This window comes from Dreissena polymorpha, chromosome 14 (assembly GCF_020536995.1).
Source record: "Dreissena polymorpha isolate Duluth1 chromosome 14, UMN_Dpol_1.0, whole genome shotgun sequence".
Classification (NCBI taxonomy): domain Eukaryota; kingdom Metazoa; phylum Mollusca; class Bivalvia; order Myida; family Dreissenidae; genus Dreissena; species Dreissena polymorpha.
In genome coordinates, this window is record NC_068368.1 from 4,971,070 (window position 1) to 5,115,248 (window position 144,179).

The window sequence follows — 144,179 nt, forward strand, 5'->3', positions numbered from 1 at the left end:
AGATGATTGTATAGTGGAATGAGTGGATGTGTGATTGGGTATATAAGTGGATTGACTCCTGTTGTTGATAGTTGAATGGATGTTAGGATGAATGGATTGGTGAATAGGTTGTTTGATTGCTGGTTATAATTATATGGATTTATCAGTGTATATATAGAGAGAGATAGTTTAATAGGTGGGTGAATTGGTGTATAAGTAGTGGGTGGGTGACTAGATTGTTGGATAGGTGAGTGGATTAGTTGATAAATGGATGTGTTGTAGATGGATGCGTTGAAGCATGGTTCAATTGATAGGCGATTTTATGGTGGGATAGTGGGTTAGATGAATGGACAGGTAGGTGGATAGTTAGAAAGTTTGGTTTAAGTGCCATAGTGAAAATGTTGGATGGGTGAGTGGGTTGTTGAAATAGGTTTGATTGATAGGTACAAGATTCAAGTGGCAATATGGGTTGAATGTTGGATTGCTGGGTGGATGTAAATATATGAATGTGTATTGGTTCTTTAGTCTGTAAATCCATGTTACTTTCTCTTACTGTTTGGTTCATTTCAAGTAAGACTGAAAAATTATAATAATGTGCACAAATGATGACAAAGATATAGGCCCTGAAATTTAGTATAGTTTCTTTTGCCAGGTCTAATAAGAAATATAAAATGTTCATAATATTCAGAAGAACTCGTAAATAACTTCTACTCAAACACATATAATTGCTTATATTTGTTAAACTTAATACTCTTAACACATGCGCCCAGAAATGGTAAAAATGGAATGTGTTTAAACTCACCCAATGTCTTTACTGAATCAGTATTATCTTAAATTATGATATTTGTATCATCCTTCGTCAATACTGGTAACTGATTGATACTTGTGGAAGGCATCCCACTCATACCTGACACAGTTTGTGGTGTAAGTAGCATAACATGTCATGGTTATTGATGTAAATGAATAAATAGCCACATAAAATGTAATAGAGAATAATTACTGCTTGGAGAGGAAAAAAGGAAATTCAGAGGTAATTAAAATGAAAACTTCAAACAGGTCACAACAAATTTAAATTCAGTACTGTATGGGTACATGCTGAGAAAGATGGTGTGGTTGATTTGCTATACAGCCAAAGCTCTAGATACTGTCATTCATCATGATCCTTCCTCTTTGCATTATTTATTAACATGAATAAGGGTTTACTTTTATATGTTGATTTCTTTTCTTTACAGATGACAATAGAGAAAATATAATTTATTGCCCCTGACTGCCTCGCGAGCATAGCTGAGAAGTACATCAGGGAATCTCTGTCGTTTCCCAACCCAGATTTCAATGATGTCATGCTTGCCCCGGCTTCATACTCCCGGGAGGCGGTTCTGATCCCCAGACCGTCAGTTTTGACTGAAAACATGGGAATGTGAGTCCTGAAGTACTGATATATTGTTGTTTCATGAACATCAAGTCAATTGTATATTTAGATTAGTCAGTTAAAAATTGTATTATGCTTGATTGCTCAGAAGTTATACTTCAGTAGTTTGAAGTTAACAAACAGAATTACTATTTACAAAAGGATTTACACTCTGTCCAGCTTTCATTAGAATTCTATCTGAAAATTACTATATTTTTAGAAATCAATCAGCACCCCCCCCCCCCAAAAAAAAAGGTGTTGAACAATTAATTAGTTTTAGCTAACTGAATTGAGTTTATCAGATTTTAAATTTTATGTTTACATATGTGTATTTAATATTATGTTATTATTTATTAATATATAATCAACAAGATATGAACTTTTTTTTTAATAAAGCTTCTTAATTATTTTAGTAACAAGTTATTTCTGACAACATATTTACTTTAAAATGTAGATATATGTATCAGTGGATTCTTCTTTAAAATGGGGGTAATTGGTTTTTTTTTTTCAGACATTCTTAAGGGACAGTTTGGCAAAAAGACAATTTTCAACAAAACTGTTATGCAAAAAGTAATATGTACTTAACTTTTTCAAAGCAAAACATTATGCTCTTGACTAAGACAAATTTTAAAATTATAGGTTCATAATGAATAATGGTCATTTTAAAGCAGTAAAAAATTAAAGCAGTTGTAACGCTTTTCCTAGATTGTTTCGGAAAATACGTGCAGTACTTATACAGTGCTAATAATTAGCCTAAAATTAGAAAAGCCTACGCTTTTGCGTTAACTTCCAGAGGTTCTGAGTTCTATTGCCGGGGAATGCATGAAAATGTATTCAACTGTTTTTCTTGCTATTTTTCTTGCTATAATAATTACATAAGACTATTCAAAGCATAATTTCCGTAAAGTTAAACATATTAATTTTAGAAAAAAAATACAATACCATCTGTGAACAACTGCCATTAAATAATGCAGCCTTCATTCACTTTATGTTCCATGCAATATTTAATTTCAGAGGCCTTTAAAATATAAATATTAAAATAAAGTATCTATAGTTTGCTATAAGATTGGACATCGTCATATATAAAAAATTGTACATACACATTCATGAATTGAGGTAATAACCATAACGTTAAAGAGCATTCTTGAATTTAAAGATCTATATTAAAATGTTTAAACACTCGCAACGCTTGAACTTCAGATTTACCAACTTGCAAAAGTTATGTCAACTGACGGGCTTCAAAAAACAAAACACGAATATTCGTGTGGCTGGCAAGCTGCCAAATATCGTCCATAAAGGTAAGAACCATAGCATAGTAACACTTCTGTACTACATCACTTTAAATTATCACCAGCTTTTTTGGTCCACTAGTTAATTATTTGCAAGAATAAAAGTCACTAAATCTGTATGTTGATATATATAAAAAAGTTTCCATCAATTTAGATTTACTGCCCTATATATGTTACTGATATTTCATGCTCACTATATACTGATATTGCAATATATTTGGTCTAATGATATTGCACTATAATGCAATTTGCTGTACACAAATACAGCAATATAACATTATTCACTATCTTCACAATATTGCAATACTTGAGTACACCCATATTGCAATGTTACATTATTTTATTATAAGTACTACACTGGTATTGCAAAAAAGCGCTGAGCACTACAAAAAATGTGATTTTTTCTTCTTATTTTTTTTCTCTATACATTCAAATGCTATCATGCGTGTTATCTTCTGTTCTTCACTCCACTTTCACTCTCTTTGTCCCCATTTTTTTTCTGCGGGTTTATAGTGCGGGCCCTCAGCTCCATGGTCCAGTCTTTTTGCTGCACCTTCAGCTTTAAGACAATATGAGCTTCTGGAAGAAAGGCCCAACAATGAGCTGTAAGCTTACTAAATGTGCTATCACCATGTATTGCCCTAAGGGTACCTTTTATAAAATTACTTCCCTGTTGAAAAAGATGTGACTCCATTATTGTACCTCTTATGAAATCTTCTACTCTCCAGTAAACATTTCTTCTATTTCTTTTCTATTCTTTTATTTTCTATTTGTTTACAGCTTCTTCAATGTAAGTTTCTTTAGGTTTATTTTTTTCAGCTGTGTTGAATAAGATTCTAGATTTTTGTTATTTGAGTTTAAACTTCTATGATAAAAAAGCAGACATTTGTATCTGATTTGGTATGACACTTCCACATACTGTGTTCCTTGTTTTTTTTATTTTTCTGATCATTTTCCTGTATACTGCCAATTACAGTTTACAGGCTCCCTAAATCACGAAAAGCATGATGCCGATTCTTCACCAAACGATACTCAAAACTATGACACTTATAAATGGAATGAAAAACATTGTTATTCATTTAAAAAATTATTGACAGAAAACTTACAAAGATGCCGCGATTATATTTTAAATTGCATAAATGGAAATGTAAACGATGCTGTGCAAACGATTATCTCTATTTAAAAAACCGCTGCGGAGGATATGCACACAAGACGGCGCAATTTTAATAAATACCAAAATAATCCGCTCTGGTGGGATAGCGCGTGTAGTAAGGCCAAGCGAGAACAATATTCGTTGCTCAGGCGTTTTCGTTGGTCCAATGAACCGGTCGATTTTCATTTGTACAAAAATGCACGTCGGTCTTTCAAAAACTTATGTCATGCAAAAAAAATTCTATACCAAAATAAAAAACGTAAAGTTTTAATTGACTCCCGTGAGATCCGCAGTATTTTTGGTCGGTTATTAAAAAGAAATAGGTTTTCAGCAACAACTCATGCACCTATCAATCCCAATGAGTGGGTTAAATACTTTAAATCTTTGCTATTTAAAGAATCAGAAAACCCACTACTAAATTTTGATGTACATGCAAATGCGTATAATAACGACCAGGCCGATTATATATTAAATTCGTCAATTACAGACGACGAAATAAAAACAAGTGTCAGTAAGCTTAAACGTGGAAAATCTCAAGGTAAAGACGGGATCGTGTCGGAATTTTACATAAATACTAAACACGTTATAACTCCTATTTTAAATGTACTTTTCAATAAGATTTTATTTTCCGGCAGCTTTCCTGATGCTTGGAGTGAAAGTATTATCGTACCTTTATATAAATCGGGTTCGCGAAGTGATCCCTCAAATTATCGAGGTATATCTTTAGTTGACGTTATGTACAAGATATTTGCAGGCATCATTAATAATAAATTAACCAGGTTTGCAAATGAATTAGATTTAATTGATGAAGCGCAAGCTGGGTTTAGAGCAGGATATTCGGTTACCGATAATATGTTTATTTTACAGAGCTTGGTGCAAAAATATATTTCTAAGCCTGGAGGTAGATTCTATGTGTTATATGTGGATTTTTAAAAAGGCGTTCGATTCCTTGGTGCATCATAAACTGTTCACATGCTTTATGCGTAAAGGAATCCAGGGCAACGTACTTAAAGTATTAACCTCAATGTATTCTAAACTTAAAAGTTATGTACGCACGAGCCCCGGTGCTATTTCGAGCCCGTTTACTTGTAATATCGGCACTAGACAGGGTGACTTGTGCTCGCCGATTATTTTTATTTTATATATAAATGATCTGTGTTCATTTATTCGACACAAGTGCGATACTGGAATATTTGTAACAAACGATATCCCTGACATATTTTGTATACTTTTTGCTGATGATATTGCAAATTGTGCAGATACTGCTGTAAATCTTCAGTTGCAGATAAATGCTATTGCAGAATTTTGTACCTTAACAAGCATGAATTTAAATCTTAAAAAAAAACGAGGTTATGGTATTTAGAAATGGGGGTCCATTACGTCACTATGAAAAATGGTATTTCAATAATTGTCCAATAAATATAATGTCCGTCTATAAATATATGGGCATCCTATATACCCCAAAGTTATGCTGGTCGGCTGCAAAAACTAAATTAGCCGCTCAGGGGCGAAAAGCATTATTTGCCATTAAAGAATACCATATTCCGTTCGGATATTTCTGCTGTACAGAGTTCTTTAAATTATTTGATGCCATGGTAACACCCATACTCACATTCGGATCAGAAATCTGGGGATTCACATATAGTGATTCAATAGAGCGTGCACAAATTGAAGCTTGCAAGTACTTTCTGGGCGTAAAAACTACGGTCAATAACTGTGTAGCTTTAGGAGAATGTGGTCGTTTACCAATGTACGTCATTTATCACTCAAAATGTATAAAATACTGGTGTAAACTTCTCCAGATGCCTGATAGAAGATATCCAAAAAACTGTTATAAAATGTTAAAGTCATTAGATGATATTGGAAGGCGAAATTTGGCTACGGATGTAAAGGAGCTTCTTTTTAAATATGGGTTCGTCTTTATTTGGCTCTTACAGGATGTTGGTGATATTGATTTATTCATGCTCCGTTTTAAACAACGCCTGACTGATTGTGTAACTCAAACCTGGCACGAATATATAAATGACTCTTCAAGATGCGATACATACAGACAATATAAAAGTTTATTAAACACGGAACGATATTTAGACATAACAATGCCATTTCATTGCAGACAAGCGTTAGCGAGATTTCGTTGTTCAAGCCATAGGTTTCAAATAGAGTTAGGTAGACAATTAGGAATACCAAGGTATCTTAGAATATGTGCACATTGTCAATTAGAAAATGAATCTGTAAAAACAGAGGATGAATATCATGTATTTTTTTAATGCTCTAAATATGCTGACATTAGGCAAATCTATTTGTATAATTGGTATCATGGCAGGCAAACTGTTTCTAATTTCTTTGATCTGTTAAAAAATGAAAATGAGTTTGTTATTAAAAAAAATAGCCTTTTATGTTTACCATTCAATACGTTCTTCATATGGAACGTAATACTTGTAGTGGAAGTATGTTTGTTCGTATTTGTTTTTTTGTTTTCTCCATTCAATGATATTGTATATATATATATATATATATATATATATATATATATATATATATATATATATATATATATATATATATATATATATATATATATATATATATATATATATATATATATATATATATATATATATATATAGGTAGGGACAACTCTCTGTATTGTCTGTAAATACGTATTTTGTAAACATGATGTAGTATGGGCCGGAGGCTTTTGTTTACAATAAACTTACTTACTTACTTACTTTAATGTCCCCATGTTTTTGTTGACTTTGACTTGCATGTCTTTGGAAGATTAGGTATTGCATGATCCAGTTTTGACGCACTTGTGAACCTTTGTTTATTCCTCCAATAACACGCAGCATGTGTTCACAGGTTTTCCCATGCAATGGCCCAGGCATGGCACCACAAAAAGCAGGAGCTGCTCTGTGAACTCTCAAAGCAACAGGACGCTGTAAGGAACACTCATGGAGGCCCGGAAGGTACATTCCCGCAATTATTCGGATTACAGCTGAAAAAGTTTTCTTGTGAATTAGATTCGATAAATATGTATAATGATCTCTTTTCTGCCATCAATGTGTGCATATCTGGTTGAAGATCCTATTGTTTTGTTAGCAGAAATTATAAAATAAATAAACATAAATATTTTTATGTTGGTAAAAAGCTTTGGCATTTTGCATGTTCGTGATAAAAATGTCCTGATTAACCTAATATTGAAAATTCTAAGAGCATTTAGAGATGTTCCTGGCGCATATTTTGTGATATTTCACATTTATTTGTGATATTCCTTATGAATAACTCAAAATTTCTTTATGCATTTAATTCTGTAGGAGTGCTGGTTGTCTGAAAGCAAGGTCAAGAAATACAAATTGATCACCGCTGTGCAGACATTCGCACTCCGTCATAAGCTAAATGACCTTAAGGTACGAACAAAGGCTCTCCATGTAAGTGGCTAGACTAGTAGTTTGTTTGGTTTAAGGATAAAGTCCTTCATTAGACAATATTTATAGGTTATAAGACGTTTCACTGTACAATACGGAGATACATTTGGATGAGCACACAGTTTGACGTCATATTGGACGAGCCGTTAGGCGAGTGCAATATGACTTCAAACTGTGTGCGAGTCAAAATATATCATGTATTGATCAGTTTAAACTTCTAATAAGCTTTTTATTCTATTACCCTTTCTTCAGCTCTTTGTTTCATTTTAATTTTAATTTTGATTAGAAAATGCTTTAATTGCATCTATGCTATTTTCAAGACAAGCCCCGCGTAAATCAATTATTGTACATTCGGATACTTTTTTTCGGTAACGGCTTTTATATTTATAAAACAATTGCTTAGTGCACTTGTACTCAACTGTCCAATATGGAAAAAAATGCACACTTTTTGGATCCAATACCGGAATATATTGGACGGTCACGTGGTACATATGAAGAATGCCAATTGGATGAATTTATTGGATATGGAATAATTGATATTATTAAATTGCTTTTACGAAATGTTTTTAATGGATTTGCAACAAATAAATGACCTAGGAGGTTTGCATTGTTTTGAAGTTGTGTTTTAACTTACAGGAAATGCAGAAAGTCCTGGTCAAAAAGGAGAAGGATCACATGAAAGCCTGTGACAGATTCAAGAAAATGCATCTTGTGGAGATTAAAATGCGGGAGACAGTTCATAAGGTATAACTATTTCCAGTTCAAAAACATTGTGACAATCTGTATCTAAACGAATCAAGAAGAGCTTTCTTGTTTGAAGATATTTCCTAATGAACACATTGATGTGTTGGTTTTTTTCCTCTTATCTTTGCTTTACAGCAAACATGCACATGCAAAAAAATGTTTTTTTGGCAAAACATAGGTTTAATATTCATTATAAAACTGTTTACAATCAGAACTTATACTATCAGATGTTTGTTTTATATTAGTATTCTAATTCATATATAATGCTTACACAATGTATGTTATGTTGCACCATGTTTCTTATAGTTTTGAAATAATAATAAGATCCCAGTTTATTAGCCATCCATTAGCCAATAAGACAAAATCTGAACATCGGTATATGCAATGCAGATAATGTATTCCTGCGCAGTTTTCAAAGTGTGACTTCTACTTCAGCGTATAATACTTGACAAAGTAACTCATTTGAACATAGCTGCTCACCCTTCTGCATATTTCAGATTCGAGAAGCTACAGGGCCCAATATTGGCAGAGATTATCACTGGCATCCATCGCCTTATGAAGGCTTACAGGCAGCATGTCAGGTGAGCTGATAATGGGTGTGGTGGTGGTTGTGGGACTGCCTGAATGATTTGAGTTGTGGGAATGATATTATTGGCTGTGGGAGTGATATTATTGGTAGTGGAATGATAGTATTCCTGGGAGTGATATTGGTTGAGATAGTGATATTGGTCATGAAAGTGAATTTGGTTGTGAGAGTGAAATCGGTAGTGAGAATGATAATATTCATCGGAGTGAAATTGGTTGAGATAGTAATATTTGTTGTGTGAGTTGTATTGGTTGTGATAATGATATAGGTTATTAGAGTGATAAAGGTTGTAAGAGTGATATAGGTTGTTAGAGTGATATTGGTTGTAAGTGCGATACTGGTTGTGAGAGTGATGTGGGTAGTGTGAGTGATTTTTACTGTTAGAATGATATTATATTGGATTTGAGATTGATAATATTGGCTGTGAGCGTGATTTTGGTTGTAAGAGTAATATTGCTTGTGAGAGTGATGTTGGCTGTTAGAGTGATATTGACTGTGAGAGATATGTTATAGGTGGTTAGAGTCATATTTGTTGTTAGAGTCATATTGGTTGTGCAGGTTATATTGGTTAAGAGAGTGATATTTTTTTGAGAGTGATATTGATCATGATAGTGATTTTGGCTGTGGGAATGATATTGGCTGTGGGATTGATGTTATCGGCTATGAGAGTGATACTTTTGGCTGTGATAGTGATATTGGTTGTTAGAGTGATATTATCTGTTGTAAGACTGATATTATTGGCTGTGTGAGTGATATTATTGGCTGTGTGAGTGATATTATTAGCTGTGAGAGTGATATGTTTAGCTGTGAGAGTGATATTATTGACTGTGTGAGTGATATTATTGGCTGTGTGAGTGATATTATTGGTTGTGAGAGTGATATTTTTAGCTGTGAGAGTGATATTATTGACTATGGGAGTGATATTATTGGCTGTGTGAGTGATATTATTGACTGTGTGAGTGATATTATTGGCTGTGAGAGTGATGTTTATGGCTTTGTGTGATATTATTTGCTGTGAGAGTGATATTATATGCTATGAGAGTGATATTATTGGCTGTGTGAGTGATATTATTGACTATGAGTGATATTAGCTGTGAGAGTGATATTATTGGCTGTAAGAGTGATATTATTTTCTGTGTGAGTGATATAAGCTGTGAGAGTGATATTATTGGGTGTGAGAGTGATATTATTTCCTGTGTGAGTGATGTTATTGGCTGTGAGAGTGATATTATTGGCTGCAAGAACGATATCATTTGCTGTGAAGTGATATTAATATTTAGATTAATATTTGTTGTGAGAGTGATGTTATGAGTTGTTTGAGTTAAATTAGTTTTGGGAGTTATATTGGTTTTGGGAGTAATGTTTGTTGTGGTTATGATTTTGACTGTGAGAGTGATATTAGTTGTTGATGATGATGATGATGATGATGATGATGATGATGATGATGATGATGATGATGATGATGATGATGATGATTATGATGATTATGATGATGATAGTGGTCGTGGTGGTAGTTGATGATAATTACTAGTGTCTTAATGGTTGCAGTTATGTTATGGTTATGAGGATGATTATTATAAAGATAAAAATGGATGGAAATGGTTTTATTGACGGCAGTGGATATTATCGTTATGGTTGTGGTGGAGGTGATGATGATGTAAATATATATTACACAGTTCTTAATGCACATAAGTGAAAATTGATACTTTTCAGCGATGAAGAAATTGGCAGGTTAGCTCGGATCATTTACAAGCAAACCTGCAGACAATATCTGTACGACTATATAGAGGTAAATTTAGAACCCAGATTAATATCATTATATCAAATTGTTTACTTTGTTTCTATGTAATATAACCATTACGAATATGTTCAGCTTAAACATGTGTACATTATTCTGTAGCGTTTTCATCTGCTACTTTTTGACTGATCAATCGTGTTACATTATTTTACTGAAATGCATTTGCAACATTGAAAAGGAACATTTTGTATGATTGTTATCAATAATAGTCTTAATCAATTATCATCTTTATCAAGAATAAAAAATCACACGTGATAGTGAATTTGTTTATGATAAAAAGTGTTTTTGATCACTGCTTCAATTTCAGGCCGAGCCCTGCCAAAAAATATGGATTAAGGCACCAGCTCTCATGGACAGCAAGATCAGCAAAAAGGGAACGCAAACGGTAGGTTTTGTACCTTGATACAACTCCTATTTTGTCACTTTCATCTGTTCAAATGACGAACTAGGAGCTGTTCAGGTGGTACTGTGAGTGTTGTTACGTGATGTCAGCGGTAGTATACCTGGAAGTGGCCAAATGAATTCTGACTCCAATGAATTCATCAAGGTATTGCTAAGCGGTTAACACTCAATCATCAGCGATACCATCCACATAGACACTACGTCAGTTGATACTTGTAACAGTTTCGGACCTAGTTTTGGTCGTAATGTGCGGCGTTCTTACGCTGGCTGCTGCAGAGAGGTTTGTTGGGTCCAGTGGTGTGGACACGGTAAATAAGCGATGTTGAACATCGGCTGCAGTATCTCAGCACTGACTTCCAGTTATTTGCCGAGTTCGCATAAAGGTTGATTTGGTCATGTACGGCAGAAGCACGATGTTGTTAAAATGAGGCCATCATTGAACGGAGCATTGTCTTGTTCTTGTGTCAGATATTTGCATTAATTAGTTTGTGTTTTTAGGCCTCAATCATAAATCTAGACATTGTGACCTTTAAAAAAGTGTTTTGATTGGACCGTTTATCGAGAACTCATTATATGAAAACATGTGCTAATGTAGGTTCCAGTTTTTTGATGTATACATATTATCATGATATACATTAAACCTAAGCGATGTCAGTTGAATAAAACATGAATACAAATAAAACTAATTCATTGTTTTTTCTTCTCGCTCATGTGACCTTACTTGCTGATATATCTGTTTACAGCTGATGAAGTAAACGGTTTATGACGTCACATAAACACGGAGTGGATTTTGTGTGGTTTGTTCTCAAACACATCGTTCTCTAAATTATTGCACCTGCAACGTATCACTAGCAAGAACTCTGAAATATTTATATTTAAAATTAAATAACAATCAATATAATCATTGTTATTGTGGATTCATACATTGTTTCATTTTTTTAAGGTTTAGATTTTGTTTTGTTTTTAACACACTGGTCTACACCCTGCGACGAAACAGTACATTGTGTCTTTTAAAATAACGCTCACGGGATTGAACCCGGTACCTTTGTATCCACAACCGATTATTTTATATTTCAGTTATGGATTTTCTAGTCTTTTTAGATTTCAGAGTTATTGCACCTTGCTGGTGTTCATTCAGAATTTTTAGTGCGATGTGCGTTGAGATCAAATGTCCGTACAAACCAATCTGTCCAGTTCCGTTCATTAATTTTTAATAATATTTTGCCCCTCCACATATCTTTATATCAGTCTCACATTTTGAAGTCATGCCATCGTGTTTGTTTATCATCTCCATGTTAGTAAAGAAATCATCTTGTCATGTTATTCATCCTCATTTTTGTAGAGAAATCATCCCCACTATTATGTTTATATTTCTATCTTTTGTTGAGAATTCATGCTTGTTTATATCACCGTCATGTTTGTAATTGAATCATGTTTTTTTTATAATGGTCACTTTTGCTTGCATGCAAATAATCGTGTTATGGTATCATTGTAATTTTTAATTAACATAACCACGTTGTTAATAATTCTTATACCAATTTTGTTTATCACCCTCATGTTTGAAGTTAAAAAATCATGTTTACTCTTGTTTGTAGTAATCATGTGCGTTATCATCATCATACCAATTGTGTTTATCACTCTCGTGTTTATAGTAAAACAATCAGGTTGACTCTTGTTTGTCGTAATCATATGCGTTATCATCCTCATATATTTTACGTTTATCACCCTCGTGTTTGTAGTAAAACAATCATGTTTACTCTTGTTTGCAGTAATCGTGTACGTTATCATCCTCATACATATTTTTGTTTATCACCCTCATGTTTGTAGTAACAAAATCATGTTAACTGTTGTTTGTAGTAATCATGTGCATAATCATCCTCATACCCATTGTGTTTATCACCCTCATGTTTGTAGTAAAACAAACATGTTTACTCTTGCAGTAATCGTTTACGTTATCATCCTCATACATATTTTGCTCATCACCCTCATGTTTGTAGTAAAAAAAAAATCATGTTTACTGTTGTTTGTAGTAATCATGTGCGTTATCATCCTAATACCAATTGTGTTTATCATCCTCATGTTTGTAGTAAAACAATCATGTTTTGCTCAAGCTTGTTGTTGTGTTGTTTATCATCCTTATACCCATTCTGTTTCTCGCCCTCATGTTTTTAGTAAAACAATCATGTTTACTCTTGTTTGTAGTAATCGTGTGCGTTATCATCATCATACATATTGTGTTTATCACCCCCATGTTTGTAGTAAAAAAAAAACATGTTTACTGTTGTTTGTAGTAATCATGTGCGTAATCATCCTCATTCCCATTGTGTTAGTCACCCGCATGTTTGTAGTAAAACAATCATGTTTTGCTCATGTTTGTTGTTGTGTTGTTTATCATCCTTATACCCATTCTGTTTTTCGTCCTCATGTTTTTAGTCAAACAATCATGTTTAATCTTGTTTGTAGTAATCATGTGCGTAAGCATCTTCATACACATTGTGTTTATCACCCTCATGTTTGAAGTAAAACAATAATGTTTTGCTCATGTTTGTTGTTGTGCTGTTTATCATCCTTATACCCATTCTGTTTCTTGCCATCTTTTTTGTACTTAAACAATTATAATGTCACATGTTTGTAGTTTTTCATAATTCTTATCGCTATCATCTTCGTAATAAAAGTATCACGTTTTTCAATCGCTTTTTATGCAACAGCTACATTTTCTTACGTATTCTTTATTTTATCAATTATTCCATTATCACGATAAAGCCCCAGTCTGTGTATTGTATCATCAGTATGAAATGAACCAATGTGAAAGCAAAAATGAACTTGTTCGAAATATCTATGTTGCAGCAACCTCTATACTACTACACATTTCCTTTTTTTTTAAAGATTTGCATGATTCTTTAAGTTTACTTAAACACACACAAACTAAAGGTAGTCAGCCCTTTTGTATTTCGCATTCAGTATGAATAATGTCCACTCCATGTAATCACACGTTAAACAAAATGAGGCATGATCGATCGTGTATGCCAATTATAACTATTGAATTACTGGAGTTTATTAATTATGTAACAATACTAAGTTTCCATAAATCATTTACATGATAATTAATCGGTAAACATTCATCACGTCATGTTAAATTCTATCATGTAAGTAAGAACAATTTTTGTGTTCGCATTTGAGCACGAAACAAAACACCAATAAAAGAAGCAATAACAACTTTTACCACGGGCCATATTTTCAAATCGTATGTGCTGTCTTCCAACCAACCATTGTGCCACTATAATCAAAACCAGAGCATTATTCGTATTCAACAAATCAAAGTTTACTGGAGTTATCCACACAGGCAGTCACGGGTTACGGTTCCTGCCGTACCTAAGCCCATACTGATCCAAACTGATTTGCAAAATTGCGTCTGCATTATTTGTGAGCTTCGCTCACAAATAAAAAACAGAATTAGCAAACTCATATTTTCGGTAATATCAGTAGATTTCCGTATTTACCATCCTTTCCAAAACCTGTTCCTCAACTCGTAATAATGCTCAATTTATGATACACTATTGTTCAAAAGTGGGAAGCGATAGATAACTCTTTAAAACACGCCTAGTGCATTTAAGTGTTTCGCTGACGCCTGACATGTATAAATGATAACATGTACTGTCATATAAACTTGGCGTATACAAAAGAACACAACTGACGTAATGATAACACTATGTTTTTTCGACTACTTGACTTTATATCGTCCCATGGGTGCAAAAAAGTACAATGTGTCATTTAATTTCAATGTCCAGGGAATGTGACTATGCTCTTGTCATTTTTGTATCAATACATTTAATGTTATTGTGTAACCGTTCAATCCAATACGCATTTTTCTAGTCGGTTTTGTATCTGTTATTTGTGTGTTGGTCATAGGCATTTAAGAGTGGATCGTATAGAGTTGTTAGAGATCGTGTTAAGACATACATGTGTAAGATACGCACTCTAGGAAAACCGGGTTTTACGCATGCGCACATGCTCATCTCGGATAATATTTTCCGCATTCGTGGAATTTTGTACTTGAGGGAAGTCTCTTCTAAACAAAAATCCGATCTACACGGAAAGTGTCATCACAGATTAGCCTGTTCGAACCGCACAGGCTAATCTGGAACGATATTTAAAGCACGTGCATTAATCCGTTTTTTTTCTCAGATCGAGGCTTATATGTAATCTGGTTATGTGATCATCAATCAACAGCGTGTGTTTACGAAAACATCCATGATATTTTACTTATCAGTATTGTACAAGGTCGAACGGCGTCACCTGATACGTATTTAATGTCCGTTTGTATGAAACCCAAACTTTATAAACAATAGTTTTACATTATCGTTCAGTAACCAAACACGGTAATTGAATTCACTTAAGTACGCATACCACTACCTCATATTTATATCTGAGTTAATTTTTGGTAATACTTTGGCAAATTGAACATTGAACTTATTTGAATATTTAATGTGCAAATGCGTACATATCATCGATAACGGTTATGATATGACTGCATTTTACAGTCTGATGCTTAAATGGAAATCGTCCGACACGTACGTCTCTTTGTCTAAATAAGTAGTTTTCATAACCATATATTAAGATTGATATAATTAAGAGTTAGTTTGAATCGATTAAGATAACTTCAAGTTAGAGATAGGCCAACATTTGTATAGTTAGTTCGTGTATGAGATAGATACCCCGAACGTGTTATGGAACCCTGTTAAAGAAAAACAACTCCATAATGTTAAATTCACTGTACGCTTTCAAATGGTTTTGGTGATCAGAGCTTTATATTTTTTAATATAATAATTTATACTTGTTGTTGGAAACTCGTGGGGCTTCTTTTCGGGCAATTGCCCACTGGCCATAATAAAAATAAAAAAGATTCATCTCTTGCTGACGGAGCCGAAGTTTCACATTTATTATGCATATTATAGAAAAATGGGCCACATTTCAGACAGGTATATCGAAAATCATAAACGCGCATCCTAAGAAACGCTAAAATCTCCAAGGACAAACCATGTGATTTGAAATGGGTGTATGCGATAAATTAATGCCTGTACATAAAAGTGTAACACTTAAAAATGATATTTAACGGCGTATTTGTGACAGCCCAGTCACCCTTAAAACATCAAGATGATCGAAGTCGATGACTGATAGCGGTTATATTTTTGAGAGGTTACAAGGAGGTAACCAAAAGTACGGAGGGTCATCGGACGTGTTAACTATGTTTTATGATAAAGGGGTGACTAGGGGGTGGGGGTCACTGACAGAAAAGACGGCTTGTAGGGGTGCTTTTTATTTCTTTAATTTTCTTATTTTTTACCAAACATTATTTCAAGAATTTAAAATGTATTGAATAATTTTGAATGCTTTGTAAAAGAACAAACCCTTCAATTTTCATTTTACGTTTTATTAAAATGAATATCAGACATGTACAAAAAGACCCAATTTATTCGGATTGTCTTTACCCTTAATACTAAAAATATAGAAAATGATTTTTTTTATCTATTTCAAAGTAACTGATAACACACATTTTTACTGAAACATGTAAATGTTATCCGATTACGTAAAGTTTCTTTCGTGATATTATATATTTTTTGCTTGTATTTTGAAAGTCAATTAACGACCGCACAGAAGTAAACACCTCTATACTGAACGCCATTATTGATGAACTGACCACCTTGTTTATAACTTGGCTGACATTTCGGGGGTCGCGAGAATCAAACGGAACTCACGATAACACGAATGTTTATTTATTGATAGATGGTAGATATTTGTATTGACATTACAATATACAGAATTACACATAAAAGCAGTACAATTTGAAATTAGATTCATACGGTATCGTTCAGTTCAATATTTCACGATTTTGCGTCAAAGTATTCAGCGATGCTGGAACAAAAATAAGTTAGATGCGCTCTACTGGTTCACAGATGTAATTATACGGAACATGCACTGGTACGATTAATAGCAGCGGTTGAATGGATGTTCGTCTTTCTGTATTAGAAATCTGTGGTGATGAAAATCAAAACAAGTTTGAAAGACTGTAGTGTGTATGTATTTCGAGGTTTATGAGTTGCTTTCCGAGCTTGAGCCAGTTGAAGCTACATTATGTGTGGACCCGGAGCCCCAGCACGCCTAAGTAATAAGCCTTCTAGACTGACCAACGTTAGGACGAATTTTGAATTAAAGCTACTATTTCAGGCTATTACGTTGTTACTGAAAGATTTTTCAATTCTTATGTGATTTTGTGTTGTAGGGGAAGCCTGTGTACCCGTAGGAAACTCACTTGTCCGGTATGGTGACCACAAACCCAACTCGCATTCAGCCGGGAACAGGAACTAAACCCTGTCGTCTTGGTCAGAAGCGAGTGTTCCAACCACTGCGCTAGCCAGACAGCTGAAACACTGTACTGTTAATAAGATGCGATTATAAGGACTATAATATAGTAAGCATAATCGCGGCGGTCGGTGTGATTCTTCTGCTGATGGGAAATTTACAAGTCGCTCCTCTCCATTCCCTCTGTACCGCCTTTGTCTTCCAATCTTGCCGTCATAGGTGGTCGTTCAGATTCCATTACAGTCTCCCGGTCACATAACGTTTTTGTGCTACTGTCGACCGGAGGCACATTTATAGTTTTCATTGGACCACCATTTCGATGTCTGCTTTTCTACATAGATCCTTTTTTGACGTTTGATGCTGCTTCCACGTCCGTTTTTTAACGTTATAGTTTAACGATAATAAGTGTTGAAATATTCGAAAAAATAGGTTATCACTTATTTATGATTAGAATACATGGACACACGGTTTTTACAGTTTTAACCGGAAGTCATATCAATGTAATTTTTTCATGGGACAAGAATAGAAGTGAAGAATGTAAAAAGTAAATCCTGAAGGAGCTAAAACTTTTGTCCTTTGGGAATTTTTTAAAGCAATCTGGTTGTGAACGGCTTTTTAACATTTATTACTATGCAAATGAATAGGTGGTCGTTGTTGACTGCGAAAGGGAACGTATATGTATATTGTAATACTTAAAATAACATAATAGTAATGAATATTTTATTGTTATTTATCAGCAACAAAAAGCATCATATTTATTCACTTACTTTATTATAAACGTATTCCCCACTACATAAGCAAATGAATAATAATAACTTACGAATACATTACACCCGTGCGTCATATCTACATAATTTATAAATTATAATAATATCACGATCTTTTTTTGCTAAATGTGTACTTATCAGGCCTTAATTATGTTGAATTTATGAAACCAATAAATTGACGCTTTTGAATGTGAACTTTAAACATGAAACATTTGTTATACTTGACTGGGCATCATCTTGATATAGCCTGAAGGGAAAAAAGAGGCAATTCAATGATGTTGATGTCTCGTATACATTTACTGTAAGGTATGGGTACATATCCGCCAAATATATTATTTGAATAAATTAAATATCATTCAATGTCGTGTCTTGTCGAACAATCAAGACAATGCTGTAAATCTGCCAAACGGATCTTGAGAATAATTCATGAACAACCACTCACGTCTGTTAAGTGCTCTTGTATATGACCGACTTTATCAAGTTTGCAGTTCTTTTGAATTCTTTAACAATACACGTGTCATTCAAGCATGCACACACGGTTGTTTTCTTCAATCTTATCTAGAATAATAATAGTTGTCATGCACATATTGCATGGATGGCGTGAATTAACAACTGAAGTCAATTATGCTTCAGAGTAAGTTATTCTTGCTAAACACTTAAGTGAATAGATTTTATAGTATTAACTAGACATGTTTATGTCGCGCAGTCAGACATTCATTTGAAATAAATGAAAATTTAGACAAAAGAAGCAAGAGCTAGATATATTAACTTCAATGATGCACACTCACAATGTTGAAAAGGTTATACTGATGTAAGTGTTCGAAACTTCGCTGTGTTGAAATTATTCTCATTCAAATTAAAAGAACGCTCACACTGAAACATGTTGTTCACAAAATAAATTCGTTAACGATTTACCTTGTCGTATTGACTTGATTGTAATTGTTTGATATACATTTGAGCCTAATATTGAATCAACACTACCCTTTCTGTACCCAAATTCGCGTTTCGACCCAACGTCTGCAATTTAATACCAGGTTAAATGGATGACTAAATTGACAAATCAGTGAAAATTATGTAGTTTCAAAATACAGCGGAAATTTATGTAATATCACTCTTCGTTTAACATTTTAACATGTTAGTAACCTACTTATGTGACTGTAATAGTGAAACACATTGGATTTCGCAAACCTTATATAAGAAAAAGAGGTTTTGTAAATGGTGTTTTGTACGATGTCTTTACATTAGCCAAGATTGCAAAAACTAAACGATTCAGAACAAGTGCACTGCATAAGTACGACACCAGTAACAATTTCGAGAATATAACACGCACTTTACTTTTAGAAAGACAATGTTTCTGAATGCATGCGTGTTTTTGTTTAACAGACATTATTTTTAAACATGGTGTTAAATGTCTAATTTTCGATAAGACTTTTATACATTTAGTTTGTTTACTGTGATTGTTGAATCAGTGGCGGAAATGGCGCACAGGAACTTTATATTGACTGGGAACATGGACCTCTACTCCTTTGTAAAAAATGCTTTGTTACAATGTGCGCTTTAAAATGTTTGTGTTTTGAATATCATGCTTGAAGCATATTTACATATATTACCGAAATTCTAAATGAACATTTAATAATTTAACATGAAGCTCAATTGCGTACGCGGGGGATTTTGCCTTCAAATTTTAATATGTGTAGCCAGTGATGCTTCGTTATTGGGACTGAACGACTTGATAGAAAGTCAAGACATAAAAAGACCACCTGCCACCGAATGTTTACTATTCGCATGCTTGAAGATCGTTAATTTGATTGAAAAAAAAATGTTTAAACTTCGATTAAGTTTATATTTGTAGAAGCTATCGACCAGACGATATACAACACATAACTATAACTGAACATGATTGCTAATAGGACGATTTTTGCCATATTTTGTGGTACCGGTTTGAACGATTATTAGACATGAACTTGTTCTGTTTATCTTCTCCTTCAGCTTAAATGTCGGTGCAAACAAAGTATTTCTAATTGCATTTATAATATGGTAAGTATTAAATGAGCATTACTATTTAAACTTCTGTTCATTTATTGACAGTTGATTTTTCTTTAGAATATTTGATAGGGTTTAAAGAACGTGAACATTTACGTATTCAGAAATACATATATTTTATACACACGGACTCCATGCTTAAAAATATTTGAGCCGCGTAATGCGAACTTGGGTCCTATGACATATGCGGCCAGAGCAGCCAAATACCAGTATTTGGTCAGAAGCTGCGGTGTCCGAAAATGAGACCGCGAAACCTTGCGTGACTTTATAGCGGACACGATAGCTCCGACCAGACTCCATTGTGTGGAGCTACGCTGGCCGCATACGTCATAAGACCCATTTCTGCTAATACATGAACAGAAATATAACACATGTATGAGGGTGGCAGTTTTAATTTTGAATACAACTCCATCGATATGATTGAATTGTATTCCCTGTGTACTCTTTTGCATTAAACGCATGTGTTTATGAATGGATTATAAGAGTGAAAACCAGAATGAGCAAACTAATATTTTCGGTAACATCAGTAGATTTCCATATTTACCATCCGTTCCAAAACTGTTCTTCAACTCGTCATTATGCTCAAGTTATGATACCCTATTGTTCAAAAGTGGGAAGCGATAGATAAATCTTTATAACACGCCTAGTGCATTGAAGTATTTCACTGACGCCTGACATGTATCAATGATGAAATATACTGTCATATAAACTTGATGCATAAAAAAGAACACAACTGACAAAATGATCACACTTTATGTTTTTTCGACTACTTGACTTTATATTGCCCCATTTGTGCAAAAAAGTACCATGCGCCTTCTAATTTCAATGTTCAGGGAATGTGACTATGCTCTTGTCATTATGGAATTAATAAATTTAACGTTATTGTGTAACCGTTCTATACAATAAGCATTTTGGATTTGGTTCTGTATCTGTTATTTTTGTGTTGTTCATAGGCATATAAGAGTGGATGGTACAGTGTTTGTTAGGGATCGTATTTAGATATACATGTGTATGATCCGCGCTCTATGAAAACCGGGTTTAACGCATGCGCACATGCTCGTCTCGGATAATATTTTCCGCTTTCATTGATTTTTTTTTTGCGTGAGGGAAGTCTCTTCTAAACGAAAATCTGATCTAGACGGAAAGTGTCATCACAGATTAGCCTGTTCGAACCGGGAAGAGGACAATTACAACAAGCGAGGGATGGTATAGGGGAGATAATACTGGGTTATGGTTAGGTTAGGGTTAGGGGTCGGGTTAGGGTTAAGGTATGGATTAAGGCTAACCCTAACCCAAACCCGACCCCTAGCCCTAACCCTAACCCTCACCCTAACCCTCTACCCCCCCCCCCCCATGCGCATTACAATACCATGCCTCGCTCGTTGTCGTTGTCCGCTTCCCGTTCGAACCGCACAGGCTAATCTGGAACGATATTTAACCCACGTGCATTAATCCCTTTTTTTACATCGCGGCTTATATGCATTCAGTTATGTGATCATCAATCAACCACGCTATCTTACTTATCAGTATTGTACAAGGTCGAACGGCGTCACCTGATACGTATTAAATGACCGTTTGTATGAAACCCAAACTTTATAAACAAATTTTTACATTATGGTTCAGGAACCAAACACAGTAATTGAATTCACTCACGTAATCCGACCACTACCTCAAATTTTTATTTGATGTAACGTTTGGTAGTATTTTGGCAAATTGAACATTGAAATCATTTGAGTATTTTGTGTATTTTTTTATATATATTTAATGTGCAAATGAGATTAAATCATAGATAACGGTTATGGTGTAACTGCATTTTACAGTCTGATGCTTAAATGGAAATCGTCCGACACTTACATATGTATGTCAAAACAAGTTTTTTTTATAACCATATAATAGGATTCATATAATTAAGAGTTATTTTGAATCGATTAAAATAACTTCAAGTTATAGATAGGCTTACATATGTATATTTAGTTCGTGTATGAGATAGATACCCCGGACATGTTATGGAACCCTGTTAAAGAGAAATAACTCCCTAATGTTATATTTACGGTACGCTTTCAAATGGTTTTGGTGATCAGATCGTATATATATTTTCTTTATATATAATAGTTTATAATTGTTGTTGGAAACTCGTGGTGCTTCTTTTCGGCCATTGGCCATAATTAAAACTAGAGATGGCGCGGCAGAGGCCGACGCGTATCCTCACGCCGCATGTTGACCCAGGGGCGCCCCAGGGTTGGTAATGGGGCCTTGCATAGTTGAGATTGACAGTATTGTCATAAGAGATGTTTAGTATCAATTTGAAGTAAATCGGCGTATAAATGAAGCAGTTAATGTAAAATGACATAAAACATAAGTGAAATCTCCTACCCGGCTCCACCTCAACCCCCATAATTTTTGACCCAGGGGTCAGATCAAAAGTTCAAATAGTGCACTTTCGCACATATGCTCATAGCTACCATGTGTGTAAGTTTCAAGGTTCTAGTGCTAATAGTGTAGGAAGAGATAGTAGCCAGGACGGACGGCGGAGATAACAACATAATAGATTTCAAAATCTAAACGCGGACCCTAAGTTCAAGGTCAAGGTCACAAGGGTCAACAATTTTATGCGCATGGACAAGTCTTGTCCAGATACACATGCGTACCAAATATGAAAGCAATATCTGAAGGGACACAGACGGTTTGAGCCTTTTTCAAATCGCGGTCGCAGATTTCGCAGCCAAAATGCTGACTTCAAGTTCAAGGTCAAGGTCACAAGGAGCAAAAATTGTATTCGCATGGAAAGGTGTCGTCCAGATACACATGCAAACCAAATATTAAAGCAATACTTGAAGGGACACAGTAGGTATGAGCCTTTTTCGAATCGCGGTCGCAGATTTCGAAACCTGAACGATGACCTCAAGTTCAAGGTCTAGGTCACAGAGGTAAAAAAATGTATGCGCATGGAAAGGTGTTGTTCAGATACACATGCATACCAAATATGAAAGTAATATCTGAAGGGATACAGTAGATAAGAGCCTTTTTCGAATCGCGGTCGCAGATTTCGAAACCTGAACGCTGACCTCAAGTTCAAGGTCAATTTCACAGGGGTAAAAATTTGTATGCGCAAGGAAAGATGTAGTCTAGATACACATGCATACCAAAAATGAAAGCCACATCTGAAGGGACACAATAGCAATGAGCCTTTTTCGAATCGCGGTCGCAGGAAAATCCCTGACACGGCCCCACGCCAAGCCCCATATCGTTTGACTCATAGGTCAGATCAGAATTCCAAATAATGCACCTTCGCACATATGCTCATAGCTACCATGTGTGTAAGTTTCAAGGCTCTAGTGCTAATATTGTAGGAGGAGATAGTGGCCAGGACGGACGGACGGACGGCGGAGATAACCACATAATCCCCGCTTTTTCTCCAAAAAGCGTTTGGATAATGAAAGGTTCATATCTTGCTGACGGAGCCGAAGTTTCACATTTATTATGCGTATTATAGAAACCTTGGCAACATTTCAGACAGCTACGTCGAAAACAAAAACGCGCATCCTAAGAAACACTAAAATCTCCAAGGTCAAACCATGTGATTTGAAATGGGTGTATGTGATAAATGAATGCCTGTAGAAAAAAGTGTACCAATTAAAAATATATTAAACGGCGTATTTGTGACAGGCCAGTCACCCTTAAAACATCAAGATGATCGAAGCCGATGACTGATATCGGTTGTATTTTTAGGGTTACAAGGAGGTAACCAAAATAAAGGAGGGTCATCGATCGTGTTAATTATGTTTTATGAGTTACTGGGGGGGGGGGGGGTTACTGACAGAAAAGACGGCTCGTAGGGGTGTTTTTTTATTTCTTTAATTTTCTTATATTTTACCAAACATTATTTCAAGAATTTCAAATGCAATGAATAAATTTGAATGCTTTGTAAAAGTAACGTCTTATCAAAATGAATATCAAACATGTACAAAAAGACCCAATTTATTCTGAGTGTCTTTACCCTTAATACTTAAAATTAAGCAGATCTTTTTTGTTTATTACCAAGTAACTGATAACAAATATGTTTCATGAAATATGCAAATGTTATCTGATTACATTAAGTTTATTTCGTGATATTTTATATAGTTTATATTAATTGTATGTACTTTGAAAGTCAATCAACTACCGCACAGAAGAAATCATGCCTATACTAAACGCCATTATTGATGAACTGACGACCTTGTTTATAACTTGGCTGACATTTCGGGGGTCGCGAAAAATCTTTGTTTATTGATAGATGCTAGATAATTGTATTGACATTACAGTATACAGAATTTAAGATTGTATTACACATATACAAGCAGTACAATTTGTAAATTAAATTCATACGGTATAGTTCAGTTTAATGATTCACGATTTTGCGTCAAAGTATTCAGCGATGCTGAAACAAAAATAAGTAAGATGCGCTCTACTGGTTCACAGATGTAATTATACGCAACATGCACTGGTACTATTAATAGCGGCGGTTTGATGGTTGTTTCTTTCTGTATAAGAAATCAGTGATGATCAAAATCAAAACAAGTTTGAAAGACTGTAATGTGTGTGTGTATTTCGAAGTTTATGAAGTCCTTTCCGAGCTTAAGGCTACATTATGTGTGGACCCGGAGCCCCAGCACCCCTACGTAATAAGCCTTCTAGACTGACCAACGTTAGGACGAATTTTGAATTAAAGCTACTATTTCCGGCTATTTCGTTGTTACTGAAAGATTTTTCAATTCTTATGTGATTTTGTGGGGGAAGCCTGCGTAACCGGAGGAAACTCTACCTGTCCGGTATGGTGACCACCAACCCAACTCACATTCAGCCGGGAACGGGTACTTAACCCGGTCGTCTTGGTCAGAAGCGAGTGTTCCAACCACTGCGCTAGCCAGACAGCCGAAACACTGTACTGTTAATAAGATGCGATTATAAGGACTATAATAAAGTAAGCATAATCGCGGCGGTCGGTGTGATTCTTCTGCTGATGAGAAATTGACAAGTCTCTCCTCTCCATTCCCTCTGTACCGCCTTTGTCTTCCAATCTTGCCGTCATAGGTGGTCATTCAGAATCCCATACAGTCTCCCGATCACATTAAGTTTACACGGTACTGTCGACCGGAGGCACATACATAATTTTCATAGGACCACACTTTCGATGTCTGCTTTTCTGCATAGATCCTTCTTGGACGTTTGGTGCTGCTTCAACGTCCGTTATTAACGTTATACTCTAACCTTCATACGTGTTGAACAATTAGACAAATAGGAAATCATGTATTTATAATGATAATTCATGGACACACGGTTTTGACAGTTTTAACCGGAAGTCATGTCAATGCAATTTTTGCATGTGACAAGAATAGAATTGAAGCATGAAAAAAAAGTAAATCCTGACGGGGCTCGAACTTATGTCCTTTGAGAATTTTTAAAACAATCTTGTTGTGAACGGCTTTGGTACATTTATTATTATGCAAATGCATAGGTGGTCGATGTTGACTGCAAATTGGAACGTTTATGTACATTGTAATAATTAAAATAACATAATAGTGTTGAATATTTGATTGTTATTTATCAGCAACAAAAAGCATCATATTTATTCACTTACATTAGTATAAACGTATTCCCAACTTCATGATCAAAGGAATAATAATAACTTAAGAATATGTTACACCCGAGCGTAATGTCTACATAATTTATAAATTATAATAATATCACGATCTTTTTTGGCTACATATGTACTTATCAGGCCTTAATTATGTTGATTTATGAAACTAATAAATTGATGTTTTTGAGTTTGTACTAAAAAAATGAAACATTTTTTTATACCTGACTGGGCATCATCTTGGTATAGCCTGAATGGAATATAAGTAGTCATAAAATGCTGTTGATGTCTCGTATACATTTACTGTATGGTATGAGTACATATCCGCTAAATGTATTATATTAATAAATTCAATTTCATTCAATATCCAATCTTGTCGAACAATCAAGACAATGCTGTAAATCTGCCAAACGGATCTTGAGAATAATTCATAAACAACCACTCACGTCTGTTAAGTGCTCTTGTATATGACCGACTTTATTAAGTGTGCAGTTCTTTTGAATTCTTAAACAAAACACGTGTCATTCAAGCATGCGCACAAGGTCATTTTCTTCAATCTTATCTAGAATAATAATAGTTGTCATGTACCTATTGCATGGATGGCGTGCATTAACAACTGAAGTCTATTATGCTTCAGAGTAAGTTATATACCTTGCCATTTTAGCGAATAGATTTTATATAGTCTAACTAAAAATGTTTTTGTCGCGCAATGTCAGACATTTATTTTAAATAAAGAAATATTTGGAAACAAGAAGCAAGAGCTAGTAATGTTAACTTCAATGATGCGCACTCACACCTTTTAAAATGTGATACTGATGTAAGTATACGAAACTGCACTATATTTTGCTGCTCATTCAAATAAAAAGAACGCTGACACTGAACCAAATGTTTAACAAAAAATAATTAAAACTGTTTAAGTTTAACCTACTCTTAAACGAGATACAGTCGAATTGACTTGTTTGTAATTGGTTGATATATTTCTGAGCTTAATATTGGATCAACACGTCTACCCTTTCTCAATCGATTTTGCTCTTCGACACATCGTCTGCAATTTCCTACCAGGTTAGATGGATGACAGAATTGACAAATCAGTAAAACTATCTCGTTTTAGAAACAGCGGAGATTGGTGTAATTTCATTCTTCGTTTAGCTTGTTAGTAACCTACTCATGTGACTGTTATATTGAAATATATTGGATTTTGAAAACCAGACAGAAGAAAAAGAGTTTTTGTAAATGATGTTTTATACGATGTCTTTACATTAGCCAAGATTGCAAAAACGTAACGATTCAGAACAAGTGCACTGCATAAGTACGCCGCCACTAACAATTTGCGACAATATAACACGCACTTTACTTTTAGAAAGACAATGTTTCTCAATCCTTGCGTGCTTTTGTTTATCTGACATAATTATAATTAAATGTCTATTGTTCGATAAGAATTTTATACATTTAGTTTGTTTACTACGATTGTTGATTCAGTGGCGCAAATGGCTCACAAGAACTTTATATTGACTGGGGACATGGACCTCTACTCCTTTGAAAAAAAATGCTTTGTTACAATGTGTGCTATACAATTTTTGTGTTTTGAATATCATGCTTAAAGCATATTTACAGATATTACCAATATACTAAAAGCACATTTAATAGTTTAACATAAAGCTAAATTGCTGACGAGGTATGTTTTTTTTTATCAAATAGGGTTTAATCAAATATTATTTTTTGTAACCAGTAATGCTTCGTTATAAGGACTGAAAGACTTGGTAGAAAAGCAATGAATAAAAATTAGTGATGGCATCGAATACCTATATCGGTATTCGAATATTCGCAAATCCATTCAATCGAATATTTGAATATTCGCATAAAACGGCTGAATTGATTTATCTTCTATTTCTCAGTTTCGTATCCGGTAGGGATAATAAATATTAATTGATACAGAAAATTGAATATACAATTGTGGTGTTGAGAAATAGAAAGAAAATGTAGCTGAATTGTAAAATCAAACTTTAAAAAAGCCTATTTAGACGAAATATATCAGACAAGAGTGAAACTTGTTCTGTGTTAACTTCCATTGTTTTGTAAGTTATATCCGTTTGCTGAATACTAGGCTGTTTATTAACGTTGCTATCTAATAAGTGTATCGCTGTCGGCTAATACTATGACCGATACTGTAATAGGTTACAAATAGAAGGAAAAACATCATATCAAAGAATGTTATTTAATTTTTAGATTTTAAAGTAACGATAGCATGTACGTGTATATAAAGAAACATATTAATAAGGCATGCACAGTACACCAAATATTCAAGAACAAATATAAGGAAACACATAATGTCATAGAATGTTATTTTTATTTGAAATTTTAAAATAACGATATCATGTACGTTTATAAAAAGAAACATGTTAATGTCTTTTTAAACTGTGATAACAGAAACTAAATTATTATTCGCCAGTCTGTTGAAGCCCTTAATTGACACCTAATTGAAAAAAAAGCATTTGTTTGTTAATAAATGTTCATTTTGGGATATAATTTTAACAAGACCAAATAAGAAACTGTTATTTATTATTATTATTATTATTATAGTCAGTCAGTCAGTCAGTCAGTCAGTCAGTCAGTCAGTCAGTCAGTCAGTCAGTCAGTCAGTCAGTCAGTCAGTCAGTCAGTCAGTCAGTCAGTCAGTCAGTCAGTCAGTCAGTCAGTCAGTCAGTCAGTCAGTCAGTCAGTCAGTCAGTCAGTCAGTCAGTCAGTCAGTCAGTCAGTCAGTCAGTCAGTCAGTCAGTCAGTCAGTCAGTCAGTCAGTCAGTCAGTCAGTCAGTCAGTCAGTCAGTCAGTCAGTCAGTCAGTCAGTCAGTCAGTCAGTCAGTCAGTCAGTCAGTCAGTCAGTCAGTCAGTCAGTCAGTCAGTCAGTCAGTCAGTCAGTCCGTCAGTCAGTCAGTCAGTCCGTCAGTCAGTCAGTCAGTCAGTCAGTCATCAGTCAGTCAGTCAGTCAGTCAGTCAGTCAGTCAGTCAGTAAGTTAGTCAGTCAAACAGTCAGTCAGTCAGTCAGTCAGACAGTCAGTCAGTCAGTCAGTCAGTCAGTCAGTCAGCCAGTCAGCCAGTCAGACAGTCAGCCAGTCACTCAGTCAGACAGTCAGTCAGTCAGTCAGCCAGTCAGCCAGTCAGCCAGTCAGACAGTCAGTCAGTCAGCCAGCCAGTCAGTCGGTCCTCTGGGTCATAAAGAAGTGTTTGCGTGTGTTGACTGCATGTATTCATTAAACGAAACCATTCAACCATTCAGTTCATTTTACAGTATGCTGTATTTCGCCTCTAGATATGAAGCGTTGATCAGCGTTAATATGTTTTCCATATTCACATTTATTGAGGTCTGTTTGGGGACGTTTTGAGATCGTATCGCAGAAAATCACGTTTACGAAATTGTTGTACACCATTACGCTTAAAGGATGTGTGTAAGATTCCCATAAACTTCTATTGTATAGCTGACTGATGGAGTTTTACAACAGTTACGTCACGCATCGTTTCATATCATAGTTTGTTATGGTTTTTGTGATTGAAAATAAGCAGTCGTGCTCATTTCATAATTTGGAATATCCAGTCAGAAATATTGTGTTTCTGAATTATAAACCGGGCGTAAATCGTGTAAGGATTTAGGACATGGCGAAGTGGCACGTTATTGGTCAGGCAATTCTGAATGGTTGCTTAACCTTTTTATAGCCTTTTATATTAACATTTGATCAAATGAATAAAATATCTGGGGTTGAGTGTGACACCTTTTCTAAAAAAACAAACACTAATTAAAACCAACGCTATCGAATAAACGAACCACAAATACAAGCGTAGACGCTTATTACCTGTAATTCTAACTGTTAGTACAATATGGAAAGGGGGTTTGTTCCGATATAAAAGGGGGTTTATTCCGCATTATGCAAAACTATTGAGGGTGTTTCTTCCGCGTATGCAAAATGTGAAAGGGGGTTTCTTACGCTATGGTGTTTTTAGAGAAGGGTGTTTCTTCCGGGGGGTGTTTGTTCCGTACACCAACGCTGATACGGGCCGCAGTTTGACACGAAGAACGTCATATCAAACCCAATAAGTAAGCGGCTCGCAGGTGATTTAATATAAGGGCAATTACGTTTGAAAAAAAATGCGAATATGCGAATATCAATTCTGATATTCGAATACTGGCCATTCAATCGAATATTCGAATAATTTTGCCATCAATAATAAAAATGTTCAAAAGACCGAATGGTTTCTGTCAGCATGTTTGCAGATTGTGCATTTGAATGAGCAAAATTGTTTAAACTTCCATTTAGTTTATATTTGAGGAGGCTATCGACCAGACGATACACATAGCATATCTATAACTTAACATTGCTTATAGGACGATATTCTGCATATTTTGTGGTACCGGATTGAACGATTATTAGACATGAACTTGTTCTGTTTATCTTCTACTTCACCTTAAGTGTCAGTGCAAACAAAGTATTTATTATTGCATTTGTAATGTGGTAAGTTTTGAATTAGCATCACTATTTGAACTTCTGTTCATTTGTTTACAGTTGCCTTTTCTTTAGAATATTTGATAGGGTTTGAAGTACGTGAACATTTACGTATTCAGAAATACATGTATTTTAAACACACGGATTCCATCCTTCAAAATATTTGAGCCGTGTAATGCGAACTTGGGTCTTATGACATATGTGGCCAGCGTAGCCAATGACCAGCCTGCGCATTAGCAGAGTTTGGTCATAAACTATGGTGTCCGAAAATGAGACCGCAAAACCTTGCGTGACTTTACAGCGGACACGGTTACTCCTGGCCAGACTCCATGGTCTGGAGCTACGCTGGCCGCATACGACATAAGACCCATTTCTGCTTATATATGAAGCAAAATAAAACACATATGATAATATAGGGTGATATTTTTAAAATAATTAAGTTTTCATTGCCACGGAATCGATATACTTGACAATATAATTGAAATGTATTCCCTGTGTACTATTTTGCATTAAACGCATGCGTTTATAAATTGATTATAACAGGGAAGAGCGGAATTAGCAAACTAGCATTTACATCAGTCGATTACATTGTATTCACATATATTCATCGGTACCAGCTTTCCAAACATGCTCCCCACATCGACGTATTGCTCAATTTATGATCCCCATTGTTCAAAATTATATAGCGATATATAAAGCTGTATAACCCGATAAGTGCAGTGAAGTATTTCACTGACGTCTGACATGTATAATTGATAACATATACTGTCGTATAAAATATGCGGATAAAAAAAGAACACAACTGTCGAAATGATCACGCTGTATATTTTTTCGATTACTTGACTACATATTTAGCAATATATGTTTCTGGCAGATATCGTTCATACTTAGATGTCTGCACATTTCTAATTGATATAAATGATTGTCAACAAATATTCTTGAACGCAGTTATTATAACAATGGTTTCTGCGAAAACCGGGTTTTAGCATTTGAGTTACGTATTGTACCAGACTAGCCCGTGAAACCCGCACATAATTATCAGGGACGAAAATTTCAGCTTGACTGCATTTTCGTTTGGAGAATCCTTTTAAACGAAAAAAATCCATATAAGCGGAATGTGTCATCCCCGTTTAGCCTGTGCGGGCTGCACAGGCTTATATGGGACGATATTATTCGAATATGAATAAAGCCCGGTGTTCTTCGATCCATGTGTGGGCTTGTTACTTGTTTTTACAGAGGCATATAAACGACAAATCAAGTATTATTGGACACTAAATACTACAAACAATCATTTATGATCCATAACTTTTAAGAACTCATTATTAAAATTATCCGTTTGCGATGTTATCATATTTAAGTGTTCTTTTTTATAAGAAATTTGACATTTATGTTACATCATTGAGTGGTGTATTGATGTGTTTATATATCCATGCAACCTCAACAAAAGAAGTATGTGCCCCATAAATACGCTGAAAAACAACAACACAGGCATTATTTTTATAACATAAACAAGTTCAAACTATAACAACCTTTAGTATTAGGTCAATTATTCAATGATTTTAACATTCACAAAGTCACTTACACTGTTGGTCCCATGCAGCAGAGAAAAAAATGCAATTATCAGTAAGTTTATTCAAATGAAATAAAAACTAGCGCTGGATAATACTGTTGGTCTGAACGGAACTATCCACAAAGGAGTAAAATGGATGGGAGAGCAAAGCAATATTAGTTGAAAACAAATATGCTTAAACATGATAAAATTAAAAGACCAATCTAAGATTGTCACAGAAAAGGGTTCATTGAAATGTTATTCCTTTCTATTAACAATACGAGAGTAATAAGGGTAAATAACATTTTGTCTGTCGATATAATAATTGGCGAAAGTAGGACTATTAATAAAGGGTTGTATTTACCCATAATTCTATATGAGTCGCGTTCTGAGAAAAATAATGCATTTACGTAAAGTGTCGTCCCAGATTAGCCTGTGCCGCCCGCACAAGCTAATCAGGGACGACACTTTCCACTTTTATGACATTTTTCGTTTAAATGAAGTCTCTTCTTAGCAAAAATCCAATTTAGGCGAGAAGTGTCGTCCCTGATTAGCCTGTGCGGACTGCACAAGCTTATCTTGGACGACACTTTACGCACATGCATTATGCCCAGTTTTCTCAGAACAAGACTCATATATTTAAAATGGTAAAAACCGTACAGGGCTACATAGTTAATCGATTAAAGGTTAACCCTTTGACGAACATACGAAGGGCGTGGTAATAAATTAATGTCTATAGGGCCGTTTTTCACAAAGCTCCTTAAGAAAATTCAAACTTAAGTTGTACATAAGGGACATTTTCAGATCAAGTAGTCTTGAAGTAAACTGATGTTTTCTTCTCACAAAAGGTTTAAATATTAATAAGTGAAGCAATATGAACTCTTTTAAACATATACCTGTTTATATACCAAAACTGCCAGAGCTTAATTAATTGTTTTAATTAAAGGAATGTCCCGAAGTCTTCCTCAATGTGAACACGGGTCTAGATAGATACATTATGAGTACACAGTGAAACAGAAACAGTTGACAGACCGATGTTTTTCGAATCGATCAATAATGTGATAACATGTAGGTCAAACGTTAAAACTACATTTACATTTTAAAAAATATATCAGAATACAAGTCTCCTTGTCCAATAAAGAAATTTATCTTACACGTTACTATACCGTGACCATAGCTTGTACAACTATCGGTATTATAATTTTCATATACAACATTCGTGTGGATGTGTCAATGGTACATAAAGGAATTATTAACATATTAGTGAACTTATCATTCCTTATAATGCTTTTTAGATAATCTGATATCATGGGAATGTAGTTCATAATGCGCAGCCATATTGTCTTATGACTATTTATCAGTATGTATCGTTTATTATTCATGTGCTATTATATCCCTGATAATTGTCGTCTCAACGGCAATTCATTAAGTCGGGAATGGTATAAACAGCTGATAACATCGACAACTTAACAAAGGCGGGCAAAGGTCACAAAAGCGTGTAGCGTCATGCATAATGCGTTGTAGAATTCGTCAAATATATATATAATAAATATATATATATTAAAACAATTAATAAATCGAAATATACGCATAAATGCAGTTCATAGCAGGTTGGAAATACGTTTTCTAAAATAAACTTTGCACAATGTGCAATTTAGACAACGAACAGTAAATGCGATTGAATATCTCTAAATCATTATTTAAGTTTCAAAAAGTCTGTTTCATACAGAATGCCATTACGTTAAGTGATACACACGCCGGTTATTTGATAGGCCTACCCATACCATACCCTAAATAGAGATGCAATTACACCAGATTTTCAACGGTTGTATGTATTTTTGTCATTTTAAGTATCTACACGAAGTATAGAGATTTTCATTAAAACTTTAAAACTTAATATTAACTATTATAATATAGCACTGTATATAGTTCAATTTAATGCAGATTTTTTAATGCAATAGTATACATTTCATTCCTATTTTGCCGAAAAGATGAAACATGAGAAAAATTTCGTAAACATGGGTAAAATTGTACTGACGTTTGTTTCCGTGATATCTGACCATAAATGTCACAGGTAAATGATCAACAACTGGGCCCCTCTAATCACCATTTGTAAAAATGACAATTTGATGTCATTATTATAGCGACAAAGTAGCATAAACAGCTCTTAAGATGTAAACACTTAACAAGTACCGCTCAAATCGAACCAGTTTTTTACAATAAATTGCATGAATTGTTTTACGAAAAACATAAAGTGGTTTAGAACGCATTATTAATTATAAAGCCTCCTGCGCAGTATGCATGTAACTATCATATATATAGTTATAGTTGTATTTGAAGCTTCACACCTCTGATGGTTATATGCAATAATATGATAATTTTGTAATTTAAACCTTAAAAGAGTCACAATTGTTTGATTCGTTGCTATGATAATGTACACAATAATTTAAAGGGAGATTATAAATCAATATACAGCCATGCTATAAAACAACATATTTTGAATGACATAAGTTCTTCATTGTCTACACACTTATACGATCACCGTTGTAATGGTGACAGAAAGACATACTTAGAAGACATTTTGTGAAATAAATAACCATATACAGCGTTTAATTTCAAAGGTATGTAATTGGATCAATTACTGATCAACTTGTAATATCAATGGCATTCCCAGTCTTATGTGCGACGTGACCGTTGCTAAGCCTCACATGAGTCCGTTTAGGTGAACCGGAAGGAGAGTCTGACGCAGGTATACTCGACCGGGGTTTTACATGTTTATTTGCGGAAGACCTCCTTGAGCGGTGTTCCAACTCTGATCCCGACGGTTTATTGTCCTGATTTATTTCCTTTGCTTCTTCAACACTACACAGAGTATGTGGAGCAAAGTCCACCTTTTCCCACGAAGGATACCGTTGGAGATTCCCTTGGGGAATTCTGTCTTTAGGTGGAGGGGTAGGCGGTCGGTTTTTACGAGGTTTCGATCCTCCAAACATGTTAATGGGACACGTGTTCGAACGCTGTCTCGGTGGAGATTTGAAGACGAAAAATGCCCCCTCTGCCGTATTAGCGAGTTCTTTGTTGATTTCCTCAGGCCTCGAGGTGTCGATGACGTCCTGTTCATTGTCACTACAGTCATCCAAGACTATGTCGGGAAGATCAAAGTGCACCCGTAACTTGGGCTTTGGAGGTGTGGGCTCCGTATTTGCCCTGGGCCGAAACTTTGCCACCTTGAAAAAATCATCGTCCGTGTTCCCGTTCACGAGAATGGAATGTAGCGGTTGTTTAACGTTATCATTTGAAGAACTTTTCACAATTTGGGAACCTGGCTGAGCTTCCATGTTTATAAATTAGCACGGACCAACACAATCACAAACGCATCAACAATGCACTATGCAAACAAGGATAGCTGGATTATTTACCACAAATGGTTATTGCCTTAATTCCTAATTTCTTGTACTAAACGTTTATCTGCATTGCTTTGCTGTAGACAGTTTGTATTTCTAATTTATGGTTTGAATTTACTTCAAACATTTTTAAATACAGTCATCAGATATTATTTCTATTATTGTCAAACATAAACTTTTTTAATAAACACAAAAAAAATACGCTTAATTATGTAAGATTCCACTTTTGTAGAATGTGTACGAGAGTCATTAGTCACTCACACTCATAATTATATGTATATTGCTAAATATCAAACGTTTTTGTGCAACTAAGCTCGGTTGTTGACGTATTTTAACCGAAATCCACATCAAACAATAACCGGTAGATAATGAAAGATACTAGGCAGATGATGACGAAAATATCGGAAACTAAATTCACCTCCTATTGATATGAAGTGAAGAACCACGTGTTTACTGGCACATATTCTTCCCCCAAGCAGCCGTGTTATTAATAATTTAAACCTTCCTGAAACCGCGCAAGTTATCACAAATTAGCAGCTTGCTTACATCATAATCCAGTCTGCAGGTTCGCACAGCAGGTGTTCTTTACTTTTCTTTAAAATCCGTTCTCAACTTGATTCTTCACACCTTAATGAATACATCCCGAAACTGACGTTAAATAATCAGTTGTCCGTATTACGATTTACTAGCGATAGGCTCGGTTCATTTAATAAAACAATTACCCTCTACAAAATGAAACTAGTTCACACTATCACTTCTTGATCTTGCGTAAATAACACACGCGTACAACGAACACAGATGAGCAATAATTACCGCTGTTTTTCACATTACTTTAAAATCCGAATAGCAACATTCATCATCCTCTATTATAATTATCTGTACTTTATCATTTTCTGTCTGAACTCAAGGTTACGAGTTTCACGAAATTATGCAGTTTTCGTGTGTCAGTTGTAAATAGCGGTTTAACCGTCTTCGATGGCGAAGGTGTAATGCTATTATCTGCGGCCCTATTCATAAACCTCACAGTTTTGTAGGCCGCCCTGTGGCCATCAGATTGTGACGAAGTTTCAGCTGAAGTGTAACGCGCTTTTTGTCCTGTTAATGCGACGTAAACGCTCGCAATTCGGTCCGATTTCTCTAAAGCGATCGCTTGTTTATAACTCGCGTTCCTCAGTTGATGTTCATTCAATTTCGCCTTTACGTTCACAGAGCGATTAGAACCGTTAAACTTATCGAAATCCTCCTGGCATGGAATTATCGGCAGGCTTTCAATCTTATCAACTTTACCGCTTCGTATCGGCAAACTTTCTAACTTAACATGACGCGAATTTAAATATTTATGATCATATCCCTTGGTTAGCTTTGTTCTTGTCTTACAATCACTTCTCAAATTACTCTGTTCATTGTCATGCACATGTTTATTTCTATTTGAGTACACTCCATGTATCGGATATTTTGAATAGCCGAATTTTTCGCCTCGGTTGTTTTGCGTACTGCGATCCGTAAGCACAGGAATATTGCCAATGTCTCTATACGCGTCGTTGTCTAAATCTGATATCGGAAAACCTCGGTCTTTTTGCGATTTATATCCTGCCCTTCCTGTCGTGCGCAGGTTATTCAATTTGACGAGGCGCCTGCGGACTTTATCGATCATAGACGACTGCTTGTAAGCTTCCAACTGATTTTGGCGGGAAAAGTACCTCTCCAATCCTACTAGTCTTTGTTCTGCTCGGCTGCACGCTGCCTTCTGTTGGCGGGATATGTTCACTACCTGCAGCAAATTAAAAAACTCAAAGCGTTAAATTGATAGCACTGAAGTTGTTCGCCATTGTGAAAACAGTGGGCATTGTAGTACCGCACTGAGGTCGAAAACTAACTTCGCCTTCAAAACTAAAGAAAGACCACAGTGCGTGGAAGAAGTATACATATATAGTGAAACTAAACGCACATTGGTTGTGAGCGATGGTTGAAACCGCTTCTCACCTCGGCGATCCGGTTTCAATCAAACCTTGTTGTAGCACGTAGTCCCTAAATTATGGTCAATAGCAGACACACATAATATAAACCTTGTTGTAGCACGTAGTCCTAAATTATTGTCAATCACATTTACTCTTAAGATAAACCTTGTTGTAGCACGTAGTCCCTAAATTATTGTCAATGACAGACAGGCATAAAATAAATCTTGTTGTAGCACGTAGTCCCTAAATTGTGGTAAATGACATACAAGAATAAGTTAAACCTTGTTGTAGCACGTAGTCCCTAAATTATTGTCAATGACAGACAGGCATAAGATAAGCCTTTTTGTAGCACGTTGTCCCTAAATTGTGGTAAATGACATACAAGAATAAGATAAACCTTTTTGTAGCACGTAGTCCCTAAATTATTGTCAATGACAAACAGGCATAAGATAAACCTTGATGTAGCACGTAGTTCTTAATTATGGTCAGTCACAGATACTCATAAGATAAACCTTGTTGTAGCACTTAGTCCCTAAAAAATGGTTAATGACAAACACGAATGAGATAAACCTGTTTGTAGCAGGTATTTCCTTAATTATGGCCAATGACAGACACGCATAAGATAAACCTTTTTGTAGCAGGTATTTCCTTAACTATGGTTAATGGCTGACACGAATAAGAGAAAGCTTGATGTAGCACGTAGTCCCTAAATAATGATCAATGGCAGACACGCATAAGACAAACCTTGTTGTAGCACGTAATCCCTAAATTATGGTCAATAGCAGACACACATAATATAAATCGTGTTGTAGCACGTAGTCCTAAATTATTGTCAATCACAGATACTCTTTAGATAAACCTTGTTGTAGCACGTAGTCCCTAAATAATGGTCAATGGCAGACACGAATGAGATAAATTATTGTAGCACTTAGTCCCTTAATTATGGTTAATGACAAACACGCATGAGATAAACCTTTTTGTAGCAGGTATATCCTAAATTATGGTAAATGGTTAAGCTTATTAGAGCACGCGGTCCATTAATTATAGTACGTGGCACATTGTAAAACAGTCTGACACAGCAAGCATCACTTGACAAGAAACAAAAACATGAAACAACCACAAACACCGAAGAAACCAATGCCACTTTTTTAGAACGGTCAATACAGGCAATTTCGGCGTATAAAAAGAGAAAGAACATTCGGCACCAAGGAGTATATTATAATGTCATTACCCAAAATTAATTCGCAATATAGTTGTCGCATTTCATACATACCGTATTATACTAAGTTTGTTTTACCAGAATCATAGTAACTATCAATAAGATTGGCCATCACATAAGTAAATTCAGAAGTATTTTATTATCAAATCGTTTGTTATATATTTAGAGAAATGTTGATTTTGTCCCGCCTATTTATTAGCTGATGTTGGTGGGAAAGCCAGATGTTGTTTAGCTTCCCTCGAGCAAATTAATGTGTTGTTTTTATAATGTAGACAGAAAGAATAACGGCTGCGCGAAAATCCACAATGTAAACACACAGGCGTTAGTGAAAATAGCCGAATTACACTGCTTAGAAGTACGTAAAGCAAGGACTATTACGTCTCAATACATAATATATGGTTTTATAATAAACCGTTGACACTCACTTAAAATATGTTTTTTTTTTAATCACGACGACACATATTTGTATCCATGCGATGAAAACTTTAGTTCATTTCATAATTTTTGAACTGCAAAAACGGAAGAGTACATGGTAAATGCAAACATATAAACTTCTCAGCACTTGTTAGTTGTACTGTAAAGCAGCATTCACATGTTATTCGACAAACAATCTAGGTACTTATTACGTAATTGGTTGCTTATCGAATTATTACATCCGAAGTAATTCGTTGTTTTCGTGTTGATGTCTGAGTAATTAAATGTACTCTTTGGTATAAACAATCAACTTGAAGTCGACCGAATAAATTTACTTTTTCAACTTCGTTATGACAAGGTTGCACACCGGTATATATTTTTGTTTTGTGCATGAACTATTACACAATAGCCATTAAATTAAGTGGCTTTGCTGTGCTTGAACAATGAAACAAAGCTTGACAATTGTGATGCTATACACATATGTTACTGTATTTCATGTGTAAACATGTTGCCGTTTTGTATATAGCTCATAACGTATAAGCTTAACTGGAAACATCACGGAATTTCATTATGAACAATAGCCAAATCTCCAATTAGCGTTTCAATGAAACTTATTAACTTGAGCTTTCATCTTGTTTCCCAACCGTTTAAGTAAACCTATCAATAAACATTTATTCATATAACACTAAAAGTTGTAGCCATAATACGCATCATGTACAGAGGAAGTCAGTAGCAGTGTTACAGTGGTAACACATGTAGATGGCGTACTGCTAGTTGGGTTCGTAAATAAACACAGATTATGTAGAGTTAATATTAATTGCAGTCAGGGATTAATGCAGGTATAAACGCGAATCTTATTGGAAGCATAATAGAAAAAATGAAACTTTTGTTTCATTGACTTTTGTCCTAACGATACCATCAATGCATTATTGGAACGTTTGAAAAATTATGCAAACATTGTTAAAACGTTTAATAATGAAAAAAATACTTTAATTAATTTTAAAAATAGTTAACTGATCAATGTAATCTAAATAATACATATGCAAATTTTAGCTTCAGTAGATTGGTGTACAGGGAGATAATATTTCATTAATTGTGTCGAAAGCGGATTGTGTCGTTAAGTTTTATTGTTCTCTTGCTACGAAATACGTAAATATACGTATTAAAAGCAAATATAGAAGTCTGAAAGTTCCATATTATAATGACTTTCTTGACAATCAAGATTTATACACTTCAAATAGACATCGCGTGCAAGATATCTGTAATAATAGTTAAGCACTTATTCAACATTTGCTTGAAATGAAGACACATATTCAGAACAAATAAATGCCTTTTGAAAATGCCAAAACAATTAGAGAAACACAGACATATAAAATTGATCAATCTAACCACTTACAGGTCTCGACTACTACCACTCAACGTCTTGTTTGTATGATATCTTACTTGGCTTCTGGCGACTATGTCCCTAATACAGTCTTATCAATTGTTACGCGTACATACTTAATAATATAGGGCCATATTTGCTTCAAGTAAATAGGAAACGTCACGTTAACATATGGCTATAATTATTATACATGCGTTATTAACTATGAAACATACTGAACGTAGAGAAAGATGATAATATACATGTGAACGTGACTTTGTTCGCGAATGTGCCCAAGGTAAAAAATTCACCAAGACAGGAAAAATGGCAATGATACAGCTAAACTAGATATTAAACGTGCATTTATCATGAAAATCTTTAAATGCTGATAAGACTTTATGTTTAGTAGAGCTGTATTAGTCAAAAGAACTATAAGCTTGCGGAGACATGTTGCATTTATACATAGAAAGTTAACATTAATTTATTGATTACAAATTTCTTGAAGAAAACAAAACATATATATTATGCACGTTTCGTACATTCACGTGTTGCAATTTCAATTTTAATCGTACCTCAACCCGCTAAGCCAAATCTAAGATTATGTTTTGGAGCATACATACTTTACATGTAAGAAAAGCAATGAGAAAGAGATCACATTTTTGTTAACCATTAACTAAGGTATTTTGACATTTCTTCTATGAGTGGATATGTAGCTAATAACTCATATCGGGTTATCATCGCAAAGTTGTTAGCTTAGGACAGCCAAGTAAATAAGCATTTGCATAGCTAAGTTGAGCATCTGTTGTTGTCTATCATCCTTCCAATTTTCATATATTCTTAGAGGAACAAGTAAATGACTTAATGGTTGTCCCACATAATAAGGTAAATAATTATGTAACTAAATAATTAATAGTTGGTTATTGGATTTTTTTATCCCGAGTTGCATGCGGATCTTTTTCTGTAATGATCTACATGCACATACGTAATAATCATCCAACGCAATTGAAAAAAAATCTCAAATGGGAATCGCTTTATTTTCAATGAATAATATTTTGTCACACTACATTACTGATCAAACGTTGTTGGTTTTAAAAATTGTCTCTTATCATGTTTCGCCATATTAATAGCAAAATCAAAGGTCAAGTAATATTTTATTTTTCGCTTAATTCCGAATGGATTAATAAACCTGATACCAAATGTACATAAATGTCTTGTCTGATCTGGTTTGTATTAGGTCGGCTATCTGCTGTCATCATGAAATTTTTATTAGTACTAGGGCTCACAGCTAAAGCGAGATGTCATATGTTGGTTGGACATATTGATCAATTTTTGCATGGTATTTGCAACTTGTTTAATTAAAGATATGATTATTTTGGAGAAATATTGTGTGGCACGCTGAGTATTTGGTTGCAAATATCGTTTCACTGAAATACATGTAAAATATATAATCCAAAATGTCGATACGACGTTGTTGTAAGAGGTATACTTTACATGTATATTAAACGTTTAACTAAATTCACCGGTTACTATTAACAAATCACGACTTCGTCTAGGAATAAATCACGACCGTATCTATAATGTTTAGACTACTTTATTATTTAACTAGGACAAACATTCTAAATCATGACTTGTTTAATTGAATGAACACGAGCCGAAAACTGTAATTATCGTTAAAACGGCTGGAGACGAATAATGTTTTGGTCCAGGAAGTTAATGGAGTCTATTAAGATCCAGAAGCATGTCCCAGTGGCTTATTTTAACTAACGGATAACGTTTGTCGTGTACCATGCTCTTACGTGCAATAGTCTAAAAAGAGTTTTTGTAAATGATGTTTTATACGATGTCTTTACATTAGCGAAGATTGCAAAAACGTGGCGATTCAGAACAAGTGCACTGCATAAGTACGCAGCCAGTAACAATTTGCGACAATATAACACGCACTTTACTTTTAGAAAGACAATGTTTCTCAATCCTTGCGTGCTTTTGTTTATCTGACATAATTATAATTAAATGTCTATTGTTCGATAAGAATTTTATACATTTAGTTTGTTTACTGTGATTGTTGATTCAGTGGCGGAAATGGCGCACAGGAACGTTATATTGACTGGGAACATGGACCTCTACTCCTTTGTAAAAAAATGCTTTGTTACAATGTGCGCTATACAATTTTTGTGTTTTGAATATCATGCTTGAAGCATATTTACAGATATTACCAGTATACTAAAAGCACATTTAATAGTTTAACATAAAGCTAAATTGCTGACGAGGTATGGTTTTTAATCAAATAGGGTTTAATCAAATACTATTTTTTTTAACTTGGTAGAAAATCAATGCATAAAAATGTTCAAAAGACCGAATTGTTTCTGTCAGCATGTTTGCAGATCGTGAATTTGAATGAGCAAAATTGTTTAAACTTCCATTTAGTTTATATTTGAGGAGGCTATCGACCAGACGATACACATAGCATAACTTTAACTTAACATTGCTTATAGGACGATATTCTGCATATTTTGTGGTACCGGATTGAACGATTATTAGACATTAACTTGTTCTGTTTATCTTCTCCTTCACCTTAAGTGTCAGTGCAAACAAAGTATTTATTATTGCATGTGTAATGTGGTAAGTTTTGAATTAGCATTACTATTTAAACTTCTGTTCATTTGTTTACAGTTGCCTTTTCTTTAGAATATTTGATAGGGTTTAAAGTACGTGAACATTTACGTATTCAGAAATACGTGTATTTTAAACACACGGATTCCATCCTTCAAAATATTTGAGCCGTGTAATGCGAACTTGGGTCTTATGACATATGCGGCCAGCGTAGCCAAAGACCAGCCTGCGTATTCGCAGAGTTTGGTCAGAAGCTATGGTGTCCGAAAATGAGACCGCGAAACGTTGCGTGGCTTAATACAGCGGACACGGTTACTCCTGGCCAGACTCCATGGTCTGGAGCTACGCAAGCCGCATACGACATAAGACCCATTTCTGCTTATATATGAAGCAAAATAAAACACATGTAATAAAGGGTGATATTTTTAAAATAATTAAGTTTTCATGGCCACGGAATCGATACACTTGACAATATAATTGAATTGTATTCCCTGTGTACTATTTTGCATTAAACGCATGCGTTTATAAATTGATTAGAACACGGAAGAGCGGATTAGCAAACTAACATTTACACCAGTCGATTACATTGTATTCACATATATTCATCGGTACTAGCTTTCCAAACATGCTCCCCAAATCGACGTATTGCTTAATTTATGATCCCCATTGTTCAAAATTATATAGCGATACATAAATCTGTAAAACCCGTCTAGTGCAGTGAAGAATTTCACTGACGTCTGACATGGATAATTGATAACATATACTGTCGTATAAAATATGCGGATAAAAAAGAACGCAACTGTCGAGATGATCACGCTGTATTTTTTCGATTACTTGACTACATATTTAGCAATATATGTTTCTGGCAGATATCGTACATACTTAGATGTCTGCACATTTCTAATTGATATAAATGATTGTCAACAAATATTCTTGAACGCAGTTATTATAACAATGGTTTCTGCGAAAACCGGGTTTTAGCATTTGAGTTACGTATCGTACCAGACTAGCCCGTGAAACCCGCACATAATTATCAGGGACGAAAATTTCAGCTAGACTGCATTTTCGTTTGGAGAATCCTTTTAAACGAAAAAAATCCATATAAACGGAATGTGTCGTCCCCGTTTAGCCTGTGCGGGCTGCACAGGCTTACATGGGACGATATTATTCGAATATGAATAAAGCCCGGTGTTCTGCGATTTATGTGTGGGCTTGTAACTTGTTTTAACAGAGGCATATACACGACAAATCAAGTATTATTGGACACTAAATACTACAAACAATCATTTATGATTCATAACTGTTGAGAACTCATAATTAAAATTATCCGTTTGCGATGTTATCATATTTAAGTGTTCTTTTTTTATAGTAATTTGACATTTATGTTACATCATTGAGTGGTGTATTGATGTGTTTATATATCCATGCAACCTCAGCAAAAGAAGTATGTGCCACATAAATACGCTGAAAAACAACAACACAGGCATTATTTTGTAACATAAACAATCTTAGATACATATAAAATGCGCAATGATACAAATAAAGTTCAAACTATAACAACCTTTAGTATTAGGTCAATTATTCAATGATTTTAACATTCACAAAGTCACTTACACTGTTGGTCCCATGAGCAGAGAAAAAAATGCAATTATCAGTAAGTTAATTCAAATTTAATAAAAACTAGCGCTGGATAATACTGCTGGTCTGAACGGAACTATCCACAAAGGATTAAAACGGATGGGAGAGCAAAGCAATAGTAGTTGAAAACAAATATGCTTAAACATGATAAAATTTAAAGACCAATCTAAGATTGTTACAGAAAAGGGTTCATTGAAATGTTATTCCTTTCTATTAACAATACGAGAGTAATAAGGGTAAACAATACGAGAGTAATAAGGGTAAATAACATTTTGTCTGTCGATGTAATAATTGGCGAAAGTAGGACTATTAATAAAGGGTTGTATTTACCCATAATTCTATATGAGTCGCGTTCTGAGAAAAATAATGCATTTACGTAAAGTGTCGTCCCAGATTAGCCTGTGCCGTCTGCACAAGCTAATCAGGGACGACACTTTCCACATTTATGACATTTTTCGTTTAAATGAAGTCTCTTCTTAGCAAAAATCCAATTTAGGCGAAAAGTGTCGCCCCTGATTAGCCTGTGCGGACTGCACAAGCTTATCTAGGACGACACTTCACGCACATGCATTATGCCCAGTTTTCTCAGAACAAGACTCATATATTTAAAATGGTAAAAACCGTACAGGGCTACATAGTTAATCGATTAAATGTTAACCCTTTGACGAACATACGAAGGGCGTGGTTGTTAATTAATGTCTATAGGGCCATTTTTCACAAAGCTCCTTAAGGAAATTCAAACTTAAGTTGTACATAACGGAAATTTTCAGATCAAGTAGTCTTGAAGAAAACGGATGTTTTCTTCTCACAAAAGGTTGAAATATTAATCAGTGAAGCAATATGAACTCTTTTAAACATATACCTGTTTATATACATAAACTGCCAGAGTCTTAATTAATTGTTTTAGTTAAAGGAATGTTCTGAAGTCTTCCCTAATGTGAACACGGGTCTAGATAGATACATTATGAGTACACAGTGAAACAGAAACAGTTGACAGACCGATGTTTTTCGAATCGATCAATAATGTGAAAACATGTAGGTCAAACGTTCAAACTACATTTACATTTAAAAAATATATCAAAATACATGTCTCCTTGTCCAATAAAGAAATTTATCTTACACGTTACTATACCGTGACCATAGCTTGTACAACTATCGGTATTATAATTTTCATATACAACATTCGTGTCGGGATGTGTCAATGGTACATAAAGGAATTATTCACAAATTAGTGAACTTATTATTCCTAATATTGCTTTTTAGCTAATCTGATCATGTGAATGTAGTTCATAATGCGCAGCCATATTGTCTTATGACTATTTATCAGTATGTATCGTTTATTATTCATGTGCTATTATATCCCTGATAATTGTCGTCTCAACGGCAATTCATTAAGTCGGGAATGGTATAAACAGCTGATAACATCGACAACTTAACAAAGGCGGGCAAAGGTCACAAAAGCGTGTAGCGTCATGCATAATGCGTTGTAGAATTCGTCAAATATATATATAATAAATATATATATATTAAAACAATTAATAAATCGAAATATACGCATAAATGCAGTTCATAGCAGGTTGGAAATACGTTTTCTAAAATAAACTTTGCACAATGTGCAATTTAGACAACGAACAGTAAATGCGATTGAATATTTCTAAATCATTATTTAAGTTTCAAAAAGTCTGTTTCATACAGAATGCCATTACGTTAAGTGATACACACGCCAGTTATTTGATAGGCCTACCCATACCATACCCTAAAAAGAGATGGTCAATTACACCAGATTTTCAACGGTTGTATGTATTTTTGTCATTTTAAGTATCTACACGAAGTATAGAGATTTTCATTAAAACTTTAAAACTTAATATTAACTATTATAATATAGCACTGTATATAGTTCAATTTAATGCAGATTTTTTAATGCAATAGTATACATTTCATTCCTATTTTGCCGAAAAGATGAAACATGAGAACAATTTCGTAAACATGGGTAAAATTGTACTGACGTTTGTTTCCGTGATATCTGACCATAAATGTCACAGGTAAATGATCAACAACTGGGCCCCTCTAATCACCATTTGTAAAAATGACAATTTGATGTCATTATTATAGCGACAAAGTAGCATAAACAGCTCTTAAGATGTAAACACTTAACAAGTACCGCTCAAATCGAACCAGTTTTTTTACAATAAATTGCATGAATTGTTTTACGAAAAACATAAAGTGGTATAGAACGCATTATTAATTATAAAGCCTCCTGCGCAGTATGCATGTAACTATCATATATATAGTTATAGTTGTATTTGAAGCTTCACACCTCTGATGGTTATATGCAATAATATGATAATTAATAATTTTGTAATTTAAACCTTAAAAGAGTCACAATTGTTTGATTCGTTGCTATGATAATGTACACAATAATTTAAAGGGAGATTATAAATCAATATACAGCCATGCTATAAAACAACATATTTTGAATGACATAAGTTCTTCATTATCTACACACTTATACGATCACCGTTGTAATGGTGACAGAAAGACATACTTAGAAGACATTTTGTGAAATAAATAACCATATACAGCGTTTAATTTCAAAGGTATGTAATTGGATCAATTACTGATCAACTTGTAATATCAATGGCATTCCCAGTCTTATGTGCGACGTGACCGTTGCTAAGCCTCACATGAGTCCGTTTAGGTGAACCGGAAGGAGAGTCTGACGCAGGTATACTCGACCGGGGTTTTACATGTTTATTTGCGGAAGACCTCCTCGAGCGGTGTTCCAACTCTGATCCCGACGGTTTATTGTCCTGATTTATTTCCTTTGCTTCTTCAACACTACACAGAGTATGTGGAGCAAAGTCCACCTTTTCCCACGAAGGATACCGTTGGAGATTCCCTTGGGGAATTCTGTCTTTAGGTGGAGGGGTAGGCGGTCGGTTTTTACGAGGTTTCGATCCTCCAAACATGTTAATGGGACACGTGTTCGAACGCTGTCTCGGTGGAGATTTGAAGACGAAAAATGCCCCCTCTGCCGTATTAGCGAGTTCTTTGTTGATTTCCTCAGGCCTCGAGGTGTCGATGACGTCCTGTTCATTGTCACTACAGTCATCCACGACTATGTCGGGAAGATCAAAGTGCACCCGTAACTTGGGCTTTGGAGGTGTGGGCTCCGTATTTGCCCTGGGCCGAAACTTTGCCACCTTGAAAAAATCATCGTCCGTGTTCCCGTTCACGAGAATGGAATGTAGCGGTTGTTTAACGTTATCAGTTGAAGAACTTTTCACAATTTGAGAACCTGGCTGAGCTTCCATGTTTATAAATTAGCACGGACCAACACAATCACAAACGCATCAACAATGCACTATGCAAACAAGGATAGCTGGATTATTTACCACAAATGGTTATTGCCTTAATTCCTAATTTCTTGTACTAAACGTTTATCTGCATTGCTTTGCTGTTGACAGTTTGTATTTCTAATTTATGGTTTGAATTTACTTCAAACATTTTTAAATACAGTCATCAGATATTATTCCTATCATTGTCAAACATAAACTTTTTTTAATAAACACATAAAAAACGCTTAATTATGTAAGATTCCACTTTTGTAGCGTGTGTACGAGAGTCATTAGTCACTCACACTCATAATTATATGTATATTGCTAAATATAAAACGTTTTTGTGCAACTTAGTTCGGTTGTTGACGTATTTACACCGAAATCCACATCAAACAATAACCGGTAGATAATTAAAGATACTAGGCAGATGATGACGAAAATATCGGAAACTAAATTCGCCTCCTATTGATATGAGGTGAAGAACCACGTGTTTACTGGAACATATTCTTCCCCCAAGCAGCCGTGTTATTTATTATTCAAACCTTCCTGAAACCGCGCAAGTTATCACAAATTAGCAGCTTGCTAACATCACAATACAGTCTTCAGGTTCGCACAGCAGGTGTTCTTTACTTTGCTTTAAAATCCGTTAAGTCTCAACTCTGATTCTTCACACCTTAATGAATACATCCCGAAACTGACGTTACAAAATCAGTTGTCCGTATTACGATTTACTAGCGATAGGTTCGGTTCATTTAATAAAACAATTACCCTCTACAAAATGAAACTAGTTCACACTATCACTTCTTGATCTTGCGTAAATAACACACGCGTACAACAAACACCGATGAGAAATAATTACCGCTGTTTTTCACATTACTTTAAAATCCGAATAGCAACATTCATCATCCTCTATCATAATTATCTGTTCTTTATCATTTCCTGTCTGAACTCAAGGTTGCGAGTTTCACGAAATTATGCAGTTTTCGTGTGTTAGTTGTAAATAGCGGTTTAACCGTCTTCGATGGCGAAGGTGTAATGCTATTATCATCGGCCCCATTCATAAACCTCACTGTTTTGTAGGCCGCCCTGTGGCCATGAGATTGTGACGAAGTTTCAGCTGAAGTGTAACGCGCTTTTTGTCCTGTTAATGCGACGTAAACGCTCGCAATTCGGTCCGATTTCGCTAAAGCAATCGCTCGTTTATAACTCGCGTTCTTCAGTTGATGTTCATTCAATTTCGCCTTTCCGTTCAAAGAGCGATTAGAACCGTTTAACTTATCGAAATCCTCCTGGCATGGAATTATCGGCAGGCTTTCATTCTTATCAACTTTACCGCTTCGTATCGGCAAACTTTCTAACTTTACATGACGCGAATTTAAATATTTATGATCATATCCCTTGGTTAGCTTTGTTCTTGTCTTACAATCACTTCTCAAATAACTCTGTTCATTGTCATGCACAGGTTTATTTCTATTTGAGTACACTCCATGTATCGGATATTTTGAATAGCCGAATTTTTCGCCTCGGTTGTTTTGCGTACTGCGATCCGTAAGCACAGGAATATTGCCAATGTCTCTATACGCGTCGTTGTCTAAATCTGATATCGGAAAACCTCGGTCTTTTTGCGATTTATAACCTGCCCTTCCTGTCGTGCGCAGGTTATTCAATTTAACGAGGCGCCTGCGGACTTTATCGATCATAGACGACTGCTTGTAAGCTTCCAACTGATTTTGGCGGGAAAAGTACCTCTCCAATCCTACTAGTCTTTGTTCTGCTCGGCTGCACGCCGCCTTCTGTTGGCGGGATATGTTCACTACCTGCAGCAAATTAAAATCAAAGAACTGACAGTACTGGTGTGACGATGCCTTTGAAGAGGATTGATATAAAAGCATCTATTTAATTTTATCTACATCACCACAATTGTATATGTAGGTACGAACATTTTGGGTAGGAAAAAATGGTTACGAACATTTTGGGTACACACATTATGCAAAAAATTGGTGCGAAAAAAGATTTGGTTACGAAAACAAATTTGGGTAGGAAACAAAAATTGGGTACGACAAAAATTGGGTACGAGCAAAAATTAGGTACGAAAAAAATTGGGTACGAAAAATGTAGGGTACGAAAAAAAATGGGGGTACGGGGAAGTAGTATCCGTGGGGAACTTGATCCATTCAGCGAAACTGGGAGGCGGGTTACATTCTCGATCAAATATAACAAGAAAAATCTTTTAGATATTCTACGTGTATTTTCTGTACCACTTATCTTAAAAAAAACGTTATGTTACAGTAAAATGTTTGTGGGTTATAACATAACGTTTCAGCATATAAATTCAAAACTTGACATGCTCTTTAATCACACCATGCTCTTTAATTTCACATGTTTATCATACCAAACTTTATATTTCGTTGTTTCCTTTCCTAAGTTAATGATGCTGTACGGACGTTATTTCACATGCCCATGTGCATGAACATATAATTGTTATCTTTTGATAATTTATTTTTCTCTAATTCAATAAGCTTAGGCATGTTTGTTCGTTAAGTACAGCAATAAATTCATGATTCCGGAAAGTAGGTATGAACACATAGTCGTAAGAGCACTTGAATACGTGAGTTCGCCTATGACCACATGGTGAGGTTAACTAAATCTCCGCGATATGACCTAATATGTGTTTAAAACAGCAAACAATAGCCAACAAACGAATGAATAATCAAACATAGTATGTGCACTGATGTGGCTCTGTAATTTCTGTTTGAAAATTTTATTAAATATGCAAAATGAGAAAGCACGCATAATAGCGAGTTACTCAGGTATCACATGGCTATTATGCTGTTTATATACCATGGTCGCTACAACGTTTACAATTGGCAGTTTCGAAATAATTCGTTTTCTTTACACTCATGATCGCGTTGAAAGTTAATAATACACGTTTTAATTCGCCATTTATTTACAGAATCACGACAAATGTCAAATACAATACAGAAAATGCATAGTTGTTTCATTGATCTACAAACATATAATGAATTGAATATAACTGATTAAAAATTAACGTTTTCAAACTATTATTAAATCTTTTTCCCAGAATATGCTGTCCTATTTATAGCTGAGCTTCCTATACCTTTATCAATGATGATAAGCGAGGTATGCCGATTAGAAAAATCGAGCTATTTCAATCGGACTGGCTCGGTCTTTTACATATGTCGCCATTGTGAAGAATTTGTTCATGGTATGATACCTTAGACGAGCTGCTTCGCAGCATCGTCAAAAATCAAAGCGTTAAATTGATAGCACTGAAGTTGTTCGCCATTGTGTAAATAGAGGGCTTTGTAGTACCACACTGAGGTCGAAAACTAACTTCGCCTTCAAAACCAAAAAAAGACCACAGTGCGAGGAAGAAGTATACATATATAGTGAAACTAAACGCACATTGGTTGTGAGCGATGGTTGAAACCGCTTCTCACCTCGGCGATCCGGTTGCAATCCCCGCTACCGGACAAATGGAAATTTCTTTCTAATAGAAACGTCAAGAACATCAGTTGACAAATGAATGAAAGCAAAACATTGATGTAAAACCAATGCACTAGTAGAAAATTGTCACAAGCAAAAGAACGCTAATATATATATAAACTTTCAGCTACCACCGCATACAAGAAATCTGATTATAGCACGGGGTCCCAAGTATTATTGCGAATAATACAACAATATAATAGCTTAGTGTATCACGAGGTTCATTAATGTTTGTCATTGACGAAAAAGCTGGTAGTAACTTTATAATAGAACGAAGTCCCTTATTCATGGCTAATGACACACCATCATATGAAAAATCATGTTGTAGAACGTTGTCCCTAAATTGTGGTAAATGACATACAAGAATAAGATAAACCTTGTTGTAGCACGTTGTCCCTAAATTGTGGTAAATGACATACAAGAATAAGATAAACCTTGTTGTAGCACGTAGTCCCTAAATTGTGGTAAATGACATACAAGAATAAGATAAACCTTGTTGTAGCACGTAGTCCCTAAATTGTGGTAAATGACATACAAGAATAAGATAAACCTTGTTGTAGCACGTAGTCCCTAAATTATTGTCAATGACAAACAGGCATAAGATAAACCTTGATGTAGCACGTAGTTCTTAATTATGGTCAGTCACAGCTACTCATAAGATAAACCTTGTTGTAGCACGTAGTCCCTAAATAATGGTTAATGACAAACACGAATGAGATAAACCTGTTTGTAGCAGGTATTTCCTTAATTATGGCCAATGTCAGACACGCATAAGATAAACCTTTTTGTAGCAGGTATTTCCTAAATTATGGTAAATGGCGGCCACGAATAAGAGAAATCTTGATGTAGCACGTAGTCCCTAAATAATGATCAATGACAGACACGTATAAGACAAACCTTGTTGTAGCACGTAATCCCTAAATTATGGTCGATGGCAGACACGAATGAGATAACTTGTTGTAGCACGTAGTCCCTTAGTTATGGTTAATGACAAACACGAATGAGATAACTTGTTGTAGCACGTAGTCCCTTAATAATGGTTAATGACAAACATGCATGAGATAAACCTTTTTGTAGCAGGTATATCCTAAATTATGGTAAATGGTAAAGCTTATTAGAGAACGCGGTCCATTAATTATTGTACGTGACACATTGTCAAACAGTCTGACACAGCAAGCATCACTTGATAAGAAACAAAAACATAAAACAACCACAAACACCGAAGAAACCAATGCCACTTTTTAGAACGGTCAATACAGGCAATTTCGACGTATAAAAAGAGAAAGAACATTCGGCACCAAGGAGTATATTATAATGTCATTACCCAAAATTAATTCGCAATATAGTTATCGCATTTCATACACACCGTATTATACTAAGTTTGTTTTACCAGAATCATAGTAACTATCAATAAGATTGGCTTTCACATAAGTAAATTCAGAAGTATTTTATTAGCAAATCGTTTGTTATATATTTAGATAAATGTTTATTTCGTCCCGCCTATTTATTAGCTTATGTTGGTGGGAAAGCCAGATGTTGTTTACAAGTACTTGTTATTCATTTAGCTTCCCTCGAGCAAATTAACGTGTTGTTTTTATAATGTAGACAGAAATAATAACGGCTGCGCGAAAATCCATAATGTAAACACACAGGCGTTAGTGAAAATAGACGAATTACACTGCTTAGAAGTACGTCAAGCAAGGACTATTACGTCTCAATACATAATATATGGTTTATAATAAACCGTTGACACTCACTTAAAATGTGTTTTTTTAATCACGACGACACATATTTGTATCTATGCGATGAAAACTTTAGTTCATGTCATAATTTTTGAACTGCAGTAACGGAAGATTACATGGTAAATGCAAACATATAAACTTCTTAGCACTTGTTAGTTGTACTGTAAAGCAGCATTCACATGTCATTCGACAAACAATCTAGGTACGTATTACGTAATGTAATTGGTTGTTTATCGATTTATTACATCCGGAGTAATTCGTTTTTTTCGTGTTGATGTCTGAGTAATAAAATGTACTCTTTGGTATAAACAATCAACTTGAAGTCGACCGAATAAATTTACTTTTTCAACTTCGTTATGACAAGGTTGCATACCGGTATATATTTATGTTTTGTGCATGAACTATTACACAATAGCCATTAACTTAAGTGGCTTTGCTGTGCTTGAACAATAAAACAAAGCTTGACAATTGTGATGCTATACACATACGTTACTGTATTTCATGTGTAAACATGTTGCCCTTTTGTATATAGATCATTACGTACTGAATTAGCTTAACTGGGAACATCACGGAATTTCATTATGAACTAAAGCCAAATCTCGAATTAGCGTTTCAATGAAACTTATTAACTTGAGCTTTCATCTTATTTCCCAACAGTTAAAGTAAACCTATCAATTAACATTTATTCATATAACACTAAAAGTTGTAGCCATAATACGCATCATGTACAGAGGAAGTCAGTAGCAGTGTTACAGTGGTATAACATGAAGATGGCGTACTTCTAGTTGGGTTCGTACAATAAACACAGATTATGTAGAGTGAATATTAATTGCAGTCAGGGATTAATGCAGGTATAAACGCGAATCTTATTGGAAGCATAATAGAAAAAATTAAACTTTTGTTTCATTGACTTTTGTCCTAACGATACCATCAATGCATTATTGGAACGTTTGAAAAAGTATGCAAACATTGTTAAAACGTTTAATAATGAGAAAAACACTTTAATTAATTTTACAAATAGTTAACTGATCAATGTAATCTAAATAATACATATGCACATTTTAGCTTCAGTAGACTGGTGTACAGGGAGATAATATTTCATTAATTGTGTCGAAAGAGGATTGTGTCGTTTAGTGTCATTGATCTCTTGCTACGAAAGACGTAAATATACGTATTAAAAGCAAATATAGAAGTCTGAAAGTTCCATATTATAATGACTTTCTTGACAATCAAGATTTATACACTTTAAATAGACATCGCGTGCAAGATATCTGTAATAATAGTTAAGCACTTAATATTCAACATATGCTTGAAATGAAGACACATATTCAGAAAAAATAAATGCCTTTTGAAAATCTGCCAAAACAATTAGAGAAACACAGACATATAAAATTGAGCAATCTAACCACTTACAGGTCTCGACTACTACCACTCAACGTCTTGTTTGTATGATATCGTACTTGGCTTCTGGCGACTATGTCCCTTATACAGTCTTATCAATTGTTACGTGTACATACTTAATAATATAGTGCCATATTCGCTTCAAGTAAATAGGAAACGTCACGTAAACATATGGCTATTATTATTATACATGCGTTATTTACTATGAAACATACTGAACGTAGAGAAAGATGATAATACATGTGAACGTGACTTTGTTCCCGAATGTGCCCAAGGTGAAAAATTCACCAAGACAGGGAAAATGGCAATGATACAGCTAAACTAGATATTAAACGTGCATTTATCATGAAAATCTTTAAATGCTGATAAGACTTTATGTTTGGTAGAGCTCACGGAGTGTATATTGATAGGAGATGAATAGAGTATTTGACCCTTACTGTAGTAAATTCAATCTTATGCAAAAACTATTAATCCGATTTTATTGGTTTATACGTTATCTTATTGCTTATTAATTCTTCTTTCAAAAAATATAACTTTTAGTATATTCCCGTTGTTATTAATGGATTTATAGCGAGTTAAACACAAGAAATACACATATTATGTTTTACCACCGCGCGTTTTACCGCGTTTTACCGTGTTGTGGCTATCGATCTTTTACAATTAGCGTACAGCGAAGCGCCGAGGTTATACATTTTGATGTACCCACTCAAGTCTTTTGTTAAATTATAGTTTCATTTCTCGGCCGATTTTGACAATTTATATATCATTAGAAAGCTTACGTTACGTAGTAAACAGATATATAAATATATATTATTTTTTTCTTCTGATTTCGACAGCCCGGCGAGTTATAACTTTAACTTTTGCAAATATCATAACGTTTTGGAGTTCAGAATCTAGATTTACGGTTGACATGTTCGTACTTAATACCAATTTGTAGCGTTTATATTTGGAGTTCAGTTTTAAAAATTACATCTTGCTTAGGAGCATATAATTCTGTATACGATAGAAAAAAATGGTTTAAAAACGAAAGTAATTAAGGAATGAACGCGGAAGAAAGTAGCGCGCGTCCCTAACGCACAGAACTGATGCTACGGTCTTGCCGATTATGCTTTTGTTTAGAAACCGGCCATTGAATTTTATTTGCCATATTATTATATTTTATATGGAATATATTGTAGTATTTTGTTCACGAAACATATAAATAAACCTTATTATAAATGAATCTTAATAAATTAACGATTTCAGCTCTTGTTTATAACACAGAAAGGGTGTTAAATTAATATGAAACAGCGTATATAGCGGACCCTCTCGATATTATTCGGCTTTGCATGCATACTTGAAATAAAATGGGTGTCAAAAACATTCATCGTTCGCTGTTTATTATCAACGAGGTAATTATGTATAATTATATGAAATGTTATTTACCTTAAATTTTCAATTTATTAAAGATTCTTGAAAATCACGGTCGGTGTTACGCGGGTCATTTCGTATTTTGACATCAGGGCATCATGTCCAACTATTCAAAATCAGATTTTTTTCACTGTGAAGATGACGGCTTGGATTTAGACAGGCAGACAGATAGTTAATTCAGACTTATACAACAGTACGTCGTCTTCAACTCAAATATATAAATTATTTTTAGACGAATTGTTAGGTGATTACACATATAGCAGTGGCGATTCTGAGAATGTTGCCATGTTTCTTATCCATGTAATCTAGAGTCCGTGGTTTGAGCATTTTTATCGCGGTGTTCAATAAAAGATATCTCAATAATCTTGTTTATTGATAGATCTGTGGTTTTATTGCCCCTGTGTTCAGCACAAACCAATTATCTCGTTATGATCAGATCCTGTGCCGACCAATACTAAATAACACTATGGTGTCATACGCCACAGCAGGGACCTATACATGTTTATTGGTCCCTAACCACAGGTGGCAATGTCTGGTCAGTTTACACTTGTTATGATACCTCCATGTCTTCTCGTTGTATTAGTGGTCATTTCTTGGAGTAATGTACATGTAACGCCAAATACATGTACTCAATTTTGCGTTTAGTAGATATGTAGCGTATTGAAAACATTTATAGTCATCTGCCCATACAGATTGCCATAAACTAAATACTGTATAGATGTCAGCCAGCTTCATCATAATAATTATAAGTGCTTATTACCTATACATGTACATTTTAAACATTTAAAAAATCTAATACTTAACATTTAACGTATTTAGCGGGTACCGGTAAAAAACTCCGTCATTTCGTAATCCTATTAAGAGTGTATGGTAGTGTACGGAACAACATGATGAAAAACAGCAGTCTCATTTGACCAAAACGGGGTTAAATAATCTTTCCGAAAAATACAAATAATACAGAGTTATAATTTAGAATTCTATATTTTTATAATTCTGATAACTTATAAAGATATTTCAATATACATGCATAGACAGTTGACCGTGATTTTCAAGAATCTTTAAATAATTTTAATTAATTGATAATTTATGGTTAATAACCTTTCATATAATTTTACAGAATTACTTTTTTGATAATAAACAACAAACGATGAATGTTTTGACATCCATTATATTTGAAGTATGCAAAGCCAAAAAATATCAAGAGGGTCCGCTATATACGCTGTTTCATCATAAAATTAACACCCTTTCTGTGTTATAATCAAGAGCTATAATCGTTAATTTATTAAGCTTCATTCATACTTAGCTTTATTGATATGTCTCTAGAACAAAATATTTCAATATATTCCATAAAAAATATAATAATCATGGCAAAGGAAATTCAATGGCCGGTATCTAAACAAAAGCATAATCGCCAAGACCTTAGCATCAGTTCGGTTCGTTAGGACCGCGCGCTACTTTCTTCCGCCTTCATTCCATACTTGCTTTCATTTTAAACCATTTTTTTCTATCATAAACAGAATTCTATTCACCTAAGCAAGATGTTATTTTTAAAACTGAACTCCAAATATAAACGCTACAAATCGGTATAAAGTACGAACATGTCAACCGTAAATCTAGATTCTAAAACTCCAAAACGTTATGATATTTGCAAAAGTTAAAGTTATAACTCGCCGGGCTGCCAAAATCAGAAGAAAAACTTAATATATATTTATATATTTGAAAACTACGTTACGTAAGCTTTCTACTGATATATAATTTGTCACAATCGGCCTAGAAATGAAACTATTATTTAACAAAATACGTGATTGGGTACATCAAATGTATAACCTCGGCGCTTCGATAAAAGATCGATAGTTACGACACGGTCACGTGACTTAGACACAACAAGATATTTGGCGTGTCGGTCCCGTTTCTTATCCGTGTAATCTAGAGTCCGTGGTAGAGCTGTATTAGTCAAAAGAACTATAAGCTTGCGGAGACATGTTGCTTTTATACATAGAACGTTAACATTAATTTATTGATTACAAATTTCTTTAAGAAAACAAAAAACAAAAAATATATATCATGCACGTTTCGTACATTCACGTGTTGCAATTTCAATTTTAATCGTACCTCAACCCGCTAAGCCAAATTTTAGATTATGTTTTGGAGCACACATGCTTTAAATGTAAGAAAAGCAATGAGAAAGAGATAACATTTTTGTTAACCATTAACTAAGGTATTTTGACATTTCTTCTATGAGTGGATATGTAGCTAATAACTCATATCGGGTTATCATTGCAAAGTTGTTAGCTTAGGACAGCCAAGTTAATAAGCATTTGAATAGCTAAGTTGAGCATCTGTTGTTGTCTATCATCCTTCCAATGTTCATATATTCTTAGAGGAACAAGTATCTGACTTAATGGTTGTCCCACATAATAAGGTAAATAATTATGTAACTAAATAATTAATAGTTGGTTATTGGAATTTTTTATCCCGAGTTGCATGCGGATCTTTTTCTTTAATTATCTGCATGCATATACGTAATAATCATCCAACGCAATTTTAAAAAAATCTCAAATGGGAATCGCTTTATTTTAAATGAATAATATTTTGTCACACTACATTACTGATCAAACGTTGTTGGTTTTAAAAATTGTCTCTTATCATGTTTCGCCATATTAATAGCAAAAACAAAGGTCAAGTAATATTTCATTTCCGCTTAATTCCGAATGGATTAATAAACCAGATACCAAATGTACATAAATGTCTTTTCTGATCTGGTTTGTATTAGGTCGGCTATCTGCTGTCATCATGAAATGTTTATTAGTACTGGGGCTCAAAGCTAAAGCCAGATGTCATTATGTTGGTTGGACATATTGATCAATCTTTGCATGGTATTTGCAACTTGTTTAATTAAAGATATGATTATTTTGGAGAAGTATTGTGTGGCACGCTGAGTCTTTGGTTGCAAATATCGTTTCACTGAAATACATGTACAATATATAATCCAAAATGTCGATACGACGTTGTTGTAAGAGGTATACTATACATGTATATTAAACGTTTAACTAAATTCACCGGTTACTATTAACAAATCACGACTTAGTCTAGGAATAAATCACGACCGTATCTATTATGTTTAGATTATTTTATTATTTAACTAGGGCAAAGCAGTCTAAATCATGACTTGTTTAATTGAATGAACATGTACCGAAAACTGTAATTATCGTTAAAACGACTTGAGACGAATAATGTTTTGGTCCAGGGAGTTTATGGAGTCTATAGAGCATGTCCCAGTGGCTTATCTTAACTAACGGATAACGTTTGTCGTGTACCATGCTCTTACGTGCAATAGTCTATATCATTCATTTTGTATACAATTTTGTATTATTTTGCTTATAAAAAAAAGAAGTTTTGTTTTATCATACAATAAAACGTATATTATATAACTAAACAGCAAACATACACGCAGTTCAATAAACGTCCGCTTTAATCGTTTAGTTCGGTTTCCATTCTGAGACAATTGTTTTTGGTCCGACCATTGCACATCTAAATTTTCTATCAAAATTACATTTATCCAGTAACTAGAAATACCCAAACAGCTGAATGCTTTCTTTTTTTTTTGAATCGCATATGTACAATAAATATTGGCACAATTGTTTCATTTCCCCTTAGTGATTTCGCACCTCCACATCGTGTGCTCGCGTTTTTACCCTTGTATACAGAGGTCAACAATGTCCAACAACGTTTGGTCTAATGGAGCACCGCCATTAATGAAGAATATACATTCAGTATAAATATTGACGTTAAATATATATGCAATCTTTTTCTTTTAAATTCTAACGAGAATACTGTAACTTTAAAGGAAGTGTGAGCATTATGCGTACTTTTCCAGAAAATAAATGTGTTATTATATCCACATTGTAAATTGTATATCACAAGTTTTAGCATAATTTTGAAACATTTTATCAGCCATTTTACTTTCTACACTTGGTTAGATACACATACCCATTGACTTGTTGGGACGTTTTCTATGAAATAACCCTCAAACAATCTTTTAAACTAAGGTTTTCGGCTTCGAACGACCAATAAAAACATTTGGGCATATGGACCGATAGAGAAAACTCTCTGAAGAGACTCACTGATACAAAATGTATACAAAGCAATCACAGTTACATGTAACATAAATCATTATGGTTTTGCATGAACACACGATATACTTTATTTGAAAATCTGATGGAAGTTGTTTCGAGAAAAGTTGATTTCTTTTTGTCTATTTATTTGCAGATGATTGTAGACAGACCAGATGTTGTTTACAAGTTTGAGGTAAGGGCGAAGTCATGTTTTGTTGTTGATAATGACGTAAACATAACAATACTACACAGCAAACAATCCATAATAGCTCATTGGCATGACAGCTGGACAGGTCGAACGTTTATGCAAACTGGATAGTGGCTGACCATAAGTTTCAACAACAAGAGGACTTTTCAGTAATGCGCAAACGTATTTTGGTTGAGCATCGTTGTACGTGAATATAACAATGTGAACTCACATGGCGCTTATGTTAGATATGCTATGGGGATGGTTAATTCTTAAACAATTAAACATAGGTTATGAAAGCACTATTGGAAACAAAAAATAATTTATAATTTTTTTTTTAAATGTAAGGGTTTAATAAATAAAACATTACTGTTCCCACATCCCGTATAAAAGCATTTTAAAGAATTTCAATGAATAACACTACCATCTCTATTTTAACTGAACCGTGTTCACACAATAGAAACCTAGACAGTTCACGTCTAAAATATTTAAATCAATTCTATAACAGTTTTTCATTGCTTACTAACTGTTGATATTTCCAGCGTGCTTGGATTTTGAAAACTAATTTAATTCTCAGTAATATTCTCAGATTTGTACTATTTCCCATAATTCAAACGATTATTATATGTTACATTGTTTCACTTTTGTATATAAAGCTCATATGATATAAGCTGACAATGCAACATCATGGAATACCATTTATTATCGCAAACAATTCTTCTAAATGTGTTGTTCAGGAATCATTTTTTCTTGAGCTTCCATCTTGTTTCTGTACATTGAAGTAAAATATTCAGTTAAAAGTTATTTTACAAACTGTAAATAATTGTATCCTGAATAATTGTCATAAACGGAGGAAAACCAGTAGTAGCATCAAATTGTTATAAATAAAATGAACATGAAGATTCATTATTTTCATATGTACGATTAAAACAGTTCGCATCCCACGGGAAGAAAGTTACAAAAATATGCCATAGTTATTTTTTTTGTCCTAACGAGTCCATACATGCAATATTGGTACTACTGAAATGTGTGAGCGACACATATTAATATTTGCCGTAGGTAAATCTTAAAATATAAACCTATTAAACTGACCAATGTATTATAAACAATATCATGCTTATGCTAAGATAAAGTTGAGGAGGAAAGACATAAATTGTTTTTTTATCTGTCTGGGGTGGTTTTTTTTTATCTTGCTTCGTGTAGATCTTTTATTGGCTCGAAACACATATACACACGTTCATAACGTTAACACACGATCCTCACAGTTCCATGCTGTAGTGACTTTCTTTGCAATCCAGATGTGTACACTTGTAAACAAATGCATAGATGCTCGGTCTGAGATTAATTAATTTTAGCACTTATTAATTTAATATTGATTGAAATCAAGCGCATGATGCCGAGAAAATGAGTGTCTTCTATACGAGGAACTCTTTGAATTGGAATTACGTCTGATGTGATACATGCTTTCAACACTTTGAGGAACTGTCAAAACAACGTCAATCTGCAACAAGTAGACACAAAACTCCAGTGGCGTAACCACTCACAAATCTCGACAACTAAGCACATTAATAACAATAAAACTTCTGTTTAATGGTGTGTATCTTACTTGGGTTTTGGAGACAATATCTGTCCACGGTTTACTTGATTATCACTTGCACACTCTTAATGAAATAATGGTAATGTATGTGTACTGCCTCAATTAAATCGGCAGATTCACGTTAACCAAAAGGCTAGACATATTATAAATTGATGTTATGAGTGAACTGGTTTGTCCTTGACTTTGTTGGAGAAATACATCAAAGATATTCTTTAAAATATCGTCCAAGATAGTGTGAATTACGTGTCAACTAAAATCTTTATTAGTAATGATGTTATAATGTTATTGATAAATATTCATAATACGTTATTTTTAGTTGAATTGGTAGGACTTTGAGCGTATAGATACATGTTCCACTAAAAATGATAAACAACTTATTAATTTAATTTAAGTTACCTAAGAAAACATATTTCGTATTTATTAATATACTTAAGTTTCTTCTTCCGGTACAAAATATACAGAGAAATGTATATGTAAATGATTATTCTTCGATATAGTCCATTTACTTAGTTTGTTTAATATATCATCTACAGCTTGATACAAATATTTTACGTGTTAGCAGTTTGTCGTCGCACAATTGCTCAGTGCAGCTAATGAACTGTGAGTGGCCGCCTTTATCATCAGTTATTTTAAATAATACTTGAAATGTTTCTGTCTTTCTAAGAAGAAGTCGCTGATTAATGAATGATTTCCAATTGAATAGTGTAAATTATTGTGGAAATCAGTATACAATACATTGATATTAGAGTAATAACACTCGTTGCATACGGATCTGTTCTGCAATGATCTGAATGCACGTAACACAAGAACATTCAAAGTAACACATTCATAACCGATGGGATATTGCTGTATTTTAAATTTCATAATTGTGTTTGTCACTGTATAGTCCTGACGAATTTAGTAATTTTTCTCAAATCTACCATCATAAAAGCCATATAAGAAGCAACAATCAAAGGTCACTCCATTCGCCGCATTAGTATTAATTCCGAATGGATTAATAAACATGGTACTTAATGCACAATGATTCCATGTTTGACCTGGTTTGTATAATGCGTGTTCTTTCACTATGCAGCTTTTCATGAGCTCTAAGGCTCAATACTAAAGCTTGAAGTAGTATCTGATTGGACATGTAGGCCAATCTGTGCAAAGTAGTTGCGAATTGATCATATTAATAGTTATTTCGCAAACATATTTCAACGAAATCAAATGTATAATTCCAAATCTAATGGGACCGTTTTGTTTAAGATGTGTATTATATAGGAATTGTAATTCATCGCTTAATAGGAATAATACAAGACAACGTCTAGGAATACATCACGACAATGGCTATTATGTCTATACAATTTTCTTCCTTAAATCGAACACGTTTAAGCAATTTAAGTGATTGAAATAGTTGAAATCTAATTACCAAGTGACGAAAGCAGTCATTGTCTTTGAAACCACGGACAACGATCAGTTTTCCAATAGAATCAGTGGTTAAGCCATAAACACATAACAGCCCAGGCAGTCAACAAAGACCCAGGAACATATCAAAGAGAAATATTTTATATGAAACAAATGTATTGTGTTTTGAAGGTTACTTTAACCATGTTCTAAGCCAAATTAGTCTTAATCATTTACATTAAATACACGTATTTTTCGTTAGTAAATTATTAATTAAGTTGAAATTAACCATACATCGACACGTAACTATGGTAATTCTCAGGTGCTTCTAAATAATTTCACAGCAAACTAATTTAACCGACTACCGACGGAGATTTTAAACGCCCGCTTAAACCGTTCAAGGCGTTTGTTTATGACCCTTCTGAGATATTGGTGCGTTATATGCAAGTTTTGTAGTCCGGCCATTGAACATCATCTTCTTCAATCGAACTATGAGAATATTCAATTGCTGTCATGACAAATTCCGGTTTGACTGGAATAATTTAGTTATGTTTCCGAAAATTCCGATGCCAAACCAACTCTTATGTTTTATGAAGATATCTAAGACACCGATTGGCCCTAACGAACACCGTAATGCAATGAAACATAGATCTGCAGTATACAAACACCTCGCAAAAAGCTCGCTGCCATCTCTTTATCTTGCCAACATTCTATTTAACATGCATTATCTCCGGAGTGCTCCCGTAATGTCGTTCGCAGATTTGTATCTATCTAAGGAACACTGAATGGTCATTTTCACTGACAAAGCGATGCTGTATATCGAAATTGTGTTTAAACACCATATTTGCGTGATGCGTGTGCCTCAACCGGACATGAACTCATACATATATACATACAGTTATATATGAAAATATGAATACAAGCAGCGCAGTGAATATAAACGCAATCAAACTTAATCTGCAACAATGTAAGGAAACCTGATTTTGACTTGAGGTCGCATAAGTGTAACACATGAAACCCTGTGAAACCAAAACGGCACATTCTTAGAAATATAATGAAGGATGCAAGAAAGACATTTAAAGAAAGTGTCAATTGTCAAGTGTACACCTTTATAAAATATTAATTCATTTGCATTTGACTCAACAAAATCGCTCTATATACGATAATCAATGACTAGCAGTAGTATACATTTATTCGTAGATAGGGAAACAGTCTTCAGTTATAATTACATCTTTTCTGTAAACGGTATCATATCCATTAATTTTCACCGATTTGTCATCGCACAGTTGTGAACTCATTATAACCTGGTTAATGACCTGTGAATTGCCGATTGATCATTAGTAGTTGTTAATCAGACTGCCAATGTTCCTATGTTGTTGAAAAGGAGTCTCTCAATTATTTTCGCGTACAGCTTAAAAAATATGCTGTCAACAACTGCATATTAAACGGAAATTGGAAATATATTACTGGTTTCATACGGGTCTTTGTCTGTAAAGATATGCATACACATATATCTAGACATTCAACAAAAATTCAAAATGGACATTGCTTTACTTTAAATATCAAAGATGGATTAGTTTCTGAATAGTCTTGAATTATTTAGTAATTGTTCTCACAAATAATCTCCCATATTCCTTCGCCATATGAGAAGCAACAATCAAAGGTCAAGTCATTCAGATCATTATTTTAATTCCAAACGGATTAATAAAAGTGGTAGTTAATGCACGTTGATTCCTTGTCTGACCTGGTTTGTTAAATGCGATTTCGGCTTTCATCAGTACTAAAGCCAGAAGTAATATCTAGGTCGGACATGTCGATCAATTATTAAACAGAATGTGCAATATTTAATGCAAAAGTCATTTACAGTATGTGTTTTCATGAAAATATAACCCATCATTGTTGTATCGCTCGGGATTAAGATATATATTAAAATGAAAAACATAATTGTCCGTTTAGAAGCAATAAAGTGTTATTTAGCGTTTTGAATATAAATGTAATTTCTTCGCTAAAATAGCAATTCAAACAATTTGAGATAATTTAGCCAGTAACAAACACGAATTAAAAAAACACGGATATGTTCAAACCAGTACACTCATTGAGATAATTTAGTCTGTAACACACAGTGCAATACGAGATAACTTAAATAACGAAAAGTTAGTAGAATAATTATTGCTTCTACTTGCTACTTTATGATATAAATTATACAAATTGTAATAAACAATACGACGGAAAACCACTAAGAAAGTTTCCCGCAAAATAAAAATCTACATAGCTGATATCATTAACTTCTCTTTAAATCAATTTTTCAAATGTTGCAGCAAATGTTAGATCTCCCGACAATCAGTGTTCTCTTTCTCATTTCTTTTTTGTACCTATCGATGTTGTTGAAAATAATGTTAAGCGTTTATGCAACGAGGCGTTCTATATACACACATTAAAAGCTATGATTCCCTACGGGCTACGTGATAAACTGCTTTATTTCACATTAAACATTATCATCGTGTGAATATACTTGTTTTGAGTGTCAAATAATTTTAATAATTTTTAATTTGCATGATTTAACCTGGTTGAAAACCTTTTAAAGCGTCAACGTCACATTATGAAACCCACACATATAATTGAGATGTGTTACCACTTTTAAGTATCGCCAACCAAGCTAATTAACAAAAACAATCATGCTAATTAACAAACACAGGCTCATTTAAGTATCGCCAATCAAGCTAATTAACAAACACAATCAAGCTAAGTAACAAACACAGGCTCATTTAAGTATCGCCAATCAAGCTAATAAACAAACACAATCAAGCTAATTAACAAACACAATCAAGCTAATTAACAAACACAGGCTCATTTAAGTATCGCCAATCAAGCTAATTAACAAACACAGGCTCATATCACCAATCGAGCTAATTAACAAACACAGGCTCATATTACCAATCAAGCCAATTAACAAACACAGGCTCATATCGCCAATCAAGCTAATTAACAAACACAGGCTCATATCGCCAATCAAGCTAATAAACAAACACAGGCTCATATTGCCAATCAAGCTAATTAACAAACACAGGCTCATATCGTCAATCAAGCTAATGAACAAACACAGGCTCCTATCGCCAATCAAGCTAATGAACAAACACAGGCTCATATCGCCAATCAAGCTAATGAACAAACACAGGCTCATATCGCCAATCAAGCTAATTATCAAACACAGGCTCATATCGCCAATCAAGCTAATTAACAAACACAGGCTCATATCGCCAATCAAGCTAATGAACAAACACAGGCTCATTTCGCCAATCAAGCTAATAAACAAACACAGGCTCAGATCGCCAATCAAGCTAATGAACAAACACAGGCTCATATCGCCAATCAAGCTAATTAACAAACAAAGGCTCATATCGCCAATCAAGCTAATTAACAAACACAGGCTCATATCGCCAATCAAGCTAATTAACAAACACAGGCTCATATCGCCAATTAGCTAATTAACAAACACAGGCTCATATCGCCAATCAAGCTAATGAACAAACACAGGCTCATATCGCCAATCAAGCTAATGAACAAACACAGGCTCATATCGCCAATCAAGCTAATTAACAAACACATGCTCATATCGCGAATCAAGCTAATTAACAAACACAGGCTCATATCGCCAATCAAGCTATTAAACAAACACAGGCTCATATCGCAAATCAAGCTTATTAACAAACACAGGCTCATATCGCCAATCAAGCTAATTAACAAACACAGCCTCATGTTTCCTGTTTCATCTTGTTTGTCTTTAACAGACACTGCCCTTCATAAAATTTAAGATAGATTGTCACTTACAAACTGTAAATAGAATATTCATATACATGTATTTGAATAAGTTAAATACCAAATCTTCGTTCACATTGCTAGTACTACAATAGGTTTATTTTAGAATAGGAAAGATTTAGCTTTCCAAGAAATGACAGTAAAGACCGAGTCATATTCTGTTGAACCTGTTTTATTTGTCGTAAAGTTATATAAGTGAGCTTTAAAATATTGTCAGACGATTGTTTATGTATGTGCGTGAAACAACGTGTTTATGAATCGTGATACACATTTCCATATTACCATTTCAGACACAGAAACATATTAACTTCATTTAATGCCCCGATGAGGTTACTAATTTACATATAAAATAAACATGTACCTTATTTAATAAATGCATTAAGATCATCGAATCATAATCACACTTCATCCCAATAAGCACATATTAAGAACGGACGGTACAACTAGTATATCTTATTACTCGTTGATTAAGTTGTAAAAAGGGGATTGTTGAATTTTTTTTTTTTTTGCACTTTCTAATGATATTTACTCATAAACGACATTGTATTTTAAGTACGAGTGTATATGATAAGTGTTATTTCGCTCCCTGATTTCGCTTGCGATTTACCAATATGCAATTGGAATTTGTCAACAATTGCATTGCTGTTTAATATTGAAATATGTGAAGACATATCCTCGATTACCGTAAATTCGCGACCTTAGCATTAAATGTCAATATTAAAATAATAACGCATAAAAACCAACGAAAACAAACATTAACCTTTTAAAATAAATTCATTCTTCGCTGATTTGTTCCATTGTGTTTTCCAAACAATGTCTGTAAAGCTCTTAAATGTCAATATTGTTGACATAAGTGTAAAGCGTCAGACATTTTGTTTTACTACCCTTGATTCGCGGGTATGACGTCATACAAAAATTCATTGCAATGTCGAGTAATTAGGCCAAGCTAACTTATTTTGAACAGTTTAAATTGGTTTCTGGTGCAAATGAAACATTTAACACAAAAGTCAAACACGAAATAACAATAAAATATTAACATACGAACAGGGTAAATTGCATGGAAAATGGGAGCAGCTCGCATAACAACTGTGTCTGGGTGGATAACTTTCAAAGACCCTGTGACGTAAAGTATTGTTAGACAATCTGTAAAATTTTTAGGCTCTAAGAACGGACATATTCTTCTCCTTAACAGCTCTGTGAGCATTTATCAAGGAAGTCGGTAAATAAAGCCTATACTTCTTGCGACAATGCTTAGGGATGGCCTTAAAAAACAAAAAATAAATAGAAATTAGCTTAATTGTCATGGTCTAAGAAACACACAATAAATCATGTGTTGGAATTACTCATGTTTTCGAAGCGTAACATTTCCATATATGGCAATGCTACTACAACAGCAGACGACAACAAAAAATCGTGATATCTGATTTTTACTTAATATTTATGAAATCCGATGGTCGGGTATTATTGGTGTTAAGAAAATATGGTATATTTGCTAATTGATTCTAATTCACACTTTTTTCTTGTTTAAAACGCATTATTTTTCACAAATCTTCAATCGTTCCAATCGAGTTAACATTCATTTGCATATCGCCACGATCACGCACGCGCAGAAACAAATATTGGTACCGGTTACGTGACGAAAACAAAATCCGCGAATCTAGGTTAGTCGCAAATTTAGGTGAGTCGACGATATCTTATATGAATAAATATGTAAACAACAGCTCTCACCGGTTTGTCAATTCTCAGAAACTAACTCAATGCAACATTGTAAATGAACTGTAAATGACCAATATGATCATAAGCTATTGTTAACAATGCTTGTAATGTTTCTGATTTGATGAGGGAAACAAGCATCCCACACAGCTATGCAAATTATGCTGTAAACCGATGAATATTCCACAGAGATTAAAGCTCTAACGATAAAGTTGCATACGATTTGTTTTCCTGGTTTCTTTTCCATTCACTTTCGCATATACATACAATAAACGTTTTTATAAACCCATTTCTGTATTTTCTCTAAATCACGCGTATCTATTCGCATAATGCAATGTAGTAATAACGAATTTACTTTATTTAAAGGCTAATGCCAAATCAACAAGACAAACTATACATTACGACATTACATCAAAAAGTAACTTAAACTATGGTAGCTCGTTTTAACAGCGAATGCAGAACTTTGGATTGTGCGAGAATCCTTTTAGGCAGAACACGAAGTCACATTATGTGAGGTGTTTTCATGTACATAGCGCACACTTATGCCTTGTCTAAATATCAACATATATTGGGCTTTATTATTAAAATACATTGCTGTGGGTACGGACATCCATATTTAAATATACACAGTCAGCTTGGCAATCCTCTCTGAGATTCAATTAAGTTTGCCTCTGCTCTTCTATTAATTGGGCATCTTATTAGCAAATATCACTGGGTTTTCCATTCTATTGCAGAACTGTGAACGGTAGTTGTTAAACTGTTAATGATCATTTGAACATGCGTTATTGTGCAATTGCATTAACATATTGTATAGAGCCTGACTCCACAAAATCATTAACGACTTTCAAGAGCAACTGTCATATTGATGATGATTGATAGGGAGTATAAATAATTCTACCAGCACATAATGTATTAAAGAACGACGCAACGCCGCGAATTACTCTCTTTCTATTCATATTGCGCACAATGTTTCGATATTTACAGATACAGCTGTAGTTTGATAACTGCTAAATGGTTCTCTAACGTCGCCCACGGACTTTAAAATCGTGTACACAAGCATTAAACGTGTTGATCAGCATATTAAATTTATTTATATGACTGCCATTTTGAACGAAACGTAGCTAATGTTTAGTAATAAGCGAAACGAGATTTTTTTTAACAAAAAGTGCTTTTAATGAGTATTCAAATATTGTAATTACATTACTATGCTCTATGAATGGAATCGTAGAAAGTCATCGCATTGTTAGTCCGTACGAATTGTAATGTTAAGGTTTACGAACATGAAAGGTTTGTGAAACCAATGTCGCATTTTTTTTTATTATACTGCATTTATTTTCCTTCACAAAAGCACTTTTCCTTAATGATGGCTTATAACACTTAATAGCTTGCATCTTCTTACAAATATAACACAATTTCACAACGAGTGTTTAAATTGACAGCGCATATATGTGCATGTAGAAATATATAAATGTTCTTTATCGATATATAACTCATGGTTCATAGAAAACGGTCTGTTGTGTTTACAAGGGAGACATTCACCACAATTACGCAGTTATATTGCGCCTAAATTTGCCTTCATGTAATATATATGCATTACCTGGTTGACAAAAACATGCGAACATACAGATTTTTTGGGCATGCACGATTTTCGTCGGATTTGTATACACCTTATTTAATATAATAATTGCTTAAGACCTTAAACTATGTTAAGGCTTATATTGCAACGAGGGTTTCATGTTAGCATCGAGCGTTCTCATCCAATTAATTCTCATCCAGTGGTCGACACTGGAAAACAACGATTGGTCCTAACGAAATACCGCAATCAAATGGTAAATAGACTTGTAGTATACACTTTTATTTAAATTCAAATGTTAATCAGTTTAGTTAGGATTCAAATACAATATGTATACTCACACACGCTGTTAATTTTGAATCGACAAATAATGCAAGAAAACACGATTTTGTAATATTAACATGGAAACAAGTTCGTTGTCATCGCATTTCCTGATTACATTCTAGCTAACTGTGTAGTTCTCTCCGCAGTTTTCGCACAACGCTATTTGTAGATTTGTATCTAGCTAATGAACACTGTACGGCCGGTTTTCACAGTCTAATCCGATGTTGTCAATCTAATTTGTTTTTTGTTAACATCAGTGACTGATTGATGTTCCAGAAAACATATTATCATACGTTCAAGTAAATCGAGATCATAAGTACATACACATTTTTCATGATAACTCTTATTATCTTTTTGTTTGGAAATAAGCGATGGTTTATACATGAACATTCTGCGTTATCAAAAGCTGTTGTTTTATTTGTAAACAATAAAATACGCTATTGTGTATACTGGATAAAAAAGTATTTCAGTCATGATCAGCAAGCGATTTATTTATTTGAAGTGGGCATTTTGGTACAAATCAGTAATGGTCAATACATTTATCTCTGTTGAACTATACACTTTGATTTTATTTTCGGAGGTCATATAAAGAACACATAATAGCGTTAAAAACTGATTGGTTTCTTTTTATGGAGACAAACTATTGTGCATTGATTAATTTTGTCGGGACATAATATCTGTGGTGAAAGAACGAAAGAAATAAACTTTAGTACTTGTATCGGGCAATACATATGACACATGGCATACGTTATATTTTGTGATTTCAGAAACCCATATTAACAATTAAAATCATCACGTAAAAAAACGAAACAATTTCAGAACAAGTAACAAGTGTGAAGCTTCTATTTGAATTAATAAATTTGGTTAATATATTCCAAGAACTATACACACATATTTGTAACATTAAATAATAGAAAACCTAAATGTTAACATGAATATTAAGTTATTACGTTAATTGCTGAATCAAAACCACAAACTTTTACATTTTCTTAGCTTTTCAGAACACAAACTTAATTAAACTACAAAAACAAAAAGCAATTTTGCTGCAAGGTATTTCAAAATGATGTAAGCAACGCCATGGCATCAATCTTTAATGTGTTGTGCATTACTATGTAAAGGTAACAGGCTAGCTAAACTCAATAATGGCATTACAAAGGGAACGATGAAAGTGTCAGTATCGTTACGCAAACAGGACAAATACAATAACGGTTACAAAAAACTATTTGGTATAATATATGTTAAACATACAGGCATCATATCCAAACCCAAAACGATTACATTATAAAATGTTGAATTGGGCTACTTGTAGGTTGTTTTAACAGGAATATACGGATATATAATTACAAGATTTTGACTTCAAACTTTAATTCCTAAATTGCAGACGAAGCAGAAACGATCAAATGCATAGATAATAAAAGGATTCCAGGCAAGGAAATAGACTTGCATAATAACACCATCATTGTAAAGAGTTCCACCAAATGCGTAACGTTATTGTACATATATCTTATCATATAAATGAACTAAATACTAGTAAGTACTCTTGAGTACAATATACATATTCAATAAATGTGAGCTGTCTTTTGTTATGCCTTACATATGCACATATAGAAATGTTTTACTCGTTTACCATTTTCATAAAACTAAATCTTCTCCATAGCAATCTTTCATGAATACGTTTTACGACCAACTTTAAGGGAAATCACACTATTAAGCGCCAACATAAAAGACAACTTTAAGTGCACGCTTTGAAAATGTATACAATACTTATTTTAATATTGTATTTCTTTTGCAGATGACCTTTCCATAAAATATGTTATCGAACATCTTAAAAGTTACACGACAAAATAGTTCTAATATTGCCTAAATTTGTTTTGCTTAGATTTTATTGTTTTATATTTTCTTAGCGAGTATGGCGCGTTAGGCGCCTTATATAAATTCCACAATGGATACTGCATCAGAGCAATATACAAACACTAGCAGTAAACAGACCTAGAGTACTTAAAAGCAGATCTAATTATACATTATCATGCTATTGCATAATCCCAATTCACGATCTCTATCATCGGACCCGAGTTTTTAGAAATAATCGATGCTTATGTCCGTCTTTATCGATAGTATAAACAGTGGCCCCATTAAACGATAATTGAGAGTGTCTGAACGTTTCGATGATTCGTATCATGGAAAAGAAATCTTTCCGGGATATGTATTTAATGTCGTTTCCTCGAACTGCTAAGAATGATGTATTAAACAAGTAATTCTTGCATATGGTAAAGATAGATAGCATACTTTGAAACAAAACCGTGTCCATCAAATCGACATAGTCCAGATATGAAAGCTCGCACAAATGAAATTTAAACCTTCAGGGCTCTTTCATTTATTGTCCTTCCTTCTTTTCATAACGTAGCATCAAAATGTAAAAATATGCAATCCCCCTTTTACTATTTCATAAATATGCGCCGCATAATTTCGCTTTTTATATGGGTACTTCATGATTAAAATATAAGAAAAACAACAGGAACCATAACATATTCCAACATCTATCTAATTAAAAATGCACTTCGTATATTATTTGATTATGTGATACAACCTGGACAATGAATAACGTGTTCTCACGAGAAGTCAGTAACATTTTACCGCCTGAGTTGAAAACTAAAAACGCATTGCTGGAGAACGTTTTAGATAATGTTAGATTTGTCTTCACTTCAAACATTAAAATAATTCACTTAAATCGATATACAGCGATCTCAAAATCACTGAACATTAGATAACTTAAAATCAAGAGCAACGGACAATGACAATGCTTTCTTTAAGTGTCGTGTGTATTAAGATAAGAAAACATATCAAGTTTATGTTAATAAAGTGACATCCTTGAGCATATTTTACCATAAACATGTTTAAACAAACTTATAAATCATGTTTTGTACATTTAATGAATATTGACTAATATGTATGTTAAAACAACCCGTATACATCAGCTTTACATTAGATTTCAGACTACGGTGCCAAAACATTTTACAGTCGTAAACTATCAGTTTGAATACCATGAATTGTTCTATTGCATAGATCATTATTGTATTTTTGTAATTGCATTTTTTGAATATGATATCTAATAATGAACTATAATATTTGGCTCTTCGCAAGTCGCAAGCACAAAATACCTTGCTAATTTATCATGAATGGCAAATTTTACAAGGCGTAATTGTCAATCATAACTGTATAGTCCATGTGTTGATGAGAGGCGGAGGAATTGCGGTATGTGTGAGAAATCGAGAGATTAAGCCATGGCTTTAATGTTGTGTATAAACATTCTAATGCATATTCAATATAAAGAAGTTAAACTCCAGCTGCTGGAGCAGTATTGCATTCTCATTATACAATAAGTTGGTCTTTTATTTAAGGTAAGTGACCAATTGCCAAACAGTACAAAACAGCACAATACAAAACAACATAAACATGTTTAAGAATTAAGCTGGGGTCACCGCCCTAGAACTGTAAATGCGAAGCATTGGGCGTCTAAACCGGTTTTAAAACGCTCAACCTCACACTTGGCCCAGCAATATTCATGATACATATAAGTGTAAATAAAATTTAACCTCATAGTATTGCATTTCAAAGTAAACAATAATAAAAGGGAATTAAAACGCATTCAATCTAATTAACATTTAATTACTCAGTGGTAGGAAAGATACCATAGCAACTGAGTTACAATTTTTTAGGAACGATGAAATGAAGTTACGAATAAGTGTTAATTACATTTCTTCTAAAAACAAGATTTTAGAATATTGCATCATAGAGTTAATATTTAAGATCATCTTTCGCGCAAATAATAATTCCACACAAGTTTAAGCAAACACATTGGTCATGTATCTTTAGTGTTGGTCACGATACAAGTTTAAACCGGTTGATTAATACGCTTTGCAATGGTCTAGAATCGATTGTGAAGTTATTAGAACCATCACACATTGGATACATCACAAAGTTAGCTATTTGAATTCCACATTGAACACATATACGTGGCACTGCAGTCACATGGTTGTCAATATGCCAGTCACATGGTTGTCAATATGCATACTAATTAATCTTTGAGATCTTTGTTATCCAAGTGCCTCATGCTAAATACCATAATTTCTACCGGAATGTGACTTTATTTCTTATCTTTGCATGCATTTGCAATCGTAGTACAGCTGTACTTATAGGATTGGTATGATGCTGACTTTTTATTAGAGAAATTTCTTTTTTTTCTTCTTGGAATGTATTATCCAAAGTCTCATTAGTGTGTTATAATAAGAAACAGTTTATATCATAAATGCTTTGTTAAATATCAATTATGACAATTAAGTCTAGCAATATCAATGTTTACCTCATTACAATGGAACTTTTCGAGTGAACGAGATTGGTAATATAGTCAAGTATGTAAAAAGCACACGAACGAACTTGAAATATGTCAACAAAAACACAGTTGGAAAATTGTCATAACATATCTTTTATGAATACATAATTATGTAAATGTAAACTCTCACCGGGTTGTCAATGCCAAGTAACTTACTCATTGCAACCTTGTAAATAAAATGGGAATGACCAATATGATCATAAGCTATTGTCGATAATGCTTCTAATGTTTCTGATTTGACGAGGGAAAGAAGCAGTCTACGCAACTGTGCAAATAATGCTGTAAACCGATGATTATTCCACGGTGTCTGTAGCAACTAAAACAAAGTTGAATACGTTTCGTTTTCCTGGTTTCTTCTTTATTCAATTTCACATATACATAAAATACAAGTTTTGATAAACCCATTTCTGTATTTTCTCTAAATCACACGTATCTATTTGCATAATGCAATTCAGTAATAACGAATACCAGAACCTTATTTTAAGGCAAATGCCCAATCAACAATGCATAAAGACAAAATATACATTACGACATTACATCTAAAAGTAATTTTAAATAGGGAAGCGCGTTGTAACAGCGAATGCAGAACATGATTTTGCGAGAATCGTTTTAAGCAATACACTTAGTCACATTATGTTGTTGGAGGTGCTTTCATGTTCATACCATAGGACACAATGAAGCCCTGTTTAAATACCAACATTTATTGGGCTTCATCATTAAAGGGATCTTTTCACGCTTTGGTAAATTGACAAAATTGAAAAAAGTTGTTTCAGATTCGTAAGTTTTCGTTTTAGTTATGATATTTGTGAGGAAACAGTAATACTGAACATTAACCATGCTCTAAATTAGCCATTATATGCATCTTTTGACGATTTTAAAACCTAAAAATTATAAAGCGTTGCAACGCGAAACGATTAAATAATTTGGAGAGTTCTGTTTTTGTCGTTAAATTTTTAAGTTTAAATTTGTGAAACTACGAAGATTGCTTATATAAGGTATAAAATACGTACAAATGTGTACTCGGCGGAATAGCTCAGTAGGCTAAAGCGTTTTTACTTCAGGACTCTGGCAGGACTCCATGGGTCACTGGTTCGAAACCTGCTCCGGGCAATGTTCTTTTCCTTTGTTTTTCTTGATTTTTTACTGGAGCTTTTACGATCCAATGTTTACATTTATCAATATAAAGCATTTAATGAATAAGTTGAAAAAATGCCAAAATCTGTGAAAAGGCCCCTTTAAATGCATTGCTGTTGGTAGGGACACCTATATTAAAATATACACAGTCGGTGTGGCTATCCTTTCTGAGATTCAATTAAGTTTGCCTCTGCTCGCCTATGAATTGGGAAGCTTATTAGCAACTATCATCGGGTTGTCCATTTCATTGCAGAGCTGTGAAATGCAGTTGTTAAACTGTTGATGACCATTTGAACACGCGTTATTGTGAAATTGCGTTTAAAATCGTGACCCATAGCAGGTTTATTCGTATTTGTTAACACAAATTAGGGATATGTGTCGTTCAAACGAATCTCTACAAATAAATGCGGATTTCCCAGCATGTCTTGCGTATAAAAAAACGTTTTCTGGTGTACAATCAAGTATAATTTGCAATTAAATAAAACGTTTCGTTAGTTCATCTCAGGTATTACTTTTCCTGAACTTTATTCCTATGATTCAATGACGTTTTGTCGGGTTTGACAAAAAATAATTTGATTGTAGAATCTTGATTTAACGATAAAATATTAAGTGTTGTACATGCATAATTCATGTTAGTTACCTTTTCTTTAATTAATTGAAAGCTAAATGTCAATAACTTCTCGTTGGACCTCATTATTAACTAAATATTCGGCTGATGTATGGAGTGTCTTGAAAAACATTCACACATTATGTTACTAAAACAAAATAATCAAAAACCAACATCGCCTTTAAATTATAATTCTTGACAAACCGGTGCATACATAAGCTCTGTGTAACAAGAGATTTCGAGGTCGAATAAAATTATGTATACTTCTACATTGTTAAATTAAAATTACCGCCCTTAGCTTTAAGTTTGCAAAGTTAACACATTTAGAAATATTATTTTTATTCAAAATTTAATAGTTGTTAATATATTTTTTTTAATATTTGGTATTTTTATATATGTTGATTTATTCTATATAATTCGACTGGTTCTGTTTTTGTGATGGAGAAAGGCATGACCGTCGTAGAGTACGGTGGGCATTCGGAAAGGTTCGTGATTTTCCGAGTCCCTGGCCAGGTGGGCTCGGTTCATCGGAATATAAATGCCTGCAAATTGTCAAGTTGGTGACTTTCTTGCGGATGCGATCTGACAACAACCGAACAGAAGGTACGGTTCTCTACAGAACAGTTTTGTTCTGGAGAATGTTGGTATGTACGTCAAGTAGGTCATGAAAAGCTGCACAAAAGTTTCAAGGTCATACTTGAATAGTTTATCAGTTAACAAAATAAACAGCTATTTCACTTACAAAAATGCATTAAAATACCATGTCATGCCCATTAATTTAAATTTTCATAAATTGATTCACGACAACTTTTTCCACAATGAACAGTTTACGGAAAACTGTTCAGACCTTTACGAAAAACATGCTTCAAAGGGTAACCTACATGTATGTAGACTTTTTTATGGAATGTCTTATTTTTTGTTCCTGTTACCGCATGATTGACTTTTATTGGGTTATCATCAAAGCAAAGTTTTGGAAATGACTTGACTATGTTGTTATATCTTGTGAAGGAATTGTTCAAAATACATACATGTATGTCAAGGCACGCCATTAACACACGTGTTAATCAGATCAAATGGTCACGCATAGCATTTCCTTTAGATAAATTCCACTACTCTGGAACTGACATTCAATTAAGCATTATGATTGACGAATGCGCAGTTTTGTCTGGATCTCCATCATTTTCACACGACGCGGCTCATGATTAAGCACATTTTGAATTAATAATATGGTTGCAAAAATCCTAAAAGTATCTGTATTAATGATCTAAAATGCGTTCATGAAACGCGTAAAACAATCAACAAAAATTAAGCCGTATGGCGGAATGTTTGCCTCACGTAAAATTGATTCCATTTAAATGTGTGGTTATTTCTTTAAACTATTCAGTCCACCTTACTTATTGTTCAATTTCAGATTTATGCTTAGCTGAAAATAATATTAACGGAATAAACACCCGTTATAATATGTCAATAAAATATGTATTGCATTCCGCACAAGCTTATAAGGGACGATACTTTATTAAACATTTAATTGTCTGAGAGACCTTTAGTTTCAGCAATGTTTGACCACTCTGTTCGATACTGCTCTATGAGTCTTGATAAACAATGAAACCAGTACTACTTTTTTCGCTCAAGAGAACCAATTCAATAATATATATGGATATATCCCCACTGTGACTAGAGCAAGGTACATATACTAGTGTGGGCATATATAAACTATATAAACTAGTCCAACTAGTTTTAATAAGTGCAAAGAAGTACACGAGTTTGGCCTAAGTATGAAGTCCCAGAAGGGACCGACATAAGGATAGAACTGAAATACTTATTGAGTTATCGAAAGATCCAGATGTGTAAGACATACGGACGGACAAACATACGAACCGAACGACGAACGGACATCGGGTTAGGTATGGTTCCCTCCGGTTAAACAGGTGGAGAACTAATAAGCAAGGCGAATATGCACGCTGGCTTATTACAAACTAGTTTTTTTTTGTACAATATTAACATATTCTTGCGATTATACCAATATTGCAGAACTATTTATCAAAATACAAGCAAGTATTTGCTTGCATACGTTAACTTCGATTTTATATAAAATCGATTACAAATAATAACTGCTCCATCGAATTGAGAACATCGCGGTAATCATTTATTACCACGTCAAAATGTAATCACTTCCCATATAAACGTTTTAACAACTAACACAAACGAACTATTGTTAAAGGCCATGTTGAAGAGCAAATTGAAAAAATGGGCAAAACAATATAATTCATCAAAGCGTTCTTATCGTTGCCTTTTAACGGCAATGTATTAAGATGCTAAACATTAACCGTGTTTGTAAGTGACATTTGTATTTGTATATAAAATGCGCCCAGCGGAGAAAATGGCACGGCCACACTCTCTAATAACCGTAGCTCACTTTACCACTAAGCAATTAATTCCAATTTAGATAAGAAAAACACTATTTGTGCTTTTTATACGCCCGTATAAAATACGGGACGTATTATGTGAAACCCCTTGGCGGGCGGCGGGCGGCGGGCGGGCGGCGGGCGGCGGGCGGGCGGCGGGCGGCGGGCGGCGGGCGGAAGGCATCACTTTGTCCGGACTCTAATTCAAATTGTATTCATCCGATCTTCACCAAACTTGGTCAGCAGTTGCATCTAGTTGATATCTAGGCCAAGTTCGAATATGGGTCATGCCGGGTCAAAAACTAGGTCATAGGGTCAATAAGTGCATTTTCAAAGGGGCCACTTTGTCCGGACTCTATTTCAAATTGTATTCATCCGATCTTCACCAAACTTGGTCAGCAGTTGCATCTAGTTGATATCTAGGCCAAGTTCGAATATGGGTCATGCCGGGTCAAAAACTAGGTCATAGGGTCAATAAGTGCATTTTCAAAGGGGCCACTTTGTCCGGACTCTATTTCAAATTGTATTCATCCGATCTTCACCAAACTTGGTCAGCAGTTGCATCTAGTTGATATATAGGCCAAGTTCGAATATGGGTCATGCCGGGTCAAAAACTAGGTCATAGGGTCAATTAGTGCATTTTCAACGGCGCCACTTTGTCCGGACTCTAATTCAAATTGTATTCATCCGATCTTCACCAAATTTGGTCAGAAGTTGTGTCTAGATGATATGTAGGTCAAGTTCAAATATGGGTCATGCCGGGTCAAAAACTAGGTCACGAGGTTACTTAGTGCATTTCAAGCATTTAGCATGGTGTCCGCTCTCTAATTGAAGTAGTTTTCATCTGATCTTCACCTAATTTGGTCAGAAGTTGTGTCTAGATGATATGTAGGTCAAGTTCGAACATGGGTCATGCCGGGTCAAAAACGAGGTCACATAGTGCATTTCAAGCATTAAGCATGTTGTCCGCTCTTTAATTGAAGTAGTTTTCATCTGATCTTCACCAAATTTAGTCAGATGTTACATCTAAGTGATATCTAGGTCAAGTTCAAATATGGGTCATGCCGGGTCAATAACTAGGTCTTGAGGACACTTTCAAGCATTGAGCATGGTGTCCAAAACCTTCGAACGGGCGTATCTTGTGACAGTTTGGCACTCTTGTTACCTAATTGTTGAATAACAATTGCAAATCCTCAATTAGATTCTTATTATTGAAAATAGTATCTGTTTTTAAAGGGGCCTTTTCGCGTTTTGGTAAATTCGCAAATTTTCATTGTAGTTATGATGTTTGTGAGAAAAGAGTAATACTGAACTAACCATGTTCTAAAATATTCATAATATGCATCTTTTGACGATTTAAAAATCTAAAAATTAGAAAGCGTTGCAACGCGAAACGATTGAATAATTTGGAGAGTTTTCTCGTGGTCGTTATATTTTGGGATACTACGAGGACTTGCTGATATGAACAGAGCAGAACTTAACAGAATCGTTTATTTAGAGTTAACCATTTCAAGCTAATCATTTGCATACATATACAATAACAGCATGAAGTTAATACAAAATAGAGATCATTACGAAGAAAGATCAATATACAATATAAGGAGTAACATGTAAGCGAGTTTTCTCAAGAATGTTATTACATCATTTTCAACGTAGTTTAATAATAGCAACACTTATCATATTATTTTGCACCAAAGTTCATTAGCGAAACAAATATTTAAAACTTCATATGTAAGATATTTCTCGTTTTGTAAACATTCAAACCTTTGAGTCTTATTAATTTAAAAAAATACATTTACATGAAGTCATATGACGGGCAGATATAATCGCATTAGTTCATCTTGATCCATGTATGTTATGCATATGTGTAGTTAAATAAAATTTAGAAATAAAGGATTGACAAATGCTTATAACGTTAAAGTTGTTTGATATGAAAATAATACATCCAAAGTTGTTACACTTACTTGTAATTAAGTATTGATGTAGTAAAAGTTTAAGTATAAGTATTATCCCTTTGTTGACCACCTTTACGAAACTCCAATAGTTTAAAGTATATGTAAAGTTTAAAAAACATTACATATTGAATCACCTAGGATGGCCGCGTGTTCTAAGCAATATACTTTTACTCCAGGGGTCAGTGGTTCGAGCCCCGTTGAGGGTTACTTGTATGTCTTTCTTTAATTTTATTCGTGTGTTATACTCGAGCGTTATTTGATTCGCACTGAGTCTGATATATTACAAAAACATCATGCAGTAACCTGTTTTTTTTCTGTTTATCATTACTCTATGTCCCCAATGTTAAAGAAATACTGAAAAAAATCGCTAAAAAGCTGTATTAATAATGACGTAATGTGCACTTGCGCTTAATATTGTTAATACATGTTTTTCTGTTTGTGTTGAATTTTATGTTAAAAATATATTTAATCTTGGTATAAAATTGTTTGTTTTGTTGAATCTGGTTAGAATTTACTAAAAATGATTGCTTTATAGTTGATTCCGAGTAAAATGACTTACATCCTATCATCGACTGATATAAGAACTTCCTTTAGAACTGATATACAAATATATCATGTAACGTTATATCACGCAGATATCAATCCAGCGGTATGATAAATACTTTTTAACATCATCTGTCCATGTAACAAACAATTGAAACGATCATCTGAGACTCCAGAAATGAAACTTGATCCCACAGCACTTTAGAGGTGTCAACACGGAAATAACAACGATACAACACAATAATCGTAACATTGATGTGCGTGCAAACATGTAACATATAGACCATGTTTTGGTTAAATGAAAATTTTGGATCTTATCTGATGAACCAATTATAAAAATAACTGTCAATGAAACAATATTGGAACGCACAAGACATACACATATAAATGATTAATTTACATGATATAACACAGCGCACAACTAAAATGCCAAGACAAACGTGATCTTCTAGAACAAATAGACTGCTCTATTATAAAAAGAGAGTTCTGGCATGTAAACAGACACAACATGTGTGTTATTTATCATGTTCCTAGAGAGCTATTTGCATCTCAAATCGCAATTAATGCTATTTAATTCATTCCGTGTAACAATCAGGGTTCCCAGTGGTAACATTTCTATATTGTATAGCAGAAAATGTAATATTCGCATCCAATTGTCAACAACTTCTTAACCGAATATACCAAGGTGTGTATAGAGAACGTAAAACGGAACAAGTTCAGTACACAGCAGACTTTTTAAAAGTTGAGAACATGTCACAAGTCTAAAGCTTCTATTTGAATTAATTTATTTGGTTAATATATTCAAAGAACAGTACACACATATTTGTGAATTAAATAACTAAATACATAAATGTTAACATGAATATTAAGTTACTAAATAGTAACTGAATCATAAACACAAACTTGTACATTTTCTTAGCTTTTCAGAACACAGTATTAATTAGCTGACACAGACAAAAGCAATTTTGCTGCAACGGAATTCAATATGATGCAAGGAACGCCGTGGCATCATTCTTTAATGTGTTGTTTATTACTATGTAAAGGTAACAGCTAGCTTAGCGCAATATTGGCATAACAGAGGGAACGATAAAAGTGTCAATATCGTTAAGCAAAGAGGACAAATACAATAATGGTTACAAAAAATCTTTTTGGTATACGTTGACCATACCGGCATTATATCCGAACCCAAAACGATAACATTAAAAAATGTTAAATTTAGCTACTTGTGGGTTGCTTCCACATGAATATACTGATATATAATTACAAGATTTTGACTTCAAACTTTAATTGCTATATTGCATCAGCAATGAGCAAAAAAGATCAAATTAACACAAAGACTGTTTCGGGATATGTCAAATTAAGTTAACAATTAAATGATTTGTAAACTTTAAAGAACACTGTAGGTCCATTATTTGTTATGTCACTTCATGACAATTCAAATATTAAAGATGTGCTCCCTACTGTTTTACTCAAGGTTGATCAAGGTTGATCAGCATCCATATCAAATCCTTTTCCATTAACGTACTTTACTGGATTTTGGAAATTGCACATTAATATGTTGATTGATAGAAAAGTGACATTTACAAATATCCGGTTTAACGATGCTAATGTATGTGCCACTGTATGTAAAATTAGTTTTCGAAAAGTTAAATATAGTTCTCAAAACAAGTGTTTTTACATTTGGATGTGGTATTTCAACTCACATATTCAAAAATTGTGCTTTTTGCACGTATAGTTCGGTTAACTTCAAAACTGAAAAAGCACAAAAGTATTCAGGTTTCAAATCAGTAGCGAAACGGCAATTAACACTTGACATTTGACTTTGCACAATCCATTTTCGAGTGCGTTACCATTTAGTATGTGTGTCTCATAATTGGCAAATTTGTTTAAAATAGTAAGTAAATAAAAGGTACACGGTAAATCATATTGCAATTGAAAACCACTACTTACATTCCGAAAAAAACTTTTATTCAAATACAAATGTATGTGCATTTCATACCATTTGATGTTATTCGCAATTGCACATGGGCTTTGGATAAAAAACGCGCTGGCTATTGGTTGGGGTCAAGAAGATACACACATTACGTTTTAAATTTTTATTAACCCCTTTAACGTCATTTTTCATGTTCGACCGTTACATTCCCTGAGTTGTTTGAACTGCTTTATCGTATTTTGACAAGTTTGCCGAAGGATCTGCTCAGACATTAGATTACTCCGACATCAGTAATTTGGATTAAGCCCGATACAAAACCCCCTGAAAATCCAATAATTAGATCTTAAGGTATAATTATTTAGAAAAACATTACGGATGCTAGTACTTCGTTCTTTTTCAGTTATAAACGTATTCAAACTCAACTTGTAATAGCAGGAGATGATCTCTATCATCACTTCAAAGTCTTTTAAATCAAGATACCAAATAAACAGGAAAACAAAGGGGGTCTGAGTGCCATTAAACGGTCAATATACTATATAGCCGGTTTACTTACACCCACATGTTTTATTTGACCAACATGTTTTTATAAAATATTTAGTTGTAAATTTAAATTTACCACATAGTATCACAATTTAAATTTCATGGCATTTCAAAATAATACGTAAACATTTATTCATTAATAGACTACTGATTGGACGATTTTTTTGCAGAGCAACTGAACTGTTACTGTATAACGCCTGGTGAAATTCAACAGAGAAAGTCCCACTTCGTCTTTTATTTACTACCTTGATATACAAATTATGTATTTTAATAGTAAAATTGCTACACTAAAGTTACAAACAACACCAAAGACACAAACCTAATTTTCAATTCGCAGAACACATTTTATCCAGTACACAGTAGGCAGATCCCAAAATAATGCAGTTTTGAGTACAATATACATATTCAATAAATGTGAGCTGTCTTTTGTTATGCCTTACAAATGCACATATAGACATGTTTTACTTGTTTACCATTTTCACAAAACTAAATTTTATCCATAGCGTTCTTTACTGCATATGTTTTACGACCACATCAACTTTTTTTAAGGAAACTACACTGTAAAACGCCAAATAAAAGACAACTTCAAGTACTTTGCAATGTATACGATACTTATTTTAATATTGTATTTCTTCTGCGGACGACCTTTGCATAAAATATGTTATCGAACATTTTAATAGTTTCACGAAAAAATAGTTATATTGCCTAAATAAGTTTTGCTTAGATTTTATTTTTTTGATGTATTCTAAGCGAGTATGGCGCATTAGCCGCCTTATATAAATTCCACAATGGATACTACATCAGAGCAATATGCAAACATGTACAATAAACAGACCAAGAGTGCTTAAAGGAATATCTAATTATGTATTATCCTGATATTGTATAATCCCAATTCATGATCTCTATCATCCGACGGAGTGTTTGGAAATAATCGATGCTTATGTCCGTCTCTATCGATAGAATAAACAGTAGCCCCATTAAACGATACATAAGAGTGTCTGGAAGATTCGATGATTCGTATCATTTAAAAGAAATCTTTCCGGGATATGTATTTTATGTTGTTTCATCGAACTGCTAAGAATGATGTATTAAACAAGTAATTCTTGCATATTGTTAAGATAGATAGCATACTTTGAAACAAAACCGTGTCCATCAAATCGACATTGTCCTGATTTGTAAGCTCGCATAAATGAAATTTAAACCTTCAGGCCTCTTCCATTTATTGTCCTTCTCTCATTTCATAACGCAGCATCAAATTGAAAAATTGCAAATCCCCTTTTACTATATCATTGATTTGCGCGCATAATTTCGCTTTTTAAATAGGCCCTTCCTGATTAAAATGTAAGAACAACGGCAGGAACACATCATATATTCCGACATCTATCTAGTTTAAAATACACTTAGTATATTAATTGATTATGTGCTACTACCTTGACATGGAGTAAACGTGATATCACGAGAAGTCAGTAACATTAAACCGCCTGAGTTGAAAAATAAAAAAAAGCATTGTTGAAGAACGTTTAAGATAATGTAAGATTTGTCTTCACTTCATACATTTCAAAATTCTCTTTAATCGATCTACACCGATCTCAAAAACACAAAACACAAAATAAAGTAGTAAAATAAAAATCAGCGGACCATGACTATTACTTTCTTGACGTGTCGTGTGTCACTAGATTCTGATTACGATTTCCTTCAGAAAACTTTGCAAGTTTATATAAATCAAGTGATATCGTTCTGAATACTTTACCACATACATGTTTAAGCATATTTATAAATTATGTTTTTGTACAGTTAATGAGTATTAAATACAATGAATGTTTAAACAACCTGTATACCCCAGCTTAACATAAGGTTTCAGAGCATGGTTCCAAAACAGTTTACAGTCGTACACTATCAGTTTGAATACACTTTTTTATTCTTTCCGATGGTCTAAAGAGAAATATCAGTAAATTAAAACGGATTTTTTACTGTTTAAAATAGTGAAAAATAACAGTGAAAATTATCGATAATAATTGTTTGACCGGAACTTTTTTTAGAAATCTTTGGTTTCCCCGTTGTGATCCCCAAAAACTCCAAAGGGCATTGATTATCGAGAGATTTAGCCATGTCTTCGATGTTGTGTAAAAACATGCTAATTCACATTCAACACAGTTTTTATTAAATATAATGGACATGTATCATAAGTGTTTGTTGCGAAACAAGTTTAAACCGGTTTAATAATGCTTTTTACAATAGTAAAGCATCCATTGTGCACATATGAGAATCATCACTCATAGGGTACATCATACGGTTAGCTATTTCAACTCCACATTGAACACATATACGTGGCACTAGCTATTTCAACTCCACATTGAACACATATACGTGGCACTATACATCATACGGTTAGCTATTTCAACTCCACATTGATCACATATACGTGGCACTATACATCATACGGTTAGCTATTTCAACTCCACATTGATCACATATACGTGGCACTATACATCATACGGTTAGCTATTTCAACTCCACATTGATCACATATACGTGGCACTATACATCATACGGTTAGCTATTTCAACTCCATTCTATACATAAATGGTGACGTCACTACGTTATTGTAAGACCGGTGTGACACATTGATTTCAACTCCACATTGATCACATATACGTGGCACTATAGTAACATGAGCGTTTCATGTGGCCTGATTGTCAATATGCAAGCTAATTTAATCTCGGAGATCTTTTGTTATCCAAGTACCTCATGCTCAATACCATAATGTTTAAAGGACTGTGAATTCATTAATTATCTTTCCATACATTAGCAATCGTAGAACAGCTGTAGTTTTAGGATTGACTTGATGATGCTGACTTTTTTATAGAAACGTATTTCTTCTTTTTTCTTGTATAATCCACAGTCTCATTAGTGTGTTATAATAAGAATCAGTTTCTAATATTAATGTTCCGTTAACAATCAGTTGTGACTATGTCTAGCTAGGTCAAAAGTTTACCTCATTAAAGCGGAACTATTTGAGCAAACGAAATTGTTTATATCGCCAAGTATGTATAAAACACGAAAGAAAGTAGCTAATTTAAACGAATTAAGAAGCGAGGCAAGATTTCTTCGATTTGATTTGAGTGACAGAAACAGCTAATTTCTTTTCAATAAGACCGCAGGTTAGTAATCTTATGAAGAACATTCAAAAAGTTACCAATAAGAACACGCTGAACATCTGTATCATAACAGTATGGGATGAGGTAGGCCATTTTGAACTGATTGTTCAAAGCACAACCTTTCTAAAAATAGCATATAATATTAATTTCATAATACAGTTTAACAATTATTTGGAAGTTCATCTTTCACAAACAAAAAGGTTAAATAATATGGTTGAAATATACTAACGCAATATATTACAGAAATTGAAATAAAGCGCGCTTGGAATGTTATTATCTATGACGGAAAGTCATTTTCAAATGTTCATTATAATTGATATCGAAAATATAAATAACTCTTAATGTAAATGATGCAAGACATTATAAACTAATTCGGCTTTTGAAATCAGTGTGTTATAAATTTGGTTTATTCATCGATGTTAACACAAGTGTTTCTGTTCATAAACAGTAACGAAATATGCCTCTTTATTCTTGGTCCTGTGTATAAGCTGCCGTCAACTCATATGCATCGTACAGAGAAACTAGGAGGATAACAACATTAACAAGTCTTGAAATGTTGTTCTATTGAATGAGGATTTATTTATTTTAAGAAATAAGCCATGACATGCTAAAATAAAATTAAAATTTAATTATTAAAGTTTCTTCAGTGTTTTCATCATTACACTGGAGAAGTTATGTGATGTTTGAAAATAACCCTTAAAAAGAAATTACTGCGTATAATCTTACATTACCAGAATAGCGTAACTAAACGATTTTGCAATGAAACACTCGCATACCATGGTATTGTAATGAAAAGTTATTTACTATTAGATGTGTAACTATTGCTTCCTTCTATAAATGAAAAACAAATAATTTGAATATATTTTGGTCATGTGTCGATTTTTGTATTAATACTGTTTACCAATATCACACTTCTATGATAGATACCAAGAACGCCTCGTTACCTGGGATGGGTTTGCAATGGATTTCCGATTATTATTGTAATAGCATGATATTTTATATTTTATGCACGTGTATGTGTACTAACGAAGATATTTCTACTTAATGTGGATGTATCCCAAATTAACAGAATTTAATATTTGTATATTTTAAGAAATATATTAAGAAGTCAGTGCATATCCGCTTCACGAAAGCTTTAGTGGTGAATGTCACATCTTTTCTGGTCAATTATGTGTCTTGATGATTAACTCGATTGAAAGAACTTTGTCTAAGTATATTGCAAATTAAGAAGGTCTTGAACAATCAAAACAATCAGTTACAAAACAGAACATGATGCCAATATCCGAAAACCGAAAAATCCAACGAGCATGATCATTAAAAAAATATATGGACACCTAAATTATAAATAGGGTCACATGTCATTCAATCACAGCAAGCATGAGCGGATTCGTGGTCTGGTGGTATCGCACTGGCACTGAATCCTAAGGCCAGTTTGATCCCGAGCTAAGGTTTAAAAAACCAACACATGTTTCTGAGTTACAAAATTATATTGCTTAAGTTTAACCTATCAAGAGAAATTGATCAAAATATCAGAGTTGCAAAATTAACCACGTTTTTACATAGACATTCAATTGTTAATAGCTTCATCGAATCAACTTTTTTGAAATTTATTCTTAAAATGAATCAGGATATTGAATTACATATAGTTATATAAAGTGTTGACGCATTGTAACAATAATACCTATATTAGTATATTTTACATATTTAACAATATAATTAAAAAATAATATTTATGTTTACTGTTTATAATTTCCTTCATTTCTGATTTTCTAACTCATTTTTTGTACGTTTACTAGTATCATTAATTGTAATAAATCGCGTATGCCCATCTCCAAAAAAAGAAAAAAACACAAAGAATATGGATATTATGAAGTGGAACCGATGTGAAATATCCACCGTTATATAATATTGATAAAGGTACCAAAGAAAATACACATCGGAAGTAATGAATAACGAAAATCGAAGACAACAATTTAAAAAAACCATAAACAACATGAGTATTGCTAACTGGATACAAAATCAACACGAGAAAATAGTTTACATCATATGCATGATATCTATACCTTGCATATTTAATAACGGTCCTGATGACACGTTACATGTCGGCTTACTTACCAAATGCCAGAAGTGTCCGGCAATGTTTCAAGTTAAACAATTACTTAATTTCGCATTATAATTTGAACGTGAGTATCGTATTTGGTAAATATTAATTAATTCAAATTGCTGTATCGTGATAAGATTCTCACGGGAAATATTAAACTAGAGCTTTGTCACAGACGTGACAAATACCTACGCATGCCGCATTGACACAGAATATTGTGCATGTTGTCTTTACAAAAAAAAACAGCAGACACCATGCTCAATGTTTAAAACGCACTAAGTGACCCCGTGACCTAGTTTTTTTGCCCGGCATGGCCCATGTTCTAACCTAACCTAGACATCATCTAGTTACAACTTCTGACCAAGTGTGGTGAAGATAAGTTGAAAACTACTTAAGTTAGAGAGGAGTCACCATGCTCAAACGCACTAAGTGACCCCCGTGACCTATTTTTTACCTGCAATTACCCATGTTTGAACTTTGCCTAGACATCATCTAGACACAATTTCTGACCAAGTTTGGCGAAGCTCGGATGAAATCTACTTGAATTAGAGGTTAGAGAGCGGACACCATGCTCAATGTTAAAAACGCACTTAGTGACCCTATGACCTAGTTTTTGACCCGACATGACCCGCATTCGAAACTTTACATAGACATCATCTAGATACAACATCTGACCATGTTTGGTGAAGATCGGATGAAAACAACTTGAATTAGAGAGCGGACACTTAATACCGACTGACAGACCGACCGACCGACCGACCAACAGACAAGCTCACTCCTATATATCCCCTAAACTTCGTTTGTGGGGTTATAAGTATACGTCAATATGTAGTCGCGTCCCTTTAAAACGTTTTTACAACTAATAAAAACAGAACCTCATAAATGAATATGTGGGAGAGCGATTTCAAGAATATCCAGGTAGCCTGATGTAGTTTGCTTTTTCCTTCGGCCATGCGCATTCTACATGATTTTAACAAAGGAAGCCGCACAACAATTAATATTCATCAATCTATATGAACATATAAACTTTTTTTACGATGCTCAACAATAATTGTATATCCCCGTTTGAATATGTAAATCGTTACTACTTTACCAGTCAAAGAACCAATCCAGATTGTGTAGGAAAATCGGATGTTTTTCCCATTAACTGTCCGATAACTAATGTAACAGTTTAAGGAGCTTAAGATTTTAAAGAATAGAATCTGTGTTTAGGATTGAACCCACAATACTTTTGATAGAGCCTAGTATTAAGATAATAGGTCTTCGTGCTAAGCAGGCTAAGCACTAGACTAGTGCATACGTCTGTCGAACTAATCATTTATAATATAAGTAATTAGATATATTAATTACATGTATATATTTATTTGTCAATAACATTATACTATTGGCGTAATAAGCGTTATCTCGAGACCGCAAAGTGTATATATTAACTGTTTTATTTCAACCAATGTTAAACTATTTTTAAATGAAGCTGGTTTCATATCAAAGTGCTGTGGCTTATTAAAGTATCTTCATTATTTACAAACATTTGGCAGCGCATATATAAATATATGAATCATAATGATTTGAATTACAGACACATTCTAAATAAAAATTTTAGAACACAAATATGTTTCTGTGATCGAGAATCATGTATTGCCAAAGTTTTTTAAAATTCCAGTTGATGCGCATCGTTCACAATTTAGATGAAGTAATTAACGACTACAGTAATACAATAAACACAATGTTAGGACATACTATTCTGGCGCAAACCGTGCCTAAATATATACAAAGAACAGTTAAGAATATCACATTCATGTTCCTGTTATTTCATTGCTCCCACTCATTGTATCATCGTGCACAAACACTTTTCGTAGCAATCGATATTTACGTCCTTCTCTAACGTTAAGTGGTCCTAATACAATGTTCTTGGCAATTGCGATGATTTGCATCTTGAAAAATGCAATATGTGCGGGATTTGTGTTTACTTGTGTCTCTTCGGACTGCCAGGGATGGTGGATTAAACATTACTGGTACAGAAATAAATATTTGTTAATGAATTAAGGAGCGTCACAATTGTTTTCATCAATTAAAGGGACCTTTTCACAGATATTTTTTATGTATTGAAGTTTGTCATTTAATTATTTATATTGATAAATGTAAACATTTGATCTAAAAATCTCCAATAAAAAAAAATAATAAAAAAATTAAAGAAAGAAAAAAGTAACCCTCAACTGGACTCGAACCACTGACCATTTATGTAAAAGTCATTATACTTTGTATAAGCAATCCTCGAATTATCACAAAATATAAAGACTACAACATAATACTACAAAATATTCAATCGTTTGGCGTTGCAATGCTTTACACTTTTCAGGTGTTGAATACGTCAAAAGATGCATATAATGGGTATTTTAGAGCATGGTTAATGTTCTATTTCCTCACAAATATCATAATTACAACGAAATTTTATCGAATCTGAAAAAATGTGTTTTTCAATTTTGTCAATTTATTAAGAGGTAAAAAGATCCCTTAAAAGAAATGTAAAACATCTTCCCGTAAATCGTTAAAATTGACATTGTCATGCTTTATAAGAACGACTTATAACTACGCTTTTGGAGCTAATGCAGGCTTTGTCTGTTATTATATAATAATGAAACGTTAATTTTATAAACGAATCCAAGACAAATCAATATATTTTTTGAGGTGATAATTTCGCAAATCATACGTGTAGTAACTTATCATAAATACTTAAATATATAAATTATAGCAAACGAAAACAATACGTAGTTTGTGGGAACGGGCTTTAAAGCGAATATATACCATTTAAATGTCAACATTTTATTTACATAATCTAAAACCAACACTTGAATATCATCAAGGAATGTTACATTCACTGAATCAACAGTCTATATATGGTATAGCCAAGCAGATATTGTTTAATCAAATTAAAATTATAACCAGCAAGTAAACGCCGATACGGACATTATACGTACTTGTATTTGAACCGAAAATAGGTCCATATGTCGTTTAAATGAATCTGCAAAGACCAATGCGGATTTCTCATCATGTCTTGTGTATAAGAGAGATATTTTTGAAGCACAATCATATTTTATTTGCAATTTAATAAAATGTTTCGTTTGTTTTTTTCTGGCACTACTTTTTATCAACTTTATTCAAGTTGATGATTCGTCAACGTTTTGTCGGGTTTGACAAAAAATAATTAGATCGTAAATGCTCGCTTAAACGATATATTATTAAGTGGTCTCAATGAGCTATTACTGTTAATTACCTCTAATTGGAATTAAAACTCAATCTCAATAACTTCTCATTGGAAATCTTTTCTAATCGCATATTCGGCTGATGTATGGATTGCTTGAAAACATACACACTATTTTAGTATACACAAACAAAATAACCTTAAAACAATGTCGCCTTTAAATGATAATTCTTGATTTACCTGTGCATATATTTAATCAGTGTTACAAGAGGTTTCGATGTAAAATAAGATGATGAATATTTGTTCACTTTTACATTGAAATTATCTACCTTAGATTAACGTTTGCCAAAAAAAAGACAGGTGTAAATGTTATTTGTAAATCTCAATTCAATAGTCGTTATTTAAGCATTTTAAAACATTTGTTGTTTATTTTTTTTTAATTTAGCTCTGTTCTGTGTTTGTGATGAGAAATGCATTATCTTATGAAAGGTTCGTGATTTTCCGACTCCTTATCCAGGCCGGCTCGCATCGCCAGTTTGGTAAGGCCTGCAAATCGTCAAGTTGGTGAGTTTTCTTGCGGATACGAGCTGCCAACAATCGAAGGTACGGTACTCTAAAGAACAGTATTGTAAAGCATTTGGGTATTAAAGTTGACATAAAAACGTTACTGTCATGGTTGCAAAATTCCATTGCTAGGGAAGCGTCCTCAGAACGTTGTAGTCTACACGTAAGTTATAGAGGGTTGACCGAGGCCCTTTGGGTGACGAAGATATTTAGGCTCATTGAAGCTGGAAGATACTCATAGCTGTGGCTTCGTTGATGGCATCGATCCCCTGCTTGTCGCGTTGTATATATTTATGACAACAGGAATTATTTTAAGTTTCAAATAAAACGACAGGAAGCTTTAGCAAAATTAATTATTTGAATTGTTATTTTGTAATTGGCCGTCCCTTATAGACTCCAACAATCTAAGACTCATTACCAGCAACAGGATCTCTTTAGTCCGTGCAGCACGTTTTTTTTGTCAACGTAAATACAAAAATGCTCCAAGAAAACTGTTCGTTAGAGTACCTTAGCCTTTCTTCGATTTTTGTCAGCTCGCATCCCAAAAAAGTCGTAAACTTGACAATTTGCAGGCATTTATAATATGGCAAATCGGAATTGTGAGGTCGCGCAGATAGCGCTCGGCTGCTGCATTAGAAAGTCGGCCTCATTAACTTTAATCTGAAAACATATTAACGTACTTGTGAAGTTGAAATGCACAACAGGGTTAGTCTGATGTTATATAATTTCTTCACTCTTACTAACGAATTGAATATCATTGTAGTCGCCGCAATATAGTATATATTTTCAATTTGAAATCTACATGGCCATCACAATATCATTAACATACTTTGCACCATCTGTAGATAATATATACTGATAACATCGCATTAAAATTGTTAATATCACCTGTGTGTTATAACGGCATGTCTGTTTAAACAGCCATTACGATATTTGGCTTTTGATTCATAACATGACCTTTGACCGTAGGACTTGACATTTGTCTTTACAAGCAGCATGTATGCCGAGAGGTGATGTAATCAATGCAAAAACTAGAAATTATATATGTTAAATGTACACAATAAAATTATACTTGCTCATTAAAAAAAATACTTTTCACACATTTATAAAGAACGTTTTTTAAACAGAAATGCTATAAAATGCAAAAAGTAGTAAGACATGCAGAATAATTATAAAATATTAACTAATTATCATTGATTGTGTGAAAATGTATGCGCATAATGTAATATCCAATTCACCATGATACTGATAAATAATAAACATTTACATGACTTACAGTCCGACACCTTATTATGGGAAGATGCAAACTTATGTTCTTGAGATCTTTTTGACAATATGTCCATGTAATATCACTTGCAAATGAGGTACATTTAACCCTGCAGTCGTATTAATATACTTGTATGGCTTCAATATTTTGCTCACAACACGCATTATGTGTACAACATCACGGCGCAATATTTGCAATTTGTGTCTCTTTGCTTCACCCACCATAAATGTTTTACTTATACGAATACAAAATTTGAATTGCAATTAAACAAAAAATAATGTGATGAAAACCAATAAAATTAATGCTCATTATTTGAACTATATAAATAGACCGCCTGAATCATCTAAATTACAAATTATCGTTAGCTACCAAAAGTTTGTATTTGTTTTATCATGTATTGATCTCAGCACAAAAATGCTATTAATTGTCCAATGCGCCTAAATATTTCCGTTTCAAAAACTAAGAATTTCTAGAAGCTTTTGACAAATCTCGAATTTTTGTGTTGCGTTTAATTATTACAAGATTGGTATTACCTTTGTTATTATCTTTGTGTCTAATGGTGTTCATACAAAATGTTCACACATTTATACAAGATATTGATACGGTTCTGTGTTTTCAAAGACATTGAATTTAAAGTAAAAGAAGTTCATTTATTATTTATACTTGTGACAATTGTATTTTGGAATGTTACAGTTATCCCATATTTGAATTATAATAGTAAGAATTTAAGTTTTCTTATTGACTTTTAGTACATGAATCGGACTGCTAAAACTGCTTTAATGTATCAGAGCAAACGTCCTATTTAAAACATCAATTAAGTAATAAGTAATTTTTAGCTGAAAAAAGAAAACGACCATGTCTTTAAGAATATGTGCACGAACGGTAACAGTTCGCTATTCTTAGTATTTTGTATCATGTTAACTATTCTAAGCTTCTGTTAAGTATCCCAAAGTTGTATCGTCTTATTGCGGTTTAATTAAGTTTCTGAAATCCATTTCCCCTATAACATCTCAGACGCCAAAGCCGGGGTCTATATCGCATTCCGGAAACAAACATTTAGGAAAAACGGATACATGCCCTATTTGATATAAAATGGTGTTGTTAGCTTTTAAGCATGTTGTCACGGACTTCCTACACATATTGCCTACATTTATTGTCGCATGGTATTACTTACTGGTTTCGTAGGTTTGTTCTGTCAAATAAATATGATATTGGTGAAATCTAGATATAAATAACATACAGAGATGTAAGTAAAATAAATCGCACAAACTAACACACCATTTGTTTCACGAATGATTGATATTTGAAACGTTGAAAAGAAATGCTCATTTTAACAAATACATTTGTTATCATTTATATATTATATTTATGTTATTATTAGCCAACATTTATTTCATGATTTCCTCTGCCGATTTATAAACAACGTTTTAAATCATACTGAATCCATAAATTGACTGAAATTGTTGAGTTATCGCAGGGTCGTGAAAATTTGGACTGACGGATGTACGGACAGACGGACCGCAAAGACGAACAAAACTGACATACTGTTTGAGTTATTGCAGGATCATTTAACATGAAACATTTAAGTTTTTAAGTATTTCCAAAACCATAGTTACCTTAAGTTTTGTTCAAAAAAGACAAACACGAAATTACGTTGATATTCCCCATATGGCCCTGCATCCACATACCAAGTTTCATAAACGTATCTTAAAATATTGTTTGAGTTTTCTGAGGACCCATATTCGGACAGACAGACGAGCACGGACGGACATGGGGTAGCCTATAGTCCCCTCTGATTACACCGGTGAGAAACTAATACGCAAGGCGAAAATTGACTGACATTTTTTTGAATAATATTAACATATTCTTGCAAGCATACTATTTTTACAGAGATCCAGACAAAAGCAAATTTGCACATTTATTGTTTGTGGATATTTGCAGTTCATTATAGGTTAGCAATCATGCATATCGTATAAATATGTTTTATAAAAATATAATCAAAGCATACCGCTGATATAGTTTTAATGAGATTATGATATTTATCAAAAATCTAGTTGAACACAATTATATTGCTTAAGGCTAAGTTATGAAGCGAAACCTCTCAAAATATCTGTGTTTCAAAAGCAACAACATTAAAAATGATGAATCCAGTCAAAAAGCTTTCATTGAATAAGCTTCAATGGCTAGTCTTGAAATTAAGCTGCATCATGTACTCGCGTCTTGTAACATTAATTTCCAACCCATGATTAGATTATTAGCACGATAAACTATGTATTGTAAAGTATAACATCTTGTCATACGAGTCATTACTTTTGTTATTGTTTATAGGTTGTACAGTTTCTAAATGACCGTCTCAGAGTATTTAAATATTTGTTCGACAATTAATAGACTGAGTCGATTGTCATGGTCGATAAATATGATTACAACATCGTGTTTCATTTTCTTAAAGTGTATTTTTTTGGTTTCAAAATCGCATGCGTGTTTATTCGACTTTTGTTTAACTGGATTAAACAAATGAATACGACCAACCGTTTTGGATACACACGATCAAGACATCACGCACATGTAATGACTGTCCTAGGGCTGAAAACACATCATTTATCCCATTTTCACCGCGACATTGACGGTATAACACGTTGTGGAATATACTTGCTTGTATTCAACACTGTGGAATATACCTGTCGCGTGCACGGACTACTTTTTAAATGACGTCATGCGATATGCGCTAAAATTAGGTCGATATTGTTTGGTTCATTGATCGAATTTTAAGGTCACCCATTAAAAGAAAATGTGCATATTTTGCAGAAAAAAATATATATGACATATTCACCAAAAGAAATGTTGAAATAAAATATAAAATTACACGATTTTTGTTTTGTTATTTTTTTTATTTATATTTACTTTACCACTGAATGATTTTTCATAAGAAACAAAGTCGACAAAACTTGAGCTTCAAAATTATACGACATTATTTAGTGTAATGTGCATTGTTTATAACCAAAGCATATACTTTTGACATTTAACTTAAATATTAAGAATGTACAACAAGCCATACACATATCGTACAGTTCATGAATAATCTGCTATGTTTGCTTTCCTATTTAATTCACGTTAGGCATAGAACTGTGTAAAGTATAAGATGGTAAAAATAGCACCACACTGGAATTGGGAACGTCCCATTTTTTACACGGGTATTTTCTACTCATTTATCTGTTGTGTACTGGAATGTTTTCCATTCTTTGTGTATTTATATATTAAATTATTTTCTCGTACAATAAGTGTATTTACCATAGATAAATAAAACATTGTGCAAGTTTAAACATAATTATGTTTGTATGCAGAAATCTGCAAATGCAACCGAGTTTACCAACGGCTATTATTAGATAAACTGCTCCGGTTCATTTGAACAGCAGAAATGTAGAGTAAATGACGTAGCGTGTGACGAAGAAGAAAGTTTATCGCGTTCATAAACTCATTTGAATAAAGTGATAGAATGGCATAAGGGTCTTTATTTAACTATGCTAAAATAATTATTAATGACCCTAGATGCAAAATCGTCAATTATTGAGTTAAATGGATTATTAGATGGATTTTAAAGGATAACTAAAGGTAAGATACTAGTTCTTACGTGTTTTGATTTTTGTTTGTACTTTTGTCGTTCCCTGTTCTCGGGGAAATGATTTTAACATGGGCGCCATTGATGCATCGGATCACACACGGCATACCCATAACATTATATAAAAAACACGTTCTGCGCGTCCTTAAATTCATCGTCCGAAGTCGGAAAACGTATTGCCCTGTATATTTTGTCAAATAAAGTGTCAGTCGCTGCAATTGTCTGTTTACTGGTCAAAATTGTCAAGGTCTTCGATAGCTAAAGAAACTTCAGCGTACAGTTTATTTAGTATTGACAGACCTGTACAAAGTCGCGCCAGTCAAAAATCATAAAAAGCGACATTTAAAGTTATGGTAGCCAGAACTAGGTCGTCGATGGTGTACATGTATGTTGACATCGACAGCATTTTGTCAGGAGCAATCGCCGCCATATTGGATTTTGATCATTTTCTTTCGAAAATAAAATAAATTATAGTAAAGTAAAATCTTCTTTTCGCGGTCGTAATGTGTTAAAATTCGCATACTGCGTTAAATTGAATGTAGGCATATGGTGATATTTTTACTTGTTTTACAGTTTGTGTGTGAATTTTTTAAAGACTATTTTGCGTACCAGAACAAATACATGTATATCACTACGCATGGTTACATTTGTTAGATTTTAAGCGCTTTTATGACTGAATTAGAATTATTGTTAAGGTTATTAGATCTATTTATGTTAAATGTCACGTTGAAAAAATCAAATGGGATAAATAGAATACTAGGATTAGCGTTGAATACAGAGAAGTTTATGTTGCTCGGCTCGAACACCGAAAGCGCTCGCCAAGGCTCGCGCTTCCGGCGTTCTAAGCCTCGCAACATAAACTTCTCTGTATTCAACGCTAACCTAGTATTCTCTATATGTGCGCCTGGCGACAAAACACAACCAAACATGTCCAATTTATCGTTTCAACTGAAACTCTTTCCCTTTCGCTATATTACATGTATTAGTTCACAATTATTACTGTTATTTCACAAATTCGATTAAACGATCGTTCAACACTTTATCAAATTTAGATACTCGCAGGAAGAAAAGGTAAAATCCCATAAACCCTCAAAATCAATGTATATTTCGAAAAATAACCCTAACTCTAACTTAGTTCATGAACATGTGTTAAATATGTTGTCCAGCATTAAACAAACACAAACGAGCATCTTGTAAAATCTATGTAACCAGACCCCACCTAGCTTTGACATTTTGGCTTTTTCTATTAGGGACATCGATTTTTAAGTGTTTACTTTATTTTTCAAAATATTGTACGAAACATTCGTTGATTTTGAGGGTTTATGGTCTTTTAAGAAATAAAATAACAAAATAAAGATAAACTTTTTAAATAAATAAGTAACATTTAGACCACAAAAAACTGCAATTAATTCTAAAGAGATATTGCAAAAAAGCACGCTAATGGACTTTAAAGATATGAGGAAAATAGTTAAATATTAATATTTACTTTATATTTATAGTGGTAACAGTTAACAGCTTTAAGTGGTTTTACCATATTGCCAAAATAGTATTTGCAAATTATATGCATTAACGAATTAAAGACCTAGAGTACGAAATCAAAAGCTCAAAAAGTATGTTCGCGAGTGCTTGTTTGACCAAAGCAAATAAAATATCACGTGCATACAAAGTACATGTATCTCGAAGCCTAAGCCTGCATATTTTATATAATAATCACTTGAAGAAAACAACAATGTATGCAGGCTATGAGCATATGTTTTTCATAAACATATGAACTAAATCAGTCAGACCTATGTGTACTATTGCAAGGCGCGATAATTGAATTCTGTGTCACTTTGTTTCACAAGCCAATGGCGCACACATTAAGTTTTCATTAATATTGAATTTAGAATATTGGGAATTTCGTAAAAATCTATTTATCGCTTTACTATCTAAAAGGTAGACCGCGTGAATCTTCTTTAGTATAAAAAATCAGGTTATCTATTACAAAATAGCATTTCTGCGCCCTTTAATGATCTAAGCAGAACCCCTGCTTATAGAAGATTGTAGACATTTGGGACGTTCGGACTGACGGATAGACGCATCGACAGACAAACACAATTAAAATATTGTTTGAATCATCGTTTATTCGAAGGCCCAAAATGTCAAATTCCCCGATTTCTCTTATTTCAAAATATAACGTATATGTTAAAGGGGCCTTTTCACAGATTTTGGCATTTTTTTAACTTATTCATTAAATGCTTTATATTGATAAATGTAAACATTGGATCGTAAAAGCTCCAGTAAAAAATCAAGAAAAAAAAATTAAAAAGGAAAAGAACATTGCCCGGAGCAGGTTTCGAACCACTTACCCCTGGAGTCCTGCCAGAGTCCTGAAGTAAAAACGCTTTAGCCTACTGAGCTATTCCGCCGAGTACACATTGATGACGTATTTTATACCTTATATAAGCAATCTTCGTAGTTTCACAAAATTTAACGACAAAAACAGAACTCTCCAAATTATTCAATCGTTTCGCGTTGCAACGCTTTATAATTTTTAGGTTTTAAAATCGTCAAAAGATGCAAATAATGGCTATATTAGAGCATGGTTAATGTTCAGTATTACTGTTTCTTCACAAATATCATAACTAAAACGAAAACTTACGAATCTGAAACAACTTTTTTCAATTTTGTCAATTTACCAAAGCGTGAAAAGATCCCTTTAAATGAGTGTATATATGATTTTGACGTCTTTGATATTTCAGTTTTCGAATTAACAATTTATTTTTTAATCAAAATTACACGGATATGACTACTCTTTTTTACTGGTAGTGGTAGTGCATTTTCTACTACATTACATTAATGTACATAACGGATTTATAATGGAACAAGTGTAATGTAATTAAACTATTTTACTGTTAGTAAAAGTCAATAAAAATTTCACGCAAATATTTATATCCTATGCATGTATTATTATACATGTTTTTGTCTGAAGAGCCTAGGAAAAGAAATGTATACAACTCCATTTGATACTGGTGTATTAGTATTCATACGCAATAAAACCAATGCACCTTTTTTCACTGCTCGAATGTTCCTATTAATAATATATTTGTATGCATATCCGCTCATGAGTAACCAATGTACTGTGTTACAGCAAAGTACCTACAACATTGTACACAATGTATGTCTTAACAAGGAGTCCAAATAGAATTTTATATTTTAAAGAAGTATTTGACTTTTCTCTTAACATTAGCGCACGAAAATATACATATTTTGACTAAATGTGTCATTCTAAATAATAATGTTTCCCCCGTTTAAATGTATTCAGATGTGACTTTCTAGCAGCTTCTTAATATGTTATCACGTTAATAAAATGTCTGAAAACCATTTCCTCTCGAAATCTCAGAGGGACTGCAAAGACAAATTATAGTTCGCAATCCGGAAACAGAAACTAGTTTATCACACAATTGTATTGACAACTACTTTAAATCGTGTCAGAAACGTCCTACACATATGGCCTACATTCTCAACCTGACGGGATTACTCTTACTTTTCGTATGTCTAATATGTCAAATATGTATAATGTTCTTCACACATAGATATATTATTAACATACAGAGATGTAGATACAAACCTGTATACACAAATTGTTACAAGTGTTTTTTCCCAAACAATGAACGTACATTTGTGAAATTCATTTCAAATATCAGTATACCTGGTTTGTTAAAAGTAAGTATTTTTAAATGTACTTTTTCCAACAAGTTTTTCATGGTTTCCCCTGCCTGTTAATATATATGGTTGAAAATCATATAGAGGTTCGTTAAATCAAATTTCTTAGCTCTCAAAAGACTAAACAATAAATAAATTAAAATAAAAAACAACGAATATTTGTTAACGCGTCGTGTGTCTGAAGCTTCTAATTAACAATCAATATCTAATCCGTGTCTCTTCGCATGTCGCTAGCACAATGATACTGTGGTTATAAATGTTGAATATACGAGCTAATTAAACATCATTGTCGGTCATAACTTTGATGTCCATATGTTCATGAGAGGGTGAAACTCTCAGGTATGTGTGAGAAATCTAGCAATGAGCAATGTCTTCAATATTGTGTATAAACATGTTTATAAACATTCAACAGAAGTTTACGTTACGTTTGACGTTATGGGTATTGAATTTTTCCTGAAAATTCCATCTCTTTCTGTTGTCACGATAGACGTATAGATTGTTGTTGTTTTTCATACATGTCTTGAAGCCATTGCCTCCAAATGATCAACACACATAGGTACATAACATAGGTCTCTTGTACAACTCAAATTTCAACAATATCATATACGTGGCACTGCAGAAACATGAACTATTCATGTGAACTATTGTCAATATGCATGGTATATAGTTTCAACTTGAAGCTCTTTGTTAACCATGTGTTTTCGGAGCAACACTATAATTTCTTACTGAAAGGGAATTTACCTTTGCATCCCATTAGCAATCGTAGTACAGCTGTAACTACTTTAAGGATATAATTCGTATGAAGCTGACTTTTTATGGACATATCTTTCATCATTCTACTCGCATTCACAAATCCAAAGTCGCATTAGTGTGCAATAATTTATATCAGTTACTCGTATGAATACTTCGTTTTATATGAATCATGACTAAGCCTAGCAATCTTAAAGGATTATTTCATTAAAGCGAAATCATAAAAGAAAATGAGATTGCTAATAACAGTATGTAAAAACACTAAAAAATGTATTTAATTGATAATAAAACGACGCACGATTTGTTCGATTCGATTTGAGGTACAAAAACAGCTTTTTTCAATAAGACATCAGTTTAGTGTTCTTGTTATGTACATGCACAGACTTACAAATAAAAACGAGCTAAATAAATGTTTCCGAACATTTTGGGATAAATTAGGCAATTGTGAACACAGATTGTCAAAAACACAACATTTCTTACATTATTGTATATCGGTTTTTAATGATACATTTTATCACAAACAAATGCTCTATCACTGTTTAATTCATTTTTTATACATTTGGACCATTTATTGAATTTATCACATACATTTATGTTAATAAACTGTAACGAGATATGCCTCTTTTTTCTAGGCTCTGTGTATAAGCTGTCGTCAACTCATATATTTCATGCAAAGATATTAAGGGGATAGCAACATTATAAGTGTAAAGAAAAAAGCCATACAATTATAAAATAAAATGATGATCTAATTAAATGACTTCCAATGTTTTTATCATTTCACTGGAGAAGTTATATGATGTTTGAAGATAATCTTAAATCAAATAACTATGTTAAGACCTAATATTACCAGAGTATTGCTACTAAACGTTTTATTTTTACCCCCAAACACTGGCATACATTGGTATTGTATAGACAATGTATTCAGATGTGTTGCAATTGCTTTCCTCTATAAATCAAATAAAATGATTTTCATGTTTTCTCCCTTGTACCTCGCAAGAGCTTTCAATGGATATTCGTTTATTATCGTAATATCATGATGTTTTATTTAAATAAATTGTAATGACCTTCATCGAATAAGCTTAATCAAACTTTATTCTTAATACATTGTATTAATCAGGGAAGTAACTTACATCTTGTTATATTAATTTTTGACGCGTGGTTAGACAAATATTTATATTATTATATTATACATTTCTAAATGTATTATAAAAATGTATTTCTTAGGTTCAATATTTATAATTTCCTGTATTTCCTCTCATCCTTCATGGAGCATTAAAGCTTTGTTCGACAGAGTTTAGACCTCCGTATAGCGTTCTCCAGACAACCATAACAAACTAACAAAATAATATGAATGTTATACAATGAAACAGATATTAAATATCTACCGTTATTGAATATAGATGTAATATAAACCAAAATAAACATCGGAGGAAACCAATAACAAACTTGCGAAGACACCAATATATTTATCTACAATAAAAAGAACAAAACGAGCATTGTTTAACTTTATATAAACCATTTTCCATCACATACACACACTTGCCGCCCGAAGTTTCCGGTTTTGCTTTTGCACAAAAATTCGCAATATTATCGTAACATTTTTTGTATTTGGTGAATATCAAGTAACACAATTTACTATACCATGATAAGAGCCCCACGGGCATCATTAAATGTCACGCGAATAATCGTGTCCGTTTGATACGTCTTTTACAACTAACAAAGAAACAAAGCCTCATAAATTAACATGTTGATGAGCGGTTTCAAGAATGTCCCGGCAGCTTGGTTTCGTTTGCTTTTCCTTCGGAAATCTGCATTCTGCATGATTATATTTTGAGCAATGGAAAGCCAACCACAATTTATATTGTAAATCTCTAATATGAACCAGAATGTTGTATACTGCTCAGCAATAATTGAATATCTCTGTTTAATATGCACTACGAAGCTACGTTACAAGTACAAAAATACACACTCCAGATTGAAAAGGGAAAACACTTTTTTAACCAATCTGTCCAATAAAAAGTGTCAGGTGCTTATTCCTTGAGAATAATATATGTGTTTACGTTTGAATTCACAATACTTAAAAAAAGCCTAATATTAGTATTATTGGTTTCTGTGCTAAGAACTAGACTAATGCACAATCCTGTCGAACTCATCCTTTATAATATGAGTAATTAGCTATATAAATTATATTGTTATTTACTGATAATAATATAATATTAGCGAAATAAGCTCAATCTCCATTCCGCAAGGTGTATCGTTAAACTGTTTTTATTCAACCGACATTAGTAATAGGTATTAGTGTTCAAACCGAATATTAGTTTAAACTAATATTCAATGAAGCTGGTTTCATATGGAAGTGATGTTGTTATTTATATCACTTCATTTATTTATAAAGTTGATAACGTATAGATACAAATAGTTTGCAGTAAGAATATATGCACTTACAGACACAGTGTAAATACGATTATTTTTTAAACACCCTATGTTGTTTCTGTGATCGACAGTAGTGCATTGCCAAAGTTTTTTCTTAAAAAGATAATGTAGAATAAGACGGACCAGAAAGACGTAAATCTTGTTCGTTCTAGAACAAAAACGTGTATTCATATGCGAGTTTATGCGTGCGCATCGTTTATAATTTAGATGAAGGAATTCGCGACGATATTAACACAATTAACACTATTTAACGTAACCACATTGCAGAGAAAACGTGCCTACAAATGTACAAAGTACTGTTGGGAATATCACATTGATGTTCATGTTATTGCATGGCTGCCTTTCATTGTGCCATCATGCAAGAACAATTATAGCAGCAATTGTTACTTTTGACCCTCTCTAACGTTCGGTGTTTCTAATAAACTGTTCTTGGAAACGTCTGGCAATCGCGTTGATTTGCGTCTCGAAAATGCAATCTGTATGGGAATATGTCTCTTCTGACTGCTATTGATGGTGTATTTAACACTACTGGTACAGAAATAACTATTTCTTCATGCAGAAAGGAGCGCCACAATACGAGACATACAACGAATAAAATTACTTTCATCGATTAAACGAAATAAACAATGACACATCCTAAAACTTCGAATTGACATTATCATGTTTTTCAAGAAAGACTTCTTTGTAACCTCTGTTTTGGTTCTAATGCAGTTATTTTTTCCTGTTATTTCATAATTATAAAGAAACGTTATTTTTAAATTCGATACAAGACAAAACAATATCATTTCTTTATGGTGATAATTGAGTATGTCATACGAGTTGTACCATATCATATACTTTGATATTTAAAACAAAGCAAACGAAAACAAAACGTATTTGAAAAATTGCCTTATCAGTCATGTCCAATGTTTAAATTTAATAATTTCAGTGCAGCTAAATAAACACAAACACACAACCAATAAGTGCATGATTTATGGCATTGTGGGGACGAGCCCTTACGAGAAGTATGAAATAAAATATTTCGTTCTGAAAGAAATTATTTAACAGATTTAATTGGAGTGTCAACACTTAAAGTCTTGAAAACAATTAACTAGTTGTACCCTTTTAAAGCAAATATAAATAATTATTTACGCAATACCAATATTTGAATATGACCCAGGAATGTTACGTTCCATGAATCAACAGTCTAAATATGGTACCGACAAGCAAGTTTACGCCGATACGGGCAGGTTTATTCGTATTTTTTTCAACACAAATTAGGAACATGTGTCGTTTAAACGAATCTCTACAAATCAATGCGGATTTCCCAGCATGTCTTGCGTATAATAAAACGTTTTCTGATGTACAATCAAGTCTATTTGCAATTGAATAAAACGTGTCGTTAGTTCATTTCACGTATTAATTGTTCTGAACTTTATTTTTATGATTCAACGACGTTTTGTCGGGTTTGACAAAAATAATTAGATTGTAGAATCTTGATTAAACGATATAATATTAAGTGTTGTGCAAGCATTATGCATGTTAGTTACCTTTTCTTTGAATTGAAAGCTCAATGTCAATAACTTCTCCTTGGACCTCATTTCAAACTAATTATTCGGCTGATGTATGGAGTGTCTTGAAAAACATTCACACATTATTGTACTTAAACAAAATAATAAAAAAACAACATCGCCTTTAAATTATAATTCTTGACAAACTGGTGCAAACATTAACTCAGTGTAACAAGAGATTTCCAGGTCGAATAATATTATGTATACTTCTTCAGTGTTACATTAAAATTGCCGCCCTTAGTTTTAAGTTTGCAAAGTTAATACATTTAGAAATATTATTTTTATTCAAAATTTAATAATTGTTAATAAAGTGTTTTGAAAATATTTTGAATTTTTTAATATGTTGATTTGTTTTATATAATTCGACTGGTTCTGTGTTTGTAATGGAGAACTGCATGATCGTCGTAGAGTACGGTGGGCATTCGGAAACTTCGTGATTTTCCGAGTCCCTGGCCAGGTGGGCTCGGTTCATCGGAATATAAATGCCTGCAAATTGTCAAGTTGGTGACTTTCTTGCGGATGCGATCTGACAACAACCGAACAGAAGGTACGGTACTCTACAGAACAGTTTTGTTCTGGAGTATGTTGGTATGTACGTCAAGTAGATCATGAAAAGCTGCAAAAATGTTTCAAGGTCAAACTTGAATAGTTTATCAGTTAACAAAATAAACAGCTATTTCACGTACAAAAAATGCATTAAAATACCATGTCATGCCCATCAATTTAAATTTTCTTAAATTGATTCACGACAACTTATTCCCAATAAACAGTTTACGGCAAACTGTTCAGACCTTTACGAAAAACATGCTTCAAAGGGTAACCTACATGTATGTAGACTTCTTTATGGAATGTCTTATTTGTGTTCCTGTTACCTCATGACTTTTTTTGGGTCATCATCAAAGCTAAGTTTTTGATATGACTTTCCTATGTTGTTATATCTTGTGAAGGAATTGTTCCTCATGCATACATGTATGTCAAGGCACGCCATTAACATACGCGTAATGCAGATCAAACTGTCACGCATAGCATTTCCTTTAGAGAAATTCCACTTATCTGGAACTGACATTCAATTAAGCATCATGATTGACGAATGCGCAGTTTGGTCTGGCTCTCCATCATTTTCTCACGACGCGGCTCATGTTTAAGTACATTCTTGAGTAAAAGTTCGTTTCGGAAATCTTAAAAAAATATCTGTATTAGTGAAAGATTTAAAATAGATTTCATGAAACGCGTAAACAACAATAACAACAACAAAGCCGTATGGCGGAATGTTTGCCTCACATAAAATTGCTTTCATTTAAATGTGTTATTTCTTTAAACTATTCAGTCTACCTTACTTATCGTTAAATGTCAGAATTATGCTTAGTTGAAAATAATAATGTCAGAATAAATACCCATTATAATAGATCAATAAAATATGTATTGCAATCCGCACAAGCTTATCAGGGACGATACTTTATTATACAATTAATTGTCTGAGAGGCCTAGTTTCAGAAATGTATGACCACTCAGTGGGATATTGCTCTATGAGTCTTGATATACAATCAAACCAGTTCTACTTATATCGCTCAAGAGAACCAATTCAATAACCTGTATGTATATATATATATATATAAATCCACTGTGACTAGAGCAAGGTACATATACTAGTGTGGGCCTATATAAACAATATAAACTCGTCAAAACTAGTTTTAATTATTATAAAAATGGTATACGAATATAGCCTTAGTATGAAGTTCCAGGTGGAACCGACATATGGATAATACTTCTTGAGTTATCGAAAGATCTCGATGTAAAGACATAAGGACGGACCAACATACGCACCAAAAGACGGACGGACATGGGGTTAGGTATGGTTCCCTCCGGTTAAACAGGTGGAAAACTAATAAGCTAGGCGAATATGCACGTTGACTAATTACAAACAAGTTTTTGCTTTGTACAATATTAATATATTCTTGCGATTATACAGTTATTGCAAAACTATCATTCACACTACCATTATTTGCTTGTACACGTTACCTTCGTTTTTATAGTTCAAGAACTATAAAATCGAATAAAAACAATAACTGCTCTATTGTTTTAAGACCCTCGTGGAAATCATTTTTACCACGTCAATATGTGATCAATTTCCATATATAAGTTTTCCCAACAAACAAAAACGAACTTTTGGTAATGACCATGCTGTTGATCAATTAGAAACAAATGGGAAACCAATATATTTTAGTAAAGCTTTCTTATCGTTACCTATTAACGGCAATGCATTAAGATGCCAGACATTAACTGTATACCAATTCAGTGACATTGAAATTTTTTAGAAGATGCCGCCAGCAGAGAAAATGGCACGACCACACTCTCTAATAACCGTAGCTTACTTTACCACTAAGCAATTAATTCCGATTTAGTTATTAGAAAAGCACTATATGTGCCTTTTAACTTATTGTTGAATAACAATTGCAATATCTCCAAGTACATTATTATTATTTGAAATAGTATTTGAATTTAAACGGGCCTTTTCACGTTTTTTTGTAATGTGACAAAATTAACTAATGTTGTAGTTATGACCTTTGTGAAGAAAAAGTAATACTGAACATTTACCATGCTCTAAAATATCCATTTTAAGTATGCATCTTTTGACGATTGAAAAACCTAAAAATCATAAAGCGTTGCAACGCGAAACGATTCAATAATTTGGAGAGTTTTGTTGTTGTCGTTATATTTTGGAATACTACGAGGATTGCTTATGAAGAGAACAAAACATAATCGTTTATTTAGACTTAAGCATGTCAAGCTCATCGTCATTTATATACATATAAAATAACAGCATGAAGTAAATACAAAATAAACATCATTACGAAAAAAAGATCAATTTACACTACAAATAGTTTGCGTGTTTTCGTGAGAATGTCATCACATCATTTCCAACCTAGTTTAATAATTGCAACACTTATTATATTATTTTGCACCAATTTTCATTAGTGAAAAAAATATTTGAAACTTCATACGTTGACATTGCTCGTTTTGTTTTCACTCAAACCTTTGGGTCTTTTTATCATAGAAAAATACATTAAAATGAAGTCATTTGACGGGCAGATATAATCGCATATTTCCATCTTTATCCATGTATTTGTAGTTACATAAAATTTAAAAATATAGGATTGAGAAATGCTGATAACGTTAAAGCTGTTGATATGAAAATAATACCTCAAAAGTTGTCACACTTACTTGTAATTAAGTATTGGTGTATTAAAAGTCTTAGTACTAGTATTATTCCTTTGTTGACCACCCATACGAAACTCAAAAAGTATAAAGTATATGTAAAGTATAAAATACATCAGCACGGATGGACGAGTGGTCTAAGCGATAGACTTTTACTCCAGGGATAATTGGTTCGAGCCCCGTTGAGGGTTACTTTTTTGTCTTTCTTTAATTTAATTATTGTGTGTTACTTCAGCTTTTTTAATCCAATCTTTACATTTTTCAATACAAAGCATTTAATGACAAACTTTAATAAATGCAAAAAATCTTTGAAAAGGCCCCTTTAAAATTCTCAACACTTATTACAATGTTCAGATATATCTACAAGTAGCCGATTTTCATTTTTAAGAAAGATAAACATGCTCAAATAACCAAGTTATTTTTTGGACAACCATAATCAGCAATTAATTCCTAAAAAGTACTGCGATTAAGTGTTAAAATGAAAGTTAAACATGTGTGCCAAAAAGGTAAATTATGAGTTACAACTATGTTCTTTATTCAACTTTACAACTATGTACACATTTATAATGTTAACATTTCACTGCATTATGAAGTGTCAGCACTTAACAATAATAGTGTTCGCAAATAAGTACAATCTAATACCTTCAGGACCAAGCCAGAAGCTGCCCCCGTATGTTTTCAACATTAGCCAATAACATATCACTTGCAGATATGGTAGCGACAAGCCGTAGCCTGCAGTATGTGAATACTGATGTGAATATGTAGCTCCAATCATTGGCAGAGAACATGCTTGTATGTATTTTGTGGGAATATAATGTGTTTCATAAACATATTATCCTTATCTTTTTATCAGACTTATATGTACAATTTTAAAGCGCGATATTTGACGTGTCACTTAGCTTCACACAGCATGTTCATTTTTCAAAAGCATAGCCTAACTAATTGCAAGCACAAATTGCGTGCAGCTTCTAAATTACAAAAGTAAGGTCAATTATTAAAAGCTTGTATTTCAATGACATGCATCGATCTAAGCAGAACTCATTGTATTAAATGTCAAATTCGCCGATTTATTACGACTCAAACAAACTGGTTGTGTTTAAAACACTTGCCAAAAAGCGATTTTTTCTGTAAATGTTTATTATTCCATCCAACTGGTCTAATTATCGTCATTGTAAGATGTATGGCTTCATATTGTTGATAAAAAATGTTCAAATATCAATGAAATGTCGTAAGACTTTTTTGTTATTTCAAAGACAATTATTCAAAAGTACAATAAGTATATATATGATATAATATATATATATATATGCAAACGCAACACAGTTCGCAAAATACTTCTAAATGCAGTATCACACATTTGACTGACAAGAATTGCTGATGGAATATACGACTACTCCATTTCCTATTGCTAATCGACTATTGGTCCACAATCAAACCAGTTTTTGTGTTTCCGATTTATAAGCAATGATAGAGTGCACCAATATAATATTCTCAAGAAGAATACGGCAATGCAATAAACCGTAAGCGCACAAACAGTAACATATCATCTGTTTATATTCCTATTAACGATTCTCATTTTAAAAGTTTCTAGCAACTTCTTCTTTTACCGTTTTAAGATGAAATCTCTGAGGGTCGACTTAACCGAATTCTATATCGCATTCATCATAATATGTTATTGACAGGAAGTGAGTATCTTGTCACCGACTTCCTACACATATGACCTACAATTATTCCCTGATGGTAAAATATCTGGTTTCGTTGACCCGTTCTATTATATATGATGTTCACGATATATAGCTATTAATAATAGAGATTTCAATAAAAACCTGTTTATTAGAAACTAATACAAACTGGTTTTTGCTTATATTTACTGAATCGATAGGAACTGATCATTAGAACAAATACTGTGTTGATCATACGGAATTTAAAGGTATTCATGTAAAATTGTCCATTATTAGTTACATGGTTTCAAGTACGTTGATATATAGAGAATAACAGGTTACTGCCTGATCTGTTTGTTATAAACATATAATAATATAACGGCGAGGCTTGCCGAGCCGTGTTTTGATTCGTGCGTGCCGAGCCTGATATATTACATAAACATCATGTAGTAACCTATTTTTCTATTTATCAAAACTCTGCGTCCCCAATTTTAAAGAAATAATGAAAAATATCTCTAAAAATCTGCATTAATGATGACGTCATGTGCGGTTGCGCTAAATATTATTAATACATTTTTTTTTTCTGTCAGTGTTGCATTTTGTGTTTAAAATATATTACATCTTGGTATCAAATTGTTTGTGTTGTTGCTTCTGGTTAGAATTTACTAAAGTGATTGCTTTATATTTTATGCCGAGTAATATGACTTACCTCATATCATCGACTGATATAAGAACTTCCTGTTGAACTGATGTAAAAATATATATCATGCAACGTTATGTCACGCAGATATCAATCCAGCGGTATGATAAATACCTTTTTACATCAACATGTAACAAATAATTGAAATGATCATCTGAGACTTCAGAAATGAAACTTGATCCCACAGCACTTTAGGGGTATCAAAACGGAAATAACAACGAGACAATACAATAATCGTAACATTTATAACGATGTGCGTGCACAAATGCAACATATAGCCCATGTTTTGGTTAAGATACAATTTTGGATCGTATCTGATGAACCAATTATAAAAATAACTGTAAATGAAACAATATTAAAACGCACAAGACATACAAATATAAATGATAAATTTACATGTAACAACACATCGCACGACTTAAATGTCACGAAAAGCTTAATCTTCCAGCACAAAAAGACTGCTCTATTATAAAGAGTGAGTTCTGACATGTAAACAGACACAACACGTGTGCTATTTATCATGTTCCTAGAGAAATATTTGCATCTCAAATCGCAAGTCATGCTATTTAATTCATTCCTTGCATCAATCAGGGTGACGGATATTGTTCCCAGTGGTAACATTTCTAAATTTTATTGAAGAAAATGTAATATTCTCGTCCAATTGTCAACAACTGCTTAACCGATATATACCAAGGTTTGTTAAGAGAACGCAAACACAAATGTTTAAATTGTATACGCAATATATAACAAGAATCAATATTTTTTGGTCCGTCATTACTTTATTATATTTTGCATATACCTTATTTTTATTACTATGGTTTCAGAACTGTTTATGTCTCGTTTTAATTAATACTCGGTATATTATCGACCTCATTATATTAAATCCTCCGAGACATGTTTGATGACGCTGGAGAACTAGTATAATTGTAACGAAATTTTTAAAAAGTAACGCTAGAGTCTTGACAACGATCAAGTGTCGTAGAAGAGTAATGACAGAGCGCTAGTCGTGAATTTTAATGTTAAATCCAATGGCAGTTGTTTTTTTATTTAAATAATAGTATTTGCCTTCAATAAGTATCTAAATGAATAATTATAATGTATTATAATAATCTTTAAAAAATACACACATTTTCGTAATTGTATTTTGAGGTAAAATACAGACATGCCCTTTTTCAAAAAAAAGTATTGAATGCTTTAAGTCATAATGATTTTAGATGTAGTGCAGATTTTGTAATTGGAAGAAAAACGTTTGTGATAACCATTTTAATATTAAATATGAATCGGGGTAACATAAACATGATTTTTAATATGTACATTCTTCATTTACATGGAAATGGTTTTGTTTGAAAAAATGGATTTTCCATTAATTCCAATTATATGGGTTATTTTCCAGTTATTTTTAATTACAAAATAGTTTTTGAAATCATTTATTTTTCAATTCTGAAAAGCAAACATGAAAATTACAAGCTACTTTATTGAAGAGATGCGCAAAATGTTACACAAACTTAACAACATTCCATGCATTTTAACTAAATGAATGATTAGCATTTAAAATGTCCTGTCATTTGTCATTAACACTCACACACTCAAAATGTTATGCAAACGTAACACATGTCAAACAATTTAAATTCTAAAGTGAATCGTTTCAATTTCAATTCATTTCTTATGTACAGACCCAAGTTCAAACTATCCTGCCGTCAAAAAACATCACAACATTTCAAGAGAAAAAAATCGCTCTCAAATTCCATCATTTCTTATTTACACCCGCCATTCTTGTATGATTCACAGATAACCTCAATTCAAAACATTTCAACTTAGAGTAAACAAAAAGGCTTATTACATATATATTGAGCATTGCAAAAACCTCGTTATGAAATAGTGGGATTGCGTATTGCCTAAAATATACCTTACTTTAACATAAGTATGTTTATGGATATATGATATACTTACAAAATCAATGACCACTTTTTAGTAAGAATAAAAAATATCAATCGCACTATTTGCAATCTTAATAGTAAATGTATTAAAATCGGACTTACTTGCATAGGGTCCCAAGAGAACTTCATGTAATCATTATTCCGTTGTGCAAGAAGCCCTTTGGACGAAAGGTGCTGGAACGAAGGGTTGAAATTTGCGTATGTTCGGTCGCCAATGGTTGTGTTGCTGCTGTTGTCGTCACAGTGCGTGGTGATCACAGACCCATAACCGCCAGCCATGATAACAGCACCAGGGCGAACTCGGTACATGATTGAACTACAAATTGAAGATTCATAGTGTATTAAAAGAATCGAAAGATAGAACATTTCTTAACAAATGCGTTGTGATGGATACCAACAGCAATTATGGAAAGTGTTTGGAGGACACGTATGAATTTCCTCCTTTGATGAATTCATACACATTTTAACTTTCTTTAAGTCATCTTCCTAAACGTTGTTTTGGTAAATTGGAAATGCTGTTAACATGTGACACAGGCATCTACATCTTATAGCTTTTCGTATATTGCAAATTAACAAAACAAAACATTTAATATGTGCCTCTATTTGTAAAAATGACATTTTTGTTTGTTTAGACAAACATTTTTTTTCAATAGTTAACATTGATTTCTTAAGGAGAACTTGCGTGTGTCTTATCTTTCTAATGAGATATGATTGCCGAGTAAAATTTAGTATAGAGTAATACAAAACGATCATGTTCCTTTGTTTGCTTTAAATATATGATTCAAACAACGAACGTCTTGCCAAAGTTGATTTGTATGAATAAATAACCAATCGGTATTTGAAGAAAATAACAATACCAATACTTTATTTCAGATAAATAACTCTTTACCTTTACACTTGTTACCTTTTTCATACCGAACATTGTTCCTGTTGCTTTGCGGGAAACACGCTATAAGCATGAAAGCTTAAATATCATGTGTGATTTAATACTAAGTAGTTGTTTTGTATAATACGTGTGTTCAACTTTGTAATTTTTATGGACGTTTCAAACGAAGCTTATAATGCCGACACGGCAATCAACAAACTAAAACAATCAGTATTCAAAATAAGAGTTTACTTGCAAGCAAGTGTATATCGTACATGCGCCTCTCCTCTCCCCAAAGTAAACGCAAAACACACCTCAACAAACGATCTCTCTTTAAGGGGTACATATATTTCTTTGCAAACGGCAGGTCTGTCAATAGCATTGATATTTACTATAATACGAAGATATAAACCTTTTTATTAAGTCTATAGTGTATATAAAAAGTGTGCGTGTGTCGTTCATTAAATATATATAATCAGTAACAAAACAAAGAATCAACAGGTACAGGCGAATTGAAAAACCTTATTTCAGTATCATGCCACAATGGACTCATCCACAAATATAAATCTCATTAGTTTCTAATACATGTGCAATATTATCATCGCGCTTGCATGACATTTGTTTATAACACATGTCGATACAGATGTTTTCGTTGCAATATGAGGCAAATGTAATTAAAATAACTTAACTGCCTTAATGTTTTGTAAAGCAGCATTTATGGTACATTCATTTTGTTTGCAATATTTACTTCAGAAGCGCGTAATGAAGTCGGCGAGAAATTCGTTAATACATCCAGACGTAAATGTTAAGCTAAAGCAGTAGACGAAATAAGGCTATGTTTTCAGTTCGTTTTGAGTTATCGTACGGTTTGTAATAGATTAATTTGTTTCTACGTGAAATATTTAAAACTGAAATATGAACGCACGATTTGTCAACGAAATCATTGTTTTACACGTTTTGTTAAAGAAACTGTTTTAGTCTTGATACGAGAGGTATTCTATCTTAGGTTAAACCAATCAATTAAAACATGAAATGAATGCAACAGCCTTACACATTTATCGTATTTATACCACTTTACCATGTACTTGGCATAGCAGGTACACTTTTGATGGGACCTTTTTACAGATTTTGGAATGTTTTGAATTGTGTCATTAAGTGTTAATATTAATGAATGTAAATATTGGATCTCAAAAGCTCCAGTAAAAAAACATAAAGAAAGAAAAATAAGTACCCCTCAACTGGGCTCGAACCACTGACCCCTTGTGTAAAAGTCAAAAGCTTAGACCACGCGGCCACCCGTGCTCATACCATGAGTGATGTATTTATATACTTTATAACAGCAATCCTCGTAGTGTAACAAAATATAACGACAACAACACAACCCTCCAAATTATTCAATCGTTTCGCGTTGCAACGCTTTATAATTTTCATGTTTTAAATCGTTAAAAGATGCCTTAAATGGTTATTTTAGAGCATGGTAAATGTACAGTTATACTGTTCCTCACAAATATCATAACTACAACGAAAATTTGCGAATCTGAAATATTTTATTTTTAATTTGTATCAATTTATTAAAACGTAAAACTCCTTTAACCCCTCATTGAACAAGAATATTTATATTATCTTACTCATGGACATATTATTAACCACAATACCGGAACATTGCATATTTTTTGCTTATATCAAACAACCAATTCAATATATATTATTATGCAGATTTAGTACGATTTACGACTGCATTGGACTGAATGTGACTGTATGGAGATGTTTGACATAGGTTTTGGTTTGTGATGCTTGATTGTTTTCTATATTATACACTTAAACATTTTGATATGAGCTGTTCGAATGCAGTATAACACAGTTTTTGAATATCTTCACCATTGTCATCTTTAAGTCCACAAAATCTGAAAGCAGTAAAGCTTTATATTTATGTGGTGAATTATATTTACGATCTTTCTAACACCCTCTTTGTTTGACAATTTTGTTAATGTTATCGTAAAATTGATAGTTAATATTTACAAGATAGACTATATTTCGATGTATAATCATAACTTTAAAACATACCCACTAATTATTTCAATAAGTTTCCGATACTTACAAACAGATGTGTGTAGATTATATTCGATTCACGCGTCATGTTTGGACATTCGTGTTTGCTTTTTCTTTCTGCATAGGTACATACATTTTGATAAAATCGATCGGTTTAAAAGCGCGTTGATTTGGCTTGTCTTTCATTGTGATTAGTACCGGGTAAATGTTACTTTCGGCTTTCCCTCAAATCGGTTTAAGCCCCAAAGCCTTGCAATAACCTTTTCAATGCGGTAATCTCAGTTTTATTAATGGTATAACGTTTAATTATATTATATATCATTTGACATTTAACTCCAGACAGGTGTACATTACAGTTGAATATGTTTGATATTTTAGGTTTTGCATGTCAAGTAATACAGAATGTACCATACAATAAGGGCCATGTGTGTCTATCGACCTGTGAAAATATATGAATCGCAAATTTGATAATTGCGTTGCATGTTTGATCAGACATAATCATGGGAAAGCTGAGCAGATGCAATGCATACACAAAACATTCATCGCATTTTACCATTCATTTCGCACGCAATTTTGTCCTCGATATTATCATATAATTTTACCGTTGTAGTGAACTTGCAAAATTGTTTTAAAAACAAAAAGTTTTTTTTTTTAAACGAACGTCCAAAACTGTTTTGCAATTCATTTAGGAAATAAAATAAAGTTTAAAATCAACGTTGGCTCGCTTTTTGGTAATATTTAAGTTTGAATAGTAAATCGATATAGTTGACTCCATTGAATTGTATAAATGAAAAGACTCATGTTTGGCCGTTTGAAAAATCCTTAAGCCAAAATGTGTTTACACTCGAAGTGTTTTGAGAAATAAATTCTCAAGCGGAGGGGAAAATTAAACGACCACGTGTAATGGTTGATTCCTACACTATAACATCCTCAAAAGAATCAAACACAGTATTAAACAATATAAAGATATAGTTATATTATGTCAAATATCAAGGACAAATTCTTCTACAGGAAAAGTTAATTTAAATCATCAGATCTGATTGACAGCAATGACTTAAATTCTTCATAATCATACAAATTATGTTAATGTTGAAGCGCATAACTTTATCTTATTGATATTTACTTAAATGTAATCAAGTAAATAAGTATTTCAGCAGTCAATAAAAACAGTGATATTTTTCTTTATTAATTTAAATAATGAATGTTGTTACATCGATACTTACAAACCATTGGATTACTCGCTAACGTACGTTGTTCTTCTTGTTGGCAAGTCGTGATCAACCTTCTTGGTGACAGTTATTCATTTTGGAAAATAACTGCGGTTTCAATAAAATTTCCAATAAGATAACTTTTTTGTTTCATTTCCAAAAGCATGTTTTAGAATAAATAAAATATCACGACAACATGTTTTGTATGAGGACAATCGCCAAGCTTTATTCTTATACACGATCCAAAGGTCAGTTAAAGCAATAACTTTCTATCTAATACTGGAAACAATGATTGCATACTCCCTGTTATGAATTTACGATTTGAGAAAAGAAGCAATGCGCTTGCTAAATAGGAAAGACGAAACAGTAACTATTAGTATTTGAGAACGTGTCGCATGAAAAAAACATTGGTTTATATACACACATTGTTTTTGTTGTTGTTCTTCAAACATTGTAGGAATAAGATTATGCATCGACGTAGGGTTATAAATGGAGAACAGAACATGTATTTCTTGACCACAATTCAGTAGTTTTACCTTCTGAATTCTACTGAAGTCAGTCGTTAGGCAAAATCTGTACAAATATGGCAGCATTTTTTAAATCTTTGATTTCCTTATTTGACATCAAACAAATAAGAAATATATATATATATATATATATATATATATATATATATATATATATATATATATATATATATATATATATATATATATATATATATATATATATATATATAGTAATGATGATCGATGCGTCGTTGTAGTTTCAATGTTAGAACAAGCTGGTTAGCTGGTTTTAATTCGAATTTCTGACAACACAATACAGTTTTAAAATAGATTATGTAAAGGTTGTGTACATTGAAATAAGTAAATCCCAACTACCCGTGTATCGTCTCCGAAAAACTAAATGCACGAAGTTTGTTTAGAAGGATCTGACCATTTACATGAACATGTATGTGTAGATTATGTGTCCACTGTTGTTCGTTTTGCTATAAGAACAACTATGCAGTGTTCAAGTAATTAGTTCGCCTAACAGTCTAATCAAATATATTTTTCACTGATTTAATGATCTTGTAGTTGATTGACATTGGCACTCTGTATGTTCGATCATCACTCTCCTAAATCAGCGCCAAACTGAATGTATGCAAACGAATAACACTATTCATTGATGTTTTGGATTTATATTTAAATACCCCTTTTTAAATTGGTGTTTTGTATTTGTTTGTTGTCAACAACATTGAATTAAAAGTGGAGAGCAAATGTGCATTGACGTGATGAATTAAACTTATTGATTGAATTGCTTTTTTCCGAGACTATCGCATGTAAATTTAATGGATATTAGGACATCATGCCTTAACGCTTGGACAAGTTACCCATTATGCGTCCCATGACGCGTCGGGATTAATTCCTTTCGGGAAATCACATTTCTTGATATATTACTTTCGGGAAAACTGTTTATTTGCAGCAAACATTAAGTGTCTTTCAATGTTCATTGAAAGGTCATACCCAAGTTTAAAATGGTTGCAATTAATATTCATTTATAGTAATTATGCCATCTAGCTAGCTGTTCATCACGATTACGGATGACCAAGATAAAATGTTTCAATCCACCTTGAAATGTTCGTATATGATGTAAGAGGAAATATAATTCTAAGAGCATTAAGTGCTCAAGTTGAGATAGCACAAAATCAGTAATTGTATTGACAACTTTTGATTGCCTAAAAGAAGACTTTCCCATTTTAATGAATTGCAAGATTCATCCGACTGAAAATAGTTTTACAGCTTTCTGTGCTGTGTTATGGCCAGTATCATGGTGATGAACAAACATGCGCTTACAGTGTGAATATTTTTGGTTCGCCTACTTGAGAACTGCGTGTACAAAACTCTATAACGACCGTGTTCGTATGTGTTCACTTTGCGGAATAAAACACAACCTCCTGATAGTTAGGCATCGGTTATGTGTAATTATTATAAGGAATATATTGCATCGAACAATCCACAAATACACTTCTGTCTTATTCCTTACAACTTCATAACCTTTAAGTCCTTCAAACTGAAGCAAATACCAATCACTATTGATTATAAAACCCAAAGTTGTATTGTCAGTGGTCGCATTTTGAAATCTAACAGATTGAACTTATTTCAACACGATTTAATTAATTTGAAAAGCAAACTATCAACACTCTGTATTTCTTTTCGTACAAGCCCATTTGTTCGTTTACTTAACACTGCTTGCTAGCAAGATGCCTCATTTTCCGTGTTACAAAATGCAATATCAGCAAGGAATACATTGAATATAAATTCTATGATCTTTTCATCATATAATCCGCAATTCCAAAACATAATCATATAATATTGATATCTGAAAATATACGAGCAAACGCGACATTTACTTCGGGCAGCGTCAGAAGCACCACGAAGTTCTCATGAATAATCATTATTTAATTAATAAACGGAGTTCAAGCGTGGACGTCCTGCTCTTAGCGATTCATCAAGAAAAAAATAATAGAGAGCTTGCACAAATGTAAGTGTATGCGGGGCAATACATACATGTGTTTATTGATCTATTATCTTTAGCTTTAATTTAGAGCGTCATTGCCTCTGTTTTCTATTTGGGCCGCGCGTTCGCTCGTTAATGTTCGGATATCGCCACGGGAAATTCACATGGTATTATATATATATATATATATATATATATATATATGTATATATATATATGGTATATATAGATATATATAGATATATATATATATATAGATATATATATATATATAGATATATATATATATATATATATATATATATATATATATATATATATATATACAAACATAAAAACGAGCAGTTTGTGTCTCGTTTTATCTTTGTTGCCATACCACATATAGCGTTGAAATTAACGAATTTTTGTTGATTATGAGTGTTTATGAGGCTTTCAGTATATTTTGAAACACGTTCTCTGTCTTGTAAAAATACTTCAAAATAATATAAAGCTGAGGGAAAAATATAGTCTATTCAGGACTGTAAGAGATGAGTATCAGTTCATTAAATTATAAGTCTCTTATAAATAAAAAGCTAATACTATGAATCATCTAAAAATACTACTACTACTACTAATAATAATAATAATAATAATAATAATAAAAATAATAATAATATTGTTATTATTAATATTATTATTATTATAATTATTATTAATACCCATTTCAAATAATCTATAAGTATATAAGGAGTATCTATAAGTGAAATACCGTTGCTTGTTTACTTAGAGAAAAATTCATCGCAAGCACCAATCGTTGTTCATCGATTGTCCGAGGAATCCTCCGTAAGATAGATCTCGTGTCTTGTGTTCAGTTATCTCGGCTTGATAACCTGACAAATACGGCATTCCAACCAATTATCCAAAATATATTCTTTTCAAACATCAAGACTGTCACAGTAAAATCAAGTTGTCAACCTGAATTTACGATGTTATATTAAATTATTAAAGGCCAAAGAGAAACTGTGTTATTTTTATTTTTCCAAAAGAAATCATAATCATTTGTTCCTTTGTAGGTAGAAAATCGAACGAAGACAAGGTTTGTATTTATGAAAAATAAATTGAATCTAATTGAAAAAATGAATACGATTATACTCTAATGTGATTTGCACATGTTCATTAAAAAATGCCGTTTGTGTGTGATGACCAGGGTATACGCAGATACTGATTTCTTTATCAACTAAACAAAACGCCTCTGTCAACCTTTCAACTTTAATGGTGGAATCGTAAATCAAGGACTGAAATTAATAACGATCCAAATAACAAGCAACATGGCCTAAGAATATAAAATATGTCCACATAGCTAACAGAATATTGTTCTAGCGGACTAGAAATGAATACATGATTTACTGCAATTAATGTATAAACATATGCGACATTATTATTTTAACTGTGTCCAAAATGAAAAAAAGCAAAAGCTATATAACAATAAGCCTTTACAGCACCGAAATACACCAAATAATATTTAAGTTCTCGTGAACAACTCTCCACACGGTATGGCCAATGTGCACACTTTTAAGTAACTGTTAAAGAAAACACCAATTCAGTCATTCGATTTATGTGACAATGATCTAAAATACATACTACATAATATCCTGTCTTTGTATAAAAAACGATATCAAATCACCGTTCAAACCCAAAGGAAAGCCATATCAAAACAGGACCAGAACTCCCAATATTTGACAGGCAATATATCAAATGTTCTATAACAGGCTATGTGTCCTTAGAGAGATCTGTTGTTTTGAAAAGAATATCAAGTGATGCAATTTATTAAAGGGCGCAAAAGTCAAATCGCACATGAAGCAGTCGGCTGAGATTCAAGACACAAAACCGCCGTAGTTGAAGAACTGTGTGTAAGAATAACAGAATATTGAACATTTGCTAATTTTGGTCAACCACCAGTATTTTTTTTCTCTCATGACCTACGAGTAAACCAATGTGTGAACGTGATCAAAGAAGCTCAAATTCACGCAACTCTTTGTCACGGTATTTACAATTATTTGATCGCAAAATTATCATCATCAACAACATGTGAATATTGTTAAAACATTGTACAAATTAGTACCTGTTCATTGTGACGTTTTCAACAAAATATAAGTGTAAACCACACAAAGAGGGCAAAACTTACAATTACATTACATTCCATTTACATTATTTAAAATCATGTGATGATTCCCATATTATGTAGAATGTATAAACATAAAATCAATTTAATATTCTATTAACAATTTCATACAGACGGATGAATGGAAAGAGTGAATATTGCATATAATTTAAAAATAATTTCTACTCTTTTACCACAGTGTCGGAAAAGCACATTTTGCTACCTATATTAATTATATAGACATACTGGTATCAAATCGATTTAGGCTCGCATGTATAAGCTGTTTTTTTAAAACAAACAATCATATAATTATATGTTTGAAATAATAAAATGGTTTTCAGAGTTAATGAAATACAATGCATAGGTCGAATTAAAATATGAGATTGCACGTACTTTTATTCAAATGCACTAGTATTGATTCATTTTCTAGATTGCCATAATACAAAGGTTCGTTCCGAAAATGTAATACAGGAATACAAACAACATAGAAAAAGATTTAATTTGTATAACGTTTAATGATAATGAATGTGTTAACTGCTGCTTTGTTTTGCTCTAAATATATGGTTAGGATAGATTATATACGAAAGGTCACGTATGACACAATATAATGGTTTGCTCATCAATTCCACCGACTTTGTGTTCAATATGCTGCAATCGTAATAACATACATATTATGCAATAATATTATATAAATAATATTAACATCCAAAAGCTTTTATCGTTAAAATAAAAATGCTCAACGCGAGAGAATGTCTCTACTGTAAACTAAAATTAATAAACAAAATAGCTCTTAAACAATAAATATCAATCATTAAGATTCTGGGATTCACACTTATCGGGTATCGCAAACTGTAAAGTAGCAGCCTCGAACAATATCATAAATCAACGAACGGAAATTTTCAGAATATCTCTAAGCGAATTAGTTTTTCTCTCGTTGTATTGAAATGGCGTGTTTTTTTGTAGAGCTTATTGGAAACTATCACTACAACAACCTCCGTTAAATAATAAAAACGTCAGTAAAGGTTTTATAGGTAAGAGCTATTTCATGATAAAAACATTAAAACTAATGATTCTGTCGCCTGCAGACTCTACTTAAAAGGTATACCTGTTTAAAATGAAATGAGCTTTTTTTAAATAATATTTTAACACGTTTGCAGTTACATAAGTACACCCTGTGGAATAAACTAATTTCGATACGTTTATCTTCATGCCGTCATTTAGTTTAAAGCTATTAATTTTTGTTCGATTGCATAGAAAGCCTAAAATCTATTTAAAACGCTCGCGAGTCCGTTTCATGGGACCAGAATCAGTACTAAGTGTATTTGGGGGAGATCTAGTGAACGCTCACACAGTGGGGATCGAACACGTGACCTCACGACCGCTAGGCGAACACCATATCCAAGACACCACGGCAACCTAGTATTCTCTATTTCTGTGAACATTGTCTGCAATAGAAAGTGTCGTCGAAAAAGTGAGCAAGTAGGACACAACCTTATGTCACACAACTATGGTATGCAATCAAAAATATTATTATATTACATATTGGGACCTAGAGTAATTGTTAATGTAGCCTTTCGTGCAATGGTGTCTGGAAATTGAAATAGTATAAACCACTCTACAGGGATCATATTTCTCCTGATCAACAGCGACCCTAACTCTCCTGTGCAACAGAGACCATACATATATTGGTCAACATGGACCATAACTATCCTGGTCAACAGAGTCCTTAACTCCCCAGGTAAACAGTGACCATAACACTCTGAGTCGAAATTGGGAATAACTACCCTGATCTATAGGGACCATAACTCTTCTGGTAGACAGGGACCATAACTTTCCCAGTCAACAGAGACCATAAATATCCTGGTCGACAGGGACCATAACTATCTTTGTCAACAAAGTCCCTAACTCTCCGAGTAAACAGTGACCATAACACTCCGAGTCGACAGTGAGATTAACTCTCCTGGTCGATATGGATAATGATTCTCCTGGTTGACAGAGGCCATAACTCTACAGTTCGACAAAGACCATAACTCTCTGAGTGGACAGTGACCATGACTTCCCTGGTCGCCAGGGTCCATGAATTTTTAGGTCGATAGGAACCATGACTCTCCTAGTCAACAGAGACCATAACTTTCCTAGTCAACAAAGACCATAACTCTCCAGGTCGACAGGGATCATAACTCTCCAGGTAGGAAACGGTCGACAGAGACCATTACTCTCCTAGACGACAGGGACAATAACTCCTGGTTGATTGGTACCATATCTCTCCTATTCAACAGGGACCATAACTCTCAAGGTCGACAGGGACCATAACTCTTGAAGGCGAAAGGGTCTAAAACTCTCCAGGTCGGCATGGGCCATATTCTCTAGTTTGAAGGGACCATAACTCTTAAGGTCGACAGGGACCATAATTGTCCAGGTCGTCCGGAACAATAACTCTACAGATCGACAGAGACCATAGTTATCCAGGTCGACAGGGACCATAGCTCTCCAGGTCGACAGGGAACATAATTTTCCAGGTCGACAGAGACATTAATTCTTCAGGTCGACAGAGACATTAATTATCCAGGTCGACAGAGACCATAAATGTCCAGTTCAACAGAGCCCATAAGTATCCTAGTCAACTAAGACCATAACTCTCCTGGTCAACAGAGACCATAATTTTCCAGGTCGAAAGAAACCATTACTCTCCTGGTCGACAGGGACCATAACTCTCCTAGTCAACAGTGACCACAACTTCCAGGTCGACAGGGACCATTACTACACAGTTCAACAAAGACCATAACCCTCAAGGACGACAGGGACCATAACTATCCTGGTCCGAGTGAAAAGTGAACATTACACTCCGAGGCGACAGTGAGAATAAATATCTGGGTCGATAGGGACCATAACATTTCTGGTTAACATGGGCCATAACTCTACGTGTCAACAATGACCATAACTCTTCGCGTTATAAGGGCCCATAACTACCCTGGTCGACAGGGACCATAACTGTTTAGGTCGATAGGGACAATAACTGTCCAGGTCGACTGAGGCCATAACTCACTAGGTCGACAAGACCCATACATTTCCAAGTCTTTCATAGACCATAACTCTCCTGGTAGACAGGAACTATACTTATCAGGGTCGACACAGACCAGAACTCTCCCGGTCGACAGGGACTATAACTGTCATTGTCGATAGGGGCCATAACTCACAAGATCGAAAGGATACATAACTCTCTAGCTCGAAGGGAACCATAACCCTCCATAAAAATACGGACGATAGCTGACTAGGTCGATAGGGACAATAATTCTCTAGGTCGACAGGAAACATAACTTTCTTGGTCAACAGGGACCATAACTCTCCGGGTCTAAAGGAACCATAACTCTCGAGGTCGATAGTGACCATAATTATGCAGGTCGAAATGAACCATAACTGTCGAGGTCGAAAGCAACCATAACTCTTCAGGTCGACAGGGACCCTAACTCCCCAGGTCAATAGGGACCATAACTCTCTGGGTTGCCAGAAGCCATAACTGCCGAGGTCAAAAGGGACCATAACCCTAAAAAGTCGGAAGGAATCATTACTCTCCAGCGAGCATAACTCTCTTAGTCGACAGGGACCATGTAACTCCTGGTAGATAGGGACCATAACTCTCCTTGTAGACAGTGGCCATAACACTTCAGATCGACAAATTCCATTATTCTCCTGGTCGGCTGGGGCCATTACTCTCCTGGTCAACAGGGACCATAACTCTCCTGGTCGATAGGGGCTATAACTCTCCAGGTCGACAGGGACCAAAGCTCTCGAGGTAGAGAGGGACCATAACTCTCCAGGTCGGCAGGGACCACTACTCTCCAGGTCGAAAGGGACCATAACTTTCCTAGTCAACAGAGACCTTAACTCTCCAGGTCGACATAGATCATAACTCTGAAAGTCGACAGGGACCATAACTTTCCAGGTCGACAGGGACCATAACTATCCAGGTCGACAGAGATATAACTTTCCAGTTCGACAGGGACCACAAATGTCGTTTCATCTATGTAAATGATTCCATTAAGCTCACTTGAATCATATATTATATATTTCATATTTGATCCAGTGTACCCTTTACAAATACAACGACAGAACAAATAGATTAACCGTAACCTGTTTATAAATAAGCGATTTGAAGGTTGTACTCTGACTTTGTAGGTAACATTTAAACCTCAGACACAAGAAATCCAGCAATCTCCATAAGTAAACTATTTAAGGAGGTTATTATTGCAAGCCTTTATCGGAAGAATACTAGTTGGGCATATACAGTCGAAACTGACCTAACGGCCCCCTGAGAATAACGGTCACCTGCAGACAACGGTCAGTCTCGATTCCCCCCGACGAAAATCACTCTATATTACACTTGAGAATAACGATCACCTGTCCATAACGGCCAACGGCCACTATATCCCACTCCGAAATTCATGTTTGAACTGAAAACAGCGGTACATACATGCACATGCTAATTATCGCACTGCAATGTACGCCGACCAATTGTAGTTCAACTAAAATAGCTAGTGATGACGTTAAACGGACTGTCCGCGGCAAACAAAGTCCTCAATTATAATAGTTAACCTAGATTCGCTTTGCCCCTTAAACGATCAACATAGCTACAAGTGCATTCAATTGTATGTATACTACGACAAGAAAAGATTCCTCAGTCAATGTCTAATGACTGCTTTAAAGTATTTACCGGTCCATAAAGTATGGTGTAAGTTAGACACTATTAAACCATAGCAAAATATGCATTACGGTTGAAGACATAATCAGATCTCGACTGAAAACAAACTTTAAATATATATGAGCCGTGCTCTGTGAAAAAGAGGTTTAATGCATGTGCTTAAAGTGTCGTCCCAGATAACCCTGTGTAGTCCGCACAGGCTAATCAGGGACGACACTTTCTGCACAAACTGGATTTTTGCTGAGAAGAGACTTTCTCTAAACGAAAAATACTATAAAAACGCTAAGTGTTGTCCCTGATTAGCCTGTGCGGACTGCACATGCTAATCTGGGACGACCCTTTACGCACATGCATTAAAGTCCCTTTTCACTGAGCGCGGCTCAAATATCAATATACTGTTCGTTATATTACAAGCAGTTCTATGTACAAGTGCATCATACTTAAGTCTAATATGTGTGTTCATGTTTTAAATATCCACAGCAAGTGAACGTTGGTATATCGATAGGTAGATCAACAGAATAATTCCCTGCAGAGAACGTTAGTTAGATGTCATTTAATATGCTCAATTTTCACAATATCAGCATGTTTTGACACTGCACTTTAGCTTTGTCCATTTGTGGAAAATATGACCAGAAACAAATGGAAGGAGCAGTATTAACCCATTAATGCCTAACGTCTAGAAAAATGGCCTTGGCAAACAGCAATATGCGGCGTCTCATCAGGGTCTGCGGTGTTTGTGTATTAACACATACAGGAATTTCTGTAAGAAATATTCTAAATATAGAAATACATATACTAGACATACCTAATTTTGGAAATAAATTGATCCAATTTAGAAGGATGGGAGAGTCCGTTAGGCATAAATGGGTTAAATGTATTTCAACAAAATCATGCCTCAGTCCCTCAATCATATTCAGACTAATGTTTTTATTGAACCAGTATAACTGGGTGATTCTAATAGACAAGTGAATCAATATGTCAGGAGTTTTCGTATTGACTATAAGATTAGCGCATTTATGCATCGTAGAACCCAAATTTAATCGAGCATTCTGCCCTACTAGTTGTTACTGTTTTCGCTGTGATGATTACCAGAAGCATATTAATATGTTTTCTTTAAAGGGGCCTTTTCACTTTTTGGTAAATTGACAAAATTAAAAAATCTTGTTCCGGATTCGCAGATTTTAGTTTTAGTTATGATATTTGTGAGGAAACAGAAATACTAAACACTTAACATGCTCTAAAATAGCCATTTTATGCATCTTTTGACGGTTTAAAAACCTGCCAATTACAAAGCGTTGCATCCCGAAACGATTGAATAATTTTGAGAGTTCTGTTTTGTCGTTATATTTTGTGAAACTACGAGGATTGCTTATATAATGTTTAAACTAAACCATTCATTGTATGAGCACGGATGTTCGAGTTGTCTAAGTGAGTGACTTTTACTCAAGGACCCTAGAGGTCAGTGGTTCGAGTCCTGCTGAGGGTTACTGTGTTGTTTTTTTTAAATTGTTTTCTTGAATTTTTACTGGAGCTTTTTAGATCCAAGGTTTGCATTTATCAATAAAAAGCATTTAATTACAAACTTCAATACCTGCCAAAATCTGTGAAAAGGCCCCTTTAAAATACCTTAGCCTTTAAGCCAATCTGTACACATATAGTGCAGCAAAGTGAGTCGTGTTCTGAGAAAACTGAGCATAATGCATGTGCGTAAAGTGTCACCCCATATAAACATGTGCATTCAGGGACGACACTTTCCGCCTTAACTGGATTTTCGTGCAGAAGTAACTTCCCTTAAACGAAAAATACCATACTAGCGGAAAGTGTCGTCCCTGATTATTCTGTGCGGACTGCACGGGCTAATCTGGGACGACTCTTTACGCACATAAATTATGCCCAGTTTTCGCAGACAACGACTCAAATGTATTTGCCATTGGCTCATAGCGTACGTACACATAAGTTATCGTGTAAACTTTTTTACAACTGTGTTCAGAACCACTATCTACTATGCAACGGTTATATCAAACATTCTAGTAGCATTTCGTTCTATTTAGTTATCAATAAAGATCTGATAAACACTATTTAATATTATATACTATTTTGCGATTATATGTTTTTTTGTTTACCAATATCTTCTTGCAGTATTATAATCACATTTAGAGGTGGATTATCATTAAATTGTTCGCTTGATAAAAATATTTTGATTCAGCTGTGAATAGTATGTGAATAGTACACTATTCAAAACGCGAATCAGCCATTCATTCATTTTACATTCAGTGTAGCTTTGCTTCGTTGTTTTCGTTGTGACATTCAGTAACAGTAGTCTCTTCTGAATTGTGGTCTATGAAACATTAGTATTGCCATAATACCTATATACAGCGTCTCCCATACCATTTAAATTTGATATAATTATATCATGTTTTATGTTCTTGATAAAACGTTTTAAATTTAGTCACATAAGCTAATATTGCGTGTCATTTCGTCAATCGGCAAATACTATGGGAAAATGCCACATGGGAGATGACTTGAATATGCCTTTTCTTGTGATTTCTTCGTATTTATCTCCCTTCGCCCAATTGATATTGTCTAGTGACAAATTCCTTATTAGTAATTTACAGATTTATATGTATCTCATTATTTGTTTGAATATTTGTTTGTTTAGTATATTTTTGTTGTATGTAATTTATTCCATTAAATATATAAATATAACATTAAATGTCATATAAAGTAATTACTGTTGATTCGTGTTCTATTGTAGCAATAGTACACAACGCAATATATCATTTACTGTCATAGTTATCAATAATTTAAATAACAAACCTGTAAGTAGGTGTGTATATTATTTATTCCAATGCAAACCATATGTGTAACATGTATATTTTGTCCATTAAATATTTAGAATTGCGAGAAAGAAGTCGGTGCTGAAAGTTATAGATCAAATGTACCCAATCGGCATTTGTTCTTATCAGCTTTAAAATGTACAATTTGTTTGATTGGTCTTGTTAGACCATAGAACCGCTAATTGATGTGTTTACTCGCAGTTGATAAACATACATTCCTGATAACAAACCAAAATAAAGAAAGACGCACTGTTTTAAAAGTTAAAAAGGACGAAATAACTCATGGCTTCTGACAGGACTACCTGATACAATAGCGTTCTTTAAACATTGGGTCAAGTCTGTCGCTGGTGGATATTTTAAGGTAAACTACAATTTTTCGTACACTCTCGCATAATTACAAATACTCCCAAGACAAAGATTATTAAGAAAAGTGTGCCATTTAATAGAAAAAACGACTTAATGCATGTACGTAAAACGTTCAGCACTTTCTGCCATAGCTGGATTTTCCTAGAATAGAGAAGGACATTATCCTCGCTTTGTACTGGGGAAATGTACTAATGCACGCTTAACAGATTCAAAGGAAAAAGTCCATTAAAGCGGACTTTATATGCTAATCAGGGACGATACTTAGCTCACGTGTATTAGTTAATTGTCCCAGTAGTGATAAGTTTTTGCAGAGCGCGGTATATTCACCTTTTCTTAAATCTCATAAACTTCCCATTAGGATGAAGGGAATTGATGTCCACGTACACGGAACATAGCTCTTGGTAATGTGATATATTTACTTACGTTGTCGAATCAACTTGCCGAATCAACGTTTGCTTATATAATAATTTAACTATTTTAGCTGTTAAAATATTAAAATATTAGTCAATTCTGAGAAGAAAAAACACGAATGGTGAACAAATACATTAATGACATGCGCCATGTTGAAAATCTACATGCCTTTTGTTTATTCTTTTGGAAATATTAACTGGAAATCACGTTTTTGTTTTATTTACCGGTATTTGTATCTGACCGATATCAAGAATTACTGCTTGTATGACTGACTGGCCGAACGACTAATCGACTAATCGACCGACCGAACGACTGGCGGAATAAAATTTGAATGGCCGTCACAGTTTAGTTAAACGCCCCAAATACAACAGTACGTAACATAGTGCAAACAAACGATTTATCGTGGTGTCTGTATTTTCAATTAAATGTAAGACTTTACCAACCGCGCTTTCAGATTAATACATTTGTTCTCACAATTTAATATTCTATGCAAATAAATATTTAATTCGAGATGTCATGAAAGCTTCATTAAAATCACGTTTTATTTGATATGATCTTAATCCTATTTTGTTGACTAAAATTACTAAAATAAATACCGTTAGGTACTAATTACATCGATAGATTGGAAAGCAATTTCTTAGCTACAAAGATTTACAGAGCATTTTTGCATGCAGTTTTATGATTTATTGTAACACCTAGTACTATTATCTATACATAGCATACACAGTACAGTATTATATATAAATTCAAATACGATAACAAAGGAAGTACATGCTATGTTTTTTAGTGCAACCATATATCTCTTGGGTTTGTACTGCCCGAATATGCCGATAAAACAACTAACAGTTGTCAACCGATAAGCCTATCGCTACCATGACATTGTACGTAATGCAATTGTCTAGTTATATGCAAACAATTTGATAAATAGTACAGAATAGTCCGCATCTAGTTAGTCTCGGGATGCTCTCTCATTATGAAAAGTTTAAAAAATATATATAAGTTAAAGCAAGTGTTAAAACAGTATGGCACTTGCTGTCATTTGTATCAAGAGTTCTTTTTATAAAAAAAAGGTCAACGACCCAAAATACTACGCATAACAGTACAAAGCATGATATAGATAGAAATGTTGTTGATTAAAGTGTAATGAAATAAATGATCATAATACTCACGGTACCTATACCACGTGACGTTTTAAGATCTGTGTTGAGAGAAGAATGCGCGACCCAGTGAACATTTTTAATGATGTACTTTTAAATATTTCACCATTTTAATGGGATTAAGTGAGAGCCCGCTCTTTCGTGAGAGTTTTCTATAGGTATCATGATCTTTTTAAACAAAAAAGTATTTTTTCATTAAAATGCAACCGCGCGTTTGTAATATGAAGTCCACACACTGATCCGACATTTTTCTAACCGTTCAAACGCACGGTTGCACTTAACTATAAAAATACATATTTGTTTAAAAAGATCATGATACCTATAGAAAAGTCTCACGAATGAGCGAGCTCTCCACTTCATCGCATTAAAAATTGTGACATCTTAAAAAGACGTCATTAAAAATGTTAACTGGGTCGCGCTTTATTCTCCCAACTAGGATCCGAACAAGTCACGTAGTATAGGCATCGTGATACCTGTGAGTTAAAATGGTCAATGGCAATGCTAGGCTAAAGTACATAAGTAAAAAGTAAACATCACATTTTAAGCAAATCTAACACAGGCTGGACAGGTAATTGGAATATACTTCAATAATTCGATTGGTCATATTAAAACAAATAAGAAATATACAATAGAATGATTGGGACACATCGTATGTGTTTGTTTTACAAATGGGTTACCGGAAGTTCTTCGACATTGTATTCATACTATCGTTAATACTAAGTTTACATTCCATTAAAACGTGTTTTTGTAAAACCTATTTCTAGTCATTCATATTTTGAATGCAATCACGCTATTGTCAATACAAATTAACCGGATGAACACAATTGTTTTTCGTATGATACTGCGAATCAATATGCCAATATCTAAAACCACTGTTTTCTCATATAACTATATGTCATATTATGTTATATAAAGTGTACAAAACAAAATGGGATCTGTTAAATAAATCATTCTAAGTCCCTTTTTTCAACTATATGTTCTTTGTTCGGCACAATTTACATACGCTGGACACAAATTGATGTAGGATTAATCATCTAAACCCACATTTTCCATTAAAAAAACGACTAAAATAGGCATTCGTATGCCTCCGCTCTATGAATAATAATGGCATTTTTAGTAGGTATGCTCAGGTTGCCTATCCTTTACGTTGGTTTGAGATTTCATTATCTTTTCGCGAGATTCAGTAAAGTGTCGTCTAGTGTTCGTGGGTTATTTTTCCTTTAGTGGTCCCCTATCTCTTCGCTTGTTTTAAGTAAGTGTTCATGTGAGTTTGACTGTTGTAATTGCAAGCAATTATTAGTTTTGTTTTCACTAGTCTCTGTTCCCTATTGTTTAACTGGTTCATGCATACTTCCTTATATTTATTTGGTATTTTGTGTGCGGTGTATAACAGTCTTTGTGTTCGTGGTTTACTTAGGTGTTTTGGTGGTTTACGTGAGTTAAAGCCAGATAACCGAGTTTTCTTTAGTTAATTTGTTAATGTTGTTGTTTATGTCCGTTAATTTAAGCAAATTTAATTAGATTTCAGTTTTAAATTTTAGGTGAGGACAAATATCGGTTATTTATGACAAAAGTTTGGTCAACTTTACTATTGCAGTTGTTTTGTTGTAAAGACATTGTGGAATATATGCCGTTCAGTTATCACACTATGTATTATATGTTTTATTCTGTATGTAATGCCACATTTCCCATTTACTGTTTAGTAAATATTGGTTTTTATTTATGAATATTTTGACTACCTGTTGATCAACATAACTATTTAAGATGTAGTAATGGTACTTGGAAGCTAAATGATAGATATATACAATTTAAACAAATTTGATCCTTTTTTAAAGTCATGGTGTTCTTAATTAACTCCTTAACTAAATACTGCATTGTTCTAAAAGTTACACTTCGTGAAAGACGACCTCTTAAATTGTCTATACAGGACGGTGTATGCAAGATAGAACACGATAAGAAATATTGATAATTTTAGAACAGTCTCTGGTGTAGGGAATACATCAGGTAGGAATTAACAGTTCTGTCATTATTGTTTTATTAATGTCATTTATAAAAGCATGTGATATATGTATGTTTTTCAATAAGATTATCGTGTAATACACGCTTTATTCTTTATAGTATAAAGACAAAGATACCTATGCTCAATAAAACATGATTTTTCTTCCAACGAAAATGAAGGTGATTTTATAAAATGGGAACAAAAAGTATGATAAAAAGCATTGAAGAGCTGATTTTTTATTTTAATGGATTACACATGTGATACTAAACCACATAAAACAACAGTGATGTAAACAAAGACTTGTACATGACTCGAAAGCATATTCGCTAGAAGTAGAATGTAAAACTACCGATGCTTAAATAATCTAAGATAACATCACAAAAGCTTTACCATGACATAAAAGCATATCAAGTAACTTGTAACACAGGCATTTGTATGAAATTATATTTTCTTGCAGAATGTTGCGCATATGGTTGGTGTCTCTGATTGTGCAGACGCGATCTTGTTTTGCAGCAGGTAAACATGTTTCGAAATACATTGTGTGTGTTTTTTTTAATATGAATTGATCTATGGACTGGTATTTGCTTTCAATCTATACAATTGCGTGCATGCGCCGTTAATAAATAATGCAACATATTACATCTGATTACTCGAAACGTAAATAATGCATAGTTTAATTGACACCTATACAGTTTTAAAGATTAAACCTAATGGAATGGGTCCGGAGATGGTCGCTATCAAAAATTTTAAGTAAACATTCATTTAATACGCATACTAGATATGCCAAATAATAAAGCACATAAAGAAACAAACATACTGTGCTAATGTACCTTAATGTTGGGACCTCACCTACCATGTATCTCAATGTAAGTCGTTGTTATTGACCTTATTGGCAACACAAATTGTGCTTCAAATATGTATGCTGTCGTTTTGACATCGTTTATTATAACTTCATCAGGATATTTGGATGTCTTATTATTTATTTTAGATTTTCCATGGCCAGCCGCCGAATTCCGTGGCGTATGGGTTGCAACGGTTTCTAACATCGACTGGCCATCATCGAGCCATCTCTCAACCCACCAGCAGAAACTGGTATGGTATTTTGTAAATGTTTAAATGCAGTCAGAATCATTTAGTCATTGACCGTTTAACACTTAAGCCTTTGTCACTGCAACATGCTTAGGCAGTAGAGTAAAGTAAAGCGGTAGATTCTAGTTGTATACATGTACACAATACCAATTCAAGATAGACAAGTTGAAAACAAAAAGCACTAAGTGGAAGGTGTTAATCTATCTAATCCTGTGCACTACAAGTTCAATCGCATCAATTACGAAAGGAAAGTAACTAACTTTACATTTAAAGATGGTCCAATTAAGTAACTGGTTATACCTTATTCTACCACGGCACGTAACTTGTTTTCCACATACAAAGAATTAAAACTACCGTGGGTTATTACCCCGATATACTAACGGAGATAAGTATGACGTCACTTTGATTGTCCGCGCACTGTTTATGAATGAAGAATACGTCATTTGATTGTGATTGTTGTGGTGTCGTCACGTTTTCGCGAAATAGTGGAAGACGTTCGGTTAATATAGTTCTCATTAATAACCTTTAAATCGCGGATAACTTATAAATGAAATCGTGTTAGAATCGAAATAATCGACGAAAACCGTTGGTTATTGCGTAAAAACCAACGGAATGTCGTTCCGATGCTTGTTACCATTCGGGCTACGCCCTCGTGGTTTAATTCCTACGCATCGGAACTCCATACCGTTGGTTATTACCGCAATAACCAACGGTTACCCGTCAACTATTTCTTAAGTAACATTCTGAGCATGTCTGTTCTCTTAAGAAAAGTATTTTTCTTTCCATAATATAGGAACTAGGTGCAATAGTGGACAAGTTCAAAAGCCTGAATTTCAACGCCATAGTGTTCCAAGTTCGAACCTCTGGCGATGCGCTGTACAACTCCAGTCTTGAACCATGGAGCACATTCTTGACAGGTTAATAATATTTGTGTTTGATATGGTCTGTTCTGTTTTGCGTGTCGCGTTATCAAGTGTAAAATGAAAACTATTGCATCTTTGCTTATATAAGTGAAATAGTGATTGACACCGTATTGTTGTTGATATAATGCCACGGAAAGCAAAACAGTATAGACGAATGTATATTATGCATTTAAGTTAATATAATCTACTGCTTGCTTAGGCACTCAAGGTCACGCTCCCAGCCCGTTTTACGACCCTCTTGAGTACCTCATTGGTAAGGCACACGCTGCGGGTTTAGAGGTCCACGCTTGGTTCAATCCATATAGGGCACGCGCCGGAAGTACGTCACGCAGCGGTCTGGCACCCAACCATATGGCAAATCGCTTCCCGTCACACGCGCATGCGTATGGAACTAATCTTTGGATGGACCCTGGTTCGTCAGAAGTTCAGGACCATATTGTAAACGTGTACATTGACGTGGCAAAACGATACGATGTAGATGGATTGCATATGGATGACTATTTCTATCCATATCCGGTCAGTGGTCAGGATTTTCCAGACACAAGTACCTACCACGTTTACCAAAACTCTGGAGGTAAACTGGCAAAAGCTGACTGGAGAAGAAGCAATGTTGACACTATGATAAATCGTCTTAATCGGGAAATTCATGCCGTAAAACCATATTTGAAATTCGGCATAAGCCCTTTTGGCATATGGAAACCCGGCCATCCTTCTGGCATCAACGGTCTCTCTGCGTACGACTCTCTCTATGCCGACGCCAAACTGTGGATGGACCGTCAGTGGCTCGACTATATAGCCCCGCAACTCTACTGGAGGATAGATCCGCCGGCACAGAGCTATCCCGCTTTGCTTGATTGGTGGTGTCAGCAGAGCACCCACGGTCGTCACGTGTACACTGGTAACGCCGCGTCTAACGCCGTAACCAAGCCGGACTGGAGCGTACAGGAGCTGTTGAATCAAATTCAAATCTCCAGAAATAAAAGGAACGAGCTAAGTCTTGGAAATATTCAGTACAGTGCCAAATACTTCATGCACAACGATAAGGGCATTTCCACCAATATTCTGTCCTTGTACAAATCACCTGTAATGACGCCACCGATGCCATGGTTGAACGTTCCCGTACCAGATATGCCTCAAGTGACCGGAACCGGCAGCTCGCTAAGTTGGGCTGGGGATTCAACAGGGCACACATATAGGGTGGTTGTTTACAGGCTTTACGCTGACATTTGGGAGATAACTAGTTTCCTGGACGCGCACACGACATCGACCACGTTGGCGGAAGGAGAGTATGCCGTGAAAGCTGTAAACAGAGCGGGTATGGAGTCCAACGCCACCATCGTCCACATAAAGAATGGGGCTTTTAATATTATTGGTTAAACCAAGTGAAATATATTGACTTCAGGAATATCCTCTATTTGATGCCCAGCAAACAATTGTTAATTATTGTTCCGTATACAATTGTTTTTATTTTGTTTTTGTGACTTCCACTATTGCAAACACTCCCAATCCTATTCAACAATGAAATCTTTGAAAATAAAAAGAAATGTGAAGATTGCATGATGTGCATAGTTAAGAAGTCATATGCAAACAGTGGTCGGATTAAAGATATAAAAAAACATTATATATATTAAAAAGTAACGCTATGCATGGAGTTCCATGTATTGAAGATAGTCATTCGTATAATTATTTACACATAACAGAACAGAAACGGGGCCGACATTTACTGAATTATGCTTACATTATCTCATTGTTGAGGAAAAACAGGGCTTAATGAGTGTGCGTAAAGGACCGCCCGATATAAGCCTGTGCAGATCAGACAGGCTGATCAGGGATGCCACTTTCCACGAAGAAAAGGCTGCTTTTAAACAAAAGATATCATATGCACGGAAAATATCGTCCCCGATAAGCCTGTATGTACTGCACATCTTTTTACAAATATAATGTAAACGTGTACTTTTAGGGTTAAATAGCACAAACATTCGTATTAGCGTAACACAAAGTACATTATACATTCTGTATTTATACAACTGAAACTTTAAAAAGAAGAATAAAACATAATGGCGATGAGCATATAAATGAAACATTAGCTCAGGCGATCAATCTTAGTAAAATGTTGTAAGAAAACAAATAAGAAACGTAAAATCTGCGACAGAAATCAATATTCATTAACGTATACATGCAATGCGTTTATTTTAATTATGCTTTTGAATACAATATTCACAGCGAGAGGAAATTATTATTTTGACATTTCTAACTACACTCGCGAATAAAATATCATTTATTTTGTGTTATTTCTTTTCTCGCTAACATTATTTATCTGTTTATGTCTAAGCTATAAGTTTTTAGCGTTTTGATTAACACAGGACCAATATGTTTTTGCAATAAGTACAATAATAGCGTTTATGTTTGAACGTGGCGAATGAGTAAAGAATGAAAACAATCAGTGCAATATACGTGTTCGAAACAATCAAATTAGCTTAACATGTGAGAAAAACGGGACATTGCACAAATTGAATCAACAGTACTCATTTAACACTGATAACAGGCCAACATGTCACCCTTGAAAAACCAAAAATAAAGTGTAACAATTACCAACCTTTACTAGCAATGCATATTGGGTAGCCTATTGTTGTTTAACCCATTTATGCCTAGCGTCTAGAAAAAGGCCTTGGCAAACAGCGTAAACCCAGATGAGACGCCTAATCAAGGTCTGCGCTGTTTGCTTAAAGGAATTTCTGTAAGAAATATTCTAAATATAGAATTAAATATACTAGACATCCCTAATTTTGGAAATAGATTGATCCAATTAAGAAGGATGTGAGAATCCACTAGGCATTAATGGGTTAATTACGTATAGTGCATGTTTTTATAATTAAAGACTGTTGCGTTAAATCGACGTGGGTATCCGATGGTGCTAAACAGCTATTTCAATCATTTTTATATTCGATGCAAGTAAATTTAGATATAATTTCTTTATCAACAAAAAACGTAATCCATATAACATGCGAAAACAGCGCATCACATAAACAATACATAAACAATACAGTAGCGTATTGACATTGACATTGACTCAAGTAAACGAAACATGGTCATCACGACAATCTTCTATGTATCCTTATTAAACGTATCAGATATAAAATAAATACAATATAAGATCTTTTTTTAAATGATATTATGCGTTAATTTTTAACATTAGAGTTGCAAATCTTGACAGTAATTCCTGCTTAGTAATATTAAAACTAGAGACTTTTTAACTTGTGTCATAGACTGTATACTATGCCATTTTGGTTGTTGTTCACGTTGCAAAACCTGCCTGTCTTCACGGAACATAGCTAGGACAAGTAAGATTTTGAGTCAAGCTTTATGTAAATGATATGCGATTTCCATTATAAAAAAAATAAACTTAATTAACTAAATAAAGTGAAGCATGTTGGGTATATTTAAAGATGTAATGATGTGTAACACTAGATTTATTTTGGAATGTAAACAAACATAATATTAGTTGTTTTTTATTATATCGTCTGAAAATAAGAATTTATAAATGAAAGAGTTCTGCTATTAATAAATAAACTTGTAAAAACGATAATAACAAATTTAGTTGGAGTTCATTTTCCCTATTATCATTGATTATTATTGGGATAACTGATAATAAAAAAACTTGAATTTATTGCAGCCAGTGAGCAGCAAATGATCCTCCAAAAACAGAAATTTGTTATATAAAAAGCAAGCGGTTATATTTCGCTATGATGATGAACACATAATTTGAACTAAGGGTGGTCACATAGGTTTGGTAATTCGTCTAAATGTGTTCTTGATATTCAATGCGCTACTTAAGCATGAGAACACAATTTTCAATGCGAACAGTTTATCCCCAATCCCTCCCGCGAGTAAGTTATTTCACCTGGTTTTGGCAAGTATGCCTGTAAATCTAGATATAATAATTATTATTCATGTTTTGCAATAACTGGACAGCACTGAATTCAACAATTATCCAAAACTACATGAAATACCTGAGACTATTTAATGCAAATGTTTTCACCAGCAATAATTGTATGGTCGCGCCTGAGTATAGCTATACTGGACTTGCTTATTTAATGGAAACATTTCGTCGCTGAATTGCTATAGTGCTCTATCTCCATTTTTTTCAAAAATGAGTTTTTTTATATCGCTGTGTTCGTGAAAGCGAGATCTTTAATATGACGTGAGCGTGTGAATGCTGTACTGCACCATCTCCGGGACTTAGTACAAGTCCGGGACAAAGTAGAATTCACACTCAGATTAGCCTATCAATTGCCAGAATTTACACCACGTGACTGAGTTTCATTTCAGAACTGAAATGATCCATCTGCGTGACGTTCAAAGAATAAATATCCAGATCCGTAACCTATAAAATGCTATAAGTCCCGATAGAGCATTTCAGCATTAACGATTAAAAAAAATACCAGAATGCTCTATCTCCATACATAAAATTGCAAAAACATTAACATATAATTTACTAAAGTTAATAATAACTGATATTCATATTCTCCGTTTGCTGATAAACACTCCGGTATATTTTTTACACCTACGTGCATAAATAAGTGTGAAAATAAAGGTTAGACCTGTACATGCGTTTTTCTCCAAAAAATGAAAATGGTAGTTAGAGCACTATAGCAATCAAGCGACGATATAATGAAATAACTTTCTGTGAACCCTACTCAAACCGACAAACTTGCAAACAAAGTTGAAACCTACTCCATCCAATAGTTACCCACACAGAAGACAAGGAAATGCACTTATACATAAGGACCCAGCAAAACACCATGGACGACACCCAAAGACAAACTACTTGATTATTTAGAAGCCTTACTAAATTAACATTAACAACAACCCAAGGAAACCTACTTTTATATCCGGAAACCAGCAAAAAACCATTATTGCGAACATTGACTTAAACTTCATAGAACTGCAGTGTTCTTTCCATTGATTGTGTCCGTTTAAATTTGTATTTTTTATTGAATTTAATGTGTGTCTGTGTGTCTGTGTGTCTGTGTGTCTGTCTGTGTGTCTGTCTGTCTGTGTGTCTGTCTCTCTGTCGGCCGGACTGTCTGTCTGTCTGTCTTTCTGGTTGTCTGTCTTTCTGTCTGTCTGTCTGTCTGTCCCGCCCGCCAGTCTGTCATCTCTGTATGTCTGTCTTTCTGGTTGTCTGTCTGTCTTTCTGTCTGTCTGTCTGTCTGTCTCGCCCGCCCGTCTGTCATATCTGTCCGTCCGTCCGTCAGTCAGTCAGTCCATCCGTCCGTCCGTCCGTTCGTCCGTCCGTCCGTCCGTCCGTCTTTCTGTCTGTCTGTCTGGCTTTCTGTCGGTCTGTCGGTCTGTCGTTCTGTCGGTCTGTCGGTCTGTCGTTCTGTCGGTCTGTCTGGCGGTCTGTTTGTCTGTCTGTCTGTCCTAAACACACGGACGACCAAGCAAGCCTATTTTTCAAATGGAAACGTGCAATGCACAATTTAAGCCATATTTTGCTAGTCTTAAAACGATAACATTGGAGAGAAGGAACTCAAAATACGCAGTCACACAAAACCCCAATGGAGACTTACCAAAACTGACGCTGACCAAGGAAATCCCAAGAAAACAATTTTAAATGATAGAAAACCCGAACACATCCAAGAATGTCTTTTTTAACTTAAGTGGAACCCAATCAAAACTAAAAAAATAACGAGAGCCTGCAACAACCCAATGCGTCTACCGAGACTAATCTTAACCTGCAACAAACCAATGCAAACTAAGGTAAAAGCCAAAGAGACTTAAATTGACGGATACATTTACCTAAAGAGTCCGTGTTCTCTGGTTTCTGCTTCTTTTGCTGTTATATCATCCGCTTAATAAAAGCGTGTTTAGAATGTTTCAGTGTCTTTCTGGCAACGGAAATAAAATAAAGAGTAAGATATTTTATTTCTTTCATACTGTTTCCCATTTCGATTAGTTGAACCATGTTCAATATCATGCTGGTGTGAAATCGTCATCAAAGTAAACATAGATATTCTCTATGATGTTTAATTTGATTTTTGAAATTAGATATTGCACAATGGAGCTTTGATTTTATATTTTGAAATATGAAAGAGCACCCGTCGGTCCTTTTGTAAACAAACACCTTGAAGGAATCATCCCCGTTCAATTGTATAAATCTACGTTTTATTTACATTTCCACTTGACACAGTTTATAAACGCCCTGTTTCCTTGCTGGTTTTATTTGGATGTTTTTTTAATGTGTCGTTTATTTTGTACTCGATAAATACAGCCCATGCACCACCATATAACTATTACATTGCATATTGTGATATGAGCAGGTTTCTGGAAAACCAGGCATAATGACGTTGCGTAAAATATCGGCCTAGATGACATTGTTCAGTCAGCGACAATTTCAGCCTATAATGAATACTCTTTTAGAAAAGACTGCTTTTACACCACAACTTCAATAAAAGTAGAAAGTTTCGTCCCTGATTAGCCTGTGCGGACTGAACGCCCTTGTCCTGGACAATACTTATCGCCCATATCTTTAGTCCAGTTTTCCAAATTCGTGGCTCATTTCAAAGCAAATGCGTTTTGGAAATTGTTTACAGTTTTATAAGCTCAATTAGTACACATTAATTTATTTAAGTAACAAATATTAAACAAAAAAACCATATAAATCTAATCGTTCGCACACAGTATTATGGAAGCCAATGCCATTGTCTAAGTAAGATAACCATACATTTTGAATAACATTTATACGAAGAGTATTTAAGCGAACACCCAATTATGTATTTAACTGCTTTGTTAAGAAGCCAATGTATGCTTTGAGATATATTGTACTTATAGTTATAACGGTTCTTATGTATACATTCAAGTGATCAAACAGCTACGACCCTTTATTAAAAAAAGCTTCTTGCTTCAAAACATTAAAACGTTTTTCAAATGTGTATCATAACCGTTAGTATATTTCAGTTTTATTTACCGTATAGCATATTCTAAAATACTACCTATAATCACATTTCGCTGAAAGTCCCTTTAATCTCGGAAATAGACCAAATAATTTCTATAGAAGTCATTAACTAATGTTTTAATCCTGTTTTCAGTTTATCAATAATAAATCGATATACATTAGACCACGTCAATTTGTCTATCAAATATATACAATGGCAAAATCTCACGAAGCCGATTTCAAAAGATTGGTCAGAAGGCTAATGTTATTTGACCATGGCGAATGCCGTGATTACGCGTTTACACATTCTTTTCATAGGTGATTTTATGTTTTGTTTTTTGGATTTCTTTAAATCATATTTCAGTTGACACAATATAATTTGATGCATAGTTAAGGCTATGATAATATATTACATATTTTAGTATATTTTATTGGAATTTGGCATTCAATGTTTAAATGTGTCATTCTTGAAATGTTTCGTGCGTCCTTTTGTAAGGACTTTATTTGTATTATTATTCAACTCAATAACATATGTTTTAATGCTTTTAGATAATGCGGCGATATCTCATGCTTTACTACGTTATTCATTGTTTTATATAAATAATAATTCAATAACATATTAATTTAGTGCTGTAAGATAATGTTGTAATATCTCATGTTTAGCAACGTTATTTAATAAAGGTTTTTCATAAATGCTTAAACAAACTTTTTTAGTTTCGTTTGTTCGTGGATTTTCCGGACCACCACAGTTTGACAGCCAATGGTTGCCGTTACGGGCCCAGGGAGGAGAACATTCTCAAATTGTTGTCTCCCATGGAGAGGTTAACGGAGAGGTACCCCGCTTGGTTGACATTCAGTTGAAATTGTTAGACGGAGCCAATGCTGGCTTTGTATTCAAGGCGATAGGTGAGAATCAAACTGAAAAGCGAAATCGTGATTTGCACAAAAAATGGTTTTATTATAAAAATAGAAGAAGCAGAAGTAGTAGAAGTAGTAGTAGCAGTAGAAGTAGAAGTAGTAGTAGTATTATTAGTAGTAGTAGTAGTAGTAGTAGTAGTAGTAGTAGTAGTAGTAGTAGTAGTAGTAGTAGTAGTAGTAGTAGTAGTAGTAGTAGTAGTAGTAGTAGTAGTAGTAGTAGTAGTAGTAGTAGTAGTAGTAGTAGTAGTAGTAGTAGTAGTAGTAGTAGTAGTAGTAGTCGTAGTAGTAGTAGTAGTAGTAGTAGTAGTAGTAGTAGTAGTAGTAGTAGTAGTAGTAGTAGTAGTAGTAGTAGTAGTAGTATAGTAAGTAGTAGTAGTAGTAGTAGTAGTAGTA

General features: G+C 33.8%; 5 protein-coding genes and 1 long non-coding RNA gene across 10 annotated transcripts in view; 4 read left to right on the forward strand and 2 right to left on the reverse strand.

Moving 5' to 3' along the window:
• Positions 1-1,247: 1,247 nt before the first annotated feature.
• On the forward strand, positions 1,248-3,283 carry LOC127857894 (uncharacterized). Its single transcript, XR_008038668.1, has 3 exons — positions 1,248-1,396; positions 2,588-2,685; positions 3,190-3,283. It is a non-coding gene; the product is annotated as an uncharacterized LOC127857894 (long non-coding RNA).
• Positions 3,284-6,688: 3,405 nt separating this feature from the next.
• LOC127859047 (uncharacterized) lies at positions 6,689-17,694 on the forward strand. Its single transcript, XM_052396448.1, has 7 exons — positions 6,689-6,795; positions 7,144-7,236; positions 7,891-7,998; positions 8,496-8,579; positions 10,298-10,373; positions 10,690-10,767; positions 17,065-17,694. Exons 1-5 carry the CDS (start codon positions 6,781-6,783, stop codon positions 10,301-10,303), a joined length of 306 nt encoding a protein of 101 aa, XP_052252408.1. The 5' UTR covers positions 6,689-6,780; the 3' UTR covers positions 10,304-10,373; positions 10,690-10,767; positions 17,065-17,694.
• A 16,327-nt stretch (positions 17,695-34,021) lies between these two features.
• LOC127858005 (uncharacterized) lies at positions 34,022-35,109 on the reverse strand. Its single transcript, XM_052394844.1, has one exon. It carries the CDS (start codon positions 34,946-34,948, stop codon positions 34,256-34,258), a length of 693 nt encoding a protein of 230 aa, XP_052250804.1. The 5' UTR covers positions 34,949-35,109; the 3' UTR covers positions 34,022-34,255.
• An 8,271-nt stretch (positions 35,110-43,380) lies between these two features.
• LOC127858004 (uncharacterized) lies at positions 43,381-113,852 on the reverse strand. 2 transcript variants are annotated; one of them, XM_052394841.1, is made up of 2 exons: positions 113,789-113,852; positions 43,381-49,371 (listed from the first exon to the last, which is right to left on the reverse strand). In XM_052394841.1, exons 1-2 carry the CDS (start codon positions 113,813-113,815, stop codon positions 48,487-48,489), a joined length of 912 nt encoding a protein of 303 aa, XP_052250801.1. In that variant the 5' UTR covers positions 113,816-113,852; the 3' UTR covers positions 43,381-48,486. The 2 variants fall into 2 exon arrangements, with proteins under 2 accessions (XP_052250801.1, XP_052250802.1); XM_052394842.1 differs by lacking the exon at positions 113,789-113,852 and adding an exon at positions 54,217-54,363.
• A 19,272-nt stretch (positions 113,853-133,124) lies between these two features.
• Positions 133,125-137,486, forward strand: LOC127858090 (glycosyl hydrolase YngK-like). Of its 4 annotated transcripts, XM_052394981.1 has the most exons (6): positions 133,125-133,172; positions 133,848-133,924; positions 134,377-134,435; positions 134,908-135,011; positions 135,802-135,925; positions 136,131-137,486. In XM_052394981.1, the coding sequence occupies exons 3-6, from the start codon at positions 134,378-134,380 to the stop codon at positions 137,306-137,308; spliced, it is 1,464 nt and encodes a 487-aa protein (XP_052250941.1). In that variant the 5' UTR covers positions 133,125-133,172; positions 133,848-133,924; position 134,377; the 3' UTR covers positions 137,309-137,486. The 4 variants fall into 4 exon arrangements, with proteins under 4 accessions (XP_052250941.1, XP_052250944.1, XP_052250943.1 ...); XM_052394984.1 differs by lacking the exon at positions 133,848-133,924 and having other exon boundaries at positions 133,148-133,172; XM_052394983.1 differs by lacking the exon at positions 133,125-133,172 and having other exon boundaries at positions 133,829-133,924.
• Positions 137,487-141,806: 4,320 nt separating this feature from the next.
• LOC127858525 (uncharacterized) overlaps positions 141,807-144,179 on the forward strand; it is a 13,764-nt gene continuing 11,391 nt past the window's right edge. The window contains exons 1-2 of the mRNA XM_052395726.1: positions 141,807-141,846; positions 143,583-143,774. Coding sequence (XP_052251686.1) covers positions 141,807-141,846; positions 143,583-143,774 — 232 coding nt within the window. The remainder of the gene's footprint in view (positions 141,847-143,582; positions 143,775-144,179) is intronic.

Bases quoted from the DNA above. Each gene is read 5' to 3' on its own strand.
- LOC127859047 (XM_052396448.1), top strand. The intron at 7,237-7,890 runs GTACGAACAAAG...TTTAACTTACAG, and splicing joins ATAAGCTAAATGACCTTAAG to GAAATGCAGAAAGTCCTGGT. The intron at 7,999-8,495 runs GTATAACTATTT...TGCATATTTCAG, and splicing joins TGCGGGAGACAGTTCATAAG to ATTCGAGAAGCTACAGGGCC.
- LOC127858005 (XM_052394844.1), bottom strand. From the start codon at position 34,948: ATGGAAGCTCAGCCAGGTTCCCAAATTGTGAAAAGTTCTTCAAATGAT.
- LOC127858004 (XM_052394841.1), bottom strand. From the start codon at position 113,815: ATGAAGTTCTCTTGGGACCCTATGCAA. The intron at 49,372-113,788 runs GTAAGTCCGATT...AATTTGCTGCAG, and splicing joins TCTCTTGGGACCCTATGCAA to GTAGTGAACATATCCCGCCA.
- LOC127858090 (XM_052394981.1), top strand. From the start codon at position 134,378: ATGTTGCGCATATGGTTGGTGTCTCTGATTGTGCAGACGCGATCTTGT. The intron at 135,012-135,801 runs GTATGGTATTTT...TCCATAATATAG, and splicing joins CAACCCACCAGCAGAAACTG to GAACTAGGTGCAATAGTGGA. The intron at 135,926-136,130 runs GTTAATAATATT...CTGCTTGCTTAG, and splicing joins ATGGAGCACATTCTTGACAG to GCACTCAAGGTCACGCTCCC.